The sequence below is a fragment of the Tiliqua scincoides genome, chromosome 1, assembly GCF_035046505.1.
Source record: "Tiliqua scincoides isolate rTilSci1 chromosome 1, rTilSci1.hap2, whole genome shotgun sequence".
Taxonomy (NCBI): Eukaryota; Metazoa; Chordata; class Lepidosauria; order Squamata; family Scincidae; genus Tiliqua; species Tiliqua scincoides.
The window spans coordinates 217593765-217737943 of NC_089821.1; the positions used below are offsets into that span (position 1 = coordinate 217593765).

Here is a 144179-nt window from a genome sequence, read left to right on the forward strand (position 1 = left end):
TTACTGCAGGAAACCCTTCTGATGCAGTCTGCTTCCAGCACTGGTGCAATGCCACAAGTCACGCCTTATAGTGAACACTTAGAGATGCACAGTATGAACTGGAGCTCACCCCCTGAACATCTCAGCATATGTCAAGTGCAATTCCCACAGGGCACTAGTTCTGTATGATCCTGCCAATCAGAGCACAGTAATAACCATGTCTTGATTAGGCCAGAACATCTGCCCTAAAATCTCTAAGCAGGACCAGAATACACTCCTCTAAAGGCAGATGCAGTTCTTGACTCTATGTACTCCAGAACCTGATGACTTGGAGCTTACCATGGAGGTCTTGAAGCAAGCTTATGAATGTGTGATTCCAAGCAACAAACATGCTTTCTGAGCTTGGCAGGAGGGCTTTGGGGTAAAAGTAGGTAAAAGCAGGTCCTCACTTAAAGTTGTCGATAGGTTCTTGGAAACTGCAGCTTTAAGCAAAATGACTTAGAAAGAAACCAATTTTCCTGTTGGTCAATCCATATACACTACATAAATAAGCGTTACATTCCTACAGCATATTTCTGGTCACAAAAGCATCACCAACCTTCTAAATAAAGACTCAAAACACTTCTAATATTAAACATCGAAATAAATGTGAGCTTTCCAGGCTGGAGAAAACACAATCAGATATGAGGAGAATGTGCAGCTCGACACAAACAGTGGCTGGGAATCAATTTTTTTTCTCAACAACTTTAAAACAAAACAACTTATAAAGAAACAACTTTGAGGACTTGCTGTACGTCATTTCCAGACAGGTGTGATCCTTATGATCACATTTAACCAGGATAAAGGAAAAATCTGCAGCTGAAAATTACATTTTGGGACAAGCTGCATTTGCTTTTTTTCTTCTCCTTATGAAAGAACAAAGTGGATTTGGAAAAGGTCTCTGATGAGGCCATATCTCAACAAGGTGCATGCACTTCTACAGGGCCATCTGCCTCTCTTTATGAGACAATCTGACCCACCCTGTGCCAATTAAGAAGCTGCCTGCCTGCCTACAGCCATGTTCAAGGAAAGGGCTCACCCTGTGGCTAGAAGTTCTTATTCTGCTTTGCATCTCCTTAGGACTGCAGTTTTCAAACTCTCAGGGAGTTTGAAACCCAAAGTAAGTCTTTGCAGGGATGGGGGAGGCAGCAGGGGCAGGGGGAAGGCAGCAACACGATCCACACGCAAAAGCGGAAACGGAGCACGATCGCCCCACTCTTCCTTTCCCTGACCTGGGGAGCCCTGCAGGTGTTTGCGCAGGGCTCCCCGCACACAGGGACGGCTGCTGCAGCAGCCCTGTCAGAAGGGAAAGCGGAGCGATCGTGCTCTGCTTCCGGTTTTGGGGAGCGGGGCGCAATCGCTCCGCTTTCACTTTTCCTGACCTGGGAAGCCCTGCCGAAGGTTGCGCAGGGCTACCTGCACCCCCGGGAGGCTGCAGGAGGCTTGGGCAAGTGCACCCAAGCCCCTGCAGCTCCTGGCTGTCCCCGCCCCTTAAGGGAGCAGAGGCCAGGACCCACAGGCTGGGGCGTCACGACGCCCCAGTTTGATTACCACTGCCTTAGGAAATTACATAATAGGAACAACTGCTTACTGGATCAGCTTCACATTCAAGTGGCAGTAATAGCTAAACCCAGGTTGTACTTGTCAAAAACAATTTTGGAAAACTTCCAGACATTATAACTTCCTTGTGCTCTGCAACTTTTTGACCTTAACGCCTAGAATGAAAGCATCTGCTATCCAGAGGGTTACTTAAAAAGATAGAAGCGCACCATGTAGAAGGAGGACATGGAGAGCTTCAGACAAACTTGGTCAGCAGGCCTAGGTTCCCTAACCAGGGAACTCAGTAGGTCTTATGTCTGAGATAAACACACCTAGGATTTTGTTGCATGGCAGCTAAAGCACTTGAAACTAGGGCTATAAAAAGCTGGATTTCTGAGATGTCCACTAGGTTCTGCTTCCTTCTGTGTCAGTTCTGTCCCTCTCCCTTCCCATGACAGGTGATGACTAAAATTTAAAAAAAAACTTTGTAGGCAGATAAACACCTAGATCCTTCCAGGTTAGGGATTCTTAAGAAACTGTATCTGGGAGGAAATCTACAAAGAGAGAGGTAAGAGTTTTCCCACTCCTAGGGCTTCTCCTAGGGAAGAGGGCAACAGTAAATATGGTGGCCGCCAAGGAAGAGAGGGCTCCTTTAACAGTGGTTTAGAAGAACTCCAGCAGGTTTAACTTTGCTGACTTTGCATGACAAGTTGCATCTGCCCAAAGTCCAGTGTCTTTGAAAGTAGTAATGTTTGGGGGATTCTTGTCCTCCCTTGCATTGGATCACCAACCACCTTGGAGGGTAGGGAAGAAATGGACCTAAAAGAAGAGAAGCACACAAGTAAAGAAGTGCATAGGTTAAAAACCAGTGCACTAGGCCTGTAGATGTAAAGAAAGCTGCTTGCATGAGAGCAGACATGCAAACTTTAAACAAAACAATTTGGTAACCCTGTGGAACCATCGGTGAAAGGTGGGAGATCTTCAAAACAAAAGTACAATAAACTCCTGAGGTCAAAGCTTAAGAAAAAGTCCAGTTTGTGCAGAGGGAGGGGTGATTTTTGCCAATCTCCTCTTCCCTCTGAAATCCCCTGTGCCCCCAAATTGTTCCTGAGAGTTGGGGGACTCTCAGGAACAAACTGAAAGGGAACATTGGGGCTTCAAAGGGAAGGAGAGATTGGCAAACTAGACTCATTCCACAAGTGGAAGAAGCTGATACAATTCAAAGGTGCGTAATTGCACACATTACACTTATAATGGTGAAGTTTTTATAATCTCCTGATCAATAGATGTCTTTAAGTGGAAGGAAGGGGAAAGAGGGTTTCAAAGTGTTCATACGCCTAATGGAGTGCTGCCACCAGTGCTCAGGATATGACATGCGAGGTCTTTCCAGTCTGTTGGTCACACAGGCTTTATCAGATGACACAAAAATAGGAGTGTTATTTTTTATTATTATTATTATTATTAACAGTATTTATATACCACTTTTCAACGAAAAGTTCACAAAGCGGTTTACAGAGAAAAATCAAATAACTAAATGGCTCCCTGTCCCAAAAGGGCTCACAATCTAAAAGATGCAAATGAATACCAGCAGACAGCCACTAGAACAGACAGTGCTGGGGTGAGGTGGGCCAGTTACTCTCCCCCTGCTAAAAAAAGGAGCACCCACTTGAAAAAGTGCCTCTTACCCAATTAGCCGGGGTTATTTAATAAGGTATTTCTAACCGAGATATGTTTGGAAGTAAAAACCATCTTTTTGGCATGCAAAGGTTTTCATTCCTTCTGTGCTGCTATGACTTGAACAATAACATGATTGACCCAGTGGACATATAGCCCTCCCTCTAATCTTTGGCAAAAGTTACCCAAGTATTGGTTCTACGTATATAATTAATCCAAATGAAATAGCCAGTTGCTTGTTACTCACAGAGTTGATCACTAGATGGTGATGTTGTTCTCACAATGAACTATTCAAAGAGGTCTTTTTATTGTTTTCATCAGTCACTTCTTGCAATAATTTGTGACAATGGTTCTAAAATACAGCAGGGTTAAAAACACTCTGCATTTACATGCGGCTGCAAGGCTACATCCTATACACACTCACATGGGAGTAAGCCCCATTGAACTCAATGGGGCTTACTTCTGAGTAGACCTGCATAGGATTGGACAGTAAGAGTCTTCAGCGTGCTTTGCATACATTTTCAGTACATTACAACAAACCTGCAAAGCAGGCCTGCATTATCCCCATCAGGCATATGAGAAGAAAAGTATGCCTGAGGTTGATTCTTGAGCTCCTACCAGAAGCAAAATCTGATTTCATATGTTGTTGTTTCATAAATTGGTTTCATGATTCTTGTTTTATGAGCTGCTTTGGGTCTACAGGGAAATTGCAGAATAAAGCTTTAGAAATATAAATATAGTGCTAGAAGCACGTGTGAGGATGAAAGAACCGCTTAATAACTCTCTCTAATCACCCAGGAACTACATTCTCACTTGCATCATGTTGGACAGGAATGGTGCCTCAAGACATTGTTGAAAACAACGGCCCCTGGTAGGCTTGTTTGTGCATTGGCTTGTTGTGCTTGTTCAAATGGCAAGTTCTTGTTAATTTGAAACACAGTGTAATGGGTACTTGACCTAGATTGTAAGGGAATTGATTTCCCCTTACCCCAAGTAAAGCCCCAGCCATCCTTATGGGGCTTCTCAGATCCATGGCAGTTATTTAGCTGGTGCAAATTCAGGAAGCCTGGTGAAACACCAGTCAGGCTGGGAGGGGGTTAGGATATGGCAGAGGCCTACTCCACTGATTCCGGCTCTTCCCAGTCCTGATCCGCCCATTCCACCTTTCTCCACCCAAAACACCCCCTCCCCACCTCCAAAACACCCTTCAGCCCAGTTACAGACCTGGTCCCTTTGCCACCCTGGGGTGCAGGATCGCAACATGCTGCTCCCTGCACATCACACCATCTCCCATGGACACTTACCTAGCCACATGACGTTCCTCACTGCTCCAAAAGCCTTCTGAGGCTTTTCTGATGAAAACCAGAAGTACTGTTTAAGAGTGCTCTGTAGGCTTCAGAAGGCTTTTGATGTGGCTAGGAACGCCGTGTGGGGCTTCACTTGCCCACAAAACAGCTATGACAGGCAGGCGGAGGCAGTGCAGTGGGTGGAAATGGCAGCATTGGTGCCGCCCCCACATGACCCAAGAGTGTGACACCTGGGGCTTTTACCCCCCTGCCACCCCAGGCCCACCACTGTTCCCACCATCCTCTCCCATCCCCCATGCTACCTGGAGCAACCTTACCTGTGCTGGGCAGTGCTGCTCCTGGATGTAGCATCAGCAGGCCAGTGCAGGCCATAGCTGCAAATGTGCTTTGCTGCATGTTTGCGACACTCAGAGCTGCAGCAGGGACAGCTGTGCTGGTTCAGGCCAACCTTATTATTGCTCTGTCAGTCTCTGCGCTAGTGCAAGTGGGCACATCTGTAGGATTACCATGCTTCCTTCTGGAACTACAGCCAGTTCTCAGTGAGATGCTAAACCTGTGCCTGGGTGGTATCACTTCAGACTGGAGATGGAATTCATATGACTGAAATTATTAAAAAATAGAAAATTAGGTATTAAAAAATATTAGGTGTTATATAGTGGGTCCATGCAAATAAAGGAAGGCATAGTGAGTCATAGTCCTGAGTACACTTCTGTACTGCAGCGAGTCATGGACTCTCCGCTCACAACAGGAGAGGAAACTGAACGCTTTCCACATGCGCTGCCTCCGACGCATTCTCGGCATCACCTGGCAGGACAAAGTTCCTAACAACACAGTCCTGGAACGTGCTGGAATCCCTAGCATGTATGCACTGCTGAAACAGAGACGCCTGCGTTGGCTCGGTCATGTTGTGAGAATGGATGATGGCCGGATCCCAAAGGATCTCCTCTATGGAGAACTCGTGCAAGGAAAGCGCCCTACAGGTAGACCACAGCTGCGATACAAGGACATCTGCAAGAGGGATCTGAAGGCCTTAGGAGTGGACCTCAACAAGTGGGAAACCCTGGCCTCTGAACGGCCCACTTGGAGGCAGGCTGTGCAGCATGGCCTTTCCCAGTTTGAAGAGACACTTGGCCAACAGTCTGAGGCTAAGAGGCAAAGAAGGAAGGCCCATAGCCAGGGAGACAGACCAGGGACAGACTGCACTTGCTCCCGGTGTGGAAGGGATTGTCACTCCCGGATTGGCCTTTTCAGCCACACTAGACGCTGTGCCAGAACCACCTTTCAGAGCGCAATACCATAGTCTTTCAAGACTGAAGGTTGCCAATATATATAGTGATAACAGCTCAATACATTTATTCCATCTTCAGGACAGAACCTAGCAAAGTACAAGGCAAACCCCTGGCTTTTTATAGCCTTGAACTCCACCCAGACTTCCCGTGATTGGTGCAACTGAAACCTTAACTAGAGGGCCAATAGGATGGTAGAATTTCAATCCATCACCTGATTGGCCAGTACTTACATTAACTAGAGGGCCAATCAGATGGTAGGATTTTGATCCATCACCCAATTGGCAAGCCATAAGTCTGGGCCAATCAGTTATGCAGAATTTCAATCCTGCATAACTCACATACATAACATTAGGTATTAAAAAATAGAAAATTAGAAATCATTAGAAGTGTTCTAATGATTTCTAATTTTCTATTTTTTAATACCTAATGTTATTAGGTAATACCTAATAACATTAGGTATTAAAAAATAGAAAATACCTAATAACATACCTAATACCTAACATACCTAACATACCTAATATTACCTATTAGGTAATACCTAATAACATACCTAATACCTAATACCTAATACCTAATGTTAAAGGTAGCCTAGAAAACCTTTCCCTAACGCCTAGTTTTCTTCTATGCATTGGGAATTTGTTGCATGAAAGAGTACTGTATATTATTAAATAATCATGTGAGCTCCCATATTCAGTCTGAAATAGCACAGTACTGACACAAGTTCACCACCCCACAAAAATTAGGTCTAAGGGCCCAATCCAATCCAACTTCCCAGTGCTGATGCAACCATGCCAATGGGCTCCCTTCAGCTCATGTTCACAGGTGAATGAGGATTCTAACCCAGTGTTTCTCAACATTTGTCCTCTGCAGGGTTACCAGATACCATAACTGGACATCTGATCAACCTGGTCCTCCACTTGACATGGTCCACCTATTCAAAGTATTACTGGAAGTAACTGGCAAAGGCATCATTGCCAGTTACTTCTGTGTTGGAAGGCCAAATGCCCTGCTCACTCCTGTGCTGCATCTGTCTGCTGAGCATCTTCCTTTCTTCTGCACCCCAGGGATGGAAGGCTTGTTGGGGCTAAAGTGTGTCCAGAAGTTGAGCGTCTCCCTCGCCTCCCCCCCCCCCGCTCAGGCTTGCAAAGAGGTGAGGAGGTGCCTGATTGCTGCTTGGTACTCAGGAGGAGCAGCCAAGCTGGGACTGCGATGGGATAGGGAAGTGTGGGATGGGATGGGATAGGGAAGTGTGGATAGGATTGCAGCCCAACAGCCCAATCCTGTGCATGTCTACTCAGAAGTAAGTCCCATTGGATTCAATAGGTCTTACTCCCATGTAAGTGGGGATAGGATTGCAGCCAAAGCTCCTAAGCAGCCCTAAAACCTTTTCCTCTGCCTCATCCCAGGGAGACACTTTCAGCAAAATCCTAAGCTGGTCTACTGAAAATTAAGTCCCATTATGTTCAATGGAGCTTGCTCCCAGGAAAGTATGCATAGTATCATAGCCTTTCTCCTTTCTCAACTGTGTCCTGGACAGCCACATCAATGCCTCCACCCTCCTCCCATCTGCTCCAGAGAAATCCTGGCCTGGAAAAAGGCTCCCCCCACTCCACTCTCTCCACCACACTGTGAGTCCTCACCTTGTACCTTGATCTTTTCCTCCCGCTGTTTCCCTTGGAGGTCTCTCTAGCTTAGGGTGATCAGTGGTGTAGCTAGGTCATTTGACACCCAGGGCACATAAATTTTTTCACCCCCCAAATGACAAAATAAATTTGTCAGCAGGAAGGGTGCCCACCAGGATGGGGAGTGAAATTGGGCACCACTCAGAATGGGAGCCCAGGTCTACCCAGCAGGTAAATCTGGGCACCAAGTCAGGATGGGAGCCCAAATCTACTCGTCTGGAAGAGGGTGCTCCAGGGGGCAGTCGGAATGGGAGCCCAAGTCTACCTGGTAGGTAGATCTAGGCTCCAATTCCTGATGGGAACCCAGGTCTACACACCCAGCAAACCTTGGCCACAGAGGCCACAAGTTCAATCAGAAGCCCATGTCTACCCAAGTGGTTGACTTAGGCTCTGGAGTTAAGGTAGTGCTCATGCCCCTCCAATACAAACACTGAATCCACTACTGGTATCACCCCCCCAGGGTGTCACCTTGCTATCACCTTATTGGTTCCATGAAGTGTCATAATAACATCTCGTCGGCTCTTTGAACAGTCTCATTGGTCCATTGTGAGTTAAGGAAATTGGTACTTTTTGTTACTACATAAGACAGTTGCATTTTTGTTTTTTGGCCATTACTGACAGAATGGAGACATTTCACTCCAGTTTCTTTCATTGCATTCTGCTGTAAATTACACATCAAATGATATATAACATGATGGTGTTATTCCTAACAACAGCAATTTTAACTATTTTGGTCGTTTGTGGTGTTAACCCCGAGGGTGGCACCTGGTGCTAGCCCCCTGCTAGCTACCCCACTGAATACAGTTTTAAACTTTATAATAAGTAATATAGTTTTTTTAATTAACCACATGAAATAATATACAAGTGTTTCAAGCTTTAATTTTGTTGTGTCCTACATTTTTCTTGGATGTCCTACATTTTGGGTACCTTATCCTCTTTTGTGGTTATGATATCTGGTCACCCTTCTCCTACCGCTATTTGTTGTGTAGTGTTTCTGATCTCGCTGCTGGGTGACAGGTTTCCAGGAGTCCTGCAAGTAACCTCAGCTACCATTGGCGGTACCTATACACTGGTTGAGAAAGCAGCAAGTGCTGCTAGAGCTAATCTAAATGAATTAGGGCACAATCCTAACCAGGTTTACTCAGAAGTAAGTCCTATTTTGTTCAATGGAGCTTACTCTCAGGAAAGTGTGGTTAGGACTGCAGCCTTAATGGTGTAAATCATATTCAGTCCGATGATTTACTATGCGCCCTACCTCACTGGCGACGCTCAGCATTTTTAGTCAACTTCTACACTTACGTTACAGGTTGTGTCAAAGTCACAAACACATAACATGCCGCTATCACATCATCACAGCGGCTGCTTGAAAATGATTGCCAAAAGTCCATCGCTCTCTCAGCGACCATGTGGCAGGCCTCTTCCATGTGATTGACTTAGCCCAGGCCCCGTGGTGGAAAAACAGCGCAATAGGCACAGTGGCCACTCTGGTTCAGCTGGTCATGAGAAAGACACATGAGTCACAGAAGGATCCTGTTGCCAGGGATCTACTGTGTGTCCCCACCGGAGTCCTTCGAAAAGCGCTGCTGTGTGTGCGGCGCCCAAGCACCCGCAATCCATGCGCAAGTGGAGGACAGGAGCACAGAGCGCATGGGTGTGGGTGGGTGCCTGGGTGCCCCACACAGCAGCAGCACTTTTCGAAGCAGAGAGGCTCTGGCCTAACCTCCTACTGCACGTCCCTGTGCCTGGGGCTCTCTGGTCGCCTTGGCTGTGGCCAGATCTCTCTGCCTTTGGCTCGGTGCCTCACACAGTGGCAGTGCATGTTGGTGGGTCTTTGGCGCCTCGCACACTGCGGTGAGGAGGCTCTACCCTCGCCTGCCTCCCCCTCACCGCAGTCCCTGGGACCACGTGCAATGGGTTTTAACTCAGTAACCCTGTGGGGGACCCTCTGCCTGGGACTGAGCCCTGCCGCACTCAAGGGCGTCGTTCCCCAAGGACTCCGCGGGAGGGGAGGCGGCTCTCCAGCACGCTGCCTCCTTCGTGCGTCCCCCACACGCCGCAGCGAGAGGAGTAGCCCTCCTGTTGCAGCACCACCATCTCGCCTGCAGGGGGCGCCAGGCCCCCACTTCACCCGGCGAGGGCGCTCTGCCACCCGTCCCCTCGGTGGTGGCCGCCGTTCCCCGGCTGCTCGCTCGCCCGCCCGCGAGGGGCCGCTCTGGCCGCCGTCTCGGCTGCTCCGCGAGGGAACTGCGCTGCTGCGAGCGAGGAGCCCTCCCGCCCGGCCGCCGCCATATTGGTCCCGCGCCGCAGCTACTGCGCGTTGTCCCTGCAGCGCCCACGGAGCCTGCCCGGGCGACCCAGCGGAGCAGGGAGGAGCCCTTCCCTCGCCGCGCCCCGCCCCGCCATGGCGACGAGGCCCGGCGGCTCCTGAAGGGGACCGGCCGCGCCTCAGCGGGAGCGACCGTCCCCTCCCTTCGGCTCGGCTCGGCTGCGGCCGTGTCCTCCGCACAACATGGAGGCCGTGAAGGCTTTCAACAGCGAGGTCTGTGTCGGGGCTCGGGGGTCGCCTGCGTGCGCAGGCCGAGGGAGGGGGCGGCGCGGGCCCGCTGGGGGAGGAGGGAGCTTCTTCGGGGGGAGCGCCACGGTCACTCCCGGGGAGGGCGGAGAGCCGCTCCGGCCCGCGCGAGCTGCGCGCCTCCTCCTTCCTGCCCGTCGCAGCGCTGCTCTCTCGCCCTCTTTAAATAGCGTCCGTGTCGCTGCTGCTGCCGCCGCCCCCTTCTGCCTCCCCACCCAGCCCCGTCCTGAAGAGCGCGCGTGCTGTGGCTCTCCCTCTCTCCTCTCAATGTGTGTTTCTCTCATTATGTGTGTCTCTCTCTTTCTTCTTCTCTCTATGTGTGTTTCTCTCTTAATGTGTGTTTCTCTCTTTCTCCTTCTCTGTCTGTTTCTCTCTGTGTCTCTCTCTCATTCTGTGTGTTTCTCTCTCTCTCTCTCTCTCTCTCTCTCTCTCTCTGATTCTCTCCTCCTGTGTGTGTGTTTCTCTGTCTGATTCTCTGTTTCTCTCCTCCTGTATGTGTTTCTCTCTTTCTTTGTGTGTATGTGTGTGTGTTTTGCTGTAGCCAAACACTAAATCCCCCCCCCCACCTTTGCTTCATAGTTTGTGTGTTTGGGATCACAAGACACCAACACTGCATATGGTGGAAGAGACCTATAAGACTACATCTCTGCTTATTATTATTATTATTAAAGCAACAGCATCATCACACGCACATCCCTCTGCTCACTAGGATATCTAATGAAGTTGTTGTTGTTATTATTATTAACAGTATTTATCTACTGCTTTTCAGCAAAAAGTCCACAAAGCAGTTTACAGAGAAAATCAAATAACCAAAGTCATATTTATGCAGTATTCCAAATAGGGAGGGATTTGGTCAACTTGTAGCAGGAATCATTAGCTGTTTATAAAAGCTACATTACTATTAGCAAAGAAGACTTGGGCTGCAATCCTATTCAACTTCACCTGGAAGTAGGCCCCATTATAGGTAGTGTACCTTATTTGTGCACATTACAGCCCAATCATATGCACATCTACTCAGAAGAAAGCCCCTTTGTCTCCAGTGGGGCCTACTCCTAGAAAAGTGTGCATAGTATTGCAGCCTTAGTTTTCCAAGAATTTGGTCATCTTGTAGCAGGAGTCATTAGTTATTCATAAAAGCTACATTGCTAACAGCAAATAAAACTTGGGATGCAATCCTATTCACATTCACCTGGAAGTAGGCCCCATTATAGGTAGTGTACCTGAGTATACTGACTAGACTAATGTAGGATTGCTAATTCAGTACTTTCTTGTGTGACCTGTAGAATTTAACTCTATTTGTTTTCTTTGGAAAAAAATATTTAGTACAGGAAGAAAGGAATTGTAGGTCACTCAGAACCTACTTGGCTAGTTTTATTTGAATAAAGTAATTTGCTTTCATTTTGAAACCGTGTATATGGCAGTCCTACTGTATAGCACAGGGGTGTCCAATATAAGGCCTACTAGTTGAATGCCCACTGGTCGAATGCAGCCTCCAGAAGCAATATATCTCCCCCCCCCCCATTATAGTTGGGTTCTTCCGGCATGAGAATTGGGCTCTCTCATTTCATGGAAATATGAACAAGATTTGCACATTTTCCTCTTCTATCATTTGCAATTAATCAGTTTCTGTGTGAGAACAAGGTGTTTATTTCTGGCCATCTGCTTAATGAAGTCATTTTCTGCTTAATAATGTCACTTCTGGCCCTCAGCAGCACCATGAATACGAACTTCAGCCCTCTGTATGAACTAAGTTTTATATCCCTGATATAGCATATAGGAATGTGATTTGATACTCTTTGAAAAGTGATTCATTTTTCTTTCATTTACACTGAAAGGAAGGACCAAACACATTGTTGCTCTTTAGCAAGGGGTTAGGTTACAATTTAGCAAAATATTTAATTTCTAATCTAGTAGAGTTACACCTTTAAAAATCAACATGCAGAGTTACTTGACAATACTATCTATATCTATAGTTATGGCATTATTACATACTATATTTCTGACTGCAGTCCTGTGGACAGTCACTTGGTAGTAAGCCCAATTAAATTTGTTGGGATTTATTTCTGAGGAAACATGGATGGCAGAAAGCTGCAGTTTGGTTATACTTACATGAAAATAAGTTGAGATTTTCAGAAAACATCACTGTAAACATAGAGGTTGGCAGAGGATAGAAATTAAATATTTATTTATTTAAATAATTTATATCCTGCCTTTCCCATGTTGAAGCAAATGTCCAAGGCATGTTAGAAAATTCCCTAATCACTGCTTACAAACAGTGAGTAAAATCATTAATGAAAAAAAAATCAAACCATTGGGGAGGCTGAAACTGTTTGATCCGCAGAGAGGCAACAGAACCAAGCAATATTACAGAGGGCAGACATCAACCCATCACCCAAATGCCAAATAAAACAGGAAATGTTTTGAGTCCTTGCTGAAAAACCACGAGGGTGGGGTAGTTCTTCATTCTCTAGGTAGGGAGTTTCATAATTGTGGTGCCAATATAGTAAAGGCTTGCCCTTGTGTCACTTATAGTTCTATCTTGGGACAAAGGCAGTGTTGTAGGAGAGCCTTGTAAGTTGTAGGAATTGGTTTTCATCTCATTTTTTACATTTCATAATTTCCATAGTTGTTAAGGAAAGGAGAGTATCATTAAGTTGTGGCTACAAACTAAGCTACGAATCAAGAAGTCTCTGGTTTGAATCTCATCTAGATTGAAAATTCACTAGGCAGCAAGTGACATTCTCTGTTTTAGCCCCCTTCCCCTTTGCAAAACCTACCTTACAGGACATACAACAGCTGTCACTCTTCTTGTGTCAAACTCCCTTATCAGGCAAATAATATAAAAGGGGCATATTTTTTTGCCATAGAGCAAGAAGTGAAAGTATCAAATCTTTTAATAGAAGTTACAAACTGGTTAACTACCAAGCACTGAAAAAAATTATATAAAACTGGGATTCCACAAATCTGTGTTTAGCTGTTATGTTTCTAATTTTGTCATTCATACATTGCCCCTAAGCATTTTTCCTGCCCTTATTTTTTTCTGGACCCCTCCCAGAGCCTGTATTTCTTACCTGACAACATTGTACCTGTTTTCTACGGTACCTGCAGGTTAAGTAACTGTGCTCTGCCTTATCCCCCCTGTCTTGCACAGGGAGAATGGAGACTGAGAGAAGGCTGTACCTTTTGTTGCAGGTTCCTGTCGCTTGGTGAAAATAAAAGATAATCCCAGAATGGTTTTATGACAAAGCAGCAGGCACTCTTTCACATTCTGTTTTTGAGCAAGTCTTCCAGTTGCTGATCTGCTTTCGGTGATGGTGTTGGCTTTACCAAAAGCAGTGTGTGTGAGAGTGTTGCATGGTGCTTTATCTTGGCAGGTGCCCTTTCTTTTAGGAAATGGGGTTCACCCAGGAAGCCTGCACTTCATTATAGAGACCTGTAAAATGACTGACAGCCCAATCCTGAGCTGCATGAGGCTGCAGCAGCACCAAAAAGACTGCCGCTGTATCTGCCACGCTCTAGGCAGCCCCCAGCAGCTCCTTGGGAGAAGGGGACTTTTGTCCCCTTTCCCCGGGTAAAGTGAGTAGTGGTGAGCCCGACACAGAGCTTCGCTCCCTCCCTCCCCCGGTGAGCCCACTGGTCCCACCTCCCTCCCCCGGCAAGCCTCATCCCCATCCTCTCCCCACTCCCCCTATCCTGGAGCACCTCCTCCCCCAAGGCCCCCACTTACCTCTGCTGCTCTGTAGTCCATGCGACTACCTGGCGCTAGCCCAGCAATCACCCAGCACTAGGGCCCGCAAACATGCCTTACAGCACGTTTGCAACAGTGTGCACCGGCGGTAAACCTGCGCACGCTGTTCAAGATTGGGCAGTGATTCTCCCCCTTGTATCCTTGTATTGGAGCTTCTGAAATTCCAAATCTTGAAATTGTGATGGGTAGGACCCTAGAAAATCCTTCACTACCTTACGCCCAGTGGTTCCCAAACTTATCCTGGTCATGGTGCCCTGTGGAGGTGCTGCTGCACTGGGGGAGGATAAGATGGCCGCCCACTGGGAGAGAATGAGGTGGGCAGATTGTCCCTTAGAGCAGGAATGTCAAACTCATCTCATACAGAGAGGGTGGAAATTAGCATTCATGGTGCCTGCTGAAGACCAGAAGTTGCATCATTTGACAGATAGTGACATCATTAAGCAGATGACCAGCAATAAGCATTTTGTTCTCACATAGCAACTAATTAGCTGCAAATGACAGAAAAAATGCACAAATCTTGTTTATAATTTCAAGATATGAGGGAGCCCAATTATAACAGAGGTTGGAAAAATTGCTTCCAGGGTCCACATTCAGCCTGCGGGCCTTACATTTGACACCTCTGCCTTAGAGCTAGAGCTCCATGCTGGATCTTATGAGATATTATGCAGTGCAGGAACTGTTTACAGTAATATTGTGCCAAAATAAAGGGAACCTTGTGGAAGACTAGGAAAAGAGCAGTTCTCCAAGTTGTAGAATGATTATTATTTTGATGAAATGGTTTAACTGAAACTGGAAATTGTTTAAAGAGAGAAAGAAGCTGTAAAGGAGTAGGGATGTGTTTAGGGGAAGGAACCAACAGCAGTGAAGCTATGCTATGTCTGACACACAAAGGTTTTTCAGCTCCTAGATTATGGTTCCCTTTTGACATGTTGCTAGATAAAGTTTCTAGCTGCTTATAAGTTTTTTTAAAATGCACAGACAGTTTCACATCAATACCTCCTACGTCTTGCTTTATAATCAAGCAGAGGCTACGTTTTCCATGAGATTTTTTACCTTTTCCCAAATTACTCTATCCATTAGTGCTGGATAGCTGTCTCCAACATACACACCTCTGCAAACTAAACAGATTCCTCTTATTTTTTGTGCATGAAAATAATCGAACATGATTACTGCAGATACTTGCCTATAAGTTGATCCCACAGATAAGTTGAGGGCAGGTTTTGAGCCAACAATCATGGAATTTTCTATGACCCTCAGATAAGTCGGGGGTTAAACTTAGGGGGGTGTCTGACTATAGTTTTGTCTGATTTTACTCGAGGCCAGATCCTGAAAAATAACCCACCACTAATTGTTACTTAAGAACTATATTCTCTAATTTATTAAAAACATAGTAAAAGATACATTTTTATTCTTTTTAAATTCTGGTCTTCTTCACCTTTTTGTAAGCCCTATCAGAGTAAGTGCACTGTAAACAACATACCACTAAAACAGTGGTTCCCAACCTGGTATTCATGTACTCCCAGGGACACTCAACAGGAGCTTTAGGGGTACTTGAAAAAGAATGGAATAACGGTAGAAAAAGGCAGGTCATGCTCCAGAATGCCTTGCAAGACAGGAATGCCTTGCAAGGATCAGCAAGGGAAGTAGCTAGTTGACTGTGAAAGCCCCACCAATAGCTAGTTTTTGGCCATCAATTCATGTATGGACCAGTGATTGAAAACCAGCACAGTAAAAAAGCTGAAACATAATATGGGAAGTGATCAATCACCCAGAATTTCTCAGCACACTTCTGGTGCAAAACAGTGCAAAGGCAGAGTCTTCTGTTCCTCAAACAAATAAAAAGAGAAAACACTGTGATAAATACATGAAGTCTGGGCCTTCATAGAGAGGAGATGAGGGCTTGTATTATTAATTACAAACATTTTGCTAATATGAAGGGTACAATTTATAGAAATGGGCTGCCAAGGGATATGCAAGTTGGGAACCACTGCAGGGAGAACCATGAATCAAATCCACCTTTAAGGTGTCTGGTGCGTTAATCCAGAAGCTCTACGTACAACATACAACCCATAACACATAACGGAGTGTGCAATTCAATTCACAGCAGAGAGATACAGCTGCATATATTTGCAACCCTTTTTACTCAGAAGTAGACCTACTGTTTTCCATGGGTGTTGTTTTTTTTAAGTAAGGGTGCATTGAATTGTAGCCTGCTTCAAATGGAAAGGAGGATTCCCATCCTGGTGTTTTGAAAAACAAACCTGCTTTGCAAGCATTTGCCAAGCAAAACCAGGCTGCAGCAGAAGGAAGGAGAATAAAAGGTTAACAAATTGCTTCTAAGGAGCTGCCTGCTGCTTGAGAAACATGGCGCCTGTTGCTTGAGAAACTTTTAAGAGTTGAAAGGCTTTGCCCTCCGATTGACCCGGAGATAAGGTGAAGTGATAATTTGAGCTTGATTACTTGGCAAAAATTTCACGTACTATAGGCGAGTATCTACGGTAAGTTGGCACTGTAAGATTGCTTGCAATAACTACCTGAAGAAAATAATGCAGGAAATTCATGAGTACATCATGAGTTCTTCAACATCATGAGTACTTGGATAGTATTTCTCCTCAACTGGAAAATACCTCTGGTCATGCCTGGGAGCTCAGGCCAGGCCCTCCACTGCAGGTTCAGAACCTGCTAACAAACAGTGCAGATCTGTACTAATGTTATTATCACAGAGTTACTCTAATTGGGTTAATTTGTGATACACAAGGTTCAGGTGATACACAGATTAATATGATATAAAGGTCCCCCTCACTAAATATCTTTCCTTAACCTATTTTGTCTTAAGTTTACATACTCCTATAACCTTTTCAATTTAGCTGTAGCCAAATCTTACTCAACCAGTCAGGCTTTAATGACTTTAATTCGTTTTCCGTTCACTCAAAAAAAGAAAATCTATGCAACTGATAAAAAATTATTAATTAATATCTGACTCATGGCACTTGAATGAGTACATAAACACACTTATCCCCAGTTCAGGTGATAAGTTATACAAGTATTTTTAACCAAAAATCATTTGTGATCAGTCAGCTCTACCATACATGAAGGAAAATAGCATCATCTCTTACACATCTCTACTATTTTGAAGCACTTATCCAGTATGGCCCCTGCAGCCTCATAGGAGTCAGTTACCACTTGTAAAGCACTTCGTAAACATTTTTTCAGATATTTATATAAGGTGAGGCTGCTAAGGTAAATGCCAATATACATTTCTGTTGAGTGTCAGAAAACATTATAGTGCAGGCTCTATCTTGGGTTTTTTTTAAATTGATTCCCATGCACCATGATGATGATGAATATTTATATACTACTTTGCAATTTAAAAAAGTTCATTAAGTGGTCTACAGACAATAATAGGAATTAGTACCTTTTAATAGGAACTTCTTTGACAGAACCATAATTCATATTGTGTAAAGACTTGCCCTCTAATCTTAGATATGTTTATTTAGAAATATGTGCTACTGGGTTTGATGGGACTTACTCCTAGGTAGTATAATTTTTGTTGTCTTTCTCACTTCTGCCAGCAAGTCCTATTCATGGAATATGTTCATCAGGGATCATCATGGAAGGACATCAGGGATGTAGCCATCCAGGGAAGTGGTTCTCAGTGATTTTTAATGCTGGGACCCACTTTTTAGAAAAGGCCAATCTATCAGGACCCACCAGAAATGATGTCATTAACTTGAAAGTGATGTCATGAGTGGAAGTGACATAATCAAGCAGGAAAATTTTTACCACCCCCATATGACAAAATCAAATTCCCCAAACATCCCAAAGGCTGGAGTCCTATCCTCACTTACCAGGGAGTAAGCCTCATTGACTATCATTGTTAAAAACATATACAATACACAGTAGTCTGTTAAAGGTACAGATCTGTAACATTTCCCCAAATACAGCCATGTACCAAGGTAGCTTCAAGCCTAAGACAGTTGTGCGTCACTTAATGGCAGGGATGCGGACCGGCATCCCCGTCGTCAAGCGAGCCTTGATGTTATGCAAAGCCTCCAGAAGGCGAGGGGAGGTTTTTCTGAGCCTCGCAGAGGCAGCGCGTATCTGCATGTTGCCTCTGCAAGGCTCCAAATGCCTGTTTTGCGTGAAAAGACGCGACTTACAGTTTCCTGGGAAACTAGAAGTTACATGTTTTTGCCCAAAATGGGCATTCTATTCCTCGCAGAGGCAGTGTGTGGATGCAGAAAAGCCTCCAGAGGGGAGGGGAGTGTGGCTCCCCTCTGCATCAAAGGCTTGAGGGGGTGAACAGGGTCCAGCAGCAGCCATTGCATATGCGGGCTGTCACTGGTCAGAACGTCGCTAAGCGATGCACGACTGTATATTACAAATAAAATACACACTAAAATGAATGGGAACCCACCTGCAGTTGTCTTGTGACCTACTTAATGGGTCCTGACCCACAGTTTGAGAAACGCTGATATAGGAGATTCTTATTCAGGGATTATGATTTTGTTTTTTTTTTAACCATTTTTTTTGGAAATACAGATACAGGTAGAGCCTATTTATCCGCGTTAGTTCCGTTCCGTGACCCGGCACGATTAACAAAAAATGCGTTGTGCTGAGTCCATAGAGTTAGAGTCCATAGAGCAAATAGGCTGCAGCCCTGACGCTTCCGGTTGGAAGGAAACTAAGGCAGCTGTTTTCAATTCCCTCTCCTCCGTACTCAGCTTTGCTTTGCTTGGTGGGAAGGCTTTGTGATAGCCTGCACCATCGGGGGAGGGTGGGGAAATTCAGCAAACACTTCCTGGGTTCTTTAAAGCAATCCCCTCTTCACTTTTAAAGTAGTCCCCTCTGTTGCTACGGCAGCTGCCCCTGTGTGTGTGTGTATGTGTGTGTGTGTGTGTGAGAGAGAGAGACCTCCACCTCGCCGCACGTGTTCTGGCTACAGAGATTCTTGCCCCCCCTTCCCCTCTTCAGCCTTGGCTGGCTCAGGGGCTCCAGGAATGTTACTGTTCCTTTGCAAGGAGAACCTCTTCCATGGCTGCAGGGCTATTTCCTGCCTGGGCAAGACGGAGCCTTTTTGCAGTGTTTTGGGCTGCCTGGAACGAGAGGCCAGCGCAGGGCAAAGGAGGCAAAGGTGTGTATGACATTCAGTCCCCCACCCCATTCATGTTGAGACAGATAAAAAATCCGTGGATAAATAGGCTGCACCTGTATTTAACTGTAGGAGAGTTAGAATGGTGAATTCATTTTATTGGATGCTCATCATATTGCAATCAATTTGTACATTCTTACTATCTTTTAAGATATTACCTCCATAACCTTTTCGTATTATGGTAGCAGATTTCTGTCTATTACAAGATTTTGTACATTCAACTCTGGCAGAATTTCGTATTATAGTTTCTGTGCTGTTATCTGTTGGGAACCTTCTTCTTGATGTATATTTAGAAGAAGTAGAGGTCAAGGAAGTCAGAATGCATACCCTAAACACCTCTTTTATCATTGAATATAATAATGTCACCTTCATTAATGAAATATTTAAGTCCAAGGAACAGCCACAGACAGCTTTTATATGGATTGCTGAAATAAAGGAAGCCATCAGATCACTTGTTTTTGTTCAAATTTAGTCATTAAAATGCTTCTCTGGTAATGAACCAAATGATGTTTAGGAGAGTCACTAGGTGGATGATATTGTGTAGTAGATCAAGGCCATAATTCTGTTGCCATGCATTTGTGTCCATGGAAGGCAGGTTGCAGGCTTAGGTTCTTCATAGAACCTAAGTAGAACCTCTACCCACCGCCATATTTCTGTTGCAACATCAAAATATATTTAAGACAAAATAGTTAATCTTTGTAAAAATTGGTAAATTTAGAAATTCGAAAAGTGTTTGTAAAGCAGAAAATGCAGTTTATATGCTCAATTTGAGATGCAATGAGCTGCTAAAAGAGTAGTAAAGATGTTAATTTGACCATTTCCTGTTGGAATCAATGCTGGACTTAGGCGAAACTTTGGTCTTGTTGCATAGGGCTCTTTTGTTCTTGCTTATTTTCACTTGCCAGGATTGATCACGCTAAGGAGAAGTAGAAAACACTAAATTACTTTGCAAATATTAGATAAAAAAGCAAACTAATTTCTTGCAAATCTGTGTTGGAATTTTGTACTTTGGTTATGTCTTTTTTAAAAGTCTGTAAAACGTTATTTAAGCCTTTCCGTTTTATTTGTCAGAAAAGGGTTTCATTTCAGTACTATCAACACTCTCAACTAGGTTTGCAAATATAATTTAGTAGTTCAGAAAAATAATTGCTAGCCAACTATGTTAATGTTAACATGTCCTTAACTGGCAAAAAAATCAGGCATTCAAGGTGGTGAGATACAAAAGAAGAAACAACGTGGAGGGACTGATTAAGGATTTGTAAGAAACTGAACCAGGGAAGCTAATGGAAGAAGATATGCTAATAGGAGGAGATATTTGTGATCTCCAAATGCATTGAGCATGGGAAACATATAGGATGAACTTGAAATTCTAATACAGGAAGGCAAATATTATCTGATAAGCATCACGGAAATTTGTTGGAATGAGACCCAGAGACAGACCTGACAGAAAGGGAAGGGGAATTGCATTATATGTCAAGAATATATTCACCTGCAGAGAAATAAAGGAATCTGAGCATGGATGCCAGTGGGTAGGAATGAAAGGAGAAGAGAGTAATAGCAATATTATCGTGGGAATCTACTGAAGACTGGGCCAAGCAGAAGTCAGGGATCATGCTTTCCTGAAACAGAACCAACTTTGAGGGAGGCAATAACGGTAATGGAAGATTTTAACTATCCTGACGTCTGCTGGAAGTCTCACTTGACAGAGTGTGAGGTTCAATAAATTCTTCACTTGCTTTGCAGGCAATGTAAATATTCAGAAGGTAGAGGAAGGAACAAAGGGGTCTGCTATCCTGAGCTTAATCTTAGCAACAGAGAAGAATGGGTCAAGGAAGTGAAAGTGACAGGGACTTTGGGCAAAAGCAATAGCAATAGTTTTGGAATTCTTGATATCAAAGGAAAGGAAAGGTAGGGGTAGTCGGATGCATACTCTGTATTTCAGGAAAGCTGACTTGAATGGGCTCTGAGAACAAATAAGTCATATTCCATGGCTAGCCCTGTTAAAGGAGAAAGTGGCCCAAGACAGATGCGATTTTCTGAAAAGTGAGATAGTGAAGGCAGAATCACAAGCAGTTCCTATGAGACGAAAAGTAGGGAGATGTCCAAGGAAACCCTTGTGGCTGCACAAAGAGCTTTTAAAAAAAACTGAAAAGCAAAAGGAACACATACAAGAAGTGGAAGGAAACTCAGGTAATTCAGAAATAGGAAACAAGTTTAGCCCCATATCTACAGAGATTACATCAGGAAGTCTACAGCACAGAATGAGTTGAGGCTGCCTTAAACTGGATAAAAGATTGAGGACTCATGCCGAATTCCAAAATTGTAATATTAGAAGCACATGATCTACAAATAGGCTGGCACTCATTCCTGTTTTATGATAAAGTTAAACAGCATGGATGTTTTAGACAACACATTTTAAGAAGATCTTTAATTTGGATATGGGAACAGATAAAATACAAAAAATACTCTAAATTTCCCAGATGGATAAAACTGCTTGAAATTGCAACTAATCCAAATTGGATTAAAAAAGACCAAAATAGAACATACAGTGGCTTGTTGAATATTAAAGGAGAGCTCTTAAGTAAAACTGAGTTAGAAGAGAAAGGAATACATTTGGATAGGTGGAACAAAATGCAAATAAGAACAGGAATACAAGAAGACCAAAAAAATAGGTTTTTATGAAGAAGATATAAGTATTGATAAAATATTTTTTGATTGATGAGGGAAAATATATTTTTAAAATGTACAACTTTCTCCTTGAGATAAGAATGGAGGTTGAGACAGTTAAAGACGCAATGGTGCACTGGGCAAAAATTTATGGATATAATATACTGATTGACGACTGGAAACAAATTTGGAATATAAATATTAAGATAACTAAAGTGGTATCTTTTAAAGAGAATTTATATAAAATGTTTTATAGATGGTATTTAACTCCAGAGAAAATAGCAAATATGTACCCTGGGTCATCAAACAAGTGTTGGAAATGTAAAGAGATTGAGGGAACTTTTTATCATATGTGGTGGACATGCGAAAAAGCAAAGAAATATTGGAAAATGATACATAAATTGTTACAAGAGATATTGAATTGTGTACTGCAATTCAAACTGGAAATATTTCTCCTAAATGTGACATCAGAAATTAAAGACCAATATAAGAAACACCTTATTGTACATATCAGTACAGCGGCAAGAATATTGTATGTGCAAAAGTGGAAATTACGGATGTTCCAACTAGAGAAAATTTAATAGATACAATTTATGAAATAGCAGAAATGGAGGTTTTAACAGAAAATGAAGAGAGAGATTTAGGTAGAGTAAGAAGATATTAAGCCTTTTTATGACTGGATAGACATTGTCTGTTTAGATAAATCATTAATTATTATAATAATAAATATGATAACTTTTGTATTGATGAGTATTTTTCTTTTCAGTCATTGATTTCTTTTTTTTGGAACAATGCATGTTGTTATCTATGGCCAGTACCCCTGTGTGTGACCTGTGTAGTCCCAGCCCTAAATCTAATCCATTTTCCTCACCTGTATCTGTAATAAATAAATAAACTTTGCACCAAAAAAAAAAAAAAAAAGAATGAGGCTGGCAAGGGATGCCAAAGACAACAAAAAGGATTTTGGTTATGGTCAAAAGAAGAGGAAGGTCAGGGAAGCAGTAGATCTGCTAAATGGAGAATTGGTAACACAGTGGAGAGAAAGCAAAGCTGCTCAATTCTTATTTTGCATCTTCTTCAAATTTACTCATCTGTCTTTTCCCACAAAGGGAAAGCAGTCCAACCTAATAGTTGCACTAATGAAGAACTGAGGGCACCACAACTCAGGATAGGTAAAATTAATTTATGTTCATTTAAAGTAACTATAAGAGACTTTAAATTAAAATATAAATTTTATCCCTGGATTGAAGGAAGTAGTGGATGTGATCTCAGAGCTGCTGTCTCTAATCCTTGAGAACGGGGCGGGGCGGGGGGGTGACTGAAGAAGAGAGATGCGCAAATGTTGTCCCTGTCTTTAAATAAAAAAGGAGAAAAGAAGGTCTGTGAAACTGCAGGCTAGTCAGTTTGATGTCAGTTCAATGATAGTTCCAGAAACAGATTATGAGCACTTAGAAAATTATGGGGTGGCTTCTAGAAGCCAGCATGGGTTTGTCAAGTGCAAATAGTACCAAGCAAATCTCATCTCCTTTGATAGAGCAACTAGTCTGGTAGACCGTGGGAATACTGTGTATGTGGTATACCTAAATTTCAGCAAAACATTTGATAGAGCCTTCCATGATATCTTTGTGGATGAAATGGTTACATGTGGGCTAATTTGCTTTACTGTCATGTGGTTTCAGAGCTGGTTGAACAACTGTTCCTTGCAAGTGCTATTAAATAACTTTTTGTCAACCTAAAAGGAGGTATCAATTGGAGTGGTGCATGGGTCTGGTTTGGGCCTTGTGCTATTCAACATTTTTATAAATGATCTGGATGATGGGGTAGATCAGATGCTTATGAAATTTGCAGATGGCGCAAAGGTAAGAGGATAGCTAACAACTTGGAAGACATTCAGATTCAGATTGATCTTGGCAGACTCCACCAATGGGCCCATACCAACACTATGAAGTTCATTGGAGACAAAAGTAAAATTCTGCATGTAGGAACAAAAAATTAGAGGTATAGGATGGGGAAACCTTACTTGGCGGCAGCATGTGTAAAAAATAGATAGGTGTCTAAGTGCCCAGTCCTATCCAACTTTCCAGCTATAGTGTAGCCTCAATGCAGCCTCATAGTAAGAGAACACATGTTCCCATACCTTGAGAAGGCCCCAGTGACTGCGCCTCCACTGCAGGATGCAGCACACACCCCACTGGCACAACTGCAGCAGCGCTGGAAAATCAGTTAGGATTGGGTCCTAAGTTGAAGATAAGTTGAATATGAGCCAGTAGTGTGATTACTTGGCTGCCTTAGCAGAAGTGTAGAGTCCAGAGCACCAGAAACAATGATTCCAATATGTACTGAACTAGTCAGATCTCACTTGGAATACTGTCTGGTTTTGGACATCATGTTTGAAGAAGGTTATTGATAACCTTGGAATGGATTGGAGAGAAGAATAGTCAGCATGGTGAGGGGTGTGGAAATCATCTTTGCAAGGAATGGTGAAAGGAGGTGGGTATATTTAGCTTGCAGAAGACAAAACTAAGAGAAGTTTTGATAACTGTCTTCAAGTAACTGAAGGTTTGTCACATGGAAGATGGTGAAGTCTTACTGTCTGTGGATCCTGAGGGCAGGACTAGAACCAATGGGTTGAAAGTTCAGGGAAGTAGATTTAGGCTAGACATAGGGAAAAATTCTGAGCTGTAAGATCTGTTGGACACAGGAGCTGCGTCCCTCATGCAGACATGGCCTCTCCCTCATTGGAAGTTTTGAAGCAAAACCTGGATGGCCATCTGTCAGGGTTGCTGTAGCCACCTGCACAGAGCAGGGAACTGGATTAAAAGACTGCCAGGATTACTTCCAACTGGAGTATTTATGTTGTCTCCTTTTAAAAAAAACTTAACAGAAACAAAAAGCAGCTGCCCAGATTCAGATTTTAGATTCATTCAGCTGCGAACAGATCTGGATCAGGATTATAGGGGAAGGCTGTTAACCTGTGCTGTTTTCCTTTGAGAAATTGGCACCCCTATTGCTATTCACAGGTGAGGGCCCAGACCTGACCTAAACCCTCTTAGTGCCTGAGACTATAAGGTTAGGTGCCACACATGCAGGCCCGCAGCATGGTGTGGACACTGCAAATTTTCACATGCTGCTAGGCTTCACAACCCTCACATCTCCACCAACCCCACACTCTTCCCCCATTTACCTTAATGTCATCGTCATCTTTCTTGACTGTCTTCTCCTTTCCACTCCTTGCCATTTCAGACTGACCCAATCCAATTTTCCATTGCCAGTACAGCCATGCCAATGGGCGTGTGCTGCATCCTGTGGTGGTGGAGCAGGCACAGAGGCCTCCTCAAGGTATGGGAACGTTTGTTCCCTTACATGAGAGCTGCATTGTGGCTGCACCAGTGCTGGAAAGTTGGATAGAATTGGGCTCTTAAGCACCTCTTTTAATAATTTAAGGCACTGTATAATAGGTTCCCAGACCTGCCTTCGTAAAATATCTGGGATTCTTGCCATTTGTGAATTTCAGTGAAATCAGACAACTTTTCCATTGCTAATATACTAGAGCAGTGGTTCCCAAACATTTTAGCACCAGGACCCACATTTCTAAATGACTGTCTATTGAAACCCACCTAGGTTTACCAGACTTTTAAAAAAAGATCTAGCAATATTTATTTATTTATAAGTAATAATAACCAGAAATATATATCCAGTATATTACTGCAGAAACCATTAATATATCTCTCTATGTTTACACATGCTTGCAAACTGCAAGAGCTGAGCTCTTTTCAGGGTAATTAGCAACTACAGTATCTAGTTTTTTGAATAACCTCAGGACTTAGGCAGTGATCAGATCTTTCCATCAACCTTTGGCGACCCACCAAAAATCATCAGTGGGTCCCAACCCAGTTTGGAAACCACTGTACTAGAGATAGATAACTATGGTTTGCCTTTCTGACCATTTAGAACAGGGGTCAGCAACAGTGGCAGACCTGCCATTAAGTAAAATGGACAAATGTCCGAAGCACGGAGTCTCATGCACTTCTAGGACTGCACGGAAGCTCCCAATGCAGTTAGAAACCGTGTTTCCGGTTTGCCAGAAGCACTGTTTAAGAGTGCGGAGAAGCCTCAGGAGGCTTTCCTGGTGTGTCCTGGAGTCGCATGAGGTTCTGGAACATTGCGGTGAGTGGGGGGTTTCATGTGCAGGAGGGCAATGGCATCCCACAGGGTGTGCCATCGTGAACCTTTCTCCGGGGTGCAGGGCTGGGGAAGTCCGCCACTGGTCAGCAAGCTATGGCCCATGGGCCATATATGACCCACCACCCAAGGTCATCTGTCCATGTCTGTTGCACATGTACTCAAGAGTGCTGAAGGAAACTTCATCCTACATATTTTAACAAAATAATGTCAGTAAAAGAGTCATTAAGGTGTCTTACAACTTAACTAAAAACAATATAACGGTAAAATAAAATACCTTAACTAATAGAACACAAAAAATCATAATGAGCAGAAATTAGCAAAGAGCATGAGCAAAACCCAAACCAAGGCACAGCAGAGTAATCTAAGGAAAGCCAGATGAAACAAAAACATCTTTGCAGTTGGCTTAAATGTAGACAGCTTTGTTGCTAGTTGAGTCCCACATGGGATATTCCACAACTAGGAAGCTATTGTCAAAAAGGTCCTAGTCCACATCCACACTAGAGGCCTCTCTGCAGACAGCAGGGCACAGAACAGAGCCCACAATGATGCCTGGGCATGTTCATTTGAGATAATGCAGTCCTTCAAATATCCAAGACCCAAGTCATGTTGGACTTTATAGGTAATAAGAAGCACTTTAAATGTGCTTGGAAACTTATTGGAAACCATTGCAGATCATGATGCGTAGATGTAATGTGCTCCAGCTAGATGCCTTCTGCTCAACTATAATGTACTTTACGTGGGGCTGCCCCTGAATACTGCTTTAAAACTGCAGTTAGTGCAAAATGCGGCAGCCTATGTGGTAGCCAGGGCTCAGTGGTTTGATTCTGGTGAATACTCTTATAGAGTTGGTTTCTTAGCACACTATAAGGTGTTGGCTCTGAGCATTAAAACCCTTTATAGTTTAGCACCGGGTAGATGGGGCTCATCAGCCTGGGAAGGCAGCTCATCTGAGAGAAGGAAAACTCTGATCCCAAACCTCCACTGCCTTGTAGCTACATCCAGTTATGGAAAAGGCTTCAGGAGTCAACCTCGAGGCAAAATCCGGAGCCGGAGTCCCTGAGGCAGTTCATGGCTGAACACAATCATGTTCTGGCAACTCCTGCGATGCCGCTGGAACCAACCGTATTGGCCTTTGCCTTTCCATTGGACCATTTTAGCGACGTGGAGAGGGGGGATTTGCTGCATGGGTAACAGCCTATCCTCCATACCTACTTTACCCAGGCTTCGCGCACTGGAGAGGACACTCTGTTCCAGAACCACCATTCAGAGCGTGACACCATAGTCTTCCGAGACTGAAGGATGCCAACTCAAAGTTTAGCACTGAAGAGTCTAAAGGATCGTCTTCTTCCATATCAACCAGCTCATCCTCTAGGGTCGTCAGAGGGGCCTGCTGCACATGCTATATGCATGGTTGAGGCCTACTCTTGATGCCTAAAGGTTGACGCTTAAAGGCCTACTCTTTAGTGCTCATTCAGCTTTGAAATCCCCTCCATGTTGAGTTAAGATTGGCACTCTGCCTGTTTACCTTCCAACGTGGGCTGCCATATAGCATCCTCCCAAAACCCAGGTCTTTTTGCCATTTCGCTGTTAATTGGTTGCTGTGCTTTTATCTTTTATTGCTCTGGTGTTTTTCACTAGTTTTATTACTTGTTATTTTTGTTGTTCTCTTCTGTTTTAACTGTACTTAGTTTAAATTATTATATTGTAATTCTTGTATTTTAATTGTTGTTGTTAGCCACCTAGGATGTTCCATGTTACAGGACAAAAGGTGGGATCTAAATATTTTAAATAAATAACAGATTTGGTTCCCCTGACTTATTCTCAGTATAGGTAACCAGTGAGGGCAACGGTGGCTGTTTCAGTTCCATAATCTGGCTGGTAAGGATCAAGTTGAATGACAAGTTTGTACAGCAGTTTCTATAAATGCTCCAAAAATTGCTATAGGACTTGAGAAAATCAACAGTGGCATATGAGAGAGACTAAGGGCCCAATCCTATCCAATTTTCCAGTGCCAGTGCTGCTGTGCTAATGGGGTATGCACTGCTTCCTGTGTTGGCGGTACTGTCACAGAGGCCTCCTCAAGATATGGGAACATTTGTTACCTCAGGGCTGCATTGTGGCTGCATTGGTGCTGGAAAGTTGGATAGGATTGGGGCCTAAGCTGCATTAGGAATCTTAAAGTTATTTCAGCATAATCTTTTATGAACTAAAAATTCACTTCAGATGCATCATCTTCAGCTCTTCAGATCAGTCAATTTCAAATGTTATGCTCTGCTGACAGGTGTGTGTGTTTGTGTCCAAAAGGTATCTATATTTGTTCATGAAGAACGTTGTAAAAGGAAGGGCTAAAGCAGCCATTTTCAACCACTGTGCCATGGCACACTGATGTGCCGCGAATGGTCCCCAGGTGTGCCGCAGGAATTTGGGACAGGGTAATTTATCAGTAGGACCATTAGGGGAAGTGAACCTCCATTGACAGCACAGTGTGCCTTGTCAATTGTCAAAAAGCTAATGGTGTGCCTTGACCATTTTAGTGTCTTGCCAGTGTGCCGCAAGATGAAAAAGGTTGAAAATCACTGGGCTAAAGGGTTATGAGCCAGAAGAGGTACAGTCATAACCATTATTATGTAGAGTTCAGTGATTGTTCACAACAGCAGTATTAGTATAAAGCAGTCTTCTTGGCTATATGTGCTAACTAGCTTAAATATTCTGATAGGAACAGCTGTTTTCAGTTAAAGCTTACACAGGTGTAACTAGATGTGTGAATGCAGGGACCATGAAATGTGAGAGGTGAATATTCTTAAGTGAAGCTAAATGCAGGATGTAACTGCAATGATAATTTAGATTAGCAGTCTGTTTACACTTACTTGGGAGTAAGCCCCACGAACAAAATGGGACCTACATCTGAATGGACATGCACAGGATTGCGCTGCACATTACTCAACAACTTAGTGAGACAAGTCTTCATCTTTGCTCAATTCAAGATGAGTTGATTCAAATATGATAGATTCTAGTTCAATAGTTTCTCACTGGAGTATTCCTTTGAAGTTCCTGTCACCTAATTTGGCAAAATGAGCTACATCTTAGGACCCAACTGAGGAAGGGACAAAACGTATCCCTGTCACAAGCACTGGAATTCCCAATTGCAGCTGCTTAGCTTTTTCTCATGAAAATTTAGATCTGTTAAATTAGGCCTCATTTGGCAAAATTTGTTTTTTTGTTTTTGCCCCTAGAGGGTTGAATTTGATCCTGCTGCAGACACTGGGTTATTAGGCAGAGGGCATATTTCATTCCCAGCCTAAGTGATATTTTATTTTCTGCAGTGTAATGATTGACTGCCATTCACTCCTATGGAAAAAATAATGCTCTATCCTTTACTTTTTCCATAGTTGAGAATGTTGGCAACCTTCAGTCTCGAGAGACTATGGTATCGCGCTCTGAAAGGTGGTTTTGGAACACGGTCTAGTGTGGCTGAAAAGGCCAATTCGGGAGTGACAATCCCTTCCACAACGGGAGCAAGTGCAGTCTGACCCTGGTCTGTCTCCCTGGCTATGGGCCTTCCTTCTTTGCCTCTTAGCCTCAGACTGTTGGCCAAGTGTCTCTTCAAACTGGGAAAGGCCATGCTGCACAGCCTGCCTCCAAGCGGGCCGCTCAGAGGCCAGGGTTTCCCACTTGTTGAGGTCCACTCCTAAGGCCTTCAGATCCCTCTTGCAGATGTCCTTGTATCGCAGCTGTGGTCTACCTGTAGGGCACTTTCCTTGCACGAGTTCTCCATAGAGGAGATCCTTTGGGATCCGGCCATCATCCATTCTCACGACGTGACCGAGCCAATGCAGGCATCTCTGTTTCAGCAGTGAATACATGCTAGGGATTCCAGCACGTTCCAGGACTGTGTTGTTAGGAACTTTGTCCTGCCAGGTGATGCCGAGAATGCGTCGGAGGCAGCGCATGTGGAAAGCGTTCAGTTTCCTCTCCTGTTGTGAGCGAAGAGTCCATGACTCGCTGCAGTACAGAAGTGTACTCAGGACGCAAGCTCTGTAGACCTGGATCTTGGTATGTTCCGTCAGCTTCTTGTTGGACCAGACTCTCTTTGTGAGTCTGGAAAACGTGGTAGCTGCTTTACCGATGCGTTTGTTTAGTTCGGTATCGAGAGAAAGAGTGTCAGAGATCGTTGAGCCAAGGTACACAAAGTCATGGACAACCTCCAGTTCATGCGCAGAGATTGTAATGCAGGGAGGTGAGTCCACATCCTGAACCATGACCTGTGTTTTCTTCAGGCTGATTGTCAGTCCAAAATCTTGGCAGGCCTTGCTAAAATGCCATGAGCTGCTGGAGATCTTTGGCAGAGTGGGTAGTGACAGCTGCATCGTCGGCAAAGAGGAAGTCGCGCAGACATTTCAGCTGGACTTTGCTCTCAGTCTGGAGAGGTTGAAGAGCTTTCCGTCTGATCTGGTCCAGAGATAGATGCCTTCTGTTGCGGTTCCAAAGGCATGCTTCAGCAGGACAGCGAAGAAAATCCCCAACAAGGTTGGTGCAAGAACACAGCCCTGCTTCATGCCGCTTCGGATGTCAAAGGGGTCTGATGTGGAGCCATCAAAGACAACAGTGTCCTTCATGTCCTTGTGGAAGGATCTGATGATGCTGAGGAGCCTGGGTGGACATCCAATCTTGGGGAGAATCTTGAAGAGGCCATCCCTGCTGATCAGGTCGAAGGCCTTCATGAGATCTATGAAGGCTATAAAGAGTGGCTGTCGCTGTTCCCTGCATTTCTCCTGCAGTTGTCTAAGGGAGAATACCATATCAGTGGTGGACCTGTTGGCTCGGAATCCGCACTGTGATTCTGGATAAACGCTCTCTGCAAGTACCTGGAGCCTCTTTAGTGCAGCTCGGGCAAACAACTTTCCAACAACGCTAAGGAGAGAGATGCCACGGTAGTTATTGCAGTCACCCCTGTCGCCCTTGTTCTTGTACAGCGTGATGATGTTTGCATCCCTCATATCTTGAGGTACTCCACCTTCTCTCCAGCAGAGACAGAGGATTTCATGCAGCTCAGTGACGATGATCTCTTTGCAGCACTTTAGGACTTCAGCAGGGATGCTGTCTTTTCCAGGTGCCTTGCCAAAGGCAAGGGAGTCCAGGGCCACGTGAAGTTCTTCTAGGGTTGGTTCACTGTCAAGCTCCTCCAGCACAGGCAGGCACTCAATGTTGTTCAGCGCTTCGGTGACTACATTTTCTCTGGAATATAGCTCAGAGTAGTGCTGCACCCAGCGTTCCATCTGCTGCGTCCGATCCTGGATGACCTCGCCTGTGGTAGACTTCAGAGGGGCAATTTTCTTCTGTGTTGGACCTAGGGCCTGCTTGATACCATCATACATCCCCTTGATGTTGCCCGTGTCAGCTGCTATCTGTATCTCGGAACAGAGCTGGAGCCAGTAGTCGTTAGCACATCTCCTGGCAGTCTGCTGGACTTTGCTGCGAGCACCTCGGAGGACCTGCAGGTTGCGCTCACTGGGACAGGCCTTGTATGCTGCTTGAGCTCTCCTCTTTTCCTCAATGACTGGTGTCAACTCCTCAGAGTGGGCTTCAAACCAGTCTGCCGTCTTGTTGGTCCTCTTGCCAAATATGGACAAGGCGTTGTTGAGAATAGTCTCCCACCAAATGTGATAACTAGGCAGGGATTTGCATCTGAGTTGTATTTGTCCAAAGCCAGTATTTGTCTGTTTCATCACGTTTGACTTCCTGGCTCAGCTGCCATATCCAGGTTATAGGGGAGGTCAGTTTTCTGCTATTGTGTTTCCAATCTGAATTTGCTTCAGCCATGGAGATAATTTCCTTGTCTTCCAGAGTAAATGCTTTCTAACATATGCAATTTGGTGTTAGAAAGCTAGCATTGTATTGTATTTACAATACTGAAAGCCCAGTCCTGTCCAGCACTGGCTTAGCAGGGCCACACAATACAAGCTTTATTCAGCACCGAAATTGAGCAGGTCAGAGTTCTCCTCAGGGTAAGGGAACTTTTGTTCCCTTACCCTGTGTTGAGCCCTAGCCTACCATTTGGGGTTACTTGGATCTGTGCCAGCTAAGAGCCCAATCCTGAACTCGATGTGCCGGCTTACTGCTTACCTAACACTGGGTGCCTGCCCAGCACTAACATGGACATTCAGGGAGGTGGGGAGAGGGCAGGGGAAGACATGATGGGGAGGCAGGGAGAGGCGGAAGGAGTCATGCCAGGGGGGGAGGGAACGGGAAGGGAGGCAGAACCAGTGGAGCAACACTGCACCGGATCCAGAGCCTTCGTGTCAGGCTCGGCAAGGTCGGCGGTGAATCGAGTAGCCCCATTGTGGGGCTACTCCCTTTACCCAGGGGAAGGCGACGAAAGTCCCTTTCTGCCAAGGTGCCACCCATGGCTGCCGTGGGAGCGCAGGATGCGGCGGTAGCCATTTTCAGTGCCACTGCAGTCACGCACCACGGAAGCTCAGGATTGGGCTCTAAATCACTGCTGCAAGTCTGAGAAGTCCCATGGAGGACTGTCAGCTCCAGGATGTGGGTGAGGATACAGCAGAGGTCTCCTCTTTGTCCCTGCCCCCCTCCCAGGCCTGAACCGCCCCCTCCCTGCTCTTCCTCTGCCTCAAAATCCCACCTCTCTGCCTCTGTTCCACCCTCCCCCACCCCTGTGTTTCACAGAGCAACTCTTACCTACTCTGGCAGCCGAAGATCCAGGTACAGCCTGAGTGGGACAGTGTTGGCCTTGTCAGCACTGTTTAATCTGAAGTCATCATGAAGCCTTTACAGCTCTTTTGTGGTACCAGCATAGCAGCTACTGCACCAGTGCTAGGAAACACTCCTTAATTCTTCCTACCAGTAGCTTTAGAAAAAACTTCTAATTTAAGAAAGCTGTTAAGCACAGGAAGATGTTTTTCAGGAAGATAGCTTATAATGAAATGTTCTTCTGCTTGGGAGAGCTGCACATTGAGACGAATGCTGATACCTTTTGGTTTCTGTGAGACAGTTTATGTTTCCTGTAAATATTAAAGACCTGATTGAATGTAATTGCTCATGCTTAGAGGAGTTCTACATGGCTCAGTAGAGTTCTGTTCTTCAGAATCAAATGAGTCCTTCACAAACATGTACTGGTGTAAGTTGGGGTGGAAAGGAAGGTCAGATGCTGTTAAGCTCTGTAGGAATTCTTCACAGGCATTGTCCTGTGCATTGCCTGGACTCAGCTCAGAGTGGGAAGAAGTTGCATTTCAATGGTATAGTGTATGTGTTTCATGTAGCAAGTCCCCAGTATCTCCAGTTAAAGGATCAGGGAGCAGATAATGAGAAGTACTTCAACCTTAGACATTGGAGAGCTACTAACAATTGGAATAAACTGTACTAGATGCTCTTCAGCTACAGAGAGTAGAACAAAATGAGCCCTAAAAGTAGGGACTAAGGGTGTGGTGTCACTCCAGTGTGGACAGCCTAATTGGTGCCCCTCATCCCCTCCTGCCAGATGCCTCAGAGTTTGGGGGGGGGCAGTTTACCTTGCCCTCCTCTTCCGCCCACCAGTGCTGGGCTTGTAGCACAGGGAGAGAGTATCTACCTCCTTAGTAGAGTCCCTGGCCTCGTGATAGGCTTCCCTTTTATCATCTCCTCCCATGATTGGGCCCATCCTTTTTTTCCACCTGGCTCCCCCTCCCCCCCACCGGCCTGCTTCTACTTGCTCCTGAGGGCCATTACCAGCCTGTTCTCTTTCTTTGGTAGCTGGGCTTGCAGTGTGTTGGCTTCCCTTGCTGGTCCTGGGACCTATGCCACCTTTCTCCAGGTGCTTTCTTGGAGCACTGCCTCCTAGGTTGTGTTATGTCACCTATGCTCATCAATGTGTGCTGTTTCTGCTGCTCTGGGAAATGCGGCTACTTCTTGATCCTGCTAGGAGTTCCACCAGGTCCTGTTGGGCCACATTGCTGTCAGACTCATCCAGGGGGTGGGTGGACTGGGGGTGGCCAGCTGCCCCAGAGGAAAGTGAGTCTGACACAAGGCAAAGCGACATACAATATATTTTTGTGGCTTTGGGGATGAGGGAAGAGTCTCCATGGGAGAAGTATAGTTAGCTGTTGAAGGTATTAAAACTGATTCTGTGGTTTATGTTGCATAGTGTTTTAGAAACTGTAAGATTTAATGCCAGATACTCAATTTTACAATTGTGCAAAGAACTCAAGCAAGTGCAGCTGTGCTTGGACAATTCGCTTCCAGGAAAGTCTTTGAGAGGAAATAGAACTTAGTCGAAAGTAACTAAAAAGGGAAAGCTGTGTTCTCTGACCTCTGCCTTGCTTTGAACATAGAGCAACAGCGGCTACCATCTTCCAGACAACCAAGTCCTGACACAACCTCTGCTTTAGCTCCATTTAAAAGCCAGAAGGGATTCTCTGGATGATACCATGTTTTTTCAACTCAGGAACTCATGTAGTATGTGTGTATTTACCCCCATATGTGTGTATTTACTCCCATCCTCCTTAGCATGATATACCTACTGCCTATTGAAACCTGAGAAAGCATAGGTATAAAACTACAAAATTTATAAAACTTACAGGAAGACTGTAACACTTTGCTTACAGTTGTGGTAAAAAGTGTTTTTTAAATCTTTTCTTGCAGCTGTACTCGCTGAATGACTACAAACCTCCCATTTCGAAGGCCAAAATGACACAGATTACCAAGGCAGCAATCAAAGCTATAAAGGTAGGAAACTGGTTATTTTGCTTACAAATCTTTCTCAGTTGGTGGTGGTAGTCTTTACTCATAGAGGGCTACATATATGACTTCATTTAGTTTTTTAAGATTTCAATGATCTCTTGGTCTTTTCTTTAATGCCAAATAATATTCTAAACTACACTAATTCTAAAGTGTAGTCTTTCACTGTACAGTTAAATGATATAAGTCACATCATTCAGAAAATTTCTATTCTTCCATTCCTTCAGTTGTGCCATTTCCACAATTTTGTGCATTCTATGGTTCCTAGGAAGGTATTGGAAACTATTCAACCTGTAGTGATCACTGACTTGAAAGTGGGTTTTCTAGAGCAGTGATTCTAACACATTTAGCGCCAGATCCACTTTTTAGAATGAGAATCTGTCAGGACCCACCGGAAGTGATGTCATTACTGTAAGTGACATTATTAAGCAGGAACATTATTAACAATCCTAGGCTGCAATCCTACCCACACTTACCAGGAGTGAGTCCCATTTACTTTCATTATTAAAACAATATACAAAGTAGCTTGTTAAAAGTAAAGGTTTGTAACATTTCCCCAAATGAAGTCACATACCATGGTAGCATCAAGTCTAATATATTAAAAAGAAAATATTGAAATGAATGGGGCCCACATGAAATTGGCTCACAATCCACCTAGTGGGTCCTGACCCACAATTTGAGAAAGTCTGTCTCTAGAGATAATTTTCAGAATTTAATGCAAGTACCTTACAACATTTTAACTGCTGCAAACAAATCAGTTTTGTAGGCTTGCTAACAGTTCAGATTGATTAGCTGGTGTTTTCATCAGTGGGAGCTAATAACGAGATGGATCACTTGATAACTGGGAATCTTGATCTGCCATTGGTGTAATACCCCTAATAACCTGGAGAAAGTGATTCTCTTTCAGCTGAGGGGAGGTGGCAAAGAAACAGCTAAAATAGTAGCTTAAATTAGGAAAGGATAAGAAAATCCAAATCCTCTCTTGCATGAGTACCACTCGTGCAAGATGAAAGAGAATAGCACAGTTTTCAGCAATTCTCCCTTCTATCTCCAGTTCCCCACACTCCCTAAAAATCTGCTCCCAAGTTTTTGAAGCAGGTTTTCAGGGGGAGTCCAGGGACTGCAATGAGAAAGAAAATTGCACTCTTTCCCACTTGTGTAAACAGGAACTAATATACGAGGGAAGGTTTGAATGTACCCCTGAAAGTTTCCAGCTGGAATTAATTAAAACTAGTGGAGGCTGTCTTGAGGAGACTGCACAGGTTACTCTGTGGGAATGTGCTTCCTGTTTTTAGGACCCTGTATGCTTTAAATAGGCTCTGCTTGTATATTCATTCATTCGATTTATATTCTGACTTTTTCCCCAAAGAGCATCCAAGTATATAGAAATTAAGCAAATATCACAAAGACATCTCTAGCTCTCTCTCATCCAAAGGAAACTTTGTAGCCCAAACTCTAGAACTTTTCACCATTTTTGGAAGTGGGAAGAGTGTAAAAAAATGTTTGCCTAAAGAAAGTTGAAGCCATAACGCAGCCTGGAGAGTTGGTTGCCTAGCTGTATGAAAAACATCTATACTCTGCGCTTGTCTGTAACTTAATTATAAGCAGGAGTGTAATCAACTTCCCAGTGCTGATGCAGCCACAAATGCAGCCCCAAGGTAAAGGAACAAATGTCCCCTTGCCTTAAGGAGATCTCCATGACTGCCCTTTCTGCTGCAGGATACAGAGATACACTGCACACCCCATTGGCATGTCTGTATCAGTGCTAGAAAGTTGGATAGGATTGGGTCCTTATTAAACTCATTAAATAAGTTTCAAAGTAGAAATAAGTGGCAAGACAGGAAGACACTCTAATGAAGAAATGTAAACTTAATTTATAAGCAACATGTTCAACTCATTCAAATTCATAATGAGTTTTGTAGATGTTAAAATCTACTAATGTTGATGAGAAAAATCTAGTGCCATAAATGTGTGTGGTGCCATATGATAGAAGAAAGAACAGATCCTTTCCTCAGGGAGATCACAGTCCAAAACAGACACAACGGAAACTACAGAGGAAGGAGAAGAAAATTGTATCGGAATATGGAGAAAAATATGCAATTATTTTACATACATTTGGTTACAATGAATTGGAGCAATGTTGAGGGACTAAAGATCCTTCAGAAAAGCTTAGTTTTGAGGAAGGAAGTCAAAGCTTAGCTATATATGAAAAAACTATGCTATGTATAAAACTTGCAATTAAGTACTTGCCTGGTCACCTCTGGCAAGTAAAAATGCTGACGGTGTAAGGCCACAGAGATTATTCTTGTCCATATGCTATGAAGTTGCCATGTAGAACAGCCAGCTATGTGATTAAATCCTGGAAGAGATGCCTTCCTCAGCAGCTGTCTTAAGATAAATCCTAGTGTTGTGGACCTAAACGTGTATGAACAGTGGTGACCTTTATAGAGTCACGGTAGTGGCCAAGAGACATGTTAAGACATTTAAAATTTCAAAGCAAGGATCATTAACTGGGGGCCCATAAGAAGCATTCAACAGTGAAATTATTTTGTTTACTTCCCCATGAGTATTTGTAGCTCTGGACTTTGCTCTGAAGTGTGCCTTGAGCTTGGCTTCTGCCATTGGTGCCTATGGGTGGCATCAGCAATGTGTATCACGTATCAAGAAAGCAAAGTAACCAGATTCCTTTAGGCTGACAAGAACTATCCAGCTCAGAGGAGAAGAAAGTAATGGATGATACAATAATGAAGCAGCTCCAGAATGAGAACCCCAATCTTCTTGGGGGCTTCTTGAAAATATTTCAGTGTCCAGTATATTAACCCATTAAATAGCCAGTTGCAGAATGCAGAATTAATAGCTCTGAAGTCTTTCCACCTGCTTGTAGAAATAAGAGTAGTTGCTTTATGCTTACACAGCAACTTAATAAACAAGTAGCTTATCAGCAACTCTCACTTTCTGGGAAGACCAATGTACTATTACATTCTTCAAGTTTGTGTAAAATGTTTCTCTGCTTCATTATTGGAGAATTGTTATCCTGCTTTTCCCATACCAAGAGGAGAAACACAATGATAGCCAATATCATTCATACCAATTATGCCAAAAAAACAAACAATTCAGAATAAAAATCAACCAAACCCCCCCCCCCACACACACACACAGATAAAAACATCAAAGAACCAACAAAGCACATTACTAATCAGCAAATAAATTAAAATCTTGCTGGAAAAAATTTTTTTAAATGACTGTAAGACACCAGTAAGGAAAGGGCCAATTAAATCTCACATGGCAGGGAGTTCCATATCTTGAGTATCACCATAGGAAAGACCTTTTCACATTTTCCTACCAGTTACATATGCCAAAGAGCCTTATCATGGGGCAGATTCATATGGAGAATGCAGCTTAAGTATTCTTGCCTGAACTGTTTAGGTTGTTAAAGTTGATAGCCCAACATTTTGAATTGCTCCATGACATAAATCAGCAGCCACTGCAGCTGTTACACCCCACAGTAAAGTAATATGCTCCGTAAAACTGGCACTGGTTGAAACTCTTGCAGCAGAAGTTTATACTCTTTGAAGTTTCTGAATGGTCTTCAGTGGCAGTCCCACATAATGTACCTTAACAGAAATAATCTTAGGTGTAACTAAGGCATACATGACCCAGTGCAGCCTTTGTACTTGGAAATAAAAGTACATTCAAGAGGCGCAGTTCAGCCAAGTATAGACATAATGCCTGGGTCCAGAGGAGACTGCAGGACTCAGTTAAGCCGTTCTTTTCCATTCCCTTGCCAACATGAGCAGGCATACAAGCTGTGCAGAGAGGCATTGCATAAGAGCACAAATAATTGGTATGCTGTATACTGGATGGGGTTCTGAGAAACCTGCACCAACTTATATTCCTTACAATGTCTCTTCAAGCTGTCAGTGTCCTCATATGGGGGTGGGATGGAAAGCTTTTCTTGTCCATGTGCTACATCAAGTGCTGCTCTCTGGCACAACTAGAGCGTTTCCAGCAAATGTATAGGGAAATTGCAAAAATGAGTTAGAAAGTGGAATTATTATGCATTCATTTTTTAAAATTTTCTTTTAGTTCTACAAGCACGTTGTACAGAGTGTTGAAAAATTCATTCAAAAGGTAAGTTGTCAAACAGAAGTAGATTAACATGATTTTCCCATTTTATTTTTACCATTTCAGAAACATGTATGTTAGTTTATTTAGCTAAAATAATATAATATGGGATGTTAGTGACACTTTAAATAGTATCACAACCTATGATTTCTTTAAAAAAAAATTTTTTTTTGCTTGTACCTGTAGCTGTTATTGCATCTTGAGAATTGACTTAATGCAACATTTATATGTACCACATATGTTTACCATCTTTTTGGTACTGGAAGCAATATTAAAGTGAGAATGTAAATAAGTACACTTACAGCCCAGTCCTATGCTGGCTTATGCCAGCAGGAAGGGCACATGAACGGTCGCATATGTGTTGTAAAGCATGTTGCAGCCGCATGGAGGCCAGTGCCATTGGCAGCAAGCCCTGTGCGGGCCTTCACTGGCACAGCTGCTGCACCCACTAACCAGAGTAAGTAAACCAGCAGGGGGAGGGCGGAATAGGGTGGGGGGCATTTTGGGGCAAGGGAAGACATGGAGGAGGGCTGCTCAGGCACGGGAGGGGACAGGGACAGTGGAGGAGGCCCCTGCCACATCCTAATCTCCATTCTGAGCCTGATCACCCTACACGGGGCTACTTGAATCTGTAGCGATTGAGCTCGCGCAGATCTGAGTAGACCCATAGGGGCTGCCAGGGCATGACACAGGCCTAAACTAATGTTCCCTTACCCTGAAGAGACCTTCAGCTGCCTCCCTAGCCCTGTGGAATACAGCAGTGGCCATTTTGGCACTCCTGTACCACAGGACTGGCAGCACCTATAGGGCTGTTAGAATAGATAGAATCAGGATTATCTTCTTTCTCAGTAGCTGAAGCTATAACATAGCAGTAATACTATATTATTCTGTTGTGTACAAATTCTTGTGTACAATTCTGCACTGTAAAATGCAATCATTTTATATCACAAGTAGATGGAGAAATAAGTCCGATAATATTTACAGTTGCTAGGCCTTTGTTGTACCATTTTAAGTACTAAAGCTCAATTCTGTACAAGATTAATAAAAACATTGGAAAACTTTAAACTCTAGAGCTGTATCTTGAATATTTTTGCAGTGATCCAAGAAAGTCAAACTATTAAAAAGTAATGTAGCTAGGTTGCTATCTGTATATTATTTCTACAACTGGAGTTTCTGTGACATGCCGTATCTACAGTCAGCAAATAGCTAATGTGTACAAATATAATATTCTACCATTTTATTTTGCAGTGTAAACCAGAATACAAGGTACCTGGTTTATATGTCATTGACTCCATTGTTCGGCAGTCCCGACATCAGTTTGGACAAGAAAAGGATGTGTTTGCTCCTAGATTTAGCAATAACATCGTTAGCACTTTCCAGAATTTATACCGTTGCCCTGGGGATGACAAGGTATGTTATCGGCTACGTTTTTTCCCTGCAAGAAGCGAATAACCTAAGTATTGACAACTTTTGAAAAACCCTTTTCATTTTAATAATGCAGCAGAGCTCTGTATATTTTTTTTTTCTTGACAGTTGGGAAATAGTTATCTTTCCAGTGAAAATCCTGGAGTGAAGTAGCTGCAGTTAAGAGTAAAATGCTTGGTATTTACACCTTAGAAAGTGTTTTCTAATATTGCAGCATAAAAATTGCGGCCAAAAAAAAAACACCTTGGAAATCTTGTAATGTTTTGGATACAAGTGGAAAGACTGTAGTGGTTTTTATTTCTAGATCTTATGATTGTGACTGTTGTCTATTCTTACATTAATAGTAAAAGTATCATTGTCAATTGTATAATAACTGTTCAAAGTACTAATGACCTACTTAAATTCACCTGACTGAGCTGCGATTTGAGTAAGGACTCAGTGAAATAAATGTATAATGCTCTTATCTAATGCTAAGATAACCTTAGACTGCTAAGTACTATACTAAGGGCGCAATCCTAACCCCTTATGTCAGTGCTTTCTAGCACTGACATAAGGGCAATGCAGCTCTGAGGTAAGGGAACAAACATTCCCTTAGTTTGAGGAGGACTCCTTGAGTGACACCCAACTGCAGGATGCAACACATGTCCCATTGGCACCGCTATGCCAGTGCTGGAAAGCACTGACATAAGGGGTTAGGATTGCACCCTAAATCAATGAGATTAACTTTTTTTTCTTGTTTTCTTTTTACCTGATGACAATTCTGCAAGTCAGGCTATAGGGTTACTTATTTTACAGATGGGAAATAGTGACTGAGTGAGAATTACTTGCTCTTACTGAATCCCTTACTGAGTCACAGTACATTGAATCCTAACCTACTATTTTATGAACAGAAGGCATTTCCATTTGTGCAAGGGCAGGGTTCACTAATTCTCCTCTCTAATGTTTGCAACAGTGCATGCCGGTGGTGAACCGGCATGCACTCCATAGGATTGGGCCCTCAGTCAAGTTAGTTTTGGAATTTGAATCCAGGACTTTGATGTTAAAATCAGATACTACATCCACTGACTCAGATAAGTTCAGTTTGGTCCATTGTTCATACCCAGGTTTGAATGGTCAGAAGCATGTTACATGCTCACATGTTCCCTTCTTTTTCCTCCCCACTGCCTCTTTTCTAGAAGTTTTCTAATTCCTTCTCTAGTTTCCCTTCGGGGGAGAAAGACAGAATATAATATGAGAAATAAATGCGAGAAATAGAATACTAACAATAAAGAACATGAAGAATAAAATATACATAAAGTATTTATTTGTAAGATGCTTTCGTTATAGTTACTTTTATTTTCCATGATTTCTGAGGTGGGGAATATATGATTTGTGGTAATTTAAAACTCTGGCTTTGAAGCCGTTGTTTGAAACAACTTTGCAAACATGGTTGGACGGTTAATGCTTACCATAACTGCCCAGTTTATACATCATGGCAAACTGTGGTTACCACAAGCTAGGGATTGTGGAGGAATTGGCACATAATTCCACAGCATGTGCTTGATCCATCTAACCATGTTTTGAAGGATAGGTCCAAATCAAGCCATAAGCCCACAAACTGTACTCCAACAGTAAGTAGACTTATGTGATGCAAGACCAAGTAAACACTGTGTTGCCTTTTTGTTCCTTTTAGAGTAAAATTGTCAGAGTACTAAATCTGTGGCAGAAAAATAATGTGTTTAAAAGTGAAATTATCCAGCCTTTACTGGACATGGCAGCAGGAATTCCTCCTCCGGTTGTGACCCCCGTCTTGCCTGGGACAACAGCTACTATGAGTAATAATACACCAGGTAACAAGGAAGATGATTGAATCAATTTATTTTTGCCTTTAAGAATATTGCCTTGTTTGAAATGTGTTACTCTTACTGCTTCCTTGTGGCCACTGAATGATATGTGACTTATGGTGAATTGTGTTATTACTATTGCATTCTTTCTTGTGTATGCCTGTTTTATTGTCCTAAAATAAGACTGTTAAGCTCCTTTTACAGAAATGACTTTGTCCAGTGAGTTGTTATTTTGTCCTGCTTTGGTGGTATATTTGTATTGGCAACCTTCAGTCTCAAAAGACTATGGTATCGTGCTCTGAAAGGTGGTTCTGGCACAGCGTCTAGTGTGGCTGAAAAGGCCAATCCGGGAGTGACAATCCCTTCCACACCGGGAGCAAATGCAGTCTGTCCCTGGTCTGTCTCCCTGGCTATGGGCCTTCCTTCTTTGCCTCTTAGCCTCAGACTGTTGGCAAAGTGTCTCTTCAAACTGGGAAAGGCCATGCTGCACAGCCTGCCTCCAAGCGGGCCGCTCAGAAGCCAGGGTTTCCCACTTGTTGAGGTCCATCCCTAAGGCCTTCAGATCCCTCTTGCAGATGTCCTTGTATCGCAGCTGTGGTCTACCTGTAGGGCGCTTTCCTTGCACGAGTTCTCCATAGAGGAGATCCTTTGGGATCCGGCCATCATCCATTCTCACGACATGACCGAGCCAACGCAGGCGTCTCTGTTTCAGCAGTGAATACATGCTAGGGATTCCAGCACGTTCCAGGACTGTGTTGTTAGGAACTTTGTCCTGCCAGGTGATGCCGAGGATGCGTCGGAGGCAGCGCATGTGGAAAGCGCTCAGTTTCCTCTCCTGTTGTGAGCGAAGAGTCCATGACTCGCTGCAGTACAGAAGTGTACTCAGGACGAAAGCTCTGTAGACCTGGATCTTGGTATGTTCCGTCAGCTTCTTGTTGGACCAGACTCTCTTTGTGAGTCTGTAAAACGTGGTAGCTGCTTTACCGATGCGCTTGTTTAGCTCGGTATCGAGAGAAAGCGTGTCGGAGATCGTTGAGCCAAGGTACACAAGGTCATGGACAACCTCCAGTGAACCAACCCTAGAAGACCAACCAACCTCCAGTGAACCCTGGTTCACTCCAGTGAACCAACCCTAGAAGAACTTCACGTGGCCCTGGACTCCCTTGCCTTTGGCAAGGCACCTGGAAAAGACAGCATCCCTGCTGAAGTCCTAAAATGCTGCAAAGAGATCATCGTCACTGAGCTGCATGAAATCCTCTGTCTCTGCTGGAGAGAACGTGGAGTACCTCAAGACATGAGGGATGCAAACATCATCACGCTGTACAAGAACAAAGGTGACAGGGGTGACTGCAACAACTACCGCGGCATCTCTCTCCTTAGCGTTGTAGGAAAGCTGTTTGCCCGAGTTGCACTAAAGAGGCTCCAGGTACTTGCAGAGAGCATCTATCCAGAATCGCAGTGTGGATTCCGAGCCAACAGGTCCACCACTGATATGGTATTCTCCCTTAGACAACTGCAGGAGAAATGCAGGGAACAACGACAGCCACTCTTTATAGCCTTCATAGATCTCACAAAGGCTTTCGACCTGGTCAGCAGAGACGGCCTCTTCAAGATTCTCCCCAAGATCGGATGTCCACCCAGGCTCCTCAGCATCATCAGATCTTTCCACAAGGACACGAAGGGCACTGTTGTCTTTGATGGCTCCACATCAGACCCTTTTGACATCCGAAGCGGAGTGAAGCAGGGCTGTGTTCTTGCACCAACCTTGTTGGGGATTTTCTTCGCTGTCCTGCTGAAGCAGGCCTTTGGAACTGCAACAGAAGGCATCTATCTCCGGACCAGATCAGACGGAAAGCTCTTCAACCTCTCCAGACTGAGAGCAAAATCCAAAGTCCAGCTGAAATGTCTGTGTGACTTCCTCTTTGCCGACACTGCAGCTGTCACTACTCACTCTGCCAAAGATCTCCAGCAGCTCATGGATCGTTTTAGCAAGGCCTGCCAAGATTTTGGACTGACAATCAGCCTAAAGAAAACACAGGTCATGGTTCAGGATGTGGACTCACCTCCCTGCATTACAATCTCTGCGCATGGTGGTATAATACATTGTAAAACTGGTGAGAAAATGGTTATTTTCTTAAAAGGATTTCTACCAGATTTATAAAATAATTGATTAATGTTGTCTAATCTAAGTATGGCTAGCTGTGTAGTTTCTAATGTACGCATGTAGTATTATCAAGGCAGAACTGGGAAATGGTTATGGCAGTTAAGTACTACTCCTTGTTTCAAATTTGTCTGATAAAGTTACCATACTTTTGAATGCATTGCTCAGTAGAAAGTGCTGTCTTATTTTATTGCTCATAATGTTTGTCAGTAGTCTTATGAGTTGGGTCAAACTTAAATGAGAGTCTTGTCAGCTGAAGAGCATAAAGACAGGTAAAACTGCTCGAATAAACGAATAAGCATAGACAGTCTCAGAGCTAAACCCCCCCTCTAGAGAATTACTGCACAGAGAAGTTAATAACTTTTTTTAGCCAGACACTAATCCTAACTCTCCAAACACAAGAGAAAAGTGTCAATTGCTTTCTGGCATCAAATGTTTTGAAATAATACTTATTATTGAAGCACTCTGTAATGTCATTATGCTGGTTCATTTTTGCTGATTTCTCTCTATGTCATTTAGGGCACAATCCTGAGGTGCCCTTGGGCCGGTGCAAGAGACTTGCGCCGTAAAGCACATTTGTACCTCCTTGTCAGTCAGCTGAGTCGACGCAGGGATGCGTGCCGGCCTGCAGAAGCTGCATCCAGCCTCTACTGGAGAGCCTTGCATCAGCCAAACTTGACTAACGCAAGGCTCTGGGGTGGGCAGAGAGGAGACATTCTGAGGTGGGGGAGGGTGGGCAGAGGGTGGTCCCGAGGCAGGGAGCAGGAGGCAGGGCTGGGACCCAGCTCTTATGCCGGATCCCAACCCCAGTTTCCAAGCAGAGCACAGAGCAACTTCAAGCCGCTCTGCTCTTTGGACTTTGCAACCTCAGGAGGTGGCATAAGTCTGAGGAGACCATTGGGGCTGCAGTGGCTTACCCAGGGGTAAGGGAAGAGTTTCCCCTTACTTCTGGCTAAGCCATTTTGGGGCCCTATCTTGTGCTGCCTACAGTGCAGGCCTCCTGGCCTGCCTGTTCCAGCGCAAGATAGGATTGCGCTGTTTCAGCTTGATGTTCTTTAACAGTATTGTGCAAAGATAACTTCTGCCTTTGTCCTCATTTTCAGGAACTCCTGTGACACCTGCTACACCAGCCAATGTGGTCCAAAGTTTACCTGATCCTTGGGTGTCACAGATAACAAATACAGACACCCTTGCTGCTGTAGCACAAATCCTGCAGAGTCCACAAGGTCAACAGGTAAAATGCATTTCTTTGGTAAAAAACAAAATAATCACAGAGTTATTATTATACCACTTCACTGCTATGTATAATTAAACAAGTGTCTTATTGCAGTCTGTGTCAGGAGTTTTCATATCCAATATGTCCTGACTCTATATATGTCAGAATGCTTGCACATTGTTTCCTTTAGCACATATATCAAGAAATAATTGGTTAAACAAATTGAATAAATTTCATAAATTATATGTATAGTGGACCTTCTTTGTCCACAGGTTCTGACCCAAGGATTTGACTCAGAGCTGACGCCGACCCGCGTTGGAGGGCCACACTTGACCTCCCAGACGCAACCAGAAGGCGCATCCAGGAGGTCCTTTAAAGACTTTCCATGGACCTTAGTATCCGCAGAGATCGGTATCCATTGGGGGTCCTGGAATGGATCCCCATGGATAACGAGGGCACATTGTATGTTTTTGAAGTGGTTTGGTATTCCCCTGGGGGCTGGGGATAAGAACAGGCCCTCAGTTTGGCTGTACTTGTCATAAGAGGCGACTAAACAGCCACCAGGTAGTTGGGACTCGTTAGACTGGGAAGGCAGCTCATCTGAACGAAGGAAAACTCTGATCCCAAACCTCCACTGCCTTGTGGCTACATCCAGTTATGGAAAAGGCTTCAGGAGTCAACCTCGAGGCAAAATCTAGAGCCGGAGACTCTGAGGCAGTTCATGGCTGAACACAGTCACGTTCTGGCAACTCCTATGACGCCGCTGGAGCCAACCGTATTGGCTTCTGCCTTTCCATTGGACCATTTCAGCGACGTGGAGAGGGGGGATTTGCTGCATGGGAAACAGTCTATCCTCCATATCTACCTTACCCAGGCTTCGCGCACTGGAGACACTGTTCCAGGACCACCATTCAGAGCGCGGTACCATAGTCTTCTGAGACTGAAGGATGCCAACAAGATTAGTATTTTGTCATTGCTGCTTATCAAAACAATTTTTAGCAGCTCACTCTCAGTGGGAGTGCATAATATCTTACATCAATATCAAAAATTATATTAAATTGGAATTGTGTATATGAAATCAACAAAATTCTGTCATTTTCACTCTCCCCCCCCCACACCCATCCAGCTCCAGCAGTTAATACAAACACTGCAGATGCAACAGCAGAAGCCACAGCCATCACTACTTCAAGCGTTGGATGCCGGTCTTGTTGTTCAATTACAAGCCCTCACAGCTCAACTTACTGCTGCTGCCGCTGCTGCCAATACCCTTAATCCACTAGAACAGGGAGTCTCTTTTAACAAGGTAGAAGTTGATTTACCATCTTTGGAAAAATTTTGCCACTACCTATATTTACAGATTACCTTTTCATGGAATTTTGTTTCCTATATTTATGTTGCATATCAGAACTTTGTCTTTTAAAAAAAATTAATTTTCAATATCTTATAAAACTTCTTGTGACATTAATATCACGTTGTTGTTGTTTATAATAACAGCATTTACAGGCATCCCCCCATATCCGCTGGGATGTCCCCCACAGATATCAAAACTGCAGATAAAAGGGAACCCTATGCTGTGTCGCTAAGCACTCCTATCTCTTCCTTTGAAGCCAGTTTTAGAGTACTAGAACGCAAGAAGCAGCCATCCGAAACATTGGAGGAGGGAGACTTAAGAGAATATCAACAGGAAGCATGACGCTTCCTGTTAGTGTTCTGGCTATCTTTCTCCTCTAGTGTTCTGGAAGGCTGCTTCTCACATTCCTCTTCTATCATTCTAAAAATGACTGCAAAGGCAGGTTGCTTGGTGCCACAGTAAAGAAAAATAGATAAATAATGGGTGGGGGGGGTGGAAAACCATGGGTAAGTTAATCTACAGGTGCGAGATATGGGGGGATGCCTGTTTATACCACTTTTTAACAAAAAGTTCACCAAGTGGTTTACAGTCAAAATCAGATAAATGGCTCCCTGTCCCTTAAGGGCTCACAGTCTAAAAAGATGCAGATGAACATCAGCAAACAGCCCCTAGAGAATACACTGTGCTAGGGTGGAAAGGGACAGTTACTCTCCCCCTCCTAAATATGGAGAGGAACACCACTTGAAAATGTTGCCTATTGCCCAGTTAACAGAGAGAATTTTATGTGTTATGTTACTCAATATGTAACATTTCCTTTTTTCTGTTGCGTACTTTGAGATTTTTTATTGTATAGCATTATGTAAAATATTCATAATAATTTCAGCCAGGATTGCAAAATGTGGCTCTAGAAGACATAATGTTTCTATTAATCAGTTTTCTGCTTTTTATAGTTTATCTCTGTTTTACTATTTTTACATGCCAAGTATGTATAATGAATAAAAATCTCACACACCTGAAAATATACATCTCTAATTGATCAAAAAAGATACAGCTAGTGTACCCAAATAGTTTGAGTCTTTTAAAGAATGGATTATAAAATAGCATACATATAGTACATTTCTAATGCATTATTTGTTTTCTTCTAGAAGCTGATGGACAGGTTTGGAGATTTTGGGGAAGAATCTGATGTTAATGAAGAACCTAAAAAAGAAACTCCAACTTCACAACTGTAAGACTTTTTTTTGTTCTAAATCAGAAGCACATCATTTAGTATGTTAATTGGTATTATTTTGTGAAATTCATCTACAACATGATTTTACATGGAACCTGCTTAGCAATAAATATAAAATAGCAATAAATATAAAAATAAATATAAAATAGCAATAAATAAATAAATATAAAATAGCAATAAATATAAAAATTTAGCAATAAATATAAAAATAAATAAAGGGGAGAAAAAACAAGTCAATACAGTGTGCTTTTTAAACTTATGACACCATCTAGGTTCCCAAATTGTGGGTCAGGACCCACTGTTGAGTCATGACCTGATTTTTGGTGGGTTGCCAAAGGGTGATGGAAAGATCAGATAACTAATTGCCTCAAGCCCTGAGGTTATTCAAAAATTGGATACTGTAGCTGCTAATTACCCTGTAAAGAGCTCAGTTCCTGCAGTTTGCAAGCATGTGTAAATATAGGGAGATAAATGTTTGAGGGTCTTTTTTCTTGTTATTATTACTTATGAATAAATAAAATACTTCTTTCTAGATCTCCTTTTGAAAAATAAGTCTATGTGGGTCCCAGTAGAGTATCTTTTAAAAAAGTGAGTCCCAGTGCTAAAAAGTTTGGGAACCACTGATCTAGGGTGACAAATTCATAAACCCTTCCATTAGTGCAGATTTTCAGTGGATTAAAATCTCAGATCAATTTACTTTTCTTCCACGTTTGGTTTTTGTTACTGATATTGTCATAACTTCCATTATTTTCATTATGTAAGAATTGAAAATTATCTGTCAGGAGGGAAGCCAAATACATGGAATTCGCTTTAAATTTTTGTATTGATTAGAATTTTAAATTGATTAAAATTTTCTGTTAGGATATTCTTTTAGAACTATTCAGTTATTTAAAATACAGTGGTACCTCGCATAACGAATGCCCCGCGCAGCGAAAAACTCGCAGAACGAAAGCGTTTTGCGAAGTTTGGTAACTCGCACAACGAATTTTTATGACCCGTGCTTCGCAAGACGAATTTTTTGTTTGCTTGTTTTGGTTTGACTTAAGGGGGGGGATCTTCATGCCAGTTTATGATCCCGTTCACCCTAGTAAGGGAAGGATCTTCATGTCAGTTTATGATCCCGTCCACCCTAGTAAGGGGAGGATCTTCATGTCAGTTTATGTAACTAAGTCCCATTGTGCTTGCTCCCAGGAAAGTTTGCACAGGATTACAGCCTTCAAACTCCCCACTCAGCATCCCCCCCCATCGCTCATTCACCCTCTCACTGCCCCATTTCCTTCACGTTTCCCCCCATGATCACGGCAAAAGCAAGCAATTGAGTGCACCTGCTCTGTCCTCCCCAGCTTAGAGCACAATCCTGTGCGTGTCTCCTCAGAAGTAAGTCCCATTGTGCTTACTCCCAGGAAAGTGTGCACAGGATTACAGCCTTCAAGCTCCCCACTCAGCATCCCCCCCCGTTTTTGAAATCCTCTGTACAGTATGTATGCCTTTAAAGAGCACTTAATAAACACTTTGTAAACCAAATTTGACTTTGTTCTGACTTTTCTTGCCCATAGGAAAGCATTAATTAAATTTCAATGCATTCCTATGGGAAAACGCGCTTCGCAAAATGAAAAACTCGCATAACGAAAGGACTCGCGGAACGGATTAATTTCGTTATGTGAGGCACCACTGTATTTGTATTTTGCCTTTCCCTTCTTGCAAGGGAGATAGATGATCAAGGCTGCTTATAACATATTTTGTTTTAGATGTATACACCATATTTTGGTCAAGATTGTCCCCAGAGGTCCCTACAATAATAATAGAAAACAACTTGGGGGCCCCTTTTTCCTGTGGCTGATGCCTCCACTTGCTTTGCCAGTCTCTGGGCAATTGGTACCAATTGGTAGGTGGAACTGAGTTCTTTTCAGGCAGGAAGAAAGGTTACTTTCCAAAGACTTTTTAAGTCCTTGGGCAGCTCCATCCTGCCTGGTGTGTGGGGCTCCCGTAGCACCAAAATGGCTGCTGTGGGATCGTGAGTGTGCTGGGCAGCCACCAGTGTCTCCTCTGAGGAAGGGGACTTTTGTCCCCTTCCTGGGTAAGGGCCTCGCAGTGGGCCTACTTGATTCTGTGGCAGCTGTTTAGCCAGCACAGAATCAAGGAGTCCTGTGTTGGGCCACGTGGCCCAACATGGGGCTCTGAATCTGGCGGAGCTGAGTTCCGCAGGTCCTGCCCCCCCCCACCATACCTTCCTTCCACCCTCTCCAGAACCCCACTTCCCCACATCCAGCACCAGAGCTGGCCCAGTGCAGGCTTGCCAGCGGTGCATGCCCATGGTGAGCCTGTGCACCAAGTTCAGGATCGGGCCCTAAATGTCACTTCCAGTTTTTACGATAAACCAGAAGTAATCTTCTAAGGCATCCCGAGGCCTGTGGAGGCTGTGCATGGCCTCCATGGTTCTGAGGTCTCAGAACACCCTCTGGAGGTGACCAGAGTACAACTCTGGCTGCCTCTGGAGGGTCCAGATCAAGCCAGCCCAGCAGGTTGAGGACCAGCAGATTTTGAAATCCATGGGTCCTGAATCCACCGATATAGATGTCTGACCTGTACACATAAAATTTCCTTACCTGTGGTATCTTCCCAACTTGCTTTGTTACAGACAGCTCTCCTAACTTAATAGTGTGTTTAGTTGTTTTTTAAATACTGTTGATGGGGAATTTTGCAATCTTCATTCTGTTCCTTTTCAGAGACCCAAGTCTTGTTAGGTTTGCGTAGAACAGTTACTTGAATCCTAACTTCCATGGCACTCATTGGACAGGGCTTTTCCCTTCCTGCTTTTCCACCCACCCCCCAAAGTCTGTTTCTGAGGGTTTGGGAGTCTCTCTGGAATAGCACAGAATTTGCCAAAAGGGACTGCAAGAGGAGGAAATGAAAGTGTTGTCTGTCTACATGCAGCAGCACTTTCGGTTCCATACCATTTACTTAACCAGAAGGGTTTCAACATATAATTTGCATTGTAAAACACAGCATTTTACTGAATCTAAGCTGATATGAAACTAAGGCTGCAATCCTAACCACACTTTCCTGAGAGTTAGCCCCACTGAACAAAATAGGACTTACTTCTGAGTAGACCTGGTTAGGATTGTGCCCTCAGTTCTGAAGCTCTTGCCATGATTAAAATAAATTGACTATTCTAATGTTGTTTTAGGCCTCTTGTATCTGAATCTGTGAACAACTCACTTTTTCATCAACTAGCGGAACAATTGCAGCAACAAAACTTAGAACACCTTCGCCAGCAGCTTCTGGAGCAGCAGCCTCCAAAGGTACATGGGTCTATTTTTTGGACAGTGACTGTAATTGGTTCATGTCTTTTTCTTTTTTTATTGTTCTCTTCCTATTCAACAAAAGTCAGTATCTTCAAAATAATCTGTATCGTGACACAGAAAATCACTATCTTGTATTAACTGGAAAATATTCAAAAGCAATGGAGGCAATGGTCTAAAGCATCAGGTGCCAAACTCCAGCCCATGGGCCAGATCCAGTGTCTGGAAAGAGCCTTCCCTGTCATGCGAGGTGCTTACCATTCTGCTCTGCTGCCTGTTATCTTTCTAGCCAAGCTTGTCAGAAAGTTGCCCCGGGCAGCCACATCCATTGCCTGTTTCAGGCTCTGTGCGCCAGTTCCAGGTGACTTTCTAATAAGATTGGTTGGAAAGATAAGTGAGCACCTTGCACAACAGGGTTTTAGCACTATGTAGTGGTGCAGAGTTTGGAAACCACTTCTCTAAAGAGCCAGATGTGCACTTAAACTTATTTTGATGGTACCTCCTATGAAGAAACAGAAATGTTTTGCCATTTTTTGATTCTGTTAAAATATTTCCTCAGTATCAGCACTGGCAGGTTTTAAGCTGAAAAAACTGAGAGATACAATAGATGGGGGAGGTACTATGAAGAACTAGCTTTATTTGCATACACAGATATTCTTAAATAACAGTGAAGTTTAACAAAGGGCCCTTCTTAGGAAAAAAACTAAGCGGTTTTGCCACTAGGTGTCACCAAACATTGCAACTTAAACCCTTTAAATATGCTTTTAAAGTAACATTTGCATCTCAGCTATTCAGCTGCATTTCCACATCCAGGATCTGTATTGTTTTTGATTCACAGATACCCGAAAGAGCAACATGCAGTAACAAATTAACAGTAGAGCATAGCACTCTCAAGTTAATTCTGCAAAATGTAATGCTCATAATTTGTTAGAATAAGAAATGTCTCAAGTCTTTTATCTAATAATTTGCACTGAAGCACAGACTGATCTTCACATTGTCAGCTTGTTTATACATATGAACATAAGAAGAGCCCTGGACCTTTCTTGCTTAAATCTATCCAATTCTTTTTTAAAAGTATCTATGCCAGGTACAATCACCACAAGGAGGCAAGGAGTTCCACAGATTACAGTAATTACACACTGGATAAAGAAATATTTTCTTTTGTCTGTTCTAATTTTCCTGCCACTCAATTTTAGTAGGTGTCCCTTGGTTATGGTGTTGTATGAGAGGAAAAAGAGCATCCCTCTATCCACTCCTATCCATCCCATGCATAATTTTATGCCTCAGTCATATCCCCCTCATGCGCCTTTTTATCTAGGAGCCTCAAATGCTGTGGCCTTTCTTCATAAGGAAGGTGCCCCAGCCCACTAATCATTTTGGTTGCTCTCTTCTACACCTTTTCCTTCTTTGTGGTAAGCATGCACTGTTGTTTTAAACAGCCTCCTTGAAAACTCTTCATTGGGCAGTTTTTACCTTCTCTTTCAACTTCTTTCTAACTAATTTCAGCTAGTTTCTCTTTCAACTTCTAACAACTTTCTTTCCTTCATTTGAGGGAAATTCGCTCTTTAGAAGTCAAGGGCTTTCATGTCAGATTTGCTTGTCACTCTTGCATGGCAAAACAGATTGCAGCATGGTCACTGTTCCCCAACAGTTGAGTAACATTTACATTCCTAACCAGCTCTGAGTACCACACAATATCAAATCTAGAGTCAGCTGTTGTCTAATGGGCTCCATAACTAGCTGCTCTACGGCACAGTCTTTTGACATATCAAGAAATCTGAGGTCTTTTTCATGACCAGAGCATGAATTGACCCAGTCGATATGAGAATAATTTAAGTCCCCCATTACTACATTTTCTCTCATTGATGCCTCCCTGATTTGTTTCTTCATCTCAGGATCCCCTTCAGAAGTTAGGAGAATGATAATACACCCCTACTATTGGAACTGATCATTTAACCCACAGTGATTCTGTGGCGGAATTGGACCCCCCTTCAGTCTCCACCCTGCTGAATTTTTGTGCTGCCTGACATAAGTGGCTACCCCACCTCCAACGTGCTCTTTCCCGTCCCTCATAGCCTTGCAGTATCTCACTGGTTCTCCACAGTCCACCAGGTTTCCTTTATGCTTGCTATAGCTATGTGTTTTTCCTGGCTGCCAAACATTCCAGTTTTCCTATCTTTGCTTGGAAATGGGTATTTGCATAAAATGCAAATATGAAAAAATAAAAAACAGTCCAACGTTTCTACATTTTTAGAACTCCGTCCTTATAGTTATGCATAGGTGTTGAACTTCAGGCTGATCTGACTTGATTAAGTTGATTTAATTTTGACTGACTTGATTTAGATTAAATTCTAATGTGTTGTTATAAAGTGAAATAATTAACAATAAAATGCATTCTTAGTGAATTCACTACATTCCAAAAGTATGTGTTCAGTCTTTCTATTGGAGAAGATACCTGTTCATGATATGACTATGTAATGGTGTCTGGAGTTTGTGATATTTGACAGCCCACTCACTTCTTCAATTCTATCCATTCAGTATTTGTCAGAATGCTGAATAAATTTAAGGAAAGTCAAGTTCATATAGCAGTTTCCTAAGCATATGTCACTGTAGATCCAACCTGGCTCTTGCGTGACTGAAAAAGGAGACATTGTTCATAATCCCCCCCCCCAAATCAGTGGTAATTTTAAGCACGATTGTGCTACCTCATGTAACTTAGATACATTAATCAGTGTGAGCTGGACATGTAGTGTATTGTTTTACAGGCAAGCCCTGAGGAAACTCAAGAAGGAAATTTTGGTTCTGAGCATTCAGCATCACCCTCACAAGACAGTAGCCACCAGCAGTTTCTAGAAGTGGAACCTACCCTTGATAATTCTATGGATGTTCAACAACAGGTGAAATTCACTATTTGTGTTTCAGTAATTGAAGCATGAACTCCTTTACGGTTTACTACGTAGGGAAGAAAAAGTCTGTTAAGCACGAAATATATCGTAGCCTCAATTACAGGTTGTCATGTAGCACTGTACTGCACCCATAAGCATTTTTCCCAGCTGTTGAACAGACAGATGAAGTCAACATTATTAACCTTAATGACCTGTTTGGGTGTTATATGCATGGTCTAGGTCAGGGTGGGCAAACCCTGGCCCAGGGGCCTTTTGTGACCCTCAGGGTTCCCCAATCTCCAGTGAGCCTCTGGAGACTGTTTGAGTCCGTGCTGGCCCAAGACTGCCAGTCACAACCACCAGACACAAGATGCAGGCTGAGTTAGAGCAAGGCCTTTTATAGTCTCCAAGTGCTTTTCTGCTTTTCCCTGGGCATTATTTTAACCCTCCCCCCTTGCCTCTGAACAATTTATGTCTCCATGTGTTTCTGGCTTGATCTGTATGTTTTCACACAAGAGGTGTGTGGCAAACAGTTCATAGTTCTCATGTGGTTCTACATGCCTGTATTATAGTTCTTGTGTGTGTTATAAATAAGCTCAGTAAAATTCATTCGTTCGTATAAGTTCTGTCTCTAATGTATTCATTAATATAAATTTATTCAGATTTGAAATGTAAATTAATTCTTTTTTTTCCTGCCCTCTGGCACAGTGTCAGAGAGATGATGTGTCCCTCCTGCTGAAATGTTTGCCCACCCCTAATCTTGGTGCATGACACTTCTTACCCTGGGATACTAAGTGCAGGGTTTTTCCCACAGCAAACTTTTACAAGTTTATGACTCTGTCCAGTAATGTTTATAACCTGTCTTGTGTGTATACATTGCTGTTGCTAGATTCGAAAACATATTTTCTTTTACTTTTGTGTGAGCATATAATTTCTTCTGCATTCAGGACATGGATATAGATGAAGGACAAGAAGCAGTTGAACAAGAAGTCTTTGAGCAAGAAGAAAAGAAAACAGCCGTTCCTTCAAGATCAAGAACACGCTCAAGATCTCGTTCAAGGTTTTGCAATTTTCTTACTCCAGTATAGGAATTTTCATCTTGATGCAATAATATCCAGGCTTAGTTTTAAAAACTAAACATATTTATTTTTCAATTGACCTGGCGTGGAATGGGGTGTGCACTTGCATGCCTTTGTTTGTTCTATTAGCAGTATTGAACTGTTTATATTTTATAGGTCTCCCAGAAAAAGAAGATCCAGATCACGATCTGGCTCTCGCAAGCGTAAACATAGAAAACGTTCACGCTCAAGATCAAGAGAACGGAAGAGAAAGTCCTCAAGGTCATACTCCAGTGAAAGAAGAGCAAGAGAAAGGGAAAAAGAACGACAGAAGAAAGGTTTACCTCCCATACGATCCAAAACACTAAGTGGTAGGTCATACATATTTATTTTTCCTGTCTCTTAAAAAGCTCAGAACAGTGTACATGGTCTCCATCCACCTGAGTATATGTCCAGTACTGGGCTGCAAAAATAGTAATTGGAATCAAAACCGTTAACACACTGTAACAAAAGTCTTGATGTAGGCACAGCTTAAGTCTGCTGTGTCTTACAATCAACATATAACAGCACAAGTTCTTAAATGCTTAACTCAGTGGTTGTCAAACCTTTTAGCACTGGGACCCACTTTTTAAAATGACACTCTGTTGGGACCCACCTAATTTTAGGGTGGGCTTTAAGAAGTTTAATGGCTTCCAAGATGACAGACAACAAGAACGTTGTGAAAGGAAGGAGGTGCTCTTTTAATCACACTTAACATTTTCTGTATTGATATATCCTGCAGTCCTCCCTGTACATTTTGGTCCATTGGGTTTTTCTGAATTGTAATTTTCAACTTTCTTTATATATTATTTCCTCCCAAACAATCCTTATGCAGAAACTTTGCTTGGGTTTGGATGCTGCTTGGATCCTTATACAGAAATTTTGTCCAGTAGTTTTTTGTGAAAGGCTTTGAGTTAAATTTTGCCATTTGTATTGTATTAATCCTTGTTTTTGGTGGATGAATATTTAGCAACTTGGTTGCACAAAGTTAGATATCTTTCCATGTTCCTGAAAGCCTTTGTTTTTAGAAAATCAGTATTTTATATGCTTTTTCTGGGGGCTAGGGATAAGAATAGGCCCTCAGTTTGGCTGTACTTGTCGTAAGAGGCGACTAAACAGCCACCGGGTAGATGGGACTCATCAGCCTGAGAAGGCAGCTCATCTGAGAGAAGGAAAACTCTGATCCCAAACCTCCACTGCCTTGTGGCTACATCCAGTTGTGGAAAATGCTTCAGGAGTCAACCTTGAGGCAAAATCCGGAGCCGGAGTCCCTGAGGCAGTTCATGGCTGAAAACAATCACGTTCTGGCAACTCCTGCGATGCCGCTGGAACCAACCGTTTTGGCCTCTGCCTTTCCGTTGGACCATTTCAGCGACGTGGAGAGGGGGGATTTGCTGCCTGGGTAACAGCCTATCCTCCATACCTACTTTACCCAGGCTTCGCGCACTGGAGAGGACACTCTGTTCCAGAACCACCATTCAGAGCGTGACACCATAGTCTTCCGAGACTGAAGGATGCCAACAAGATATGCTTTTTCTAGGAATTCAAATGACTTTGTTAATTGATGATTTATATCATTAGTTTCTGCTTTAGCAACTTGACCTAAGTTAGATATCTTCCTCATTTTGATGAAGCTGCTTCTGTTGATTTTGAATAAAAGCTCCTTTCTGAATAAAAGCATGTGCATTCAATAGCCATTGCATTCCTGGAAACCTAATTGTATATTGCATAACTTATCCACAGTACATTCAGAGTATAAGCAGCCCATATGTCAGTTGTTCTTTGATTAGCAAGAGATAAGTGTCAATTACTTAAGGCTCTGAAATTCTGTGTTTAAATTAAAGAACTTGATAGATTGATTTGATAGATTACATGCCTTGTAGAAGATACCAATTTGCTTCAGGATAAAAAGTTCCAAGTTAAATGAGCATATCATATAATGAAGCAAAGTAATATTTGATTTATGCAACATTTGTCTTGCCAGTGTGCAGTACTACTCTTTGGGTTGGACAAGTAGACAAGAAAGCCACGCAGCAAGACTTAACCAATTTGTTTGAAGAATTTGGACAAATAGAATCAATAAATGTAAGTGAAGTTGTCATCATGTATCTTTAAAGCAATAACTTTGTTTAAACAGCTGTACGCAATTTAGAATTAAAACCAGGATGGTTATATCCAAAGAAAGTTGCAATCGAGCCTTGTTGAAATCAGTGAGGGCACAGTCCTGCCCTTCACTTGTGCTGACACAAGTCCCTTGCACCAGCCCAGGAAGGTTGCAAGTGTGCAGTAAAGCACGTTTGCGCCTCCTCAGGAGTAAGCTGGGCTGTCTCACGGAGGTGTGCCGGCCTGCGGAGGCAGGGCTGGGATCCAGCAGTTATGCTGGATCCCAACCCCCATTCCCAGGGAGTTCAGAGCAGCTTCAAGCCGCTCCGCTCTCCTTAGACTTGTGCCACCTCAGGGGGCAGTTACGCTTGATCCTAGCCCATTCTGGGCAGTGCGGAATGGCTCCGGGTTGCTCCATTTGGCGCAGATCTAGGTAGACCCATTGGGGCTGCTGCAGCTTTCCCTGCATAAAAGTTTCCCCTTGCCCTGGACTGAGCCAGAGTCAGTCCCAACCTTGCACTGGATACAGCACAGGCCTGCTGGCCTTCCTATTCCAGCGCAAGTTAGGATTGCACTACCTGTTTCACTAATTTCAGTGAAACTTAGCCATGGTTCAGGAACTTCCAATGTAATCCAGAGGTAGCTATAGTAGTTCCTATTTTTAACATTTTGTATTCTTTCTTGTAGATGATTCCTCCCAGAGGTTGTGCTTATGTCTGCATGGTTCATAGACAAGATGCCTACCGTGCTCTGCAGAAGCTAAGCTCTGGCTCATACAAGATTGGATCTAAAATTATTAAGGTATCCCTACAGAAGACTTATCCATCTTCAATGCAAATTACATTTTTTTTTAACAAGTGAGACTAAAACAAAATGCTGTAGTGTATTCCCACCCTCTAACAGGAGTGCTTCTAATCAGGGCTTCAGTCAACCTGAAACGGGAGCCTTGTATTGCTGTTTCAGGGGGTGGCAAAATAGGAACGGGGTATTGAGTTGAAGGAAAGACAAGGGGGCCATGTTGAGAATCACTGTTATAGAGGAACAGAGATATGATATCCATTGATTACAAAAGTGGGAAAGCTTGTTCAGACTGGTCATGTAAAGTGACTATTCCTAAATTATGAGTTGAATCACTGGACCAAATCATGAGTAGTGCAAAACTTAAGGCAAAGTTGCCAACCTGTGTTTAGAAAATATAGTGCCCACAGTCTGCAGGAGGGAGTTGGGCTTCTATGTCTGGAAGAAAGACCAGCAAGATCATCTCACATAAAGCCAGAGTTTTTTCTGTTCCATAAGTTAACATTTTTATCATCACTATTGTAAAGGTATATCCTCTCATCTGGAAAGCATAGGGTATAATTGATTTTTCCCTCTTTTAATGCTTAGGAGTTTTGTCCATATGTCACACTCTTTAGACAACTAATCTTATTCACAATTACCTGAGAGTAAGCCAGTTGACTAGAACAACTTCCAGTTTTGCGATTGCAAACCAGAAGTGGTTTCCAATCACTTATTTTTACTATTCTAAGACTTGGGGAGCCCTGTGAAGGGCTCCGTGGGGCTCCCCACACCTCCTGGAGACTGCTGCATCTATCTGTAAGTAAAAAAAACTTCCCCTGGCAGCAGCACGATCCTGGGGTTGGCATCACTGCCTTCCCCCTCCCCTGCCAAGACTGACCCTGGGAGTTTTACTCCTGAGACGTTTGAGAACTTGGATTAAAGAATGAGTTTGATATGTACTATGGAAAATGGCTTTCAGAACAAAATATAACCTCCAAGGTAAGGAATATAATTACGTAACTGTGCAAGAAACTTACTTTTGGGTGGGAGTGCTTGGAAGCCTTCAGACCATTTCTTCCACCTTGCATAGCACTTCCATAGTGCTGTCTTTGGCAGATGGTTCAGTATATTGAAAACTGGGCAAAAACCTGTGGTGCCTGCTTGAAATGCTGATATGGTTTACTTGCACCACCACTAAATTGTATTTTATTTTCAGATTGCGTGGGCTTTAAATAAAGGTGTGAAAACTGAATATAAACAATTCTGGGATGTGGATCTTGGAGTTTCATATATACCTTGGGAAAAAGTTAAATTGGATGATTTAGATGGCTTTGCAGAAGGAGGCATGATTGACCAGGAGACTGTAAATAGTGGTAAGGATATTTAAATGTATCAGAAGTTTATTTTTATTTTTTATTTTTATTTTTTCATGCTTATTACAGAACAGTGTGTTTCCAAAATAGTAAATGTGTCTATATGAATGAATAATGGCAGGTGTTGTGTTCTCAGACCAATTAAGAGGTAGGATGACTGTTTCCAAGTCACATTGAGTTATGACATTTCCCATTAATAAGTTTTTTAGATGAACATTAATCTTCCGCATTTTCCCCAACAATATCTCTCCATCTTAGAGTTCATTGAGGATGTTGTTAGGAGCTAATTCTTACTAGACAATATACTGCTGCTTAGATGATGGCTTTGCTGTAAATCAGGGATGTCCAAACTTTTTGGCAGGAGGGCCACATCATCTCTCTGACACTGTGTTGGGGGCCAGGGGGAAAAAAGAATTAATTTACGATTCAAATTTGAATAAATTTACATAAATCAATATATTAGAAATGGAACTTATATGAATGAATAAAGGTCTTGCAATAGCTCAAGACATAAAAAGGTCTTGCACAAAGCAAGGCCAGCATTTCCTTCACTGCTTCATCACAGACATGAAACAGCAAGCAGTGGAGGGGGCCCACAACTCACATGAGACGTAAAACAGTTGCCCTCACACTGAGAGCAGTTGCATTGGGACAGAGCGGGCTTCAGCAAGTCTCCGGAGGGCCAGAGGCTCATTGGAAACTAGGGGCTCCCTGTGGGCCAGGCTGGGAGTCCCTGAGGGCCTCAAATGGTCCCTGGGCCAGGGTTTGGGCACCCCTGCTATAAATTCAAAGATCTACACAAGTTCAGTAGTTCACTGGTGTAAATTGGCCATGACTGGAGAAATTTTTCTGAGTACATCTTCTTCCTATCATGATGACAAAGATTTTGGTTTCTATTGTAGTAACCTGATAATTCATACTATCTTCTAACTTAATTGTGTCTACTATCCTGTCTCTTCAGAATGGGAAACTGTAAGAAGCTCAGAAACTGTAAAAGAGCCTGTGCAAACAACCCAAAGTACAACTGTTGACAAGACAACAGCCGTCACAACACAAACAGAAACTTACACACAGTCTGTTGCTATGTTACAGGTTAGTATTGAACTTGATTGTGTCCCAGATTTTCTCATCTAGGAGAAAAGGCAGTTAAAATGGAATGAATAAACCCCTTTTTACTTGACCCCCCCCCCAGCATAGCATGCAGTGTGCAGTCTGTATACTCTGTCAGTGCTACTGTCTTGTACAGGCTTGTGGGGGATATGATAACATTCACTGTTACTTTTAATTCTTATTTCTTTGCCCTCGACATTTTCTGTAAGTTTTCCTTTAGGGGCAAGTTAACAGATTTTAAAGAGTTTCAGAAAAATTGCATCTCTGGGATGGTGGTGAGGGCAGGGGTATTATTCCTTAGCTTCTGATACCAGAAGATTTAAAACTGTCTCCTGACATAGCAGCATGGAAGTTAACCAGTTCTCATTCATTACAATTTCCATCAGTAGATAGGAAAGAAAGACAATTCATTTTAAGTTAAATTTTTCTATTTTATTCTTTCGAACGTTTAGATGCTTTATTATTATTCAGGATAGTAGTTAGTATCCATAAACTTGAATACTATGAGTTAGATGCAATGAGATCCTAATATGCAGAAGGTGGCTCACAATTTTGTTTGACATTCCCCTCTAGATGCATCTGCTCCACGTTCCATGACGTTTCCAGGGGTTCTCTAGCTTTCAGGAGTAACTTTTCAATAGTACAGAGAGACTGAGGCAGGGAGGGTACAGGAAAGGCCTATTCTGAAAGTGGAAATCTGCTTGCGGGTGTCAAGCTCTAATTCATTAAAGATAAAATTGAGGAGTTTATTGAGCAGCAAAAAAATGAAAGTTGTTTTAGAGTTTATCAGTAGTTAACCAAGACATTTGTTTTAATTAAGTAATAACTTTAATCTTACTAATAAAGCATTTTAAATGTTTGTGCAATCAATAGATCATTTAATTTAAGCTGATGTAATCAGTCTTGGTCAAAATATAAACCTGATTCTATTTGCAAAAACCCTGTTCAGCAGATATTAACAGTACAATTGTGATTTTATTTGGGGCTGTAGAATTCTGCATCCAGCGATGATTTTACATTAGGAACAATAAAGAGAAGACAAGTGTTCTTTTCTTCTCAGGACTGAATCGAGTTTTTCCTTCAGATTCCTTCAGGTTTCAGTAGCACAAGAACTGTAAAATAGATTCTGTGATTTTTGCATAGTGGTTGATTTTCAAGAACTAATTCCTGGTTTTTTAGGTAGAATGAAAAGTTCCTAACAATCCTTGAACATTCCAGCTCAGGACGCTGAGTGATCCTACCTTTCACTTGGGCCGACGCAAGTCCCTTGCACCGGCCCAGGAAGGTCACAAAGGTGCCATAAGCACATTTGCACCTCCTTGGGAGTAAACTGGGCCAGGCCTGCGGAGGTTGACACAAGCCTCCTCGCCAACTTCCTCAGCAAGCCTTGCATTGGCCCTGCTGGGTCAATGCAAGGCTCTGGGTTGGGCGGGGAGGAGGCGGGACGGAGGCGCTACTGGGCAAGGGGAGTGCGGGCAGTGGGTAGCCCCGGGGGCGGGCAGTTGGGAAGCAGAAGACGGGGCTGGATCCCAACCCCCATTCCCAGGAAATTCAAAACGTCTACAAGCTGCTCCACTCTCCTTGGACTTGTGCCGCCTCAGGAGGTGGCACAAGTCCAAGGAGACCCACCTTACCCGGAGGTAAGAGGAGAAGTTTCCCCTTGCTTCTGGCTGAGCCACTTTGGGCCCCTATCCTGCACTGGATACAGCACAAGCCTCTTGGCTTGCCTGTTCCAGCACAGGGTAGGATTGCGCCCTTAGTTGACAAAGAACAATTTGTTTATCCCCAAATGTAGAAAAGTCAGTTTTTCAACTTTCATTTCACTTACTGTATTTACAGAAAGATAGGCAGTATGGCATATAACTTGACATTTCTTCCTTTTAAAATAATTATATTTTAAAGACTACCAAGGGCTAGTTCTGGTAGTCTGTTGCATCAAAAACCAAATGTCTTATTGCACTATAAAGAGGCTAGCAGCACAATCCTATGCAGATCTACTCAGAAGTAAGTTCCACTGTGTTCAATGGGGCTTATTCCTAGGAAAATGTTCATAGGATTGCAGCCTAGCACAATTTTCATTGCATAAGCTTTCTTGTACTCTGCTTCATTATATGCATGGTGGGCTGTGCACACACATTCATGCACATGTTCACACAAACCATCATGCACATATGCAAAAGAGAAAAAGGAACAAAAATGACCATGATATGTAAGCAGCATAGTCTGTGGAATTTAAATATGTAAGATAAGCACCAGGGCAATTGTTTTTAAGGACTCGTTATGTTTTAAAGTAAAGTGCAGAAAGACCTGCCTTGTTGAAACTCAGTGTCATTGAATGAGAAGCAGAGGAGCCAAGCAACACTGCAAGGATTGCCCACCTTTGTCATAGGCAGAACAAAGAAGGAAAAATGCTCAGTAAATGTTAAACAAGTTACGTGTTTTAAGAACTTGTGCTGTTACATGTTAATCGTAAAACAGAGAAAACGCAAGCTGTACCTGCATCGCAATATTGAAGAACTTTCTGCACTTTACATTTGTTATAGCCTGTGCATGATTTTTATTCCAATTACTGTACTACTTTTACAGCCTAGTACTAGACAAGAATATTCAGAAGCAAGTTGCGCTGAATTCAGTGGGATTTGCGTCCAAGTAAATTTTCATAGGATTGCAGCTTTTGTTGTAAAATCTCCCATCTAGCTAATTCAATTGTCAAAATAACTGTGCTAAATAAATACTGAAGATTAATTTATATGTTTCTCCTTCTTTTCACCTAAACAGATTCCTGTAGCTCCAGCTGTACCAACTGTCAGTTTAGTTCCACCAGCATTTCCAGTTACAATGCCTGTCCCTCCTCCTGGCTATAGTACTATTCCTCCCCCTCCTTTTTTGAGAGCAAGTTTCAATCCGTCACAACCACCTCCTGGTAAGTTCCCTTTAGAATTTATGTGTATAAGATTGTTTTTATTAATTTGTCAATTTAACTAATGTACTGATTGTTTTCCTTGAACTTCAGGATTTTCAAAAATACGGTGAATACTTTATAATTAGTTCTCCAGATCACTTTTATTAATTTTGTCTATTTATATTCATGACTCTGTTTCTTCTAGGCTATATGCCGCCTCCAGTTCCGCCTCCAGTTCCGCCTCCTGTTGTTCCATCAGCAGTCCCAACATGTAAGTTGTTTCATTACTTTCTTTCACATGTTTTTGGTAGAACAGTGTGTGATGATCGGTGGGAAAAAGCCCTAGTGCCGGTACCCCTCTCTTTCCCCCAGATCTGCCCCATGACAGTGTCTCCACTGCTGTCACAAGGACAGAACAAGGCAGAGAGAGACCACTCTTGAAAGCCTTCTTTCCAGTTATGTTGCAAGCTCCCCACATCTCTTAAGTCTGTAGCGAATAACCTAGGGTCTGCAAGGGCTTGCAAAGCTCTGATTGAGTCCCAGCACCCGCTGGTACACAGTAGATTAAAAGATACAGTCAATTAAAGTTCCCAGAAAGAAGTGGAATCGTTTGGATAATGCAAGAAAGAAAGTAAAACAGACTTGGGAAAGGCTCTTGCATTGGCATGGACCTGGTGTGTTTCTTCTCAACTAACAAAATCGGGCAATTACATACAAACTTAAATGCAAAATAATTTCCTCATGTAGCTAAATATTGCTGTTCCCTGTCTGGTACTTAACAAAAAATCAACTTGAAGAGTTCATCATACCTCTCTGATCCTCTGGAGTTGGGTGAGTGCTTAGCTGTGCTTTCCCTGACAGAGCCAAGCTGAAACATGCACAAGCAATCCTTGTGCTTGGCCTTAAAAAACTAGGTGTTGTTGATGTCACTGGCCCACCTGATTGGACAGTTTATGGCCACCTGGACATCTCTAGATGCCCAATTGGCTGGTGCATGCCAATCACAGCAGATGGGCTTGTTAGGAACTTTTCTTCATTTGACCAAAGCAAAGACAGTGAATCCTCGAAATAACCTACAGTGCCATGCAGTCTGTCTGCAGTGGTGCTGATCTCCAAAGTGTGACAGGAAAGGCTCTTTCTGCACCATTATTAACCTTGTGCCAAGACATTTCTTAAGGGCAATAGAATGGGGGGAAAATATGGTGCCAGGAGGGCTCATTCATCACATATTGCTGTGCTCTTGTTACAGAAACGAGTTTGGGGTATTGTCATTATAAACTGCCTTATAATGGATGGTAAAAAAAACAGGGGAGAGGTGTGGGTGGGTGAGTGGTTGGATTATGCCCTGTGTATTTTAGTTGTACTGAACAAGGATATTTTCGTCTGGGAGAAAATTGTCAACTTCTCCTATATCTAGTACTACAGCAAATGTTGGATCACTTGTCAGGGAAGAGGGAATTATTCACATGTATCATTCTGAATTTTGTTTATAAAGTCAACCTTACATCAAATTAAAATACCATTTTAAAAACCATGCAAATTTAGTGATTGCTATCAATTTCTGATTACCTGGCTTGTCATCTGTAAGTTTTGCACCAATTGGTGCTGGCACAGTGGTACTAGTGCAGGCCATTTTCCCTATCCCCCCTTCCATATTGTAGTTCCATGATTTCTCTGCAAAGATAATCCTGAGCGTTGCGTCCATTAGCGATATGGTGCAGGAAGCTGCAGCAGTACAGGGGAATCCCAAGAAACTGGGTGGAGACACCTTAAACCTCAGGAATGAATTTTCAAGAAACTTGGGGTTTCATGGGAAAGAGGGGAAGAAGTAGCAGGTCTTACTGTAACACTTTTGCACTGGTGGATGCTACCCATTAAATGGGCTTAGTTCACTGTAATCCTAAATCACAAACTTCTTAAATACTGATTAAGAAGACCTCGCTGAACTCTTTATGTGTTTGTTTTTTGCAGCTCTTGTACAGCCTTCACTATCAATTACTCAAGAGTCATTGAAAGATCTTCCTTTTAGCAGCCTTGTTCTACCAATTGGTACAGTGTCTAGTAGTCTCACCACCCCAACATTATCCGCTGGAAGTGTTTTTACTTCTCTTTCAAGTAGCAAGTCAGAAATGGATGAAAAAGGGTCCCACCTTTCAGACCTTCAGATTTCATCTAGTGAAAATAGAACTGGTAAGCAAGACAATAAAACTGTTAGTAAAGTTGCTATGGACCAGAGTTACCATATGTTGACTTTATCTGTGCACTCTGAAAAGGAAGTTATTTGGGCAAAACAACACAATTAGCAGTATCCCATGATGTAAGTACCGCAAGACTGTACTACTTCAAACTACACTACGTGTGGAAGATCAAATGCCCTTTCATTTTAAAAATTACCAGCACACAGACTTAGCATTTTCCCTTACATGCTGGCATTTGGTATGCAGGGAGATGAGTGGTTTGTGCAGATACATCATGTGAAGTTGCTGATCTTGTGTTTTATCTCTGAGACTAGGAAGCATTCCTCTTCTTTTTCATGAAGGGAGATGGGGATCTGAGAGTGGTTCAGTATGCTTGGAGCTCCTTGTCCCTCATCTGGAACATAAGTCCTATTCTGTTCTACAGTTTAGAGCAGTCTGCATAAAGATATCATTCACTGTTCATTATGTAGTGCCATTAGCCTTTTCAGTAGTGTTCATGTACTGTAGTTGTACCTTATAAAGAGTGGTACCACACAGTTTAAAATGGTTTAATATTTTATTTTGTATCTCAATGGAGAATTCAGATAGTTGGAGATACAGGAAAAGACTGTTAAAACTGGTTCTCCTTCAACATCCTTGTTTCTGGCTTTGATTCTATTAAACTCCTTCTCAAAAACATATGGAAAGTAGTTTAAGAATTATTACTAAATGTCTTAGTCTCATTTCAGATTTGAGGTGCCATGTTTATTTTTTTCTAAACAGGTAATTTCCAAAATACAGGTTAGGCCTCCATATCCACAGATCCTGTTTCTGCGGACCTGGTTCAACACGGACCTGCGTTGAGTCAGACCTAGCCCAACCTGAAGCTTCCGGATGCAACCTTAGCTGTGCTCTGGTTGCCAGACAGCTTTCTGAAGCCCACAGAGGCCACGTGTGTCCACCTGTGGTCTCTGCAGGCTTCAGAATAGCCCCAGAGTGTAAAAGAAATGTAATTTCTGTTTTGCAAGGAAAGCTCTCCAGTGGCTTCCCAGAAGGCCTTATAAGGGCAAAAAAGTCACTTCCGGTTTCCCAGAAACTAGAAGTCATGGTTTTTTGCCCTCTGGGGCCATTCTGAAACCCACAGAGGCCGCAGGTGGATGCGTACGGCCTCTGCGGCCTTGAGAAAGCCCTCCTGGGGTGACCAGAGCACAGCCCCAGTTGACTCCAGAGGACTTAAAGGGGCCAAAACAGCAGATTTCATTATCGTCAGTTTTCAGTATCTCTGGGGGGTGGGGCAAGAACCAGTCCCCTGCAGATTACGAGGGCCTACCCATAGAGATAAAAATCAACATATAGGTTTTGTTCTCTGTTTAGCTTTGCTGTTAATCAGAGCTGAAGGTTTCCTCTTACAATTTCAGGCTTGTGAGTTTTCCATTGTACTGATCTTACATAGTATAGTTCTGATGACTGGTGATTATGTTTGGGTCTCTAGAGCAGTTCACCTTTAAAATTTGTCTGTTTATATAATGCCATAAGAAACCTATTAAAAGAAAACTAGCCGATTAGTAGTACGTACGCTTTTTATGCTAACTTATATTTTTGGTTTTGCATTTTAGTTCAAGATGATGTTTCAAGCAGTTCTGGACTTATTGGGGGAGTGCAGCCACCCAGCATCTCAACCAGTTCCGGGCTTTTAGGGGGAGTGCAACCACCCAGTGTCTCAAGTAGCTCTGGGCATGTGCAGCCACCCAGTGTCTCAAGCAGCTCTGGACTTTTGTCAAGAGTTCAGCCGCCTAATGCTTCAAGCAGCTCTGGACTTCTGACCGGTGTTCAGCCTCCAAGTGTCTCAAGCAGCTCCAGCCTTCTGACAGGGCTCCAGCCCATGAGTGTGTCAAGTAGCTCCAGCCTTCTCATGGCACTCCAGCCACCCATAGTGTCAAGTAGCTCTGGGCTTTTGACAGGAGTCCAACCACCCATTGTATCAAACAACTCTGGGATTCTAGGATTGCCACCACCAATTGTCTCAAGTAGTTCTGGACTATTAGGAGTGCCACCACCGAATATTTCAAGTAGTTCTGGGCTTCTAGGGCTACAGCCACCCACTGGGATTCAAAATTTACACCATTTAACTATTGCTGGTCAAAGGTTGCCTGGAATGCCTCTTGTAGATCTTCGCTCAGGACTAATGCCACAGCCACCTGGGCCAAGATTTCCACTACTACAGCCTGGAATGCCACCACAGCGTAATATTCCTCCTCCAGCAATCCTTGACCCATCCCTTCCTCCACCAAGAGCTCCTTTTATTCCAGGAGATCTTTTTAATCAAACAGAAAGGCCATTTGGAACTGCTGGTAGACAAAACACTGATAGCATTTCTAATCCTGATAAAAGGTTGCCTCTTGGAGATGACAGCATTCAGCAAGAAGGAGATAGAGATTATCGCTTTCCTCCAGTGGAGAATAGAGAGAACCTTAATCGACCTTCAGTTGATATTAGGGATTCTGTTGGAAGGCCACCGCTAGATCCACGAGAGATTCTAGGAAGACCTCCTGTAGATGGAAGAGAACATCTTGGCAGGTCACATATGGATTTAAGAGAGAACTTTGGAAGACCAGGTATGGAAAACCTTGGTCGGAGAGAGAATTTTGCTTTCAATTCAGAGAAGCATTGGGGACAAAGAGGAGATTATGATGAAAGAGAACATCATGCCTTTCCTGCATATGGTGGTCTTAAAGGCTTCCAGGAAGATAGAGAGCGGTTTAGACAGAATAATTACAGGTTTGATACTCGAAGCGTTCCTAGCTGGAACAGGGGAATGGAACAGGATTCTCACAGAGACTTTGATGACCGCCGTAGACCCTGGGAAAGACAGAGGGACAGAGATGACAGAGATTTTAATTTTGGCAGAGAAATTAATGGGAACAGATTTGGGAGAGAGAGAATACAGAACAACTGGATACCTCCTCCACACCCAAGATCATTTGAATATTTTGAAGGGGGCACTTCTCAACAAAAAGCTGACAGTGTGCCCCAAGTTAATGGTGAAAACACAGAGACAGAAAGTCAGCCACCTGCTGTGCAAGTAGAGGATGAATTGGAACTCTATGAAAAGCTGACAACTTCAAGTGATATTAAAAACGAGAAGAGTGACACAGAAGCTGAATTAGAAAGTGAACCAGTGGTAGAAAGCACAGAAACTGAGGGGACATAATCATCACTCAGTAGGTAAAAAGATACCTTTTGTAAAGTTGTCATCTCTCTCTGTAATAGATGAATTGCTGACTGGACCTTAGTAGTTCACTTTTGTCTGCCAGAATTAAGTTAATCTAATGTTCATGTTCATCTTTCACTTAAATAGCTGTACAACTGACCTGTATAGAATGTTGTTCTTAATTTGAACATAGTAGGTAAACTTTTCTTTTTTCCTTTTTTTTTTAATTCTTCTGATAAACAAACTTACCCCACTTGCTTTTACTTCACAAGGAAAAATAACAGCTTGTCAAACAAAGACTTCCTATGGAAGAAACGGGAATTTTTAGATATTGCTATTAGGTTGGCCATGAAAATTGTTATACTTGAAAACAGGTGCTGGTGTATCTTGTCCAGGTTTTTAGGCTGCTGCAGAATTTTAAAGCATAGGCAGAGCTGAGATATTGTATGTTCCTGCAGTTTGGCGCAAAAAAAAAAGAGCATAAATAATACAGAAATGGGGTGTTCTTGAAATTTCTGCATTATAGTCTCTGTTTCTCAAAAGTAAGTGTCCGTGATTTGTTCCTCGTACTGCAGTGGGTTAAAAAATTGAAAATTAACATACGTTTTAATGTTTTTTTTAGATGCCAATAAAGCATTATTTGTTTGATAAGCATTCTAGGTATTGTATTTTTTATATACAATCTATGAAATCCTGGATGAACTGTGCTTTAGCTAATTGTTGCAAAGGGTTTAAGTACTCTTGTAAGACCAGTGCAACAATTAAATATGCTAAAAAGCATATGCCTTTCTACTAAAAAAATCATGGAATCACATTAGTTTATGTGTATAACATATGTATGTAAATATTTGTGTAAAACTGTATGTAGATACCACTGTTTCTGTGTGTGATAGTGTATGTGCACACACTCACAGAATAATGTAGACAGTTAAATAAAACTGAAATGGAATTAGGTTATAAAATGAAAATTTGTCTTTCACCTTCTTTAGGTAGCAAGAAAATTAGAGAAGCTGATAATGGCAGGTTAAATCAAATTAACATTTTCTCTTCTAAATTCTTATTACTTTAGAAGGTGGAGTCTGTACAATAAGATTTTAGAGTTTGTTTTTATTTTTGTTTTTTAAGTGTGGATATGTATGAAGTGAAAATTGAAGCAAATGTTTGCATTGTCCTTTTTTGTAATACTTCTGGTGTTCTGGATAGAAAGTGGTAGCATTAAAATACTTTGTGATTATCTGCTTGCAGTGAATATCTGAAGTGCACAGTTGCCCAAAACATACTGAACCTCTTTAAAAAACAAAAATAAATCGCTCTAATTTAGAACAAAGAACTGGTTGTTTGAGGGGTTAGAACTTCAAATTGGTTATTAAAATGAATTGGCTGTTTGTGCAAATAATTAACCTATTCATTTGATTTGTCTTTCTTCTTTGCTTCCCTTAGACTAGGCCAGAAAAATCTCAGGTGCTTGGTTGCTAAGGCCCCTAAATATTTGATGCTGACTTTTAGGAATGTATAGTTTCTACTCTCTACAGAGTAGTCTCTAAAAATTTGATATCTTTTAAAATGCGGTTCTGCATGCTAAACACTGAAAATGTTTTTTTTCTTCTTCAAGACCTGCTCTTTGATAGATAATGGACAGGTTGGCATTATACAGTAACTTGTATCCTTCTCCTTTAAAAATCTTCTAAAACTTGGGTATTTATTATATGCATCCTCTCCCAATAAAACAAAAAGAGAATATCAGCTGTGATAAGTTAATTATTTTTGTTGAAGAGAACATCTCTTAATTCAAAGAACAGAAGTTTGAACAGGCTAATAGAGTTCATTTTCTTTCATAACAAGATGAAACTGGACAAATTCATGGAGAGCAGTTCTGTCAGTGGCTACAATGCCTATGCACTACCTCCAGGTTCAGAAACAGTAAGCCTCTGAATACCAGTTGCAGGGGTGGGAGAGAGATATACCTTTCTCTCCTGCTTGTAGGAAACAGAATGCTGGATTAGTTTGTCCTTTTTCCTGATCCAACAGGGCTTTTCTTACATCCTTAAACATATGAAAGCCACAAGAGCAGCGGTTTTCAAACTCTCAGGGAGAGTTTGCACCGCTGTACGTTCTTGTGGGGGAGGCTGCAAGGACTGGGATACACTCACCAGTCCCTGCAGCAGCCGTCCTGGAATGCAGGGAGCCCTGTGCGAGCGTCTGCAGAGCTCCCCAGCTCATCAGAAGTGAAAGTGGAGCGATCGCGCCCCACCTCAGCAAAACCGGAAGTGGAGCACGATCACTCCACTTTCACTTTCTATAGGTGGGGAGCCCTCAGGGAGGGGAGCAGCCAACAGGCTGCTGCAGGGACTGGTGAGTGCATCCCAGTCCCTACAGCTCCCCTTAGCGACACGATCCTGGGGATCGTGTCGCTGTCTCCTCCCTGCCTTCTCGCTGCCCCCGCCCCTTAAGGGGGCAGAGGCCAGGGCCTTCAGGCTGGGGCGTCGCGACGCCCCAGTTTGGAAACCACTGCACAAAGGAGTTCATTGTTAACTGTCAAAGGAAGCCAACAATACTTCAGAATTTCTTTTTGTTGCACTGTTTTGTAATTACTGTTCTAAAAGGGCATCCTAATTTTTCAGATGTTACCATTTATGAAAGTGTGACCTCTAAATACTAGAAACTAGTGGATAGCGAATTTGCAGTTAATGAACCATTGGTCCTATCCGTGGTGGGGAGGGGTGCTATCAAAAGAATCCTGGAAAGTGAATCGGGAAGTGCCAAAATATCTCTGAATGCTGTCAAGACCTTCCAGAGGTTGCAAGGATGTTCAGAATAGTGCCCCCAATCAGTTCAGACCACTTTGAAATAACCGGTGGAAGCTTTTAAAGGGGTCCATACTGGTCACAGGCACCATTCTGAAGGTTCCTGTTACCTCCGGAAGGTGTTTGCATAGCAGATAAGAGAACAGAGGCGCAGATAACGAGAGAAGGTAGCAATTCTCCCACTCGCAGATAAGCAAATTTGCAAATACAAATTTGCATATAAAGAGAACTGATTGTATTTTGTCTATAAATCGTGCTGTCCAGATCCCATAAGATACTCCTGTTGAGCTGCATTCTTGCTATAAAGTTTAGCCTGATTAGCAGTTTTAAACCATTCTGCAGGTAGTTAAGACTTAAATTTGTGCTGGTGTAATTAATGTAGCGCCTACTGGTATGACTTTATAAAAGAGAAGTTATTGTAAGTATGTAAAATCTTTACATTTTTAGTTTTTCAAAACATGTTCAGTGATTGGACACCATGGTTCATGCACAAAGCAGGCTTAGAAGGTCAAATCTTGCCTTCTGTATTGTTTTTCTGGTGAAAGTTTTTCAGGGCCAGTGCTAATGAGGCATGAGATACTAGAAAGTTGGATAGGATTGGGTCCACAGGCTGTAATCCTATATACACTTAACTTGGAGCAAGTTCCATTGAATGAATATGGCTTACTTCTGAGCAGACATGGATTGCGGTGTAAGACTTGCTGCCCAATTATTTAGTAATACTTGAGAAATATATTGCTGGCTTTACTTCACTGTCCTCAATTTCATGAAACTATATATTTTTTCCTTCTAGTTCATATTGAAACCTGGCCGTTGTTTTGCATTTTAAGGTGAAACTGCTAAGACTTTCGCTCTAGCAACTGTGTTCAACTGAAATCAATGAAAAATCTTTGGATGGTGCATGACTTGATTAATGTGATAATTTTTGAATTCCTTATGGTTCAGATGAGGTTATAGTAAGGAATATATCCCAGATTCCCAAATTGATGGGAGAAACATTGATCAATTGATTGATCAATTAAATGTCTAGAGACATTTGATAGTCCCACATGAAGCTCTACTGTTGTATTAGTTTCTCTCAAATAGAATGAAATAGCTCATACTGATCAGAATCTTGCACTAGAATTGATAATTTATGGGATATTTTGCCATTGTTTAAAAAATAGATAGTCCCCTACAAGTAAGATTCTGTCACTCAGAAGTTACCTACTTTCAGTGATCAGATTTGAATGCATCTAAATGCTTTAGACATCCGACTCTCATAATTTCACTGAAATTCATTACGCTAAAAATCATCAGGAGCAAACTTCTACAGATCCCCTGTAATCCATGTAAAATAACACTTAGAGCAGGTACCATTTCTACAGATACCTGCTATTTATCACTTAATGCTTTTCTTAAGTGAGAAGATGGTTATTGCTTGTATAATGTGATCCTATGCATGTTTGCTTAGAAGTGACTCCCACTGAATGTATTAGGATGTGAATAAGATTGCAGTTTTTTAAACTTGCGTCCAGAAGCAGTTAACTTTTTAATTAAAACATTAAACCATTCTACAGGGCAATCCTATGAGTGTTTACTCAGAAGTAAGTCCCATTATGGGACTTGCTTCCAAGTAAGCATAAATGGCTTTGCAGCCCTACCTTTTTGCAACTATTTACAGCCTGATTGCCTACACAGGTGAATTTGTTCAGAGATGGTATTTTAAAGATGTTACTCTGATATGTTTGTACCTGTACAGTTTCTTAAATGAGAGAGAACTGTGAATTGCTTAACCGTCAATACCCATGATTTCTGAAATGGTTTTTATTTTTTAAAAGCTATCTTGTGTTTTGCCTTGCCTTTCTCTAGTCTCGATTTCTTTGTTTCTCTTGTATAATTACATCTTTTTCTATGCAATTAAGACTATTTTAATCTTTTAAAAAAGGAGTTAAGTAACCCAATATGAATTTTATAAGGCCAGTGCTATCAGGTTTTTATAGCATTGCAAATCATTGCAAATTATGAAAAGAGTAATAATAGTGTAACATGGCTCATCCTAGCACCTTAGTTATATCACCAAGTTCTTAGTATCATAATCAGTTTCTGTAAAGTTATAGGAGTGATCTGATGATATTGGCTTGTATTTTAAGATGTGTGAGTGTAACCATGCTTACACAAGCCACATTTTCTATTCCTCCTCTCTAGGGCAGCTCCTGAGGGTTGGAAATTATATGGAATGTGGCATGGGCTGTTGTGGGAGAGAAAGTTGCTTAAAAAAAATCACACAGCTTTCATAGCTACAAACCATTATTTTAATCTATAGAAGAAGCTTTGTATTAGCTCTGATTTTATTTTGAGTATTTATACTTTTAAAGAATGTATTTTGTCTTGTAACAATTCAGTCCTACCACAATGCATGGATTCTACCTGTGGCATGGATCAATGAATTGAAACTTTGTGAAGCTAGAACTGAAAGCTGCTTTTATGTACACTGATTTAGCATTTCTCTTTCCAATTGGTGGCTGTGACTGCACTAGTCATTGAGCTGAATATTTAGTGCCTCAATGGACACGTTCTGAATCTACCTGATTCGGGAGTTGGATTATGGTTGGTTATATATACTTAATAGCCTGTATGTTACAATATATCAGTTTGATGGAGCATGCAAACAAGTTGCCTACCAGGACTTAGGAGGCCCTGAAATCGTTTTTGCTGTAGGTCCTGCGTCTTCACCTCAAAATTATATTTGATGGCAAGATAAAGTATATGGTGAATGAGGACTACTCATATTGGATGTTCAATTAATCTTTTCAGGGGCTTAGAGAAAGCTCTCTATCATCAGCTAGAACAGTAAATGTATCTTGGTAGTACTGTCATAAAAATATACAGAAGACAAAACCTTGTTCCATTTCAGTTTAACTAAGCAAGCTAGATATATCCATATCTGGAAAAAATGAGCAAATGTTATGATTCATTGTGTAATATTAATGCATAGCTCTCATCCAGAGACATGAGCTTTAAAATTCTCTTAAAGAGTATGTGGCAATTCATTGATCTGGGTCAAGCCAGATACAGAATGTGAAAAGACATAAGCTGCCATAACACACCTGTCAGCCCAGTGTTTCTGCCTTCTTCCCAATAACTGAGCCGTAGATATTCCACAGTATTGATGAGAGCCATCAGAAACTGTTGTATTGATTCTGTTTTAATCTTTCATTACAGTATAAGCTGCCTTGGGCAATCTTTCATCAAGAAAGGCAGGATATAAATGTTTAAAAATAAAAAATGTTTTAAGAGGACTCCAACCGCAGGGTGTAAGAAAAACGGTTAAACAGGAGTTGGAATTCAATGTTAATTTTATTTCAGTGAGTTAGTCTGCTTTTGTTAAAACTTTGCAATGCAATGCAATGTTAAGTATACTTTGCATATTAATTCTTGAAAATCTGAGCAAGATAATGTACAAATGTTATCTTACTCCTACTAGATTAAGGAAAAAGCCCTTTTATTTCCAGTTTGATGCTGGAGCTGTCAGACAAGTAGAAGTTCTTTTCTCATTTTGTTGGCACTATTCTAAGATGGGCAGTGGAGTCCTAACTACAATTAGGCTTCCCTTTACAACAGCAGAACACAGTTCTGCTGTTGTAAATGGCTATATGGCAGCATGCACTGCACCCTGCTGACAGCCATTTTGAGACTGCTGCTGCAAATGGGTGCAATACCAGCTACCTCCAACAGTGAAGGTGGTAGTGGGAGCAAAGAGCAACTGGGGCTGGGCAGAATGGGGAGGAAAAGGAGTGGGAATGTTTCTGGGCAGAGAGGGGTGGGTGGGAGATGGAATGGGAGGGGGTGGATTTCAGTGGCACTGGTATGTGCCAGATCCTAACCTCATTCCCTGTCCCCTTCCCTCTCCCTTACTCTCCTCAGACTTGAGCTAGCAAAATAGCTGGCATGAATCTGAGGAGCCCCATTGGGGCAGCAGAGGCTTGCCCAAGGTGAGGGAACAAAAGTTCCCTTGCCTTGAGGAGACCTCCATGATTGTCTCCCCTTCCACCACAGGATACATGCTCCATTGGCACAGTTGCATGGACAGAGAGGGATTTAGACAGGATTTTGGAAGGTAATTTTGACCTGTATAAAAGATGCATAAGAGAGTTGCCAAGATATATCCTTTGGTATTTTTTCTGGGATGTCAGGGTTTTTAATGGGTATGTGATAAAGGGACATTAGCTGATAGTTTGCAATTTATTAAAGAAATTTAATTGCCAACCCTTGGAAACAGTTTCATGCTCCATCAGTGCTCTCTTGGATGCATCATAGTTTGTGTACCGTGATTTTACTGTGGCAGAGAGCCCTCGCGGCCACAGCCTGAACTATGCATGGAGATTTCATGCAGAGGCCAATGTGGTGAGGAAACTCTCACGCGGCTTGTCTGCTTTGGGTCCAATGTTACTGAAATAGGTTTCCGAAAGCAATCATCATGTCTCTGCTATCTTCTTCTGGGTGCTGCGCTTTGCACGGGGCACCATCAACCGCAGGCTCACCACTGCCACCACTCCTCCCAATGACTATAGGACCCCATGGGGGTGCAAAATAGTTTGCCATTGGGCCCCTCCACTCCTAAGGCCTACCCTGCATCAAGGACCAGTTGCTCTGTTCCATGTGTGTGTCCCTCAACATGTTAAACAGCTTTTTTATAAAACCAGTTTAGTTCTTTTAAACACAATGATTCCTATATATATAGAAAACAGGCTCAATTCTTCAATATTCTTGTGATGATTAAACCTTTTATTACTGCCGACCATTGGAGACAAGATAGTGATCCAGCCCAGTCTGATAACTTGGTCTCGGTAATTTTGCAAATGACAAGTCTAGTCAAGGAAAATGATTAAAATCTATAGACTTACAGCTACCTGCACTTTCTGTTTTTTGCCCTCTGCATCCATAATGTAAAGGATGACAAAGAAAGTCTGAGATAAAAGTACAAAATCTTATTCTAAGGCAAATTATAATTCATAGGGGAGATATGCAGTAATACATAGTGAAGTGTGAATCTGGCAAAAGCTCAAAGTATAATGAGGTGTTTTAAAAACTTAAATGTGAGGCTTATGTGTGTTTTCTTTTTTCTTAATTCTTCCATTGAATTGGTGCCATTTGAAATGGCATAAAGAGCCATTTATGACTCTTCAATGGCAAACTATTCTGGGGTGGAAATGCAAAAATTAGCTCTTGAGGGCCATATGGTGCAATCCAAACCCGCACTGGAGCAGGCAAACCAGGAGGCTTGTGTTGCATCCAACACAGGTTTCTGGCCAGCAGCGGCTCAGCCAGAGGCAAGGGGAAGCTCTTCCCTTTACCCCTGGGTAAGGGCTCCTGGTCCCAATGGGTCACCTCGGAGAGCAGAGCGACTTCAAGCTGCTCCTTTCTCCCCGGGACGGGGGTTGGGATCCGGTATAACTGCCAGATCCTAGCCCGGCTCCCCGCGCACCCGCCCCGGGACTGCCCATCACCCGCCCCCCCACCCAGAAACACCCCCGTCCTGCCTCCTGCACACCCCCCACGCCTACCTTCACCGCTTGTGTCGGCGCAGGTGCACTAGCACAAGCGGCGGGGAGGAAGCTGCCCAGAGGCTTCTTCTGGCCTCCATGCATCTGCGCATCTAGATGTGCTAATGCAGCTTCCTCCCATGGAGGCGCAAACGTGCTTTATGGCACGTTTGCGACCCTCCCGGGGCTCCTATGCCGGCATAAGTGCTGGTTAGGATTGCGCCCATAGTCTAGGTTCCACTGTGATTGTTTAGCCTTTTGTTGCATGGTCCTGACACTGCAGTAGTTTGTTAGATGCTGAGTTTTTCAGAAAACACTGATGGAGAGTTGGATCCTAACTACTGCATGTGGGAGCCTGTTTCCACAAAGGAGCTTCTCTGAACCCTTCTTTCTACAGCAATTCCCTGAAAAGTTTCTCCTGAGGCCTGAGAGCCACTTGGGCATGGGATGGGGACTGCAAGGATGGGGAGAATGACTCCAAATAGCTCACACAATATACTTTCTTCTGATTTGAGTCAGTTGCCCCTTCATCTGCTCCAACAAATTCTCAAGAGATACAGGAGACCACTGTGGGAGGGGTGAGAAAATTCCCTTCTAAGAACTTTGTTGCACATGTAGTAGTTGGGATCCAACCTAGAATCTCTCTCTACGTGGAACATGAACTCTGTTCTCTCTCTGGATCTCAGCTCCTCTTCTCACATTGGCTCTTCTCTCCTATTTATCCTCTACCATTGCCACTGCTAGCTGGTAGCAATATCAACCTCAAGATATTTTTGCCCTGAATCTGTCTCCTAACTTTGCAGGACTAAACCATGAGACATGTACAGTATAGAAAAAAAGAAGACGACAAGCCTCTGGAGCGATCTCGTCAACCCATCTGCTAGGAATATTGTTGTATAGGTATCCAGTGCGCAGGCCAGCCCATCGCTGGTAGCTTAGACTGCTTTTGTTATCATTAATCCTATATTGCTACTGTCTTTGCCACGCAGAGGAATGATGGGTTGTTTCTGACTTTGAACAAAATAATGCAAAGGATATTTTTCTGTGGAACAGCTTTCATGAGACAGTAAAGGAGAGTTTTGCAATTAAAGGTGCTCTCTGGATCGTGCCTAAAAAGACTTAAAAAAGCAGAAGGCAAGCCATCAAAGTTGAGATCCAGTGCTAAGCCTAGATAGTGTGCTCCAGATGGTTGATTGAGGGAATGGAAGCAGAATAACTCCTCATATTTGATGGACCTAAACTGGAAAATGGAGCAATATGTCATATGCTAGAAGCAGCACCATTGCCATTTAATGTGTTGGATGCTTTCTCTAAAATATTGAACTGATTCTGTTATTCATCTCCAAGTCTACTAGTAGTATAATTAGATTGCTGCATACTACTATTAGTAAGCTGCTCATAGTAAGGCTTGAGACTGAAGGTTGCCAACAAGTACATAGTAAGGCTACTACATAGTAAGGTTACTATGAGCAACCACCAGAATATATGAGATGTAAAGGAAGGGCTGTAGCCCAGTGGCAGAGTGTGTGTGTTGCATGCAGAAGATTCAGCTCCTGAATTCCAAGAGGGCATAAAAGAATTCTTGTCTCAATTTTGCCAGTCATTTTCAGCTTCCTACATCCCTAGATATGAAAAACATGAGCACAAATTATTTTATGATAGTGGAGTTAGTAAAAATGTTTTATTAGCTAGCAAGTATTCCTCCAGTAGACCAAATACAAACCTGAAATTGTGTCATCAAATTTCAACCTGAAATTGTATCAGGCTGTGTTTTACACAGTTTTCCTATGTGAATGTGGCTGCGTGTAGGCAAAGCCTGATCACATGCGGCAGGTGTCTGTTTTGCTGCATTTTGGGGAGTTTGCAGCTAAGTAATGTATGAAGGTCTTGTAATAAGATACTTTCAAGCTCCTCTTTATTTTTTTTAAAATTTTTAAAAATATTTTTCAAAGACAAATATAAACAAAAAAGCTTCTCGTTTTAAATAGGATTTTTAAAAAATCAAAATTAAGAGCCACCATGATTTAATTTTCACTGATCCCCATGAGCAGTGGATATTGTATATTTAAAAAAGAGGTAAGATTGGCACTTGTGGCCCCAATCCACTATTGGTTCGTTCAAACCTGATAGGCCTCTTATAGACTGGGGATAGTTGTACCCTTAATCTGTCTTCTGTTTCTTCCTTTGGCAACCTTCTCTGAATAGGATGGAATTTTGTTTGCATGTTCTCTGTCAGTTGGTTCTTTACTAATAGATCTCCCTGCTTCCTGGGGGTCTAACTGCCTCATCACTAAAATTTAGGATATTCTTTCTCTATGGACTGGGTCAAGAGAACAAGCAGAATTTTGTGGGTGCAACAGCATTTTCCCATCTCCTTGTCCTTGCTGCTGCAGTCCCTTTTGCCCCAGAAACACCACTCTGTGGGCTCAGGGGGGATCCTCCAGGGGATCTGCAGAAATGAAGGATCCTCCCCAGTGCAGACAGATGTGCTTCCATTCATGCAAAGGGCTATGTTCCTCACATTTTTAGTTGATGGAATCCTTTCAAAAAGAATATTTTGAATATTCTGACCTCCGTTCATATTGACTTCTGCTTCTTTTTCCAAATGAATGCAGAGCTGTTTCCAAAATTTAGCAACCTTCAAGTTTTCTTAAAACCTTTTCCATGAGCTTTTCTGCAGAAGTGTCCTTGGACTCTTTTCCTGGGATTGGCATCAAGTGTCTACTTCATTTACATGATAAAAGAAAGATTATCTATGTGTGGATAATCTTTCAACCTTTTAAAGCTTCAGCCATGGAGGCAGAGCATACATCTTGTAACCCTTCAGTCTTCTTTTTTTTGCAGATAGCCTCCAAACCACAGCCTGTGGGGTGGATACGGTATGCCAGGATTAACCTTCCGGATGCAGTGCGGCAGTGACCAAGCCTTACCGCTTCATGTCGCAGCCACCATTTGTTGCACCCAATATTCACCTAGCCTCACACCAAGGAGCTGCTTCCACTGGGAAACACAGAACCTTCTGGGGCCACAGGCAGTGGAAGTAGCTGCCCGGTGCGAGGCTCTGCGAAGATCAGGTGTGATGAACAATGGCTACAGAGCAGAACTGTAAGGCTTCGCCAACGCCTTTCCATGCCCAGAAGAATAATCCTTGTGCACAGTGGGCCGTGGTTTGGAGACTGCTGCTTTAGATGATGGCTAGTGTTCTTGGCCACTCTTCTCAGTCTTTACAATGTTTTCCCTCTTTCTGATGTCTATGGCTGCAAATAATTTAATAAAACATATTTCCTAAATGTCTAGAGGTGTTTCTTTTTATGGCATGCTGCATGTTAGATAATAAATATAACGAACCCTCCAGAACCACTTGATGCCACTCAAAGAAATGCATGTGGATTTCTCTGCATCCTAGCCTGTGACCTTATTATATGTGATTGTGTTGTAAAATTATCCTGGATTTGATGCAGATGGAGAATCCCTCAAGTTTTTTTTACCCCACACACTCTTGAACCCTTCTTCAAGTTATATCATACCCTTATGCACTGGGACTGAACTCCACATGAGGCAAGTTGAGAGCTCCTATTTTATGCTTTGGAAGCTCTTCCCTTGCTACAGCGGTGTCCAAAATTTTGGCAGGAGGGCCACATCAACTCTCTGACACTATGTCAGGTGCCGGGGGGGATTAATTTACATTTAAAATTTGAATAAATTTACATAAATGAATATATTAAAGATGAACTTATATGAATGAATGAAGGTCTTGCAATAGCTCAAGGCCTATACAAGGCCTTGCACAAAGCAAGGCTGGCCTTTCCTTTGCTGCCACTACTGCATCACAGACATGAAACAGCAAGCAGTGGAGGGAGCCCTCGTCCCACAGCTCACGCAGGAGGTCAAACGGTTGCCCTCACACTGAGAGCAGTTGCGTCGGGCCACTGCGGGCTCCAACAAATCTCCAGCGGGCTGCATTGAGAGGCCCTGAGGGCTGCAAGTGGCCCCAGGGCCAGGGTTTGGGCACCCCTGCCTTACTATATACTAATTTACAGAGTGCATTTAAATCCTTAATTATTTAATCCAGTTAGATAATAGAAATTGATGGACGGATTGGTTGTGGTAGCTTTTCATGGAAACAGTTGCATTTTTTGTGGGATTTTTGTAGAGCTTTGCTGTTTCATGTTATCTTTTTGGAAGAATAATTTATCGATAATATATTCTTTTAAGGGTTTAGTTTGAAAGTCGTGCAATTTTTCACAGTTTTCAGCAGCATTGAAAGGGTCATAGCCTGTTTGGGTCATTTTTAGGACTCACTGTAAGACAAAGGAAAGTGTTCATACACAGGTGTGCATATTTATGGGGGATCCAGTCCATGTACGCTCCCCCATGGATATAGAAATCATGGATATGGAGAGACACTATAAAAATAGAAGTCCCACACTCCTGTGTGCTATTAACATTGTTAAAAAGCTTACCATGGTGAAGTTTTCTTGTTTAAACAAGTTACTGTAAGCGTTTAAGCTTATAGTGCCACAGAACAGGCTGCCAGCAGCCTGAATGATTGATGAAATTAGTTCTGACACTAAACAGGAAGTAATTATCTTCTGTTTCCTGTTTAACAGAGCTGAATCATCAAGCATTCAGGCTGTCGGCAGCCTGCTCTCTAGTGCCATTAGCTTAAATGCCTGTTCAAACAAGAACACCCCAGTAAGCTTTTTAAAAATATTAATGGGTGCATGCGGTGGGCAAACCACTGATAACTGAATCTGGATACAGAATCCACGGATATGAGTGCCTGCCTGTATTAATGAAATTTCTGATTGGCTAGCATTGGCCATGTGATCAGCCCAGAAAGTATTACCCTCATTCTAAACTAACTTTAACTTCAGTGTCATTGGAACATAGCCAACTCTGTTTATATAGGATCCTGATATCATTACATTTTCTGTGAGATCTGATTGTAAAAAAGAAAGAAACCCTAACCAAAAAAAAATGCCACCAGAGTAACAATGAATTGTAGGATCATTGGTAGTGAACTTCTGAAGTGATAGAATACTCTTAGAAAAAAAAATTTCTGGATTCTAAGAACACTACTCTCACTCTACATATTTGATACAGCCCTGACATTTTTTCTCTGTTTTGCTGCCTGACATCTCACCAAATAGTTCGAAGTCTAATTATTTCCCAACTAAAAAACAGTGAGTTTCCATTTCAGCCACAATTGAATTATTTATAGCTTTTCCTCTCTCTTTGTATAGAAGTGTTAAGGCTATAAATCTGTACACTTCATAGTCTGCACCATATACCTATGGAAAAGTTAGAGTTTTTAAAGTAAAACTATACCCATTATGAGCAAATGTTAATTGCACACAAACTTCACAATATGCACTGCAGCCCATGTACATTAGCATTAAAAATGCTTAGGATTCACCAGACACTTAACTCCCAAAATTCTGGGCTTAGCCTTAATTAGAGGTCCTGAGCATATAATTATGTCCTAGAGCAAGACTGTGAGACACATCTCCAGGGACTCTGGTCTCAGTGTATCAGCCTGTTGGGTGCTAATACAGTATCAGCTAAAGTCTTGAATAAAGGCTGTAATAAAAAAATATTTTCCATTCTGAGATGTAAGCACTGTTGTAAGCCATTGGATCTTGGCAGACCAGTTTTGAATATGTGAAATTATACAGACAAATGAATTTTTTAAATAATTATATCTCTTCCCAGAAGCAGCTGTTTTAACAATATCAGTGGCCCAGCCCTCTAAGTGTTGACTATAAAAACACATGACCCAATAAATTTGTTACAGCTCAATGCTAAACATATTTACATAGAAGTCACAGTGAGCACAGTGAAATGTCTTACTTAGTAAGGGATACCCAATCCACTATAACTCCCTGTAACCAACGTGACACCTACTGTATCCCACAGGGGAGTTCTGTCCTCCAGAGGCCTCCTCAGGGCAAAAAAACATTTCTTCCCTTATTCTGGAATAAGCAACTACCAGCCTGGTGGGTCTACTTGGGCTTGTGCCAGCAATATCACTGGCGCAAGACCATCTGGACCAATGAAGGCGGATCAAGCCCAGGAAGAAGGTTTGGATTTGCCAGATGCCACTGCCACCAAACCCACCACCTTCCCAATCCTGATTCACCCTCCTCTCCACCTCTGTTGTTGACCTGACCTTTTGGTCAGATGCTGAACCCCACAGATGAGAAGGGCAAACAGTATGCACAAGGTGGAACAATCACAAGTTTAAAAGCCATATATAAACAGTTCTAAGATTAATTCTGCCAGTTCTTAAGAAAAGTTGATATATATTACAAATTAGGATAGCAAAGGATGCAAGTTGTTGCTCTTTGCAGTTCCCTCTAAACTCCGAAACCACTTTTCTCAAAAGATTAGTCAAATCTCAAATCTGAACGTCTCCTGGAAGTGGGGTGTTGCCATTGTTTTCACGGAACTTTGGCAATCTGGGATAAGATGATATGATTCTGGAGTTTAACATTTTCGGAGATTTCCTGCATCATATTTAACTGGGTTCCTGCATGTGCACACGCAGTTGCATGCATCTAACCAGTTGTTTACATATGTATCTTGTGGGCAGGCCACAGGTCAAAAGCAAAGAGACAAATTCCGGTTTGGCAAAATGGAACAAAATTGGCAGCCAGCCCTCAGATTGCCAATTTTGCCAGAATTTGAATTTCTACATCAATAGATGTTGCCAGACACTTTCTACATTCTGGGTAAACTAGAAGCAGCATCTGGGTGCTTTTTGGTGCAGCAGTGAGCATCGGGTTGCTGCCCACTGTGGAGCACGAAGTGGGTCGCAGTGGTCAAAAGTTCGGGAACCACTGACTTAGCCTATTCACATTTCCTGGTTTCTTAGTGTTGGCACTCTTCAGCCTGAACTGGTAGCTTTCTTTGATCTGGCATTGCAGCACTATACTTCTATAAATGTTTGGCCCAATCCTATAGGTGCACTGCTCCAATGACACATGAGTGCTGGCATTTTCATCATATTCTAAGCCTGCCCTGGCAATGCCACACTGACAGCATGCCAGCACTGGTTCAATGAGGGGTATATGCCAAATCTGTCCTGGCAAAGCATAAGAACAGCCCCACTGGATCAGGCCATAGGCCCATCTAGTCCAGCTTCCTGTAATTCACAGCGGCCCCACCAAATGTCCCAGGGAGCACACCTGATAACAAGAGACTTGCATCCTGGTGCCCTCCCTTGCATCTGACATAGCCCATTTCTAAAATCAGGAGGTTGCACATACACATCATGGCTTATAACCCATAATGGATTTTTCCTCCAGAAACTTGTCCAATCTCCTTTTAAAGGCATCCAGGCCAGATGTCATCATGACATCCTGGGGCAAGGAGTTCCACAGACCAACCACACGCTGAGTAAAGAAATATTTTCTTTTGTCTGTTCTAACTCTCCCAACACTCAATTTTAGTGGATTTTCCCTGGTTCTGGTGTTATGTGAGAGTGTAAAGAGCATCTCTATCAACTTTATCCTTCCCCTGCATAATTTTGTATGTCTCAATCATGCCCCCCCTCTTTTCTAGGCTGAAGAGGCCCAAACGCCGTAGCCTTTCCTCATAAGGAAGGTGCCCCAGCCCAACAATCATCTTAGTTGCTCTCTTTTGCACCTTTTCCATTTCCACTATATCCTTTTTGAGATGCGGCAACCAGAACTGGACACAATACTCCAGGTGTGGCCTTACCATAGATTTGTACAATGGCATTATAATATTAGCTGTTTTGTTCTCAATACCTTTTCTAATGATCCCAAGCATCGAATTGGCATTCTTTACTGCCACTGCACATTGGGTTGACACTTTCATCGACCTGTCCACCACCACCCCAAGATCTCTCTCCTGATCTGTCACAGACAGCTCAGAACCCATCAGCCTGTATGTGAAGTTTTGATTTTTTGCCCCAATGTGCATGACTTTACACTTACTTACATTGAAATGCATCTGCCATTTTGCTGCCCATTCTGCCAGTTTGGAGAGATCCTTCTGGAGCTCCTCACAATCACTTCTGATTTTCACCACTCGGAAAAGTTTGGTGTCATCCGCAAACTTAGCCACCTCACTGCTCAGCCCTGTCTCCAAGTCATTTATGAAGAGGATGAAGAGCACCGGTCCCAGGACAGATCCTTGGAGCACACCGCTTTTCACCTCTCCATTGTGAAAATTGTCCATTGACACCCACTCTCTGTTTCATGGTCTTCAACCAAGTCTCAGTCCAAAGAGGACCTGCCCTCTAATTCCCTAACTGTGGAGTTTTTTCAGTAGCCTTTGGTGAGGAACCACATCGAACGCCTTCTGAAAGTCCAGATATATAATGTCTATGGGTTCTCCCGCATCCACATGCCTGTTAACCTTTTCAAAGAATTCTAAAAGGTTTGTGAGGCAAGACTTACCCTTACAGAAGCCATTCTGATTCTCCCTCAGCAAGGCTTGTTCGTCTATGTGTTTTGAGATCCTATCTTTGATGAAGCATTCCACCATCTTACCCAGTATAGATGTTAGGCTGACCAGCCTGTCAGTTTCCCGGGTACCCCCTCTTTCCCTTTTTAAAGATTGGTATGACATTTGCTATCCTCCAGTCCTCTGGCACCGTGGCCATTTTGAGGGACAAGTTGAATATTTTAGTCAGGAGATCAGCAACTTCATTCTTCAATTCCTTAATAACTCTTGGGTGGATGCCATCAGGGCCCAGTGACTGATTGATCTTTAATTTATCAATGAGGTCTGAAACAGCTTCTCTTTTAACCTCTATCTGACGTAACTCCTTGGTCAGGAGGGACCGTTCGGGCAGCGGTATCTGCCCGAGGTCTTCTGCTGTGAAGACAGAAGCAAAGAACTCATTTAATTTCTTTGCCATCTCTAAGTCTCCTTTTATCTCCCCTTTTCCTCCCTCACCATCCAGAGGGCCAACCGCTTCTCTGGTGGGTTTCCTGCTTCTAACATATTTGAAGAAGCTTTTATTATTCCCCTTAATGCTGCTGGCCATGTGTTCCTCATAGTCTCTCTTGGGCTCCCGTATCACCTTCTTACATTTCATTCACCTACATTTCTTTCGCCTCCCGTATCACCTACATTATATTTCTGGGAAGGCCTAACCTTTCCCAGTAGCATCCTCAGCATCCACAGAAACACCAACCTAGCCTGTTATTAGTGGAGCAGTGTTTTGCTGTCAGAACATCATTGGCATATCATCAGTGTGGCATCATCATGGCATCAGCACATCATTGATGTGGTGTCCAAGAAGCCAATCACTGCATCCAATCGGCACCAACACTGGCAGCCAAAGAAGTGCCAACAGGTGAGCTGAGAGAGGGCCAGGACAGGTGCAAGGCCAATGAGCGTTCAGTTCACCCAGGGGCACCCATCTGCTAGCCATTGAGCAACATAGCAATAGGCTGGCTTACACTGGATACTGCAGGCAGGCAGGCAGGCTATAGGCATCTCTTGGGATCTGCCTGATGTCCTTGCCTGTGGGAAGCAAGGAACAACACAATACCAGGGGTGTCCAAAGTTTTTGGCAGGAGGGCCACATCATCTCTCTGACACTGTGTTGGGGGCTGGGAATAAAATTTGAATAAATTTACATAAATGAATATATTAGAGATGGAACTTGTATGAATGATTTAAGGTCTTGTAATAGCTCAAGGCCTGTAAAAGGCCTTGCGCAAAGCAAGGCCACTGTTTCCTTCGCTGCCTCTGCTGCATCACAGATGTCAAACAGCAAGCAGCCCTCATCCTACAGCTCATGTGAGAGATCGAACAGTCACCCTCATGCTGAGAACAGTCACATTGGGCCAGCGCAGGCTCCAGCAAGTCTCCAGAGGGCCAGTTGGAAACTGGGAACTCCCCACGGGCCGGACTGGGAATTCCCGAAGGCCGCAAGTGGCCCCCGGGCTGGGGTTTGGGCACCCCTGCAATAGCCTAACAAGGAATAGACAAAAGCATCAATCACAACTGTTCCCTGACTTGAGATGCATGCTTGATGTTTGTGAGTGAGGGTGCTGCGACCAGAATGTACATGCAGTGCTGTTTTGTAAGGGACAAGAGCATAGTGCCTTGGAACATTACCTTTCCCTCTCCTGGTGGGGCTGCAGTGGAACACTGCAAAGGACCAATGATCAGTCCCCTATAGAAAAGGGTTCAGTCCTAGGAAATCAGAAGAGATTCTGATGAATTTTTGGCCGGCGGTAGCAATGGTTGGAGTCTTTGGCATTCCCTGAAAGTGAGCAGATGCTACTAGCTATTGGATGTTGCAAAAAGAAGGGATAGTTAGGCAAACACAGGGTGCAGTCCTAACCAACTTTCCAGCCCTGACCTAGCCATGATGCAATCCCAAGTTAAAGTAACAAACATACCCTTACCTTGAGGAGCAACCCTTGTCTGCCTCTTCACTGCCAGATGCAGTGCATGCCACATTGGCATAGCTATGTCAGTTCTGGAAAGTTGGTTAGGATTGCGCCCACAGTCGATAGCAAAGACATGTGATAATCCTGAAGGATCAGAATGAGGAGGGTAGAGTCATGAGCGGGAGATGCAGCATCAATACATTACAATAGTGTTTCTCAAACTGTGGTGGGTTGCAAGCCATTTTCAGATGGGTCCCTATTCAATATTTTTAATTTATTAGACTTGATGCTATCATTGCATGTGACTGCATTTGGGTACTTGTGCTTTTAACAATTATAGTAAATGGTACTTAGTTCTGGGTAAGTGTGGGTAGGATTGCAGCCTAGGATTTTTAAAAATTTTCCTGCTTGATGATGTCACTTGCAGTCATGACATCACTTCTGGTGGGTCCTGACATTCTCATTCTGTAAAGTGGGTCTCAGTGCTAAAAGTGTGAGAACGACTGCATTACAGGATGGGATTCTCCCCCCTTCGCTTACCAGGGTTGGGTGTACTGCCCTTGGTTGCCCCGTTGCGTTGGTGAGGCAGAGGTTCCAGGTGGGTATTTGTGAGTGGAAACCTCCTGGGGCAGAATATTTATTTATTTGCAAATTTATATCCCACTTTATCTCCCAAGTGGACATTCAGAGCATCTTACAAGTCAATAAAAACACAATATAAAAATATAAAGAAACTGTGTCTTAAAATGTATATAATCTAAAAATCTAACTAAAAGCCAAGAGCAAAAGAACCAGCTAACACTGAAAAGAACACAAGTTCATAAAACTAATGCCTAAAAACTTTAAGTATCCATATTAAAAAGCCAAAATCTCAGAAGGTGAGAGTAAAAAGAAATGTCTTTAAGCCCCGCCAGAAAGCCGCTAAGGAGGAAGCAGGTCGTAGACTGAAGGAATTCCATTGAGTTGGTGCCACTATGGAGAATGTCCTACTCCTTGCTGCAACCCACCTACCTCCATAGGTGGTGGCACCCATAAAAGGGCTCTCTCCAATGACTGGAGGGGACAAGCCAGATTATATGGAAGAAGGCTGTCTCTCAAATATCCTGGCCCCAAGCTATATAGGGCTTTAAGCCATTTCTGCCCAATGTTGCATATACACAACAGGGACCAAATGTGTACATCTGTGGGCTGGGAAGAAATGGGTTAAACATCAAAACCAGCACCTTGAATTGAGCCCGAAAATGAATGAGCAGCCAGTGCAGCTGCCGGAGCAGCGACCCAGCAGAGCTGAACCGCTGCCTTCCAGCAAGCACGAAGGCTGCCACATTCTGCACTAGTTGCAGTTTCTGAACTGTCTTCAAGGGCAGCCCCACATAGAAAGTGTTACAATCGTCTTGTTGTGATGTCACTTTGGCATGGATCACAGCGGCCGGGCTGCACGATCCAAGTATAGTCGCAGCTGGCGCACCAGCCCAAGCTTGGCAGAGGCTCCCTTGGCCACAGCTGCCACCTGGGAATCCAGGAGCAGTTGCAAATCCAGACGAACTCCCAAGCTGCGGAACTGCTCCTTCAGAGGAAGCACAACCTCGCTCAGTGCAGGACGGTACTCTAGTACCTGCATCGTGGATTTCCAAACCAGGAGAACTTCTGTCTTGTCTGGACTTAATATCAGCTTGTTAACCTCATTCAGTTTCCAGTTGCCTCCAGGCAGCACTTCATGGCCTCTGCAGCCACCTCGGAATGTGGTAGAAAAGCGAGTTAGAGTTGGGTATCATCAGCATACTGGTGGCACCCCACTCTAAATCTCCAGATTACCCCTCCCAGCTGTTTCATGTAGCTGTTAAATAGCATGTCTGCTATATTGCAGAATGCCTGCAATAATATTTCTGCAAAGATAAGTATCAGCACAGTAGCTTGCCATACATGGTGTGGTTGTTTGTTGTGCACCAAGTACACTTTCACCAGAGTTCCCTTTGAGGGACCAGAGAAGTATAGCCCAAGCTGCACTCCTGATAATCTGAGATGTAGTCTCCTTGGTAGGGGCTTTAGTATTGGGGTTGGAATAATTGGCTGCCATATGTAGTCTGTATCCTATTGCAGGAAAGTGGACAAGGCAGGGGGGTAATAGGAGATGCAAAGTTCTACTTTTCCTTTCCCCATTGTTCCTACCTATGCTAGCTCTGTCAGTGGGGTAGAGTTTTTCCAGCATCAGGGGCATGTCCACCATCTGAAGGGGGAGTTAGGATATGGCATATGTCAGCTCCTCTTCATCCCTCCCATACTATTTATTCCCCAATATCCTCTCCATTTTGGCCTCTCTGCCAACAGAGTTGTGCCGGCATTCAAGTGCTGGCTGAGCTATGCCAGCACAGCATTTTTCCAGCATTGCACCAGCAGCAGAGGCACCTCCAAAGGTGGATGGATTTCTACACCGGCAAGGCTTGGAGTATAGGGTCGAGCTGTTAATAATTTAAGACTGCAGTCTTATCCACGCTTACCTGGAAGCTAATTGATTATAATGGGGCTTATTACTGAGTACACATGCATAGGATTCGGCTGTTAGCATTGCCAAAAGAAGCCCCTATATATTTTGCTACATGTTGTCCCTCTTACCCACCCCATAGCTTTCTAGTGCCCTTACATGCCTCTTCTTCCTTGACTAGATATCCCACTACAAGTGAAATGGGGCTATCTTTACTTGCTCAGTAACATGCTGAGGACCCCAGATCTCAGTCTCACATTGTATGGGGTGTCTTTGGAGGTTGACAGCAACACGCATTCTCTCTGCTACTGCATGGTTAGTCCAGGTTTTACACAATATGAGCTGGACACAAAAATTAAATTGCTGGATATTTCTTCTGGACTGTGACCTCAATCTCCGGTATTAAGTATTGCTTTGTCTGGGTCTCCATTAATGTAGGTGTTTCCAGAGGGACTTGTGTTGATTCAGTGTCCTGACACACCCATCTAATACCTGCCATCCACAGAGGGCCTTGTGAGATTTTCCCCATCTCATCTGTGGGTTGTAGGATTAATTACAGTAATTGAACTTGTGGGAATCCATAATGAAACTGCATCTATTTCATGCAGCTTACAGATCAGCACTAAACAAAAACAAGATGCAAGCCTACACCTGCATATGCACTGTATGCTGCTGGGTGGCTTGACGAGGGTGGACTAGCTGTTCGCTCGAAAAGGCTTATTGTTCTCTTTCAAGCAAATTGCTGACTTACAAGATTGGTTTAATGATTTGGGATCCTTCTTTTTATTCTCCATCATCTTAACAAGTTGCCAAAGCCTACCACAGGAGAGGAAATGGAAGACGATGAAGAAGAGAAGCAAGAAATAAAACTGGAAACAAGCCTAGTGCAAAAGAAGAACATTGTGCAAATCGCATGCTTGGCTCATCCCATGCAGTTTTTAAATGTTTGGATGGCTTTTATATATCAGACATGTTGGCCACAGCCAGCCACAACCCACCTATGAGCACCTTGAGCTTGTAAATGCTCAGAGTTCAGTAGAGGATGTGTCCAGTGAACAGATAACAGATACTATTGTGTGCAGTTATGATCAGAGGCCATTTTTTAGCCTTCCTCAATCACACTCATTTTTACTTTCCTGTATATGGCTGCACTTCAGGTTCATCCAATATATCCTCAATGTGACCCTGGAAGAGGCAGCCCAAGCCCAGGGGGATTGCAAAGCAGCTACAGCTGACTGTGAATCACCTATAGTCATGTCAGGTTGAGAATCACATGGAAAAGCACTGTTCAGCCTGAGAACAGTGGTTCCTTATTTTGATACAAGCTGGGTCCCAGTTGAGAAATGGTTAATTGTGAATATATTTAAACATGCTTACCAAAGCCTATGAAAATCTTCACATACTTTCAACTCCTTTCTTGACCAGTGGCTTTGATTCTAGATTGGAGTCTAGATTAAAATATATGACTGCTAGATTGCAGTCTCTTATAGAAGGCTCTTATAGAAGAACATGAGTTCATGCTAGACTGAATTAGGGCCCAATTCTGTTCAATTTTTCTGTGCTGATGCAGCCATGCCAACAGAGTGTGTGCTGCATACTACAAAGGGGGCAGTTACAGAAGCCTCCTCAATGTAAGGGAACGTTTGTTCACTTACCTCAGGGCCGTATTGTGGCTGCATCGGTGCTGGCAAGTTGCATAGTTGGGCCCTAATAGTTATTTCATATTAGATGGGGACAAATCTGTGCTTCTCACCACATTTACACACTGTTGGGGCCCAGGGCCAATCATACAGGCATTACTTACATTTGTATTTTATAGTTTTGAATATGTGACATTTGTCAATTATTCTCAGTTATTCTACACCTGACATGCTACTGCAGATGTGAAATGGCTTACACTACGGTATAGCTTGATTCCTTTGACCCATAACACCATCTTTACTATAAATACAGAGTTGCGGTAAACCATAGGTTAGGCTTCAGAAGCACACTTTTTGTTTCTCAGAAATAAAACTGGCATCTCTTTGTTCTGAAGTGAACGAAGGGAGCTTTCTGCTGACAGTTGTAGGTACCTGCAACTTCATATTTCTTTCAGATTAAGGTATGCAATGCTGTGCCATGTCCAAAGCAGGTGCTAAGCTAACCCATTACCTGTTCTGTAGGTTGCTATAAAATGGACTGAAATCCCCTAAAGCCCCAGTCAAGATCATTGGATTAAGGATGGCCAGCACCTCACAGCTGGACCTGACCCTTCCTCCCAGGCATGACCTCATGACTGTGTTTTTCCCGGTAGCAGAGCTGAAGGGGAGCACAGTGGTAACTATTGCAGATGCCAAAATGCACTCTATAAGCAGCCCCTCCCACTCACCTTTGGAGCCATTCCAGGCAGGGATGGCAGTATGCTGGCACAGCCTGTGCATTGCCATCCCCGCCTGGAATGGCTCCAACAACAAATGGGAGGGGACACTTACATGTCTCTTTGCAGTGCCTGTAATACTTACCGTTGTGTCCACCCTCTAGCTATGCTGCTGGCTTTTCCATAGGTCCAGAAAAATCTCATAACTGAACTTTTCCCCAGAGCCTAGAAGACACCATAAAGTATTACATATTACTCTTGATACTATATAGCATTTTCTACAACTCTTTGCCCCCACCCTATTCACAAAATGGCAGGAGGTTTTAAGAAATTAGCACCAGGTGTGGCAGAAAGAAAGGAAAACAGAGAATGAAGAGATATAGCTAAACAGATCAAAAGGTGCATTTGATGGTAGAATCAGTCCTTGAAACTCAGAAAAAGGCACACTAGGAGGTGCATGATGAAAACAAGGAGTGTGTCTATCAAGGTATGTTTCTCAAAACTGAGTCTGTCCCATCTCACAAATATCAATAGACCTGCTTATTCTGTCCATAAAAAGACTTACCCCCTGGCATTTCCAGGTAGGGCTGGGAAAAACCCCAGAGAGAGCTCATGCCAACCAGTGTGAGACAACCCCAACTTCAGTGGCCCAAAGATCTGACTCATAAAGCTGCATGAGCAGGGCATTGAATTTCAAGGGGATGGTACAAGAACTTGTCACTAGAGCAATCCAGCTCAGCATTGACAAAGTGTTGAAAACTGCTCCTTTGAAAGAGCCTCAATAGGTTCTTTTAGTCAATAGGTTCTTTTGGTCAAATTACCTATGATAACTGTGTAGCTCATCTCATTACAGCATGTCTTGATAAGATGTTTAAGGCTCAGTCCTATACACCAGTGGGTCTCAAACCTTTAGCGCCAGGACCCACTTTTTAGAATGAGAATCTGTCAGGACCCACCAGTAGTGATGTCATGATCAGAAGTGACATCATCAAGCAGGAAGATGTTTAACAATCCCAAAGGCTGCAATCCTATCCACTTATACCCAGGAGTAAGCCCCATTGACTATCATTGTTAAAAGCTTATACAGAGTAGTCTGTTGAAAGTACAGATCTGTAACATTTCCCCAAATAAAATCATATACCATGATAGCATCAAGTCTAATACAGTAGAACCACCCAAGGGTTGACCACCCAAGGGACTGGAGGAAATTGGTCAACATAGAGAGATGGACAACATACGGAAAAAAAGGCATTTAAATATTATCATGTTTAGCTCCCAGGACAACAAATGCAAGGCCAAGTTATTATTTAGATTGGATTTTTAAAAAGTTTTATTGCAAATATCAATGAGAATTGATCCTCTTGTGATGCTTACTACTTATATCATCTATATCTATATCAAGAGACAGAGAATGAGACAGAGAATAAACAGCCCACAATCAGTGTTTAAAAAAAACCCTGAAAATTCATAAGCTTAAAAAAATAGTAAGTTAAAAAAAAATACTTGGTTTCATAGCAGACAGGCAGACCAGTGCTATCCCTTACCAGCCCATAGCATGTAGCATGTTACACAGCCCCAACAGTTAAAAAAAAACACTTTTTTACTTAGGCTGCCTGGCCTCCACTGGGTCTCCTCAGATTCACTAAACGCCAGAAGGTGTTTGATACGGTCTCACTAAGAGCTGTTGAGAAAACTTCACAGCTAGGGAATAAGAGGACAGGTCCTCTCATGGACTGGGAACTGGTTGAGGACCAGGAAACAGAGAGTGGGTGTCAATTGACAATTGACAAAAAAAGTGGAGAGAGGTGGGAAGTGGAGTGCCTCAAGGATCTGTCCTGGGACTGGTGCTTTTCAACATCTTCATAAATGACCTGGAAACAGGGATAAGCAGGGAGGTGGACAAGTTTGTGGATACTAAACTTTTCTGAGTGGTGAAAACCAGAAGGGGTTGTGAAGTGCTCCAGAAGGATCTCTCCAAACCGGGAGAATAGGCAGCAAAATAGCAGTTGTGTTTCAATATAAGTGTAAAGTAATGCACTGGTGATGGGAACCAAAATTAAAGGATAGTGGCTTCACTGCGCACAAGCAACCTCATGTCCCTCACAACTTGGTACATGTCCAGGTACAATCGGCAGCCGGCACAGGTCTGTCGGCTATGTGCAGTGTACCCACCTATAAAAACCCTTTCGCACATGCGCTAGCAGGCATAGGGGAGGGATTGTTGCATGGCTTCTTGCTTTTCTAAGTTGGGACAAACCAGACCAAACATAAGCCCACAGTGTCGCATTCAGTGGGCAACTTACGGAGGGTAAATTAATACTCTGTGCAAAGGTCGAAGTGGTTAAGATACAACTTACGGAGGTGGTCAATGTAGAGAGGTTGGTCTCCCATAGTGTATATGCAGTGTCTGTCCATACTGTGAAAATTAGGTCAACTTAAGGAAGTGGTCAATATAGAGAGGTGGTCAACTTTGGAGGTTCTACTGTATATTAAAAATAAAATATTGAAATGAATGGGGACCCACCAGAAATTGGTTCGTGACCCACTAGTGGGTCCCAACCCACAGTTTCAGAAACACTGCTATACACGCTTACCTGGGAGTAAGTCCTGCTGAAATAAATGGAACTTCTGAGTAAACGTACATAGTGTTGTCCCTTCATGAAGTTTCAGATATTTTCAGCATTTACAAGTCTTCCACTTTATTTTGCAATTTCCTTTTATCTTCCTCATTAAGTTAAATATCTTCCTGATATCCTCCTGGTTCATATTTTAAAAGTACAGTATGAGCAATCACCAATCACATTCTCATCAGTGGGCTTTCACTTTTCATTGCAGGTATGTTGAGAATCAGTGTTTAGGAGTGCTGTAGCTTAGTAGCTAAAAGGTGAGCTGGGAAACTAGGGTCTCACATTTCACCTAAGCACGAACACCCTTGATGGCCTGAGCTAAACCTGAACCTCAGGCAAAAGCCTCTCAGCCTCAACCACCCATTTGCAATAAGAGGATGATAATACCAGCCTACCACAATTGGCTGTCATATGGGTGAGTGGGGTAATATATGAGAAAGACTAATTGCATTGTAGAAATGCTCAGTAGTAGTATTTTATTCAATTCAATTAGTGCAAAATGGATCAGAGACTATTTTAGGGCAAACTGTTGCGTATTCCAAATTCCATTTGAAAACCCTTCTCATTTTGTCCTGCGTATATACTATGGAACAGAACAGAAATAATCATGTACCATCGGTAGAGATGTTTGTTTCCGGTGAGTAAGATAGGATTACAGCCTAACAGCCCAATCCTAAAAGTGTCACCATCACTGAGTACAGCGCTGCCAAGGCAGCTACTGCTGCATCTTGTGGCAGCCGCTGGAGGTCTCAGGGGAGGCCCCACAATGGGGCTTTTCAAGTCTGCATTGGCTATTTTGCCACTGTAGAATTGAGAGACTCTGTGTCAGTCTGGAAGGCCCAACTTGGAGTTCAGGATCCGGCAGAGCTCTTTGCTGGTTGTGCCCCCTCCCGCCCTGGTTCCTCCCCCACCCACCCGCCTCCCTCCCCAGAACGCCTCCTCCCTACCCCTGGAGTCCTCACTGCAGCCAGAGCTCTTTAGCTAGCTCCAGGTGGCCACCGGCCGGCACAGGGCTCACCGCCGACTTGCACTGGGATGGCACCAGCACTTACTCAGCACAGGATGTCACAGGTGTGCCTCACAGCATGACTGCAACACCCAGCACTGTTACTTGCCCAGCTCAGGATTGGGCTCTAAGTCTTACTGAACACAATGGACTTCTGAGTACTTTAAATTACACTGTTTTGAAACACCTCTAGCCACAGGCACACAGTTCAGCACTCCAGTGACTCTTTCAGGTAGTTAGCCTGTTATCTTTCCTGTCTTCCACCTGCATGTTGGAAGCATCATCTTTATTTGGATTTAAATTTTAAAATGTAAGTTTTAGGGCACAAGCCTAACCAGGTCTACTCAGAAGTAAGTCCTATTTTGTTCAATGGGGCTTACTCTCTGGAAAGTGTGGTTAGGATTGCAGCCTTAATTAACTTTTTGAAGTAGGACCTTAGTCTCTACCCTGTTACATTTCAGAAAAACTGGCTGTAGGCCTCAACCAGGTCCATAGTGTTTCAGTTACAATTATTGAACTTTAAAAAAAGGCAACAAAAACCCTAAAAGATATTTTAGTGAGTTCTTGCAAAATCTGTGTACGTTTAAGAAAAAACATTTTACACTGCATCAATATCTCATCTGAATTCATTTTACATTAAAATATGAAACTGTATTCTTGATTTCTGTAAATATCTGTATGATAGATGGTGCATAAAATAAAGTTTTAATTGCGAATGCCACTCTGTATTGTCTTAATAAAACCAGACTGCTGATGTTGGAACAGATCATCTTTGCACTCTGCCTGAACACCATTTTAAAGCTTATTCTTGACAAAATCTGCTTCTGCCTAACACAGATGCTATTGCCTTATGCTGAATTCCTCCTTGTGAGCCACCGTGTGCGTTCTGTGAAACAGGAAGGCAGACTGTCGATTTGTGAGCTAAGACGCCCACCCTGCCTAGTAGTGGGCAAAGAAGCCCACTGTTTGGGCAGGCAGTGGTTTTCCAGGCTCTCAGGGCCAAGTCTTATCCAATTTTCCAGCACCAATGCAGCCACAATGCAGCCCTAGGATAAGGGAACAAACATTGCCTGACCTAGAGAAGGCCACCGTGACTGCCCTCACCACCTCAAGATGCAGCACATGCCCTGTTGGCATCGTTCCATCAGTGCTGGAAAGTTGGATAGGATTGGGCCCTAAGTCAGTAGTTATTTTTTTGGTTGTTTTAATTCTTTGTCTGCTACCTGATCCTTGTAACCAGAGATATGGGGAATTGCACCTGGGACTTTCTGCATGCAAAGTATATGGTCGGTCATGAACTCTGGCCTCTCTTCAAACAGAATACAAAGAAAGTATCTACCAAGTTTACTTATTACCCTTTTCTCACCTCATAGACGAGACAAGGGTAATAGGTAAAATTTGTAGCTACTTTCTCAATGAGAAGATCAATCTTGCTAGAGAAGCATCTCTGAAAGACCTGCCATGACCACTCTTCCCCTGAGATAAACCTTCTGTGGCAATCTCTCAGGTTCCATGGGGTAACAGGCTCAACGTCTCTAGCCAGCATGCCTGGATTGCTCTTTAAATTCCTCTATGTGTTCCTTGGCAGATAAAGCCTGGTGGACCAGATTCTACAAAGTTTAAAAACCACTGGAAAACAGCATTTCCTGTGATTCAGGCCTATCTTCTTGGAGTGGAACATATAGGAGTGCTTTGAGAAATCGGCATTTCCTGATCTAGTCACCATTACTGGAGCTCTTTACCATGAACTTCTTAATTTACCTTTTCTCCATATGCTATTTCTCTTAATAACATTCCCCAGGGATTAAATTTAACAAGTTAGCTATTCATGCTGAGAAAAAGTAGGTTTCATTCTTTCAAAGTCACCTGTCTCCAATTAATCAGGCATCTCCTAGCACTTCAGTTTCAGGAAAGAATAACAAAGTCCTGCACTTACTCCTTCTGCAACAGTTACGACCTGCAATATCCCCCTCTTAGTCATTTCCTTTTAAACAGAAAAAATTATTTGAAAGTCATTTCATACTGGTGGTCATTTCTATTGGCTTTCTCTCTACTACTTTCAATTCTGCTGTTACCATCACTATTGGTGTAACACTAATAACATTAATATGTATTATTTTATTTCTAACGATACCAATTTATAAGTATAAATAATACTAATTCACTTATTTCACTGAGAATGTGTCATGACGCCTTTTATAAAAGCGGATCTAAACAAGAACTGTGTTTACTACTTGGGAGATCAGATCTTCTATTTAAATGTGTATTCTGCCATAATCTAATTAGACTTTTTAACTACTCACAATATATTCTGCTTGGCAACCGCCTAAGACCACATTTTGACACATGCCAATATATTATGTACTCAGAAACTGACATGATGATGAACATTTTAGGAAAGGGGCTATTACATTTTGAAGAGGTATGGATGGAGTCACACACCTTTTTTTCTTTCTCATTTATTCAAATACATTATCAGGGCTTATCTGCAGAGTACACTTGCTGCAATTTTTTTTCCAGAATTAATACTAATCTAATACATACTTGGCCTCTGGCATTTTAAGACAATTATTTTTAATTCTAGACTGAAAGGGGGTCAGATTGTTTTGATTCCACTTGCAGCGGAGGAAAACGGGTGGAAACTTTTAAAAAAAGGTGTTCATATAACTTCAGCTCATCCTACGCTGAAAGTTTCAGTAACATGGATCTCTCATTAACCCAGGAATTCTACCATCACTGTTTTCTTGTGAGAAAGCAATCTGTCATGAACATGTTGCAACAGAAAGGGTCTGAAGGTTACTGTCCATGTTAATCCTTATTATGCAGGGCTGGTCTGGATTTGGTCATTGTCTAGAGGGGAGATAGCTTGGGACAGCTCTTCTGTTGAAGAAAGGAGGATATAAATGAAGCACATAAATAAACATAGAATTCATTGTGCCCCAAGCAAAGAACACAAGTGACCAGGTGTAACGTCCCACAGTGTAGCCTATCTAGAGCAAATAACTCCAGATTATTTCCATGCTAACTGGGCAGAGAGGCACTTTTTAAAGTGATGTCCTCTTATATTTAGCAGAGGGAGGGTAACTGTCCCTCTTCACCCCAGCACAGGGTCTTTTCTAGTGGCTGCTTTCTGGTGTTTCTTCTACATTTCTTAATACTGTGAGCCCTTTTCAACCATTTTTGCCCAGCATTTCATATATACAGCAGGGATCAAATATGTTCACCTGTGGGCTGGGCAGAAATGGGTTAAAATAGGGAGCTATTTAGTTATTTGATTTTCTCTGTAAATCACTCAGTGAACATTTTTGTTGAAAAAGCGATATATAAATATTCTTAATAATAATAATAATAATAATAATAATAATAATAATAATAACATGAGCAAGCAAGCCACAACTGAAGGCAACTCCACCCCCCAAAAAACCCAATAACAAACAGACCCAGTAGTTTCCTACCCATTTGAAAACATGGTGATGAGCTTATACCCTGAGCATGAAGCAAAGTCCACCCCCAGAGTCTCCACCTGCCCCTTCGAATTGTAGTATTCCATGCTATGTCAGAAAAAGTGAGAGAACTCTTTCTTCCAACCACTGAATGAATGCTTGAGCAAATTCCATAGCATACTCTCATAAACCTATTCAACTCTTCGTTGGAGTCATTGCTGGGTTCTGCTATCATAGCTACGCTACAGAGGCTGTTGCTGAATATTCATTTTTTTATTAATTAAAATATGTATATGCTGTTTCTCAATAAACATAAAGCGGTTTACATAGGCAGACAGAACAAAAATCAAATTTTCAATGATATTTTTACAAGTACTGTTGAATGAAACAGTCACATAGAATCTTCATTTCTCCCGTTGTTTCCCTTCATGGTGCAGTCATAACCTGGCTGCTAGCTCTTGCACTTTTCAAGCTATTGCAGGCAGACACAAACCACATTTCAAACCGGTTTCACAAAGATGTTATCTTCCCCCCCCCTTTTTATTTTTGCCAGTGGACTGCTCCACACTCCACTCCTCGGCACAGATTACACCAGCAGCCTCTCTGTTTTGGGGCCCAATCCTATCCAAATTTCCTGCATCAGGGCAGCCTCAATGCAGCCCCAAGGTAAGGGAACAAATGTTCCCATACCTTGAGGAGGCCTTCAAGACTGCCTCCCCAACAGAGAAAGCAATACATACCCTATAGGAACAGCAGCACCAGCACTGGAAAATTGGATAGGATTGGGCCCTTGGTCTCCCATCCAATCAACCAATCCTTCTTAGTTTTTTTCAGTCAAGGTGACAGCTCAACCTCCAGACCACATCTCCTGAATAGGACACTATAAAATGTCAAATTCATCTAAACTTCTGTCTGAATTTATTAATGGACTACTTCATTCATGCATCCTACAGTTTTTTTAGTCTAAACATCTATGCTACCAACTGTGTCACTATAACTCCTGGATTTGTAAAACTTCATCTTATTGCCTCTGAGTTCCTTTTTTCTCCTAAGCTAAAGAAGTCATATTCTCTAGTTTATAAAAATGCTATTTTTTCTACTTGATCCAGTCTTGTGATCCAGAGTGACCAATAAGTCTTCACTGAGTATCAAACTAAGCCTCTACCAAAAACAACATGCTCACTGCCTAAGAACTGATTTTACTGAACACCGTCATCAAAGTGGAGCACATCTTGAGATCAGTGAAGATCCCCAATCTTCACTGGGGAATTTTTCTTCATTTCTATTTCTTAATTTTTCTTCATTTCTATTTCTAGTTCATGTCACCATTTTTTTTTAGATTAAAAGTAAATAAAAATGTGCAAAGATTTGAAATGAAGTTCAAGTTTAAATTGTTTTCATTCAAATGTTGAATGCAGAATTTCAAATATGAAATTCAGAACTTTGAATGAAATATTACCTCAGAAATTCAGAATTTTCAGTACTTTCAACATGCCTATATTTCCATGCCATTTTTAGGTTTGAAAAAATTTTCAAAATGATTTTGTAGATCACAAGATGTGGGTTTGTTGCACCACCATGAAACTACAAGGTCAAATACAGTTCTTTAATAGAAAATAAAGCCAACTTCTAACAGTGATTAATGACACTATAAACAGCCACACACACATATTTTTAAAAATGAATCCAACATTAAAAGAATTCCACATCCAATTCTTGATCTTGGTTTTTTACAAAGCCCTTAATGATCTGGGACCAAGTGACCAGGATAGTGTTCTTCCATATCTTCCAGCCCCAGAGATATGCACCTAAACCCTACTCCCTATTCTGTCATTGACAGATCTGTCGTTGACAAGAAACCGGTCATTTTGGTGGTGACCCCATTGTGCAGAATTCCATTCCATCACAGAGAAACCCATACAATTCCCATATAAGAATCTTTATATTTCACGCTTTTACTTGACAAGACTTTCCCAACTCTGTAATTTAGGGCACAATCCTAACACACTTTCCAGCACTGACATAAGGGCAATGCAGCTCTGAGGTAAGGGAACAAACATTCCCTTACTTTGAGGAGGTCTCCGTGAGTGACACCCAATTGCAGGATGCAGCACACGTCCCATTGGCACCGCTATGCCAGTGCTGGAAAGCACTGACATAAGGGGTTAGGATTGTGTCCTTCATAGTTTCCATGTTATTTTAGTACTTATGAAACGTGAATTATGTGCTTGTGATTGTTATTCTTATCAAGTGGTCTAAAAATTAATTAATTAATTAATAAAAAGACTATTTTGCTTGACCATTGAGATCACAAAGAGATGTAGGAGGAGAGGCAGTTTGACATATTTGAATCCTCAAAAGTTTATATCCAACATTTTCAGTTTTACTCAGAAGTATATAATGGTGTAACATAATGGTGCGTAATACACAGTTGCCCTTCATCCTATACACAGTTGTGTTATTTCAACTTCATGCGCTTGGTGACCCCCCGAAAAACAAGAGAAAGATGATTTAAATAGTCCAAGCAATTCCACCAACCATTCTGCTTACTAAATACATGCCCTGGAGTGAACCCACGATCAGACCATGAAACCGCTGTTCCCACAGTTGGTCTCAGTTCTCACCTGACTCTCATAAAGAGTCAGTACATATTTTTCATGTGTAAGGTATTTTCAAGATAATTTTGAATACAAGAGGGTCAACTCTACTCCTGATAGGAGTATCAGGACTTTTGCATTCTACACTAGCAACATTCTCCAAACAATATTCTATCTAGAAGAGTTCCATACAGCAATTATGAGTTTCAGTATCACTATATCCATCTTGGTCAATACAGGCTTGGAGGTGTTTAGTAAAAGAAACTACCTTTTTCTTGATGAGATTTCGTATTCTGGAGGCTGCATAAGCACCATCAGTTTCAATGGTATTTGCATTGAACTCTACTAAAATTTATTTACTTATTCAAAAAAATGTATCTGCTGCCTTTTATTAAAAAGATGATGGGCAGTCCCATCCTAACTAAATTCTCCCACGCTGATACAGCAGTGCAGCACAGCTTCCACTGCATCCTTCAAGGGAATTTCAGTTGCTGGAGGTCTCCTCGAGGTAGGGGACATTTGTCCCTTTGCCTCGGGGTAAGCCCCAGGCAGCCGCAATGGGATAATTCAGGCCTGTGCCAACAATATCACTGGCACAAGCCCATGTTGCCCCATGTCATCCACTCACCTCTGCCCCATCACCACCCTCTCTTGCCCCATTCCACCCGTCCCCACTCTCTCACACACCTGCACTGCCCGGCGAGACCGTACCAACTGCAGTGTGCACTGGTCTCTACACTGATGCCAGTGGGACAGCACTGGCCTTCCCACTGGCAGACCTGGAACTTGCACTGTTGTGATGTGCCTTATGTCACATTTGCAACAGTCTGTGCCAACAGAGTGCATGTTTCGCCAACACAGTAGGAGGATAGGATTGTGCCAGCAGTTTATGCCAATTATAGAATAGAGTGGACCTCAACCTTGTTTTGAGGATGACTGTAGATTATCTGTTCTATCAAAGTTTATGGCAGTGGTACTCAAACATTTCCGGCCCATGGCTCCCTTGACCCCTGTGGCTGTTGGCCATGACTCCCCATCATATTCCTGACCGCTGGAAGTGACATCATTAAACAGGAAGTGGCCAGAAATATTAACTATATTAATTTATAATCATATCATTAATTAAATGCAGATCTTAAAAATATATTATTAATACACAGCAATATACATGCTTTATAAATGATCAGCTGCTGATCACTGTTGGAGACAGGATGCTGGAGTAGGTAGATTTTGTCTGGTCCAGGAGGACTCATTTTTTTTTTAAACTTTGTAAGCATACCAATAGAATTGTTTTATCAAATGAACTTTGTGAACACCCAGTCTGACCAACATGACACACACATACCCCTGTGGACCCCAATCCAACTAGTCATTTCTCCCATTCTCCTTGGATAGGATTGAACCCTATATTAATTAAATTATATTAAATTTTTCCAGCACCTGGTGGGGAAAATAAAAATAGACCATGAAAATATATCAGACCTGATAAGGGTTTGGTTAGGAGGCTGATTCGTCTCCTATACTAGGAGATGCACAGCTCAGTCCTATGAATGTACTCAGAAGTAAGTCCCATTACAGTCAATGGGGCTTACTCCCAGGAAAGTGTGGATAGGATTGGGCTGGCAATCACTTCATCAATGGCTGATAAGTATTCCCTTCAAACAGCAAGATTCATCACTTTAAAAATACAGCCTCTCCTCTTCAGTCAAACAACAAGATTTATAAATCACTTTAAAAACTGTTCCCTTTTTCTGCCCTTGGCCAAGTAAAGTGTATGCTTGCTTCTCCCCCTCCCCCCTTTGCCAGCTGTATGGAAACAACTTTAAGAGCCCTGGTGAGTTGTAAAATAGAAAGCGTTTTATTTGGGGAGGGGGAGGAAAGCAGGAAGGTTTGGAGATCGAAAGGGGGGAGTGGAAGAGGGAGGGGTTGAAAAGAGAGATTCAAAGTGAAAAGCAATTCCAGGCTGGGAACTAGGAACCAACCAGAGAGGGATCAATGCAGCGAACACAGAAGGCAGCAGCCTCGGAGAGGAGGGAGAAGAGGGCGGGCAGCAGCAGCCATTCTCGCAGTCCCTCTTGGAGGGAGCAGCTGAGCAACCCCCATTTCTTCTGCTTTAAATAAGAAGCGCAGAAGACAGAGGGGCTCGCATTCTGCCCAGGAAAGGCGGTGTGACTGTATCGCTGCGAGAGGACATCCCGCGCCTCTCCTGTGCGTTTGTGGTGCCTCCCCAGGGAGCCGCGCCTCACACTTTGAATAACACTTGGTTTATGGCATAGTGTGGTTTGCGAGCTGGACTTAAACCTGGAAGATCCAGGTTCAAATTCCCACTCAGCCGTGAAGCTTCCTGGGTGACCTTGGACCAGTCACTTTCTCTCAGCCTCACAGGGTTGTTGTGAGGACAAAATGAGGGAAGGAACCATGTACAACACCCTGAGCTCATTGGAGGAAAGGTAGTATAAAAATAAAATAAATGCTGTATTTAGATAAGAATTCCATCACTTCTTATATCTTCAGGTGTTTCTATAGAATGAATTCAGCTAGGATTGACAGACCCTTAAATTAAAGCACTCAAAAGCAGCTTGTTCTTTCACACTGCAACATTGTAATAGTGCAAAGAAAAAGAAAAAGATTCACAATGGCATCCTTGAAAAGATCTAATAAACTTAAAGGAAATCCTGTCCAAAGCTGCAAGTGTGCATGTAGCAAAGCACCAGTGTTCAGTCAGTGTAAGAAATAAACAGTTAAATATGGATATAATCCGATCTTAAGCCTCTCTGACCATATTAATTGTTCTTTAGTGAGAACAGTTCCTTTTGATTTATTGTGTCATGTCCTTCAGTGGAACTGCTTCCAAAAGCCACAGCTCATGATGGACGGTACGTTTTGTATGGAGAGGGTCCCTCTCACATAACACCAGAACCAGGGGACATCCACAAAAGTGGAGTGTTGGGAGAGTTAGGACAGACAGAAGAAAATATTTCTTTACCAAGCGTGTAATTAGTTTGTGGAATTCTTTGTCACAGGAAGTAATGATGGCATCTTGCCTGGATGCCTTTAAGAGGGGATTGGACAAATTTCTGGAGGAAAAGTTCATTATGGGTGACAAGTCATAGTAGGTATGTGCAAGCTCTTGGTTTTAGAGGCAGGCTGCCTCTGATTGCCAGATGCAGGGGAGGGCACCAGGACGCAGATTGTGTCTGTTGCCTTGTGTGCTCCCTGGGGCATTTGGTGGGCCACTGAGATACAGGAAGCTGGACTAGATAGGCCTTTGGCCTGATCCAGCAGGGCTCTTCTTATGTTCAGATTCAATTCCCAGCATCTCTAGGTAAAAGATACGGAATAGGGCTAGGACAGATTCTTCCTTGAGACCATGGAGAGTTGCTTTCAATCAGAGTAGATTGGGTTATATGAACCAGTTAGTATAAGGCAGTTTTCTGTGTTCCCAAACTTGCAGGTAATTGAGTCAGAATAAACCTGTCAGTTCAACACTGACGTCATAGTGATAACAAGATCTCACTAACAGACAGAATTATTAACTCAGGAGCCAATCCTCAGAGCACTGTTGTTCTTTTGCAAGTCTTATTAGGTTCCCTGTGACTCATACGCAAAGAATATTTGGATGATACATTCAAATGCATTGGCTTGAGGATAATTATTCAACAGAAGCAGCAAAGGTAGCATTTTCAGATCCCATGAGAGTACCTGAATTCAGTTGAGTTACTTAAAATTTCCCTGTGGCAACTCATGTCTATAAACCAGACAGGCTTAGCCAGTGCTCCTTTGCACCTTTTTTACATATAGTCTCAAGCAACCTGTACTGCTGATTTAGTAATCGGTGATGTGTGTGAATATCTTCCAGTAAGTTAAAAGAGAGAGTCCCTCTGAGTGCCTCCTTAAAGTACAGTGCAGTTGGGCACTTGCACAAGAATCGCTTTATCATGTCACCCCTGTGGTTCACCTAACCAGTAATCATGGATAGTTCTGCCTACTGATGGATCCATGGGACCATGGTAAAGAAAATGGAAGATCATTGACTTCACAGTATTAGTTCTATGCCCAGAAGAATCTTCAGAGAGATCTGCAGACCAAACAGTTAACTGACTTAGAGCACAATCCTGTGCTTGTCTACTCAGAAGTAAGTTCCATTATCTTCAGTGGGGCTTACTCTCAGGAATATGTGCATAGGATTGCAGCCTTAGGGTGATCCTGCTTCACAGTCTACTCCTTCAACCACTGAATGATCCCAGTGTGAGGAGGGGCTATCTCCTTGCTTTTAGCATAATGTTGCAGCTATGACTAATACATAGGGCACAATTCAGTCCTGTACTGACACAGCAACCATCTGCTAAGAGATTGTTATAGGGTCAATAGGACACTGTTCCACCCACTTTCTTTTGCTTCTCAGTATGCTTGAATACAGGTTATCCAGGTTCCTGCACTGAGAGATTAGCACCAATAAACAGGGGAGGGTTGGATGGAAAGAAGGAAGACATGCCCACATCTCTGGATCCCTTAAGTCCCAGTGCATGAACCAAGTGGAAGTATTTGTATAGCATATTTATGCCAGGTTTTCAAAACGCTTTACCTACAGGTTCTCACTATATAGTCCATTTCTCACTCCCATTCATATTATTTAGAAGTTCCATCATATAAGTTGGTGACTGCATGTCATGAGTTTCTCCAGTGGAAATTCCGATGTGGGGCAGAAAAACACATCATGTGATGCTTCTGATATACCAACTGTTGCTAAATGAAACAGGTGGGGGAAAGGACAGAATTCTGCATCCACTTGCAATAGTTGAACAAGTGTGAGAAAACTTGTGAATAAGGCCTGCATGTTAACAGGAACTTAACTAATTGCGAATGCAGATGTAGAAGGGACAAAAAATCCATTCCAGCTGCATATTTGTGAACCAAGTTGAGTTTGCAGACCTATCAATTTTTCACAAGCCATACAAGACTGAGCAGCTGAAAAAACAAAAATACAGTGTCCATCTCTTAATCTGCTGGAATTAAAGCTTGCGGAATTTACCTTGAACTAATGGAGTGTAAGAAAGGACAGTTGAATGCAGTGGCTTCACTAGGATTCACGTCACCCGGTGCGGGAGGCCTGTGAGTCACCCCATGCAGTGGGTGGAGCAACACCCCAGGTGGTGGGCGTGGTGATGTACCCGCCCACACTGGTTTTTTGGCTGTACCTTTTGATAGAACACAGATATTTCAATGTGGTTTGTTTCATTGCATTCTGCATGAAATTACGCATTGATTTAACAAAACGGCTAATATTATAATGCCATTGTACAAATCGATGGTAAGGCCACACCTGCAGTATTGTGTTCAGTTCTGGTTGCCACATCTCAAAAAGGACATAGTGGAAATGGAAAAGGTGTGTATGTGCAACCTCCTGATTTTAGAAATGGGCTATGTCAGAATGCCAGATGCAAGGGAGGGCACCAGAATGAGGTCTCTTGTTATCTGGTGTGCTTCCTGGGGCATTTGGTGGGCCACTGTGAGACACAGGAAGCTGGACTAGATGGGCCTATGGCCTGATCCAGTGCGGTGTTCTTATATATCATGATGGTATTATTCCTCCAAACTCTGATTTTAGTGATTTTGAAAACTTGTAGAGTCACACACACACACCCCTGTATCAACTTACGAACACCTTATTGAAGCAGTTCTCATACTTTTAGCACCGGGACCCACTTTTTAGAATGACAGTCTGTCCAGGACCCATTGGAAGTGATGTCATGGCCAGAAGTGACATCATCAAGCAAATTAAAACAAATAATTATAAATAATTAAATTAAAATAAAAGAAATAATTAAATAAGGGGAAGCCAGTCCTGTTCCACCAAGTGAATTTTCTCTATAGTCTGCCTGCAATCACACCCCCCTCCAAAAAGAATCAGTGAGATTTTCAGCCTCCACAGTGCCCAGTTTAAAGTTCTTCTATTTCAAGCATATCAAGATGAAGACCCACCTGGCTTTACAAGTGCAAAATAGAAAACATTCCCCTTACCAGTTGAAGCCTCTTTCTTTGTCCTTTTTTGGGGGGGGAGAGACTGTCTTCTGGAGTATTTGTTGTGCTCCCGTTCCATCGGATCGGGACCATTCTGGTATCCTCACATTCCCCTTTGCCTGGCCTGATCACAAGCCAAAGCACGTCTGCCTACTCACGAGTAAACGGGACCATGTGGCTTAGTTTCGCTTTCCATAGGGCTCAGTACATTCACAACTAGGAGGGAGGAACCTCCTTCTCCGGTGTTTTTTTAGAGGCTGCATTCATTGGATATGGACCATTCTGGTTGGATTCCTCTCGGCCTGCCTTTTCCGAAGCACTAAGGCAAGTTCGCCTACTCGCGAGTAAACACGTGATATGGCTCGGTTTCACTTTCCATTGGGCTCCATGCATTTTTTTGTTTCTGGTTTTTTGGCCATAACTTTTGATGGAAATGAGATTTTTCACTCTGATTTTTTGCATTGCATTCCGCTGGAAATTCCACATCCAACGGTATATGGCATGACAGGGTTGCTCCTCAAACCGCAATTTTAGCACATCATCCCCCAGTGCGTGTCACCCCCCCTTGCACATCACCCGGTGCGGCCCGCACCCCCTACCAACGCTATTGGTTGAATGATTGGCCTGAGTCATTTATCAGGCAGTGATGTCATAAGGGGGAGGGGCATAGTGCCTTTGTTACATTGCAGCTAATGAGAGAAGAAAGTGGGAGCCTAACAGGCTATAATGTTAGGTGATTTCTGACAAAAATAGCAGTCATATACATATGGAAATAAGCAGAAATAAAGGGGCTGACATAAGCACTTTTGGGCTGGGTTTACTGACTCAAGGGAGGCTGTAAACTGTCATTATGAAACAATCTTTCAGAACAGGAAATTAACCAAAACATTTTAATGTACTGTGCAGCATCCCTGTTCAGTATTTTTAGTGCATGGGCTTTTCATGGATCTGAATTTTCTTTGAAGAGTTGACAGATTCCTATTTGGCTAGACTTATTCTTATATTTCACACAGATGAAACTTTCAAATGGCATTGCCCAGCTGCATAGAAGGTCTGTGAAAATGCCCATTTGGTGGTTTTACCTGCACTGCAATGTTCATTAGGCTGCAAGACTGAATATAAATAGCTTCTGAGTCACATTCAAATATTGATCTTATGACAAATTTGGTGCTGGGTTGCAGTTTTTAAAAAGATGGATTCTGAAGCACAAACTTTGCAGAGAGTTCATAGAAAACTGGAGGGGGGTGTTAACAGCTTGTGTACAGTCTTCATGCAGTTAGCAAACTCCACACCTCTGTGGGAGTTTATCCTAAAACATTTTGGGCGGTGGCATGGCCACAATCTTACCCTTTCATTAGTCTTTCAATCTTATCCTTATCCATAGCATGTGGACCTGCCAAAATGGGCTGTTCTGCATGCTGTGTTGGGTGGATCGGGAAGCTTGGGAGAGGTTCCCATAAGCCTCCTGTTCACCTATGGGTCTCTTCAAACCTACGCCAGCTGTTTAGCTGGTGCAAGTCAGAGGAGAAAAAGGAGGCATATTGGCTGCTATCGCAGGGGATAGCATCCAGCGCAAGTTGCCCGCACTGGGTGCCAGCCCTTTCAGAGGCATATGGGCCACAAACTTCTGAATGGCCATTCACAGTGATGAACAGCCGTCCTTGCTAGTTCTTGCAGTGGGTAGGGGGGATAAGATTGGTTTGTTAGAGGGATATATATCAGATAAGGCTTGCAAAGTAGGGGGAGGGGTGCAGGAGCACAAGAAAAAATTTACTGTATTTTATACATATATGCAAAGCCACTGGGTTTCAGAACCTCCCTGGGCTTTCCTGTTCTATTTCTCCAACTTTGAATAATGTTGACCCTGAAGATTTCCTAGAGTGAATGACTAGTTTCACTCTTCCCTGTCAACAGAAACCAAGAAAATGGGGACTGCTTATTGACTACTAGCTCACTTATGTGTGTAATTCCCCAGGGGCCCATCTGCTCTTTGTTCATCTATTCTATGTGTTCATGAGGCTGCTGGCTGTGTGTGTGTGTGTGTGTGTGTGTGTGTGTGTGTGTGTGTGTGTGTGTGTGTGTGTATAATGTGATTACATTATTTAGATTGGAGGTTTCCAAACTCCTCCAAGGGAGTTGTGAATCTCATAAGTAGTGGCACAGGTGGGAGCAAGGAGGGTGGTTCCGATGGCGCTGCAACAATCGTGGCGCTATGGGCACCCAGGGACATTTTAACTACCTGGGGAGCTGCTAAAGCCTCCATCCTGGAGACCTGCAGCCCCCTCTGCAAGTCTCTGCATGGCTGCCCTGAGCTTTGATTGCTAATTGGAACTCACTTCCGGTTTGTGATCATGCAAACTGGAAGTGAGCTTTGATCAGCAATCAAAGCTTAAGGCAGCCACATAGAGGCTTGCCGAGGGGGCTGCAAGCCTCCAGGACCCTTATGGAGGCTCCGGTAACCCCCCCCCCAGCAGTGGCATCACTAGGATTCGTGTCACCCGGTGCAGGAGGCCTGCGCATCACCCCATGCAGTGAACAGGGCAGCACCCCAGGTGGTGGGCGTGGTGATGTACCATTGCCTCATCCCTTCTGGTTTTTTGGCTGTACCTTTTGATAGAACACAGATATTTCAATGTGGTTTGTTTCATTCCATTCTGCATGAAATTACGCATTGATTGATATATAACATGATGGGATTATTCCTCCAAATTCTGATTTTAGTGATTTTGAAAACTTGTAGAGTCACACACACAAACACAGACACACCCCATGTCAACTTACTAACACCTTATTGCAGCAGTTCCCAAACTTTTAGCAGTTCCCAAACTTTGAATGAGGATATTGTATACCTCTCCTTATTTTCTTCTAAACAATGCCAAACTCTTGGAAAGTTTTAAAGTTTTAGCTGTGAGCACCTGTAATAAGCAACGCAGGGAGCTCACAGTTATTAAACAGCCCAATCCAGTGTAAATTCCCACATGGCGATTGATACTGCAGCACTGACATGGGCCATGCTGCATTCCATGGGGGAATTTCAGCTGCTTGGAGGTCTCCCTGAGTTAAAGGGACATTTGTCCCTTGCCCCACAGTAAGCCCCAGCAGCTGCAACAGGTCAACTCTGATGTTTACCAGCTATATAGCTGATTTGTGTCAGTGTGTCGGGCCTGGGAAGGGGGATAAGATGCAACGAGTGCCAGCACCACCAATCCTGCTTCCTTCTCAAGTCCAATTTGCCCACCCCCCACCTGTTGCTGTGTTCTCCTGTCCTGTACATAGATAGGATGGCGTGTGGTCGGTCTGTGGAACTCCTTGCCACAGGATGTGGTGCTGGCGTCTAGCCTAGACACCTTTAAAAGGGGATTGGACAAGTTTCTGGAGGAAAAATCCATTATGGGGTACAAGCCATGATGTGTATGCGCAACCTCCTGATTTTAGAAATGGGTTAAGTCAGAATGCCAGATGTAGGGGAGGGCACCAGGATGAGGTCTCTTGTTATCTGGTGTGCTCCCTGGGGCATTTGGTGGGCTGCTGTGAGATACAGGAAGCTGGACTAGATGGGCCTATGGCCTGATCCAGTGGGGCTGTTCTTATGTTCTTATGAGATTGAACACTATGGTTAAATATTAAGTTCATTCTGCAGGATAAACCTGCAGAAAAATTCCTCCTATGGTTCCCATGGCACTAGTTTAGGATCCACATTGGCAACCTTCAGTCTCGAAAGACTATGGTATCGCGCTCTGAAAGGTGGTTCTGGAACAGTGTCTAGTGTGGCTGAAAAGGCCGATTCGGGAGTGACAATCCCTTCCACACTGGGAGCAAGTGCAGTCTGTCCCTGGTCTGTCTCCCTGGCTATGGGCCTTCCTTCTTTGCCTCTTAGCCTCAGACTGTTGGCCAAGTGTCTCTTCAAACTGGGAAAGGCCATGCTGCACAGCCTGCCTCCAAGCGGGCCGCTCAGAGGCCAGGGTTTCCCACTTGTTGAGGTCCATCTCTAAGGCCTTCAGATCCCTCTTGCAGATGTCCTTGTATCGCAGCTGTGGTCTAGCTGTAGGGCACTTTCCTTGCACGAGTTCTCCATAGAGCAGATCCTTTGGGATCCGGCCATCATCCATTCTCACAACATGACCGAGCCAACGCAGGCGTCTCTGTTTCAGCAGTGCATACATGCTAGGGATTCCAGCACGTTCCAGGACTGTGTTGTTAGGAACTTTGTCCTGCCAGATGATGCCAAGAATGCGCTGGAGGCAGCGCATGTGGAAAGCATTCCGTTTCCTCTCCTGTTGTGAGCGGAGAGTTTAGTTTAGTTTAGGATACCATAGATAATAAATCTGTGTCTCATAACAACAGCCCCGCTGGATCAGGCCATAGGCCCATCTAGTCCAGCTTCCTGTATCTCACAGCGGCCCACCAAATGCCCCAGGGAGCACACCAGATAACAAGAGACCTGCATCCTGGTGCCCTCCCTTGCATCTGGCATTCTGACATAGCCCATTTCTGAAATCAGGAGGTTGCACATACACAACATGGCTTGTAACCCATGATGGATTTTTCCTCCAGAAATTTGTCCAATCTCCTTTTAAAGGCATCTAGGCTAGATGCCATCACCACATCCTGAGGCAAGGAGTTCTACAGAATCTCAGTGCACTACTTCACATTGCCAGTGGGGGTTCATCAATTAATTGTATAAAAATATGTCCCTGCACAAACAGAAAATGGCATGTCAAACAGAGGAATCGTCTCTGACATGGAGTTTTCTTGTTGCAGGGCATTTTTGATGTTTAAGAAGCCTGTGCACCTTCTCTCCCACAGTCTGAAAATGTACACTAGAGAAATAGATTTACCACCTCGCCTCTTTGAGTGATGCAGTGCTACTGTTTTGTGATTTGGTGCAGTCCTTTCCCTTCCTAGTAGCAATCTGTTTATAAAAGGTAGTCATGGCTCAAACTGGAATACCTTTGAAGAGTCTGGTTTGAGCTGGAAGGAGATATGGAACTCTGTGCCACCCAGTCACATGAATTGTCCTTTGCCCGCAGTCGTATTACTTATGTTTTACTTCAGTAACTAAAACATAAATCTAACAACTGTCCTTAGAGCACAAATCATGACATTTCAAGAATGCTACTGGAAAGAAAGGACAGAAACCTGACTTCTTTGAGTAGAAAGGATATATGCATGGCATCAAGCTCATTATTTCCATTTTCTTTAAAGACCTGCTGTTCTCAAGAGTTATGTTTTCAGAGTTATGTGGTGTTGATCGACTTGAGCTATACCAGAATACATGGGGATCAATAATAAACAGAAGCTATAGGATAGATTAGCACAAGCAGTTGTGGAAATCTAAAGTATGCATTTGCTCTTGTGTTGGCCTGCATCAGGAGGAATGTAGCAGCCTCAGCACACGTGCTATGCTTTTGTGTGAGTAGTTCTCCATCTTTTTCAGTGAATGATTTTGCATTCATTGAAAGTAACTCTGTAATATTCTGTTTTTGAAATGGGTTTTATATTAAATTGGCATATTTTTGCACATATTAGCCTGGCAGGTTGCACCCAGCCATGGTTTGTCAAATTCCCCCTCTCCCAATACACATTGTATCAAGGATTTCTTATATGAACCAGAGTTTATGTTTGTATATTTGTATGTTCCATGACTTTGCTCACACTATCCATCTGGTTGTAAAAATGGGGGAGGAAGGCAAAAATATGTGTAGAGACCCCTCTTCACACTGGACCTTCTACATATGGTGGGGTGCACTAGTGCAACGTGCACTCTCATGCCACACCGTGCATACAACATCAGCACTAGAGCCCTTGTTAAATTGGTCCTTAGAAACAGCTAAGCAAATTCGCTCTAGCTTGATGTTTTCATTCCAAATATTTCATACCAGTAATGGTATGGTCCGGTGTTTCCAATGCTGTGTTTAGCATAAAAATAGAGAAACATGTAGCAATGCCTGGAGAGAAGCTCTATTCTGCTAAAATGTCTGCCTTCCTGCATGTGGACTGCTCCATCTTGATCTCAGGATTTCCTCCACTGGCTTGCCATGTGCGTTTCCACTGGACCAGTGTGAGCTGTGCATGGCTCCAGTGCAGCTTGCTTAGCTTGAATGTGCATCAGGAACCACCTCCCCTAGTGTAGATGAGCCACTTCTTGAATGACTAGATAGAGGATTATGATCAGTGTCCCAGTGGCCAACTACATCATTCCTAACTTCCCCATCAGTCAGCTCCCCACCACTTATTCTTTAAGCCAGAGTTGTTGAGCACTGTTGTTTGATGTTAAAGGTGCTTTTATTTTGCATTCATTCTACAGATAGTATTTAAGATCCATTTACAATTGTCTTATTATGAGTTAATGCAATTTTGGGGTTATTCGAATGAGGTGATAACAGCATGTAATAATGTGATCAGCAAAAGATGTCAGGAACATTTCTAAGCTCCATCGACAACAATCCATTTTGTGGTCGAATGGCCTTTACAATAATGCACTACTCTTAAATGAATTGAAGTATGAATGAAACTACTTTTTGGCAAATGTTTACACTAACCTTTAGAAGTGTGACTGAGTGTAGAAGTGTAGAAGATGCTACACTAAAAGTGTAGAAGATGCTAGCAATCCAGCAGCTGTCACCAGTATTAGAAAAACTGGAGTTGAATATCAGGAGTCATTTTTATCAAAGCAAGCTAGCAAAGGTAGCCATTGAATTTAACCAGGCTAGTACATAAAAAACAAATAGTATCAAACAATATGCGTACTGTGCCATTAGCATGCTGAGGGGTTGACTGCGAACTGAGAGGTGTTCTGTATGTGGGCAAATGTTGCTTTTGAACATTGACATCTCTGTCTTGCAGGAATTTATCATTGTTAAGCTGGAAACACACATCCAGTGATGAATAGTAATTATTCCTTTTGTCAACAGGCAATATGATGAAGGATGTTGTGGCAACATACCGTCTGCTGGGCTCGGCAGAGTTAAATGAGGAGTGCTTCAGTGTTCTTGTGGGCATCTCATCGGATCTTGGTTGTGAAGTATTAGAAGGAAGGACCCTGTCATTACAGATTGAGAAGGCATTTTGTGTCTGTACACTTTCCATCATATTTAAAAAAGAAAAGAAAAGACAAACAGGGATTACAAATGTACTTACCAGTATTACCTGTCTGGAGCAGGCTTAATTTTATAAATTGAAAGCAATAAACTCTATGAGTTTTTTTTAAAGATCTTCTTTTCTGTGTTTTTGAGGATGATCTACTCAATGAACAGCTGTTTTTTGTGTGTCCAGTGCAGAAAGAGGCTCTTCTGCAGGACCAGAAGATGACACTGGACCGTAAATTATAACTAAAATCAACTTGTATCTTACCATGCAAGTAAAATCAAAGGATAGGTTGCAAAATAAATCTTCATCAGAAAAGGCATTTCCTTTCAGGACTAGCCATTTCAGAATGTGTTTTCAAGAGGCTTCATTGATGTAATATCACATGTGCAGTCATTGTGTAGATCAGGAATTGTGACCGGTGCCCTCAGTTTTTAACCAGTGCACTGATAGAGGTGCAACACCAGAGTAGTATCATGTTTGGGGATCAGTCAGCACGCCACACCCTAAACACTTAATTTATGACACAGGGGAATTTGTGGTTGGACTATCCCAGAGAAAACCTGAGCTTATTCAGGTTGGTGAACCCTCAGATCTTCAGAGTTCCAACAAAATTGGAAAGCAGAATCTCTGTGATAATATTTGACCCTATTCATCCTCTTGTTTTCTATTAATGCCTACCAGAAGGATAAGAGACAAAGCAAGGAGCAATGATGGGGTGAAAAATTATAATCAATTTAATTTAAATGCGTTCACCAGAGTTTTCTTATTTCTAATTAAGGCAATGGTCTCTCCGAGTTCCCAAAGGAATATTCTGATTTCAGGATCAAACATGTGCACATAATTTACTAAGCAACTATGGAAAAAAGGAGAAACGTGGTACCATATGTGAAACAGTTAGTTTTTGTCTGTCTGCTATTTATGTTTTGTTCTTTTGGAACTAAAGGGCCAGTCATGTCGAATGTTGTAGCCTATGCTCTCTTGAAATCTGACTAGTCAGAACCTTTCAGTAAGATCATTCCCCTGATGCTGTACCTGCATGGTGACCACAGCTTTGGACTGTATTACAATAAAAGAAAAAGAAAAAAGCTTCAAATGTAAAGTTCTGTTTTTTCTCATTATTTTCTTTATCTTGTAAAATATGCCTTTTAAACTGTGTGCTCTTATTTAGTCTCTCATAGTGCTGTAGCTTTCCCAGAAAGCGGAGGGGGGGGCAAAGCGGAGGGGGGGTTTTGCAAGGCTCCTCAGTGCACCCTGTAAGCTGCCACTCCACCTCGCCTCTTGTAATAGCTTTGATGGTGAGGGGAAGGGTCAGCTTACAGGTTACGTTGAGGTGCCCTGCAAAACATAGTGCTTTGCCCTCCCTCTGGGAAGTGCCATACTCTGCTGCCATAGCGTGCACAAAATTGCACATAGGAACATATTCATCTAGGGTAACTTCCCTGATGGAATAGTCAAGGGGAAGACTTCACCTGCATTTGCTGCCACCCCCACCGGCCACACCACTGGACTGTTTCCCCCATGTTTTCACTGTTATGGTGGCTCCATTCATGAATCTTTCTCCATCTTATGGCTAGTAGCATATTCATTCCAGAGTAGCCATGCCAACAGGGCACATGCAGCATCCCACAGGGGGTGAGGGGGCCTCAAACACATCCTTGGGGTAAGGGAACATTTGTTCCCTTGTTCTGGGGTAAGCCCTCACTGCCAGTGTTGGGTATCCTTTGACCCAGGAAGGTGGCTCAAAGCTAGAAAGGGGATAGGATATCAGCGGCACAGCTGATACTGTTATATTGCCAAACTCAAAATAGCAGAGAGGCAAAATATGTCAGAGCATTTCAGCAGGAGCAAAGAAATCCTTTCTCAACAAACAATTGAAAGAACTTTTAAATTCCATTTATTTCAGTTAGGGAGAGTTAAGCACATGCTTAATCAATGGCACTCTGAAGTGTTTGAGTTTGGCTAGATCATGCTCACTGAATTATTTATATTACTGAGTAGTTGATATGATCCCTGAAATTTACATGTGGCTTATAGCTGTGGCTATTCTGTGAGCTGTGGTGTTCTATCAGAGGTGATTATCTAGACCCGCATAATGGAAACTCCATCTGTCGAAGAAATCATTTTTTTAAGTGAGAGAGAGAAAGGATCCCAGGGTGTTCTAACAAGGGCATAGGTTGGAGGTTTTGTTCCCTGGATAAATCTGCTTTTCAAAAGCCTTTGCTCCTTGTACCTCTGCATCTGGACAAGCCTCTCTTTGTGAAGGTGCATGAATATTTACAAGTCTGCCTTCCACCACCCTCCTCCCTCCCAGAAATTTCAAAGACAAGCATTCAAGCATCATTGTTCTCTGTGGGCTTCAGCCATTTTGAAGCAAGACAGGGCTAGCTTCCTACATAATATTATCTGACTTTGATAAGTTGAGTCAATTCAAGAGTTACACAATTAGAACAATATTATGTTCACATTCAAATTAGATGGGTGGCTTTCGATCCATTCTTTAAAGGGCAATCAAAGAAAAGAAAACCAACCTTGAACATCTGTTTTGACATCATTTTAGTCTTGATCAGCTAAAAAGCAGCCAATTGATTCAGAATTGTTGCACATAAGGCATGTTGTGCCAATATGTCCAATGAGCCTTCAGGATTACAGCTAGAACCCTGACATAAAAGAATTTAGAGCTAAAATCCAATAAACCTTCCACAATGATTGACAGCAGCAGAGAGGAGGTCAGAACTGGTTTGGAATTTTACAGTTTATGTGTGTATATAATACACACCCATACACACATACTATTAAATAGCATTTTTATTGAGGCCAGTTCCATGGCTACAGCGGGATACTGGGGGTTCTCCTGCCCATACCTTGTAGTGTGATGACTATTTATTAGCCGCTACAGTGACAAAAGTAGAAGCCATGCTAAAACAGCACAGCTTCTTCTCTCGATGTAGTAACTATTGAAATGAATGCCCACTGCATCTCCAAATTAAGGGGGACACACCCAAATTCCACCTGGACCCAATCCTCCACCTAGACCCAACTTCCACCTAAGTAGACTGAGACCCAAGGGGGACGTTCACCCAATTTCCACCTAGACCAGGGGTCTCCAAACTTTTTGTCCAGAGGGCCGCATGACATATCTGGCGCTGTGCTAAGGGCTGGAAGAAAATTTAAATATAAAATTTAAATAAATAAATAAATAAGAGATGGAACTAGATGAATGAGTGGGTTCATTCACTCAGCCTCTCCGGCCCTCAGAACACCCTCCAGATGCCATCAGAGCACAGTTCTGGTCATGTTCAGTAAAGTGGACCAGAGGCTTTCAGGAGACAAGAGGCTGGCTGTGGATCGGATAGAGGCTAGCTGCTGGCTGCATCTGGACCCTGGGCCGGGGTTTGGAGACCACTGACCTAGACCAAGGCAAGCATCAGCAGCAGACCATCCTGGGGTGCTGGACCAACAGCAGCTGCCATACTGTGTGTTTGGAGCTGCTGAAGCTGAGAGAAGACCAGCTTGGTCTCAGGGGTGGCATTGAAGGCCCCCCGCCTGTTAGTGCTGGGGGACTTCAATGTTCATGCCGAGGTCCCTGCGGTAGGTGCAGCTCAGGATTTCATGGCTGCCATGACAACCATGGGCCTGTCCCAGAAGATCTTGGCCCCGACACATACTGCAGGACACGTGCTGGACCTGGTGTTTACAGCTGGGCATGGGGGCAGTGATCTGGATGTAGAGGAGATCAAGATCACTCCGTTGTCATGGACAGATCACTTCCTGGTAAGGTTTAGACTGGTTGCGACTTCCTACCTCTGCAGAGGCGGGGGACCATTTTCTATGGTCCGCCCCCGGAGGCTAATGGATCCTGAAGGTTTCCTGAGGGCTCTGGGGGATTTCCCCACTGCCAAGACTGGCATCTCATCTGAGGCCCTGGTTGACCTCTGGAACAGGGAAATGTCCAGGGCAGTGGATGAGATTGCTCCGGAGCGACCTCTGCCACGTCGCAGACTCGGAGCAGCTCCTTGGTTCACTGAGGAGCTGCGACTGATGAAGCAGCAGGGCAGGCGTCTAGAGCAACGGTGGCAGAAAACTCGTGATGAATCCGATCGGACACGGAGTAGAGCTCATTACAGAGCCTACTCCGTGGCGGTGGTAGCAGCGAAGAAATCATTCTTCTCTGCTACCATTGCGTCTGCTGATAACCGTCCGGCAGAGCTGTTCCGTGTGGTGCGGGGCCTCCTCCATCAGGCCCCGCCAGTGGACCAGGAGGAATACACGGTCAGCCGCTGTGACGTGTTTGCGCAACATTTTGCAGATAAAATCGATCGCATTCATTACGACTTGGATGCCACATTGACAATGTCTGATGATGTCCCCCTGGCAACTGCTTGTCCAGTGTTGTGGGATTCTTTTCAGCTTGTGCAGCCTGAGGATGTGGACAGACTCCTTTGGAGTGTGAGGCCGTCTGCCTGCCTGTTTGACCCTTGCCCAGCTTGGCTGATAAGAGCTGCCCGGGGGGGACTGGCTGAGTGGACGGGGAGGGTGGTCAACTCTTCTTTGGGGGAGGGGACACTGCCGCTTGCTTTGAAGCGGGCGGTGGTTCGCCCCCTCCTGAAGAAGCCCTCCCTGGATTCCAATGTGTTGAACAACTATCGGCCAGTCTCCAACATCCCGTTTCTGGGCAAGGTAATTGAGCGGGTGGTGGCGGCCCAACTCCAGAGGGTCTTGGATGAAGCGGATTATCTGGATCCTTTTCAATCTGGTTTCAGGCCGGGCTTTGGGACGGAAACTGCCTTGGTCGCCTTGGTGGATGACCTACGCCGGGGACTGGACAGGGGGAGTGCGTCCCTGTTGGTCCTGCTGGACCTCTCGGCGGCTTTCGATACCATCGACCATGGTATCCTTCTGGGCCGATGGGCCGAGTTGGGAGTTGGAGGCACTGTTTTGCGGTGGTTCCGCTCCTACTTGGAAGGTCGGTCCCAGATGGTGGTGCTGGGGGATGCCTGTTCGACACCCTGGCCATTGAGGTGCGGGGTGCCGCAGGGCTCAATTCTGTCCCCCATGCTATTTAATATCTACATGAAACCGCTGGGAGAGGTCATCCGGGGGTTTGGAGTGGGGTGTCATCAATATGCTGATGACACCCAGCTTTATCTCTCCTTTCCTCCAGACTCCAGGGTGGCGGTTGAGGGCCTGGAGCGCTGTCTGGAAGCAGTGAGGATCTGGATGGGGGCTAACAAGCTGAAATTAAATCCGGATAAGACAGAGGCTCTCCTGGTTCGGAAATCCTCGATGCAGGTGCTGGATTATCAGCTTGCTCTGAATGGGGTTGCACTCCCTCTGAAGGAGCAGGTCCGCAGCTTGGGGGTCCACCTGGACTCGCAGCTGCTCCTGGATTCCCAGGTGGCGGCTGTGGCTAGGGGGGCCTTTGCTCAGCTTCGGCTGGTGCGCCAGCTGCGTCCATACTTGGATCGTGCAGACCTGGCCACGGTGATCCATGCTACGGTGACATCGAGGTTAGATTATTGTAACGCGCTTTATGTGGGGCTGCCCCTGAAGACGGTTCGGAAACTGCAATTAGTGCAGAATGCGGCGGCCCGTGTGGTCACTGGAGCTAGGCGGTTTGACTCTGTCAGCCCGCTTCTCCGGGGGCTACATTGGCTGCCCATTCGTTTCCGGGCCCAATTCAAGGTGCTGGTTTTGACCTTTAAAGCCCTATACTGCTCTGGGCCAGGTTATCTTAGAGATCGCCTACTCCCATACAATCCGGCTCGTCCTCTCAGGTCATCAGAGAAGGCCTTTTTACAAGTGCCGCTGCCTAAGGAGGTACGTGGGGCGGCGGCAAGAAATAGGGCCTTCTCAGTAGTGACACCAACGTTGTGGAACTCCCTTCCCCTTGACTTGAGAATGGCTCCCTCTCTTGAGTCCTTTCGGCGAGGCCTGAAGACCTTGTTGTTTAACCAAGCCTTCTGACGTTATGGCCTTTTTAACATCTTTTATATATCTTTTAGTTGCTTTTTTACAGGCCCGATTCCTCTAAGAACTGCTGTTTTATGCTCTTTTATTCTGACTCTTCTGACTACTGTTTTTATGGGTTCTGCTAATGTGTTTTTTAATATGTTTTTATCTGTGAAATTATGTTTTAATTTGTTTTATATGTTGTTAGCCGCCCTGGGTCCCTTTTTGGGAGAAGGGCGGGATAAAAATAAAGTTTTTTTATTATTATTATTATTATTATTATTATTATTATTATTATTATTATTATTATTATTATTATTATTATTATTCTGGTGGGATACAGCAACATCATCTTCTCTATGAAAATTTGGTTCCAGTTTAACCAGTCTTTAAAACGATAATATTACAATACTTTATTGGTGTTTTTCTTTAAGCTTCCCAAGACAATTCTGATGTAAGTCCACAGTAGATTCATATAACTTTTCAGCCAGTTAGTTCATTATTTCTAGTAATTTATATTTCCTTCACTTACCATCTAAAGCAGGCAACAACATTTAAAAACATCTTCAACAGAAAACAGACAAGAAATAATGCTTCAGCCAGTCATTAAGATGGGCCTAAAGCTAATTGAAATTGAATATTTTTGAATGTCTGAGTCAAAACAAGTGAAACTACTGAGTGAAGTCAACAGGAGAGCAATGAAATGTCCTCCTCGCACTCACTGAAAAGGATAGAAGACAGTTCTAGAAAGCATGGAAGGCAGGTGTAGGAATACAATCCCAAGCAATGGTCTCAGGCTCATACAACCTGAGCAAAATGTTGTACTGTGTACTGAAGAATGTACTGTGCCTATGTTAGTAACTGACAGTGCAGTCCTACCTTGGAGCTCCACTGTGCCAACCAAAAATGTCACGAATGTGCTGTAAAACATGCTGTATATGACATGTGAACACATGATTCATCTACACATTTCCATAGATCCACATAACATTTCCATGCAATCAGCACAGTAACAGATTCCTGCCTGATCTTCCTTACGGGATGAATCTGGGAAAAGGTGTGTATGAAATACACTCACAGCATAACTTCCAGAGTAATCTTGTCAGCATGGCAGGCTATGGAAGAATCAATCACTGAGGGTCTTGCCTCTCAGTTTCTGGGGCAAAGTCCTGCACTGGGCGCTTCCTGGCATCCTTTGATGGCACATTGGATGCTACTACTGCCAGTGGTACTAAAGTTTCAAGGCCCAGCCTAGCCAGATGGGCCCTATTGGGGGCATGGGCCTTCAGTCAGTGGCCCACCTGGCTGACCTCTGATGCCTGCTCTACTGATATCACTCCCTGTCCTAAAGTAGGCTGCTGCACTGGACATGGCTACTCTTCTGACACTCAGTCCTAGGCAAATTTCCCAATATTCAAATTTTGACTCACCAGCTGCAAGGCACTGCAGCAGCAACTTAAATGCAAGGCCTGAAAGACTTGGATCGAGGTACAACTGTTTTCTTACTTTTTCTATCCCTTTATCTTTCAGTTCAGGATTTGCTCAATCGTTTTAAAGATTTATATCAGAAAATCAAGCCTGCTCAATGGAAATTGTTTGCTTCAAGGCTTTAAAGTGTGAGCCCGCTCTCATGCTCAAACACACACACACACACACACACACACACACACACACACCCCTAAAACATTTTTTCTTTAAAGAGAGAGATCGTAGTACTCAGTGAACCCAATTGGCATTCTTGGCGCAAGTTTTATTTAGTGATAAAGTAGAGAACAAAAAGAAATCTAAAAAAGGTAGGTGCCCTATGACATGGGAGACTAATATGCTGGGATCACACTTTTGCCTGTGCAGGCAGTGTGACTCCTTCTGGCCCCACTATAAATCCCCACCTGCAAGGAGGGAACTCCAGTGAAATCATTCACAGGATCACATTTGTGAGAAGTGGACAGAATGCCTTGAATGAGTGCATGTGTTTCTTCTAAAAAGTCCCATGCGAGGATGCCCTTAATGGGTCTTCACTCAGTTTCCCCTTCAACAAAAAAAATGTTTATGGTTAAAAATGTAGAATGATCAAAAGGTACCTGTGGATAGGATTTAGAAACACAGTTTCGTTTTATACATCATTCATTTCATTTTATACATTATTCACAAAATTCTCTGACAGTCTTCCAGGTGAACATATGAAGTGCTTTGAGGAATGCCACAGTCCATTTAGCCTGCAACTTTATTGTTTCAGCAGTGACCACACAGATGTCTCTGCAAGCGTCCAACCTCGCAAAGATGTCCATGCCCCGTTGCTTAGCCTCAACAACTGTCACTTGGAGATAGACTGCCTCTGGAGTCAGAAGTTCATTTAGCTGTCATGGCTGAAAGCTATCGGTAGATTTGTCTTGCATGAACTGTAGACGGAGGTTTCTTTTCTTCAAGGGAAGAAGGGAAGGTTGTGATTTCTTCTATTAACAGAAGGGGGAGCTCTCCTCAAACTTTATCCCTTTAAAGGCCACCATTCTTTATTACTACCCTAATAAATGTTTGCTTTCCCCTACACTTCACACAGAAGTGTGACAATTTTGTTGTCTGAACAAAATGGAAAAGAGCAATGGTAAAATGCAACTTTTGTTAGGAATGCCTCATTGAAGTATTGTCCATCCAGACAGAAGCTGAGGTCTAGACACTGTAGGATCCATAAGAAGTCTCACAGAGAGAAGTGGGATGAAGTGCAAATTGAATGAAGCCAATATCATTTTGATACATGAATTCAGGCAACCACAGAATCCATACGTTTTCTGTGTGTACCTGTGAACACTGAAATATATGTTTATCACGACTTCCGCTTCTCCAAAGAAACACAGACTTTAAGAGAATATTGGTAGTGATACTTTGTCTTTCCCTCTTTGTAAAGCCACAGCAGTTCATTTCTGTTTTCAGCTATGGTGACAATTGGTTTCCCACTAGAGTCCCACTCACATCCCTAAGGCTGCAATCGTATGCACACTTTCCTGGGAGTAAGCCCTATTGAATGCAGTAGAACTTACTTCTGAGCAGACTTGCCTAGGATTGTGTTTTAACAGCCCAATCCTGTACCTCCCAGTGCCCAGGGCTGCAGCGACACCAAAATGGCTACCACTGCATCCCATGGGGCTGTGACGCAGTGTGGGGTCTACTCAGGGTACGGGAGCATAAGCCCATGTAATCCCCAGGCAGCCCCAATGGGTATCCTCAGATTTGCACCCGCTATTGAGCGGGCACAGATTCAAGGAGACCTGTGTTGGGTCTCCCAGGCCTGGAGGGGCATCAGGGTATGGCGACAGGGCCTGCTGCCATCTCCGCCCCACTCCCTCCCCCTTCCTTCCCTCCCACTGCCTTGCTTCACCCTCTCCCCACCCTGGAACACCTTCCCCCCACCCCAACTTACCAGTCCGCTGCCTGGAACTTGGTCAGAGTTCTGGGCAGTGGTCGCCACTCCTCTGCCTAGCACGGGCTCAGCACAGGCTCCCACACTGACCAAGAGGTATGTGTCGCAGATGTGCCTCATAGAACATTTGCGACACTGCATGCTGGCATATGGGCCACTCTGGATCAGGCCCTAAAGCACCTAGTCCTTGTGAATTATACAGCAGGGCTGCTTGTTCATCTGGACAGAACGGTGCTCTGAGTGACAACTGTTCACAAATGTGGAAGCCCGTCTGAGACTTTGCTTCTTATGCCAGGAAAGAAAGTGCTAGAAGTCTCCAATATGGCATAATCTCTAACATAAACCTGAAGAGGACCAAAGAAATTTACACTTTACTGTTGTAATTCTCAGCACAAGAGGAATAGCTGACTAGTTCAGATGCAGGTTGTTCTATGGCTGTTCGCCTTTCATATCTCAAGGCTGTTTCCAGCTGTAAAAGGTTATATATCCAGTAGATCAGGTTGGAGACGTCAGAGATGGGTGGGGAGCTGGCCATGATCACATTGTTTTGAATACAGTCTTGACTTAGGAACCCTGTGCTCCTGGTTAAGTAGGTGTGCCTTCTGTTGACTGCTGTAGAATTGTGACACATGGTGTGGCCTGGGTGCAAAGAGCAGCCCAGTGTCTTTATAAAGGAGGTGACAGGGAAGATTGCTTGAGGCTGTTAAAACACAATCTCTTCCCCTCTCAATTCATTTGCACTTTTGAAAGGGGTGTGGTGCTTGCACAGTACAAAAGGACACTTATCCTACAGAGCCTCTAAGGATGTTGGGAGTGTATTCGAAAAGTTGGTGCTTTTTGTCTCCTGCTCCAGTGGACAGTGATAAAGAAGGGGTATGCCACCTGTTGGCAAGGAATGGAGCAAAACTGCAATACTCAGAAAAGCTGCTCAACCAATGCAGCTGGGTTTTACTTAGGACACTTCATTGATATGCTTGGGGACACACAGGGTATCTGCAAGGAGGGGAGAAGGCCAAAGTACAAAAGCAAATGTGAGGAGTGGACTAAAAGGCCATGCTTGGCTAGGCACAGATAAAGGAGACAGAATCCTGGCAGACTACTTAGCTTCTGTCTACACCCTGAGACAAGGAAGCAAGGGGCTGAAATAATACACCATCAGATTTCAGCCTGGTAAGAGAGGTGGAGGGGATGGAAAAAAATGAATTAGAGCTCAGCCAGCATGGAATGACAAAAATGGGATCTGGAGACAATGTAGTGTGAGAAAACTTTGTTTTACCCCTCTGAAAATAATGGTGCTTTCAAGAGACAAAAGAAACTGTCACAAGCTTCCAGGTTTTCCACTAAATTGTTATGTATAAGACCAGCATCAGAATAAAACCTGGTCACTTCTGCTTGCCACTTGCAGCAATAGGGCTCTTGTTCCCCGCTCTGACCTTGTCCAATGGCCCCATACTTTTGTCTTGGTCACAGCCACTTTTGCTCTGTTGGGATGACCCAGAGGGCAACAAGAAAGGGGAGTGAATGGGGCATTAGGCAGGAGGTGGCAGCTGGCTGTTAATGAGGGCTAGGAGGACAATGACGCAGCCAATTCACCTTTCTGCCCCCTATTCGTGAGTCCTAAATCTATCTTTCCCCACACACACTTTCATCCCCTGTGCATTTTTCCATAAATATTTTTGTATAATCAGATAACTGCAACAGGTGTGATGGGGGGGAAAAATTATTCCTACAACTTTAAAGAGAATATTGCTCATTGGGCACTCCTTCTTTAAAGCATGGTCCTCCTGTGTTGGCATGCCAGCCAACATCCCAAAAGTGCTGTGGAAAATGAATTACTGGTGTTTGCATGCTAGAAACAGCTACATCCACCAAGTCTTTTGTATATAAATGTGGCTGGTAGATGGAAGTCTCCTTCAAAATGACTTTCAAGATCACATTCAAAGTCAAAGGTCATTGTATGGAATGAATTAGGTTTCTTTGGGGGAAATGGCTTCAGAGAATAATGAAGCAATTTGGACACACTGCAGACCACGGTGAACATAAGGAGCTGGACATAAGGAGCATAACATGACAGCGGAACGCCATCTTTGATGGGTGCATGGCCATAAAGCAAAAACTTTCCCCATCCCACCCAGAAATTATGGCCAAAAAATGACTTTGGACTGAAGTACTGATTTAGGTCTGTGAGACTGCTAAAGCAAGCATATTACGTATTTGTTAGCCAGTTCAGTTGTTATAGTTGTATGGCGTGAGGTGGATTTAGCCGTTCGCCAGCTGTTAAGCCGGTTAACTGAAATGCTTGAAATGCTTATGGAGAATCAGGCTGAAAAAGCCTGTGCTCTTCACATCCGCCGGCCACCTTTCTCCTCAAATTCATAGGAGTAGGACAGCCTCTTTGCTAACCGTCGCCGGTGTGCGGTGGAAGACATTCTTTCCATCTACTGTAAATTCATGCACATTTGTGTTATCAAATAAACAGTGGATCATTCTAATGATGTTCTTCATCACCATTTGCAGTTGAGGACACACCCTGCAGAGATTATTTTGCTTTGGTTTTTGCCATTACCGGTTTTTTCCACAGAGGCTAGGCACAGCTGGCTTGTGTACCTAGTTAGTTCTAGATCTCTGAATAGGAAATACTTGTCCTGGAATTGCATTGTTGCAGCACATTGGTACCCATTTCTTAGCATAGTAAAGAAAGGTCACTGAATGTATTATTTGTCACCACAAAATCACAATGCTAATGCTTTCTTGAGCTGAATGTCTCATTGAATTATACCCTCAGACATGGAGGGGTTGCATGCGCCATCTGGATTTAAAGAGAAAAACAAAACCCAGAAAAGAAAACAATGCTACCAGATCATAGGACCTAGCTCAGGAGCAGAATGCATGCCTCAGGTTAAAAATCTCCGGTTAAAAATCTCCGGTTAAAAATGCAATCTCAGAATGCAATCTCAGGTTAAAAATCTCCGAAGCAGGACCAGGAAACCCTCTGCCAGAGTGCCAAACTGTAAGTTATGCTAAGCGTGTAATTTGCCTATCTTTTCTTGCAAACTACAGCTGTGGTGGGTCTGATCAGGATCAGGACCATAGCATAAGAGAAGGACGTTTAACCTTTCCTTGGTATTGTGGCTCTAACAAAAACCATTCAGCCTTCTGATGCTGTTCTTTAAAAACCCAAAGAGCAAATTCTATTTTTAATGTAGTGTGCACTTTGGCCCTGAGACACTGTAGAGGCACGATGGGTCAGAGTAGACCACGGCGTTAAGGAAGTTTGCTTGCCTTTCTGTCTGTCTCTGTCTCTTTTTATGACTCTGTAGCTTTGAGGATACCAGATAATTAAGTTGAATGCATATGGAAAAGTTTACTGAAGCATTTACTGTTTGCCTCATTATGATTTTTATTGTGTGCAGATTTAGAGGGCTGGGAAAAAATGAGCAAGAACACAACTTGTCTGATTCTTATCACCACCAAGCAGAGGTTCAGCCTTATGCAAAGTACCATAAAACCACCATCCATGAATCACTCCTGGAATGTATTGATTATTTGTTTAATGCATCTGGAGTCATGAAGTGACTCATCATCAACCTGGAGACCAAATGTATTGTTTTCACTGAAGAGAGAGAAAACTCTTATAAGAGTTACTAGTTCATACATTACATTCCAGAATGTATGTAATTAACATGTGCAGGAAACAACCAGAACAGGGTTACATACATTTGGCATTATCTTATGAAGTCCGGACACTGATAGTTCTGGCCGCTGGGATTTTGAAGCATGCACAGACCAACCCTACCATATTCCTTTATGCATATGGGTTGGCTCTTTCCATGGAAGACATAAGAGCCCCGCTGAATCAGGCCATCCTGTCCAACTTCCTGTATCTCACAGTGGCCAGCCAGATGCCTCAGGGAAAACACAAGACAATAAGAGCCCTGCATCCTAGTGCCCTCCCTTGCATCTGGCCTTCTGAGGTAGCCTGCTTCTAAGATCAGGAGGTTGCACATACCCATCACAGCTTGTGACCTGTGATGACTTTTCCTCCAGAAACTTGTCCAAACCCCTTTTAAAGCATTCGGTCCAGATGCTATCACCACATCCTGTGGCAAGGAGTTCCACGGACTAATTACATGCTTTTCTTTTCTTTTGTCTGTTTCTTTTCGATGTCCTAACTCTTTGGTCTGTCCTAACCTACAGATATTTTCTTTTGTCTGTCCTAACTCTTTCAACACTCAATTTTAGTGGATGTCCCCTGGTTCTGGTGTTCTGTGAGAGGGAAAAGAAGATCCCCCTATCCACTTTATCCATCCCCTGCCACTGGCATAGTTAGAGGGGGGGACAGTGCACTACGCTTTGCAGGGAGCCTCCACTTTGCATTGGCCTCCATTTCCCCCTCCTGGCCACATGGCTCCAAAGGGAGGGGGAGGAGCTGCTTGCACACTGCAGCGAGGCTCCCTGCAAAACTTAGTGCATCACCCCCCCTCTAGCTACACCAGTGTTCCCTGCATAACTTTGTATGTCTCAATCCCATTCCCCCTCAGGTGCCTATTTTCTAGACTGAATGAAGAACCCCATATGTGCAGGAGCGCTGTGTGCACATCTCAGTACCCATGAGCTTCTGAACGGAGACAACGGCTGGCAAAGTATTGCAGTGGCAGACCTGCCATTAAGTAAAAGGGGCAAATGCTCCAGGCACAGAGCCTCACGCGCCTCTAGGACTGCGTGCAATCCTTACTGAGGTTTCTGACACAGTCGGAAGCGGTGCTTCCGGTTTGCTGGAAGCACAGCTTAAGAGTGCGGGGAAGCCTCAGGCTTCCCTGGTGCATCCTGGAGTCATGTGAGGCTTTGGAATGTTGCAGTGAGGGGGGGGGGAGATTCGTGTACGGGCGGGGGGTGGCAGCTGCATCCCGCAGGGGGCACCATCACGAACCTTTGCCCTGGGGCACAGAACTGGGGAGATCCACCACTGAAGTATTGTTGATCACTTCTGTATAGGACCCTGTTCTCTTTAGAAAGACTTGGCATTGGTACACTGCAGCCATTTGGAAGGGATTCAGAAAGCTTATTTATTCCCACTTTTAACACCCAATTAATGACTACCTAACCCTGGTGACTTGTGCATGGTTTGCTACTGCCTTGCACTGAATCATCAGTCAACGGAAGTTTTTGTAGACAGTTGGACGTCTTCCTTCTAATCGCTAACCTGATTAGTTAACTGATCTCCCAGGCTCATGTTATCCCAGTGCTATAAAGATAATAATACCAACAGCTTATCATTGAGGACCTGATGTTGAGCACATTGGCCATCAGGTGACAAGTGAAGATAGCAATGCAGTTGGTGCTTTCCCACTGGTAGCTATGGAACCCACACAGTTCTTTGTCTCCCATAGCAAGCAAAGTGACCTTGCCGCATATACAGCTTTCTGGATCCAAAGCCATTGTCTTCAAGTCAAGACATGCTCATAAACCACAGTGATGTCATCAGCACTGACAGTCTGTCATAAACCACAGTGATGTCATCAGCACCGTTCTTTTACACTTATGATTAGTTATCTAAACATGTAAAACAATGAATCGCTTAATGACTTGGAGCCCAGGTCATGCAATGGGCAGGGTACTGAGTGCATCCCCACAAAGCAGCTTCTCACACATCAGTTTGTACTCTGAGATACCCAAATTCACATTAGCCATGTGCCTTGTCAGTTTTAAAGGGATATGCAGGTATTATGTGCTTATCCAATTTATACATGGAGGTGGAAATTAATCTCCCCTCCCTGCTTCCAGCCTTTTTAAAAGGACAAAGTGTGAATAGTGCACATGCCTCCTTCACAATGGAGAAAAAGTTCCATTACTTTTGTACAGTGTGGTGTGGTGGTTATGGTGCTGGACCTAGATCAAGGGGACCAGGGTTGAAATCTCCACTCAGCCATGATACACTAAGTGGGAAGTTAATGCAGTTTCAAATATAAATTCAAGAAGGCTAGCATGTTGAATATAACTTGATGGAAAGTGGGACACGATCTGTTCATATATACAGTATATGCCAGATACTGCTTCTATTTGCTCAACCTTTTTATTCCTGGTCTTCTGTCTTGGATATGAAGTTAGGATGAAAAATAGTCAATTTTTCCCTCCTTTTGGGTCAGATTCAGCAATTTTTTTTTCTGACTCACATAAAGAGCATAAGTCTGTTTGGTTTTCAAAAAATAAACGTTATGATGATATGATCCATTGCATGACTAATGCATTTGTTTATTTAAGACTTGATGCTTACAGGGCTCTCCTTTGGGCAAAGGACTCTTGAGTTTGCTGCTATAACTCAAAACATAGGCACATGGGAGTCAGTCCCATTGCAATCCTTGGGACACACACCATTAGTTGTCCCATAACTACTGTTGCCTTCTAGTTTTCAAAGTTTCTCTGCATGATGGTATTTGTCTTGCTCAAAAAAGTAACTCCAACATGCTACAATACCGAAGTAATGTGAACTGCAGCACAATATGTGCTGCTTTCTAGAAAACAGCAAACATTGTGTGGCAATCATCCCTTTTTTTGCAATGGCCGGATTTAGCTTGTGACAGCCTTTAACTGCATTGCCAGTTTCCATTGCCACACAGCAACCAATGGAGGGAAGAGGAGGGATCTGGGCACGCCTCCCAACCATCAACCGTCTGTGTATAGACAAAGGCTTTCTGTAGTCACCATATAGAAGAGGCAGCCAGCAGTCCACCATAACCTCCCCACTCCACCCCTTGCAGACAACATTAGGTGTTGGCTGTTCTGGGGTTGGCAAACAGAAGAAAAGTGTCCAAAGGTGCTGGAAAAAATTATTTCTATTCTCACAAATGATGGACTGCGTTTCAGGCTTTACAGTTCTTTTTTTATATGCTTACAAGAGAAAGCAGGGTTGTTTATTTTATAAATGTCTTTTTCTGCCAAAAAGAAAAACACATATTAAAATCTCAGCCCCTGTCACATGGCTACCTATTTGTGCATTTATTTTATTTTTTTCTAAAATGCATGCATATGAGTGATTAGTGTTTTGTAGAGGACAGAGGCATTACAACTTGAAATTTTTCTTCCAATGTTCAATTTTTGCACTGTTGCACTTGTCTGTTTGTCTGTGATGACAGTATGTCGTCGACAACGTAACACGACATTTTGTTGCTCTGACGAGGGAGCAGCTGAAACTTCTTCTCTTCAATCAGGCAATGAGAAAGACTTACTATTCTGTATGGTCTTTTTTCAACTTTATTTTTTATTTTACACAATGTTCCAAATCCAGCCTCAGAAGGTGAGTTGCAGCACAATCCTAACTCCTCCCTCCCGAGCCGGCACAAGCTCCTCATGCCAGCTCCGGCTGTCGCAAACATGCCATAAAGCATGTTTACGATGAATTGGGAGGAGGCAAGGCGGGCACACAGATGTGCGCTGGTCTGGTTGTGCTAGAGCTGCGCTGGGACAAGGTACCTTTGCACAGGCAGTATACTGCCGGCACAGGGGCTTGGGGAGGGCATTCTGGGGATGTTCCAGTTCCAGGGTGGAGGGAGGGCAGATGGGACCCAGGGTGGGCCAGTCAGTGAGTAGATCGGGCGCAGGAGGTGGGACCAGGATCCGGCACTTGGGCCAGATCCTAACCCTGCTCTGAAGCAACCCAGTGTTATGTGGGCTGCTCGAATTTGTGCTACCAATTTAGGTGGTGCAGATCCAAGTAGTCCCATAGGGCTGCCTAGGGAGTTGCTCGGGGCAAGGGGAAATGATTCCCCTTACTCCCAGTTGCACCCTAGCCTGTGTCAAACCTGCGCCAATACAGCCCAGGCCAGCTGGCCTACCTGTTCCAGCACAGGTTAGGATTGCATGCTTGGATCTGTAGAATTTAGGAGAGAAAAAATGGGGAGTTAGCAAAAGAAGCAATTTCCATTTTGGATAGACCAATGCAATTAACACACATAATATAACTCATGTTCCAACATATGGTGGGTTTCAGCTCTCATCCAACTGTGTTCGTCACTATCACAAGTCTTTGTGGGACACTCTTGTCAACTCTCAGCACTTCTTCCTTCTTCTTTGAAATTGTTTTCTTTTTGATAGTATGCAATTCAGTCAAAACATTGTTTTTCGTTGTGTCCTGAAACTTGGTATTATTCTTTGTTCCAGTCAGTTTCTCTTCTAAAATCTTCTAAATCTCCTGGTCCAAGCTTCCTAGCATTCAGAAGTAAATCCGGAATGCCTACAGTTTCTAAGGCCTTGTTTGCAATGTTGAGGAGAAACCTGGCACTTCATCAGAAAAAAAGATCACATGTCTGCAAAACAATTAGTAACTCTGCCTCGTCCTTTGCATCATGGATCTTCCTTCCTGTGATTGATTCGTTGTGTTCAAGATCATCACGATCTGCTCCAGACAGTGATCTAGCGTAAAAAGTAATTTCAGTCCTTTTGTTGTAGGCTAAGGCTCATTTGCTTAGCCCAGAGTTTGTTTTGGTCATGCCTGAGGTCTAGTTCTTTTTTGCCAACCGTGTTTAACCATTCTTGGCTATAGACCAGATCCACTGAGTTACACTGAGTGGATCACTACTGTATAGTGAAAGTCAGCCTAACATCAATTCAGAACGAAGCGAAGGCATGAGATTTGAGCCCTGGCATCTCTGTTATCAGCAATTATAGTAGTCTTTTTTTCCCTAGAAGTTCCAGAAACACACAAAGTAACAACAAAAGTGCAAGTGACTCATTACATGGAAAAATGTACATTGGAGTCTCTATGGCTATTTTGGTTTTGTGTTATTTTTTTTAAAGCAGCTTTGAAGACAGTAATGCCTGCATGGAGAAGCAATGGAGGGTGGGGTCTTAGTTTTGATTTTGAATCTGCCAGGGGCTGTCAAAGCAGGCTCTCAGTGCTGCTAGGCATCTAGCAGGCCACCAAATAGGCTGCATTTGACTGAGGGTGTCCCTTGTTATGCAAGCCTGCCAGAAACGTTGGAAAGTGCTTTGTCAATTAAAAATATCGTACATGATCATTAGTAGCAATGATTATACTCTGGTGTGCAGCTTATTCCTATGCGTGTTTGGGATTGCAGCCTTAGTTCCGAGAAGAGCCCAATCCTAACTAAAGACCCAATCCTGAATTTGGCCAGTACCTGAGCTAAGTTCTTGCACCTGTGCTTGGTGCCGTAAAGCACATTTATTGCACCCGGTGAGTAAGGAGCGCTGGTGTTGGGCCCAATCAGGTGTTGGGCTCAGTGCTGGCAGGAAGAAGAAAAAACACTTAGGACCGAAGTAAGTGCAACCACTGGGCAGTGGTAGGCCTCTCGGTGGAGTGAGGGATGGTGGGGAGGGGGAGGAACCAGGGCAGGGGACAGGAGTATCCTGAACTCTGTGTCAGACTGGAAGACCCAACACAGAGTCCCTCAAGTCTATGCCAGCAAAATAGCCAGCACAGACTTTCCCCGAGGAGACCTCTGGCTGCTTCCAAGCACCTGCTGGATACAGTGGTTGCTGCTTTGGAGCCACTGCTCCAGTGGGTGCTGGGAAGCCCAGGATTGAGCTGTAACTTCCCCAGTGCTAACGCTGTTCTGCTGTCATAATTCCTGTTTTAGTTTCAGGCCGTATGTGTGGAAGTGTGGTTCCTTGGAGATTTTTGTACTCGCATTTAAAACCCAAGTACAAGATGCGTATATGCCCATATGCAGGTGAATGACAAGGAGGTCATCATGCATGGGTATCTAACAGCAATGAGACTAAAAATGCATGACCATTCGGTTCACATGTGATGTACCATGTGTATATTTTATGCTGTCAGGTTCAGAGGTGGACTTTTCAGGATTCACACACTGCCAGACCGCAGTGCATAAATCATGTAAATCAGTGTACTAAGGCTGATCAAACTAGTGGAAGTGTGAATATGTGTTGCAAGCTGGTTTGTAGATCAAAGTTCCAGTGCAGAAAGCTTGCTGATATCTCACTTATAAATACCCCCTCCACCTTCAAATCAGACACTGAAAGTGCACAAGAGGTTAATGGGAAACAGTCCTCTTCATTTTCGTCTTTAAGATGCACTGTGAAAATGTGCTGGCAAAGCTGAGAAATTGCACATGCCTCGGTGTGCTGACACATCAATGTTGGCTCATGCAGAATACCTGGCCGTGAGACAGCTTTCCAAAAGCAATAAATCAAATTACTAATGTATTGCTCTGTTGTGTCTTTTGTTCCTCCCCCCCCCAATGGTGGCATTTAAATATCCTTACTCAGTTCATTTGTACCTCAAGTTTGGAAAAGATTAGAATATATTATCTAAAAACACCAGAGAAATCAGCAGTAGAGCACATGCTTTGCATGCAGAAGGTCTCCGCTTCCATCTCTGGTATCTCCGGGTAGGGCAGAGAAAGACCCCTGTCCAAACCTCTAGTATAGACAGGCATGAGCTAGATGGACCAAAGGTCTGACTCAGTATAAGGCAGCTTCATACATTTATGTGGTGTTACAGTGAAGCAGCTAGAGCACAGCCACCATTGATTTAAATGAGGCTTCAGCAGAGCTTGGTGAACCAGCCCCATGATCTTAGCCTGAAAGATCAGTCTATTCAACGTGTGTTTTCCAACTCTAGCTCCCATAATGATCGTGTTTTTAGAGCCTTGTACATGGAAGAAAAGTAGCTGCATAACAGGTAGAACATAAAACTGGATTTTTCTTCTGCATTGTGGGTTGCTTTTCTACTAGAATAGCTGACTGGGGTTCAACGTACTTCTGAGACTCTCTTGCCATAGGATCATTGCAGTTCAAGATAGAGGGGCACATGGAAAGAGGATGTTCAGGATCTAGTGGTGAGACACACTTCTGTGTGATAGGAGCTGAACTGTTTGGGAAGAAAATAGCATGGAAGAATAGGTGGTAACATGGGTAGCATGGAACACCTGAGTAGTATGGAATATCTAGCAAGCTTTTTTTTTTTAAGCATGCGATTTTATAAGGTTTGAAAAACACCGACATCATTCCTTTTCCCCTCTTGAGACAACACCAGTGACAAATGTGCAGAATGATTTTCTGTGGACAGAAAATCTGTGCCATCTACTACTGAACAGGAATGTTCTTGCAATTTAGAGTAGTCTCTCCCTAGTTATGATGAATTATATTTGTGTACCGTTTTCAGGAAAGAGTTCACAAAGCAGTGTACACACTAGAAACCCTGCTTAAACTTCCTGTGGCTCCTGGGGATTTAACAAAGTCTGCCTCGGACTTTCCAGCTTCTTGCTATAATCACAAAAGCCACAAAGTTAAATTTTTAGAATGAAAGCTGAGAAGGTCTGGACCTTGACAAACTTCCTCCATTTAATATTATAAAGCCAGGTGAGATCTTGGTCAGAATGGCTTGCTTTTAGCTAGAATCCCTCGGAGTTTTTGACCCTGCTGACTCTTTTCAGGTCAAAATGTAGCCCTTCATTACTGCAACCTTTTGCTACAATGACCTAGCAAAGAGGTGGGCTAGCATTTACTATTGCAGTAAAATCAGTAATAAAGATTTATTTTATTTCCCATTTATGATCATACACAGAAGCTTTTCATCACCACAGAATTCCATAGCCAGACATGACCTCTTTTGGTTCAGAGGAAATTAACTGCCCATCAGATGATGGGACTTCTGATCAAGTATGAAGCCTGCCATTTTGCATTCTCTTTTGAAATTTTGCACTGCCATACCCTACTGTAGCAATAATTGAACTACAAGCAATTTTTAGACACTGTGATCAATTGCATTTTTTGTACACCTTTAGCTGCTCCATCTCCACTGAGACTACTTTTAGCATCACAAACCGTTTTGAATCTGAAAAGGGATGGTTTATTATTAAAGAAAAATAAATTCACCTGTACTTCACTGGAGGTCAAAACATTAGCATTATCAGAACTAGGGTTGTCTCCCACCTCTCTTCTTCTGACTGGTTCTTCTGCAACTCATCCAAAATGAGGGGATGGACTGAGATTTATGGACTGCTCCACATTAGACTTCAAGGGGAGTCTCATGTTTCTGAATGTTTCTCTGCACTGAAGAAAGAAAAAGCACACACTCATATTGCACATATTGTAAACCAGCACACCAAACCCTCTTCCCAATGTTCTGGCTTGCTATGCATAGTGACATTTTTGTTACTTGGAGGAACATTTAATTGTTTTCTTTTTTAAAAGGATAGGGAATGACTGTGAATCAATGGTGGCGCACAGGCTTTGCATGCAGAAGGTCCCAGCATCTTTTGTTGGCATCTCTGTATAGGGCAGAGAAAAAAAAAATCCTGTCTGAAACCCTGGAGAACAACTACCAGTTAGGGTTGGTAATACTGAGCTAGACAGACCAATGGTTCAACTCAATGTAAGAAAGTTTCCTATGATACTCCACCTGCAGACTGAGGGACCAGTCCTATTCAACTTTCCAGCACTGATTTCCAGCACAAATGTTACCTTGAGGAAGCCCCCCCCCCCATGCAGAATACAACACATGCCCTGTTGGCATGGCTGCCTCAATGGAAGAAAGTTGGATAAGATTGGGCCCTGTAGTGGTACCAAGGACATACAGTCAGGGGAGGCAGGAGAAGCAGACCCTTACCTGTCATACAAGGAAAACAGCCTCAGCCTCTCCTGTGATTGTGCTCACGCTCCATCTACTTTCTGAGGGGGTTCCAGGATCACAGAGGAGGCTGAGCTTTTGCTTTCACAGCTCTAGGAAAGACTAGAGCTGTGGCAGGCAAGAGCTCCACCTTCCTAGTGATTGCACAACTGTTCAGAAACTAGGTGGAGTGCATGTGCAAACACAGGGAATCACATTGCACATGCACTCCTCCCAGTTTTGACCGATTGAGCTATATAGAGACTAGAACTGTGGCACTGAAAGCTTAGCCTCTGCTGCGATTGCACATGTGCTGCATAAAAACAAAGTGGAGGCTTGGCGACTCAGAAATTTGGCGGTGACGTGATGATGGGTCATTGAGCTCCATCTGCAGTGCCTCCCCAGCCTTGGACTTCACCGCATGTCACTGAAGTGGTACGATCCACAAGCCTACCACCTTGGTCCACCGTTGGCACTCTGTGCAGTTCATCCAAAAATATGCCACAAAGCACTAGAAGGGATTGAAAGCTTTTCACAATAAAGTAGGAATGTTCATCAAACTGTCTAAAATATTGTAGATTTGGACTGATTACTGCCACTGAATATATTATTATTAACAGTATTTATATACCGCTTTTCAACTAAAAGTTCACAAAGCGGTTTACAGAGAAAAATCAAATAACTAAATCAAATAACTAAATATATGAAAATGGTCTCTTTTTCTTTGTCAAGACCAAAACCTTTGAACAGGCCTGGAAGCAAGACTGCTCTGTCACACTAGAGAAGCCGTATCTAGCTCACAGCGCAGGCATATTGGCAAAGAGATGTGTGGACGGGCTGCTGAGGCTTGCACTGTAGTTCCCTTTCTGGAATGAGTTAATGGAGGAGAAAGAAGTCATGAATTTCAAGGGCTTTTGCCCCTGACAAATTTCATCAGCACCACAATTTAGAAACAAACATCAGGCAAATAGCTCTGCCCCATTCTGTCAGAACAAATTAGTTTCAGAGGGCCTAATTCTCCACTCCATTACACCAGTTTGTGATGCTGGTGTAATTTCATTTGCCTCAAGTGACTTTAACCAGTGTAAACCTGGTATGACTGAATGAAGAACTAGCCCAGCTTCTGTTATCAGTGATACACTCAATGTGTTGCTGTATTGTGAAAAGAGCTCCCAGTTCCAGAAGTGACCATCCAGCATAGAGTTAAGGTTCATACACAGTCCTGCACCGTTGATTCTAACTCAAGTCTTGTGTAAAGAAATTCAACATGTGAAGCTTTTCCACTCATGGAAATCAAATGATGGGAAAGTTTTACCTACTGTGTTTATTCATGTTAGGTGGTTGATAAAGGCAAAACAGCATGACCAGCAAAAGGGGGGCAGTAGTAAGAAAAATAGGCATGCTTTGAGTGTTGAGTCCATAGGCTTGGGTTAAGTGCACCAACTTCATGGATTATGAGCCAAGTCTATAAGTGCCAAAGGAAATGCTACATATACTGGATTAGCCCTTATCTGGACATTTGAAATCCAGACCATTCTGAAATCTGGACATTTTTGTCCAAGGCTTGTTTTCTGTAATATGAATTCCAGAAGGTCTTATGCTCATTCCCACGTACATTGCAGGTACAGGCTGTAAGCTCTAATCTCTGCTCTATGATGTGTACCCATATAGACATTGTTGAGAACAGGCCAGCAGACACTCATTTGGGTAATGGTGAAAAGAGCAAGAGGAAACATTTCTCATTACAGTGGTAGCTCGCATAACGAATGCCCCGCACAGCGAAAAACTCGCAGAACGAAAGCGTTTTGCGAAGTTTGGTAACTCGCACAACGAATTTTTATGACCCGTGCTTCGCAAGACAAATTTTTGTTTTGTTTTGTTTTGGTTTGACTTAAGGGGGGGATCTTCATGCCAGTTTATGATCCCGTTCACCCTAGTAAGGGGCGGATCTTCATGTCAGTTTATGATCCCGTTCACCCTAGTAAGGGGCGGATCTTCATGTCAGTTTATGATCCCGTTCACCCTAGTAATCTTTATGTAAGTAAGTCCCATTGTGCTTGCTCCCAGGAAAGTTTGCACAGGATTACAGCCTTCAAATTCCCCACTCAGCATCCCCCCCATCGCTCATTCACCCTCTCACTGCCCCATTTCCTTCACGTTTCCCCCCATGATCACGGCAAAAGCAAGCAATTGAGTGCAACTGCTCTGTCCTCCCCAGCTTAGAGCACAATCTTGTGCGTGTCTCCTCAGAAGTAAGTCCCATTGTGCTTACTCCCAGGAAAGTGTGCACAGGATTACAGCCTTCAAGCTCCCCACTCAGCATTCCCCCCCCCGTTTTTGAAATCCTCTGTACAGTATGTATGCCTTTAAAGAGCACTTAATAAACACTTTGTAAACCAAATTTGACTTGGTTCTGACTTTTCTTGCCCATAGGAATGCATTAATTAAATTTCAATGCATTCCTATGGGAAAATGCGCTTCGCAAAACAAAAAATTCGCATAACGAAAGGACTTGTGGAACGGATTAATTTCATTATGCGAGGCACCACTGTATATTTATGCAGTTATTCTGAAATCCAGACAAATCCAAAATCCAGACACCTTTCCATCCCAAGCAGTCCAGAAAAGGGATAATTAACCTGTACTAAACATTGCACAATTGAAGCAGACGAGATTGTTGTGCCCAGAGTCATCATGTAATTGCACCAGGGATGGGGTAACATGGTAACATCGCCCCCTGCATTACCACATTGCCCCCTGCATTACCACGTCCCCTGCATCACCACGCTTGCACCCTGTGCCACCCTGCCACACCCCCAGCATCTTGAATGGCTGAATGGGTCCATTTTGGAGCCAGACAGACATAGGGGAGAGTAGAAAGCACCTGCAGTCCTGCCTGCTGTGCCACCGGGGATGGGGGGAGACAAATGCCTCCCCCCTCACCTGGAAGCAGCTGTGGTGATGTCATCATGTCACCATGATTACTTCCCAAACTACGCCGAGAATGGCTGCAAGTTTGCGTCACTCTGGACTTGGCTCCTTCTTCCCCCTTTTTTTCCTCCCCCCCTTTTTGCCTACTCCCCAAATGTACTGCTCTTGGCTTTTGCCCCCCTTGCCCCCCCCCAGAATGTCACTGGCAGGAGAGCCCAACCTTCTTCCTCTTTAGCTGTTTTTTTTTTTTCTCTGTTGTCTTTCCACTGCCATTGCTCTGCCTATAAGTCATGCCCATCACTCCTCCTCAACTGGCACCTGGAGCATCTGCCCCTCTCGCACCAGCCAAGATACACATCTGGTTATATGTTTTCCAAATACTATAGGAGCTATAGGGGGTCTGATCTGGATTGTAACCACAGGCAGGGAAAAGTGAGAGCACTTTTAACACTTTGCCTCTATCTGGATCCCTTCTTCTGGTTGCTGTTTGTCCCAGGACAAAAATGCCAATTGGCACTACCAGATATTTTTCCCCTGGGGCAAATAGCAGCTGAGGAGAGGCCCAATAAGGATCAGGGAGCAAGGCAGAGTCCAGGGCCAACAGAAGCTGCTGCTCCAAGCAGCATATTGGTTGGGGGCACCAATCTCTGTCTGCTTACTTGCCTGCACTGTTCCTCCTCCTCCTTCCATTTCCTGGTTGATAAAGGAAGAGGGGGCAGAGAGGAAAATTAAATGTGGAGGGGAGGAGAGTGCTTAGCTAGAACATTAGAGAGGGGGAGGTTTAGAGGCCACCACACTGTGTCTGCACTGAAAGGGGCAGCATTTGGCATGCCACCACAGGGAGGTCTTGGGTGTCTTTTGGTCTTTTGTCTCTAGCAGAGACAAAAAGCAAATGCTCCACTCTCTCTACATGTTATTACCCCCATCTGTTCAGCCCCTCCATGGCTCCTAATTAGGGGGGAAAAAACCATTAGGTTTAATAATGTACTTTCAGCACAGCTCTAGGCATGTCTACTCAGAAGTAACCTCCATTGTGTTATATAGGACTTAAATATAGCCCTAACTTCCCAAATCTCAAACACTGCATTCTTATGGGAGACTTGAAAGTACAGCTATCTAAGCACTGCTCTGAAAGGGTAGTCAGACTGTGGCATGTTTGGTACATCCTACCAAGCATATAGCATTTCTAAGTTTGGAAGCGCTGATTGCTAGTAAGCTCGATCCTATGCATGTTGTTGTACAAATTGTTGTACAAATCGATGGCAAGGCCACACCTGGAGTATTGTGGTCACCACATCTCAAAAAGGACATAGTGGAAATGGAAAAGGTGCAAAAGAGAGGGACTAAGATGATTACGGGCTGGGGCACCTTCCTTATGAGGAAAGGCTACGGCATTTGGGCCTCTTCAGCCTAGAAAAGAGACGCCTGAGGGGGGACATGATTGAGACATACAAAATTATGCATGGGAAGGATAAAGTGGAGAGAGAGATGCTCTTTACACTCTCACATAACACCAGAACCAGGGGGCATCCACTAAAACTGTTGGGAGGGTTAGAACAGACAAAAGAAAAAAGATTTTTCTTTACTCAGTGTGTGATCGGTCTGTGGAACTCCTTGCCGCAGGATATGGTGATGGCGTCTGGCCTGGACACCTTTAAAAGGGGATTGGACAAGTTTCTGGAGGAAAAATCCATTACGGGTTACAAGCCATGATGTGTATGTGCAACCTCCTGATTTTAGAAATGGACTATGTCAGAATGCCAGATGCAAGGGAGAGCACCAGGATGCAGGTCTTTTGTTATCTGGTGTGCTCCCTGGGGTATTTGGTGGGCCGCTGTGAGATACAGGAAGCTGGACTAGATGGGCCTATGGCCTGATCCAGTGCGGATGTTCTTATGTTTATTCAGAAGTCTGTTCTATTGCATCCAGATGCGCTTTGATCCCCCCCCCAAATAAGCATACAAAGGACTGCAGCCATGAAATAACATTACCCTGAAAAGCCATCATAAGATCAGTGTACCCCAAACTGCAGAATCAGCATGGTGCAGGCATGTTGAAAACTACTCCAACCCCCTTTGTGTAGTGTTCACAGACTGCTCTTATGTGTATCCAAAAGCAAGGCATCCTTGGACTGTGGTCTTTGTTTAACACGCTCTGCCTATAAGAGGAGCGGACATAAAAGAAAGTTATCGTCTTCATAAGCACTCCCAACACACTGGACAATTACTGGAGAGGGATCAGATTCTCTGTTTGGTCAAAATGACAAGAAAGAATGCCAGATTCTGCTGCATGCTTGTATTTGAACTACTTTAACCCAGTGGTTAATAGAAAAAAACTGCTGCCTTCAGTTGTCACAGAACAGGCTGTGATGCAGTAACAGGGTGGGGCCAGCTCCCCAATTTCCTCCAGCTGTCTTAGCAAGTAATTAGCCTAACAGCAGTTTGGATGGTTGCTGGCCATTAGGCATTGTGCCTTTTTGATTCAACATGAAGTGTGAAACCAATGACTGACATCTCAAAAAGGGGAGGGGGAGAGAAAAGAATCACCCAGTCTGTGCCTTCTGTTTTCTTATTCAGGAAGCATCTTTGGAGATCACATGCCTCTCAGCAAAGCAGGGCAGAGAGAAAGAGTGGGGGGAGCAGGCACAATAGAAGGGGGGTACCTGGTAGGAGCCCCCAAGGAAATGAACCCAGGAATGGGAGGCTTGCCTTGCGTGGGTTATTTCAAGACAACTTTCCTATTTTCCGAATTGAGAGACTTTTCAACTTTTTTGTCTCACAGCACATTGACAAGGTACTAAAATTGTCAAGGCACGCCATCAGTTTTTGGAAAATTGACAAGACACACCATGCTGTTGGTGGGGGGCTCATATCCCCAATGGTCCTATTAAAAAATGACCTTCCCCTAAACTCCTGTGGCACACCTGGGGACCATTTGCGGCACACCAGTGTGCCACGGCACAGTGGTTGAAAATGGCTGTCTTAGATAAATGCGGGGTGTGGAGAGGCAGGCAACTGACATTATTTGGGCGATGGGAACTGTTTGAAGGCTTGTGTTGTGTATTTGAAACTAGAGTTTAAAACCAAAGGGAGCACAACTTAAAAACTCAGGGCAATGACACTCTTGAAAAAATAAAGCCGAACACATGGCTCCATTAACGAGAAGCCAACCTACCAGGTCTGTTTGCAATATTTGGCATACTGTATTTGTAGCCAATTAAAGGAGTGTAGGCCAGAATGCATTGTGCTCACACCAATCCTGTGAGGTAGGTCAAGCGGAGGCTAGTTTATGGACCACACAAGGGGTATTATTGACCCTCTGAACCTCCCACTCCCTTTTCATGCAAATCACAAAGTCTAACAGGCACAACAGTCTTATGCCTTATTCTTACTTCCATTCCCTCCTCCCTGACGGCTGTATTGACTGGCGCCATAAGCTGGACTTTGTTGGCATCCTTCAGTCTCGGAAGACTATGGTGTCACGCTCTGAATGGTGGTTCTGGAACAGAGTGTCCTCTCCAGAGCGCGAAGGCTGTTACCCATGCAGCAAATCCCCCCTCTCCACGTCGCTGAAATGGTCCAATGGAAAGGCAGAGGCCAATACGGTTGGTTCCAGCGGCGTCACAGGAGTTGCCAGAACATGACTGTGTTCAGCCATGAACTGCCTCAGGGACTCCGGCTCCGGATTTTGCCTCGAGGTTGACTCCTGAAGCCTTTTCCATAACTGGATGTAGCCACAAGGCAGTGGAGGTTTGGGATCAGAGTTTTCCTTCTCTCAGATGAGCTGCCTTCCCAGGCTGACGAGTCCCATCTACCCGGTGGCTGTTTAATCGCCTCTTACGACAAGTACAGCCAAACTGAGGGCCTATTCTTATCCCCAGCCCCCTGGGGTAAGCTGGACTATGTGACTTAAATTTAGTACAGGTTTCAGACCCGCATCCTTATTACTTTCTGGAATCCATCTTTGTGGTCTGTGTGCACCTTAGTATCTGTGGATCAGGAACAGGACAGCCAAATCTGAAAATAAGCAGTTTTCTGGAATACAACATTGGCTCATATCCCATTTATTTTCACACCTAGCTTGGTAAAGCTGTCCCTGGTGAATATAAAGTGTATTTTGAAGCTGTAT

At 43.3% G+C, this 144179-nt stretch overlaps 1 protein-coding gene across 4 annotated transcripts; it reads left to right on the top strand.

Moving 5' to 3' along the window:
* The first annotated feature begins 9784 nt into the window (after positions 1-9784).
* SCAF8 (SR-related CTD associated factor 8) lies at positions 9785-116252 on the top strand. 4 transcript variants are annotated; one of them, XM_066615825.1, is made up of 21 exons: positions 9785-10048; positions 34468-34551; positions 38650-38694; positions 39937-40098; positions 41786-41942; positions 45201-45331; positions 46440-46616; positions 47810-47892; positions 51083-51197; positions 53963-54094; positions 55030-55142; positions 55318-55511; positions 57164-57264; positions 57970-58083; positions 59279-59435; positions 60397-60527; positions 63324-63468; positions 63653-63718; positions 65419-65637; positions 67241-68849; positions 114993-116252. In XM_066615825.1, exons 1-20 carry the CDS (start codon positions 10019-10021, stop codon positions 68833-68835), a joined length of 3951 nt encoding a protein of 1316 aa, XP_066471922.1. In that variant the 5' UTR covers positions 9785-10018; the 3' UTR covers positions 68836-68849; positions 114993-116252. The 4 variants fall into 4 exon arrangements, with proteins under 4 accessions (XP_066471922.1, XP_066471932.1, XP_066471914.1 ...); XM_066615835.1 differs by lacking the exon at positions 114993-116252 and adding an exon at positions 90835-91250; XM_066615817.1 differs by lacking the exon at positions 114993-116252 and having other exon boundaries at positions 67241-69486.
* Positions 116253-144179: the final 27927 nt, after the last annotated feature.

Coding starts and splice junctions, on each gene's coding strand:
- SCAF8 (XM_066615825.1), top strand. CDS start 10,019: ATGGAGGCCGTGAAGGCTTTCAACAGCGAG. Junction 10,049..34,467: donor TGAAGGCTTTCAACAGCGAG/GTCTGTGTCGGG, acceptor CTTTTCTTGCAG/CTGTACTCGCTGAATGACTA. Junction 58,084..59,278: donor TTGGATCTAAAATTATTAAG/GTATCCCTACAG, acceptor TTTTATTTTCAG/ATTGCGTGGGCTTTAAATAA.